This window comes from Mytilus galloprovincialis, chromosome 4 (genome assembly GCF_965363235.1).
Source record: "Mytilus galloprovincialis chromosome 4, xbMytGall1.hap1.1, whole genome shotgun sequence".
Taxonomy (NCBI): domain Eukaryota; kingdom Metazoa; phylum Mollusca; class Bivalvia; order Mytilida; family Mytilidae; genus Mytilus; species Mytilus galloprovincialis.
Window position 1 is genome coordinate 61,185,425 of NC_134841.1, and position 101,652 is coordinate 61,287,076.

The following is a 101,652-nucleotide window of genomic DNA, read 5'->3' on the forward strand; positions in this document are numbered from 1 at the left end:
TCAACCAAAGGCTATGAATGAGTCGGAAATGACAATGAAAATGTGAATAACGATCGACACATGGAGACATATAGGCCACACACAGCAGGTAGGTTGCAGTTCACATACCCCCCCCCCCCTTTTTTTTCTCCAAATAAAACATTTAAAAAAAATTACGCCCGGTTTTTATTCATCATGTTTATTTAATGCTAGATAATTCTGTTGAAAAATATTTTTTTCTATTAGCAAATAAGTGAACAAGATTCTTGTTTTTAATCCAGATACGGCGAGGATTTTTAATGCAACAATCAGAGTCAGATTTTTTCTCTCTAAACCATCTCAGACTGCCACTAACAATCAAATGGTCCGTTTCTTAGACTTTAAATCTATATCCAGAGCTTACTGACTGGGGATCACTATTCAGCAATGTTATGAATGGGCTGGGGTGTGTTTGTGTGTGTTTTGGGGGGGGGGGGGTAACATGTTCGTAGGTAAATGATATTGCTGTGGAACTTGTTTTTTTTTCACAAGGTTGTAATAATGTATTACTTTCTGTTGGGTGGAATTGTGAAATAGAAGTCAATTAATACTTTCTTGCTCAATGCTTTGTCGCTTTGAATGCGTCATCCTTAGCCTAAGCAAATGTGTTGCTGTAATTTGAATTTGAAAATGACTGAGTGACGTTTTTTTTTCGACATACTGGTCAACTCCACCGTAGCGAGAATCACAGAACTTTGACATAAATCAATAAATATATTACTGTAAATACGAGCGGAAATTATCTTCATCAGTAAAGAATTGTCTCATAAAAATTAAATGCACGGCAAATTTCACGAAGTCCAGTCTAATTAATCATTTTGCAAATTAAAAAAAAAAGGTTCAAACTTAGGGGTGTATTAGATTGTACACTATAATAAACTATCTATTTAGTAAATTACTAACTTACCTTTCTGTAAATATATATAATATGGCGTAACACATCCAACGACTGAATACAAATATACAGGTATAAAAAATATATTACAGGTAAGCAGGGATTTTTTGGCGGTAAATATAACATGTTTAAAGCATGCAGGTAAAAAGGTGTGCTTGATTTTGAACGGGTATTTATTAAGATGGACGATTCCCAAAATTATCTCTTGGATGTCTTTAGAAAGTTGACTTTGTTTTCCATAGGAACAGTATTCGAAAAAAAATATCATCTAATATTAAAGAAAAAAAATTAAATCAGGCCCTATCTAGCTCACTGTCTGTCTCACCTTAAGTCATGGCGTAATGGTAATACTCATTAAAACCATGTGTCCTGACAAGCTGTCCAAATTTAATATCAGAATTATAAATATATAATTGTTTGAATTGTTTAAGGCTTAATATTTTAGGAGTAAAAGTTATTATCATGAAATAGATATTAGAAGGTGTGGTATGAGTGTCAATGAGACAACTCTTTGTCACAATTTGTAATAGTAAACCATTCATTTAGGTCAAAGTATGGCCTTCAACACAGAGTCTTGTCTCACATTCAAAAGCAACTATAAAGGGCCCCAAAATGGCTACTGTCAAACCATTCAAACAGGAAAACGAACGTTTCAATCTTTATAAAAACCGAGAAATGAGAAACTGTTATGAACAACACCAACAAACAACAAGTAATACTGAACTATCAGGTTCATGACTATGGACAGGTACAAGCAAATGGAGAAGGTTTAAACGTTTTGATAGGTGCTTAAAAATACAGTTATTTCACAATAACTGCTCAAGAGTTGCGGCTTGCCTTTGAAAATTGTATTTCTTTATATCTGGATGATAATTATAGTCCCACTTGACCCAATCCAATGAAATTATACACAATATTGTGGATCAACGAATGCAGTTTAAGGTTTATTTTTTAGGGTTTTGACATTACCAATTCAAGAGTTATGTGCCTTAGTTACCTTAAACTTTCTTACTTCCAGACCAGTTGATCATAAAGTACCGCTTTACCAAAGCTTTTTTTCATTTTAATACTCTATTTATGAAACATAGACATACTTGTCACATTAAATTTTAATTTTTGTACTTCATTTATAGGTTTTTTTTCTGCAAACAGGTGTATCTGTGGCCGTATGCATAAAGCTGCTTACGTTAAGATTTTCCTAAAGTAAACACTTAAGTTACAGAAATCCGCGCTTATTTATCTTAATGGTATGCATAAAAAATCTTAAACAAGTATTTCCTAAGTAAAATCTTAGTTGTTTGAAGTCACGCCCACAAAATTTGGTATGCATATGATAAAACTCCCTTTATAAATAATACACGGTGAATATACATTAAATTGTCGAAATTTTAAGGATACTTTTGGCTTTGAGAAGTATTTTTATATTTTAGAATTTTTTTATATTTATACTTTATTTTTTTTTCGTTAACATCGACCAAAACTCCTCCTTTCAGATTTTGGAAACGCTTCCTTTGAGATAAAAGTTACTAGCCCAGAAAACACATCCTTTCAGCTTAATAAAAAAAAACATATACCAACGACTGTGGATTTATGCAACTCTGTTTAAACATTTTGATGTCCCGGGGCTTATAAAAGTCAAAACGATAGAACTCATATTAGCATTGATCAGCGTTATCACGGTCGCCTGATTTTATTTCCCCCATTTTTTGCTATAATTATGAAATCTTCAGCCGTTCAGGCGACTGTGCCTGTGCCGGCTGTGGCAATATGTTGCAAAAATATTTTGATCTGTGTATAAAATTTTAATTGATAACATGTTTTTCCCGACTTCATTGCTTAATAAATCATATAGGGCCTACTAGTAAACAAACCTCGTGTGAATTGTCTTGTCTGTCAACCCGGGGTTTACAAAACTGCGTCCTATAATCAATATAAGCGACGTGATAACACCCACGCAAACATTTGACGTTCTAAGATGATTACAAATCCAGAGACATTGAAGGCATTGAAATTCCGTATTTATTAAATGATCAGTGTCAAATCTGGATTTGAAATATAAGCTAAGCAAAAATATTTCAAGATTATGTCGAAAACATAGATAAACTGGTTCCTTGTGCTTCTTCAAAAGAGAACGAGTCGGTCAACAACATGTTGACAACAATGTTAGAAGCAAGAATAAAAGTCCAAATAATTATGACGTCTTGAAAGGCTATTATAATTTTTTTCTTTGACGTTAAGCTAGAAATGAAAATAATGTTCTAGAGATAAGAGAAGGGGATACGTACAAAACAGAAATTGATATGCTTTGTCAAAACATGCAATTACAGACGTTATGTCCAATCCTTTGGTAATAGAAGAGCTTAATCCAGTCCAAAATATCCAGACCTGTATTCCATGTGTTTATTTCGACCTGGAAACATCTTCATTATCTCTGAACTGCACATGACATCTTTCAAATTTCAGCAGTAAATAATATACATGTATTTGATCAATATATTACCCCTTCTTCGGGGATACGTAAATATGCCTCTGAGGTAACTGAGTTGTCTATGTGTAACACCATATTGTGTTACAATGGCCGTAAAGTCATTTCATGTTCACCACAACAAAGTTTACAGAATTTTATTATTTGGTTACAAGAAAAGATACCAGAAAAATGCATGTAGATCGGACATAACGCAAAATGTGTCGATGTACCTGGATTAGTTCACTGTTTACAGAAATTTCAACTTTGCTCATCGTTTGAGGAAAAAATTCTTGGTTTCATTGATACACTCCCTTTTATCCAGAATTGAAATCGCATAAAAAAGAAGTGCAAGTTTCTACCTTCTTAAAAAAAGAATTACAGTGCCCATAATGCATCCGCTGATGTACAAATGCTGAAAGAATTTGTTGAATTTACAAAATGTAGCATCACTGAGTTAAGTCCATACTCATTTACCACCACTTCTTGCGCTCTATGCTTTAAACAAAACATAGTATCAAAGGCAAGACTATAGTTACATTAAAGTCTTTAACAGAGAGAAGCGTGATTTCGACCGCAATGGCAAAAAAGATATCGGATAGTGCCGGTCTGGATTTATTTCAACTGCAATTGACTAAAAGGCGAGATACGGACAATGGCATTTGACTAGTGCTAGCTGAGAAGAATATAAACGGAAAACCTCGTGTTACTGCTTGCAAAAGAGTAGCTACATAAACAAAGATTTCAGAATACCTGAATTAAAACTAAACATTATCTTTTAAATTTTGTCTGATTCACTAAAGCCTCGGTCACACCTTACCGGATAGCACGAACGGACGCCTAACGGATAAAAATAGAAGTTGTCCGTTGACAAAATTGTTATCCGTTGGGAGTCCGTTGATGTACAGACCGAAAAAAAAATGGACGTGTAACGGATGCATAACGGACACACACCGGATATGCAACGTGCGAGAAACGGACACGTACCGGACAGAATGGATGTCGAACGTACATCCAACGGACGAGTACCGCACAAAACGGACACCTAACGGAAGCGTACCGGATAAAACGGATGAACAAGATATACGGAAAAATCAAAGGCGACAATAATAAAACATGTAAATCGCATAAATATTCAAAATCTTTCTGTGTTACTGGTTTTGGTTTGTTCTTCAAAATTCCACCAAGGGCAGTGTCTGCCCTGAATATGAACTGCTTGATTTTGAAGACGTGTCTATACTCTAAGATCGGTTATGAATAATAAGAATTCATGAACCTCAAGAAATCTGACATACCAATAATTGGCATTTCTGACGCAAAATTTTCAATTGGCACATATCCAGAAATCAACGCCACTTTGCTTATTTGAATATTATACTAAAGAAATCGGATACGGGTCACGGAAATTACATTAAAATGATAGGGAATTTTGAAAAAATGTCTGTTTTAATTTTAATTTAAGTGATAGACAGGTTGCCGGGGCAGAAAATGAATATACACAACAATATACACCATTTAAACGAAACATAATGACTGTTGTTGCAAAAATACAGGTTCCTGAGCTATTTTAAAAATCGAAGCGAGAGGCTTTTAACATTGCAGTGTAAAATACAGGCTAAAATGGCTGAAACGTCAAATTTTCAAACTTCGTGTTGAAAATTGGCTTACAAGGTCATTACAAAAACAGGTTGCCGGGGTGAAATATGAAACTTGAATTGCCAAAGAATAAGCAAGTCCAAACCTTGTATGTGTAGTCGTTGAACTCTAGGTTCCCACATAAAATTAAAATGTCACTATTTCAAGAAGAATAAACTCGATCACGAAAGCACGAAAAATTCACTAAATTCGCGTTCATTGTTTTGATTTTGACCGCCTGACAACTTTTACGGAAATATCAAAGTGATTGTAAGTAAGAACTCTGTGACGGGCAACTTATAATTTCCGTGTTTTAAAGATTTTTTAAAGAGCCATTCTCTGTAAGGACCAAAATTAGTGTTCACATCTATGTCACAGATTTTTACCATTCTTTGTACACATACTACATAACTAATATAAGTAACAACTAACACTTTAGAAATTGATTTTGGGCTTTGTTACTATGGAAATGGCGGCCATTTTGATTTCGGGCTTTTTTTTCAATGAAAATTCTAAAAAATTTCCTAAAAATCAATGCTTATTTACCCTTAATCCTGACAACAAATGATGCAGACAATTATCACATCTAAAAGCTGTTACCTTTGCCTTTCCAAAAATATGTCACACATTTGGCTGACAATTGTGTACATGTGCTTATTTTTTAGGCACTGGCTACGGTTACATGGAAATGTAACAATAATAAAAATATTATTGTTACATCGGAGACTAAATGCCGGAATGCATGGTTGGGAAAGGACCTGTTTAATTTCGAATGTAACAATAATTATTGAGGCTACGGTTACATTGCGTTATTGTTACATGAAAAACAGCAATGTAAGATGGGACTAGTAATATGTACTAAATAATAAAAGTTGACGACATTTATTTTATATTTACAATACGTACATTTATTACATTCAATTTCTTTACTGTTATTTTTTATTTACAATAAAGACATCTAGTTTCTACAAATCCAGTAAGGTTTTTTTTTTAAAGCATGTGTAAGTCCGACACATTTTTTATCAACGAAATTACGTCCTCCATGGATACATGTACATACAGAAGTTCCCAGTAATTAAGTTACAGTTAGCAAACTTTGCTGTTGATGTATCATTTTTTTAGAAATGCGTTTGTATGGCTGTATGAAATTTCAATTTTGTGTCTTGACATTGTTTCGGCTTCGTTTAAAACGCATCCCCAAGTTTTAAATTTGTCACCCTAAACAAAATTGGTAATAGGAATCTCTTCATCCAGTGTTCAAAGTATAATAACAGTTATAAGAGTAGGTGTGCCGTTAAATTCTTAAAAGTGAAACCATTGAACTATATTTTTCGCCTATGACACTCCTAATCTGGAGTAGTTTCTGTAAGACCATCAAAACCATTAATACGTAAAACTATTTAAACACCATTTGTTGAATAATAATATTTATTATTTATCATTATAACAAGTATTATTTAGTACTACATATGAAAGAAATAAGCAATACAACTATAGAAGATTCAAATTTAATAAATCTAGCGTACATTGCTGTTTTTCATGTAACAATAACGTAATGTAACCGTAGCCTTAATAATTATTGTTACATTCGTAATTAATCGGTTCCTTACCCAACTTTGCATTCCGGTCTCCAATGTAACAATAATATTTTTTTATTGTTACATTTCCATGTAACCGTAGCCAGTGCCTATTTTTTTATTGGAGAAGGGGGTGATTCTGACATCTAAATGAAAACCAAATTTCATCAAAATTCATTGACGCTTTGACAAAATTTCCGAGATAGTTTATAGAAAATATTGCCAAAATCATGAAGATAAACCCCCCATTTAAAAATAAAAAAGAATTCAGGTATGTGTTTTTTGATTTAAGAAAAAAAATGTGGATTGAAAACTGAAAAAAATCAACTATGTTTCTATGAATTATCTCCCCTTATGGTTCTTCTTCATTGAAAACATAAAGGAACAACAGGAAGTACAAGGGTTAATGCCCACAATAAGGTTACAATGTACCAAATAAAATTACATGGGCGCAGCCATTTTATGAAGGGAACATGACAATAGAGATAAAAATAGATGGCTCTGTGTGATTGGTTGTTATATCTTTTATATATTTTTCTTCTGGAAAGCATTATGAATGAAGTTTCATGCAAGTACAAATTTGTCCTTAAATGTATAGTATGAAATGCCGAAAATAATTTTTTTATGTTGCTCAAAATTAGGGAAAATTTTCTGCGAAATCGTCAGGTATCGTGAAAAACCCCAAAATTCACCAAGAAAAGCCATGGGACCATATATATTTGAGTGCGGTAAAATCACAAATAGATATCGAGCTTCAATTAGAAAACAACAGATTTTCCGTAATTAGTTTAATGAAAACGCCTTTTAAGGAGATAATTGCTAAAAATAGCATTGCCGGCAACGGGGCCACCATTTAGTACGTTATATCCATAAAGTGCAGACGAAATGCAGACACTGATAAAACCATCATAATGTTGGTAAAAATAAGATATATCAAGGTAGATACTATGGAGTGCAGTTTCTCTTCAAAGTTTGTGGATCGTGATGAACTCATTTAACCTCTTGCAAAACACTGAAACAGTTGAAACACAGGCAGTACATTCCAAATATTTGCCATTTTGTCTGAGAATGGTCTAAAACCACCAGTAGCTCTAGATCTTCACATCAATATTGTATATTTTACCAGCCCTTTCAATTAAATGAAGAAAAAAAAACAATTCAAAATATGCACGTCGCATGTTATGCCAACAAAAAGTTTTCATCCAGATATTGACCACATCAAGGATTCTGGACTCAAGTCGTTACCTTACAGAACTAGCCTAAACTAGCAAGCAGTGGACCAAAGGAAAGGATTTTATTCATCTTATTAACTAGACAGAATGTGAGTATTGGAAATAAAAAGAACTTGACATGACCTCCCCCTGTTCCCCCTTTTAAAGTTTTGATTAGTTTATGTAATTTTTAAATTTTCATTATTATCAGTCATTATTGATTATTTGTTGAACATTCCCAATTACTAAGACAATGCAAACATGTCTTTTAAGGGAAAAAAGGAGCACTTTCTATGTATTAAATTAGTTTCAAAACAGATTTTTAATTGACCTTCTTTCATGATTGTAAGAATTGGGGTCCTTTAATTTGTTATGTATCATTTACTTTTTACACATTTTCTATATTTTTAAAACAAATACTTATTCTGTACAATTCTAAGAAAAATGATTTTATAATTAAAATTTGGATTTCTGTAATAATTTGATTTCTTTTTAATGTTTGTCCTTCATTCTGTGATTAATAATCTACATTGTATTATTACATGTACCTTATTATTTTGTTTTCCACAGTTACTCTTCTTACTTTTGCATCCCATTATTATTTTAATTATGTGTGCTTATTTATCTCCAATCATAATGTTCATAATTATTTTTTAATTCAATAATTATTCTTTGTTTGATAAACACTATTAAGCCCCTATATTTTATGTCACCTGTAAAACAATCATTGATACTATTTTTAAAATTGACTATTTACATTCCCCACTCCCCATTTGCATTCAATATCCGCCTTCCCACCCCTGACCCAAGATTAGATGTGTATTCACTATCCCTCCTCCCCCACCCTGAGATTTGATAGGGTTTTTAAAACATCCTAAATAAGGACTCAGGAGTATCTTTTAACAATGTTTTGAAGCTGTAAATAACCAGCTTCCACAAAAAAGTTAAATTGAAAAAAAAATATTCTAGAAAAAATTGTATAATGATAGAAAATAGATGAGTACTCTGTTGAACATCTATGTATGGTTAAGTACCTTTCACTTAAACAAATGTATAATTGGTATAATTGGTATGCAATATTAATAAATCTTGAACAGCAATTCATGTATAGATTAACACAGAACTTGTTTCAATGTTTTACTGTAGTTTTATAAATAATTGCTATCATTTTTTCCAGCATGTTGTACTTTGTTTCTAAAGAAAATAAGAATAGATGTCAATGATGCAGTACTTGAAGGGGAAATGAGGTAATAATAATATATTGTTTAAAAGTAATCCTTGTATCTTCACAAAAGGTTCAGCATGTGTTTAGTAATAATATTATGATATATGTCATTCCCAGGATAGAGACTCATTGCTACATTCGCTGAGTCAGGCAGGCTAGAAAAAGAATTATATTGGAGAGTCTTATCCTTTTCACAAATGCACCTAATTTATTTAACAAATGATACTATAACTGTATGTTTTTGTCTATGAAAAAATAAGCATTTTAACAAAAATTAAAAAACTTATTTGCTGTTTATATTGATGATTTTTATTTTTATTCTCCATTTAAATAAGCTGTATCAATTTAATTGTTGTGTAAATCATTATAATTCTTACATAATCAAAAATATAAATTTACTTCCACTATAGAAAATATTTTGTTAAAAAGCTAATGCCTTATATATTTAGTAAGATACAGTGATTGAATATGGAGGGAATTAATTGCTGTTTAAATTTATATTTTGCTATTTAATTTTTATTACAAGAAATTATTTCAGCTTACTATAGATGCTGTTAGTATTTAGATCCTGTTAGTATTAATTAAAATTTATTTTAAAGATAAAATCAACAAGAAGAAAAGGGAATCTGCCAACATATCAAGAAAAGATGGAAACAACAGAAGATGTATGTTATCAGACCACATTAACCCACTTTAGCAATTTTTTTATTCTTCCAAAATAATTTGGCAAATAATTTATCCCTGTATTTCCCCAGAACAATCCATTTAAGAAAATTCTATTTATACTATGAACTTTAATAATTAACTTTGTATTTTATGCAATTGCTGAGCAATGCTATCTAACATCAAGACAGATTCAGATTCAATATTTTATTATAGTCTCACTACTTGAAATACATAAATATACAGTACATACAGAGTATATACACAATATAAGACAGCCAATATTCAACTATAAAATACAAGTACCAAGACATCTAACATAAGGGATAATTTCCATTTAACAAAGTTCCATAACTCATCAGTTCAAAGGTAAAATTTGTCACAATCAGAAGTGCTGACATCCATTATTCCTAAGGTTGTGTAATCATTGTAATAAATCTTCCATTCTCAATTTTATTCATTTAAAGAAATTTTATCAATGCAAACTGTTAATGAAAAGGTGTACAGAAAGCAAATGTTATATACTGAGTGCCAATGAAAACGCAACACTTTGTTTTTCAAAAATAAAATTTATATTAGAAATAATAATCTTTCAAAATGAATTGTTCTTGAAAATTAACAATTTTAACAATAGATCGATATCAAACAAAAATGTTTCCTTGTCATCTTTCAGGCGCAATAGGTAAACGAAACATCCTATGTCGAATCATCAACTCACAGTCCTAACAAAAAATGTTTCAACCCCGTGGTGCAGCGCAATCTCGACAACGCCGTGGAATTGATCATCCCGGACGTTTAATGTTATCCCGAGGAATGTTTCTCCACTTGTCCCGCAAAGAAAACTCAAGCTGACTTTATGATATTGGTGGTGGTTTTCATCGTCTAAACCATGTCAAATCTGATGCAAAATTTGCTCGATCGGACTAAAATCCGACGAAAAGCATGACTTTTGGCCAAGGCGGGTGCTAAATGTCTATGTAACCACCACTGACGGTTATTTGATACATAATGAATGATTTTTGGTCTACAGAACTCAATGTTTACGCCAGACGGCCGTTTAGATAACACTAAGGAAAGACTGTGGTGCTCTTTAACAATTTCTGCGCAAATGGTGCTTTACTGAAACTGCTCCAAAGGTTCTACCGTGACCACCATTGAACTCTCGTGACCTTTGGACAGCCATCAGAGTCGATATCGGATATGTTAAAGACCAAATGTATCGGTCTTGCTGAGCGTTTCTTTGCGTTTTGTACCCCGGGATGTGACTTATCATTAAATGATCCATTTTGGTTGAATTTGTGGATGATTGGTGTTATTGTAGGCGCTACAACTTCAGTCTTCTCGTAATTGTATGCTGTGAAAGGCTTCATTGGATCATGCCCAAAACTGCATGTCGCTGGTTGTCAGAAAGTCCTGGCATTTACTCAGATGTTTATTGCAGTTTCTTAACAATAAGGGCGGGAAAATTCATGACATTAGCCAAGCTTTAAATGACAAAATCGTGAAAATGGTGCGTATGTTGAAAAGCGGTGATCTCGGTTTATGTCCGTTCAAAATAACCCTTACTTCGCATTTGTTCCAAAAATCACTCAACCGTAAAATCGTCGACAATTGTCTTAAAAGTCATTTTCAACCAACTATATAAAGTTCTAATATAAATAAAATAAAAATTTTAAGATTTTTTTCAAAAAACAAAAGTGTTGCGTTTTCATTGGCACTCAGTATATCATAAAGTGATTGCATAGAATTGAATCCCTAGAAACTATTTGCAAAAATAAAATATTTTGTTGCTGTATAATTGCCAATGAAAAATATCTCTACTAGAGATCAAAGAACATAGAAGCAAACAGTATAGGTCAGCCATGATCGCTCAGAGTCAATATTGTATGTGCCCATTACTGAGTTTTATTGTAGTTACAAATATTCCTCTGTTTTTTTTTAAACTTTTCAAAACCAGATTTATATGACATATTCCTCAGAATTAAACAGGGGAAATAGCAATTTAACATGAAGTCATCAGGAACCTTTTTATTTTTCAGAGTGTCAGATGTTACAGGCTGAGGCAAGAATTTAAGTGAATGAAACAGCATCACTTCTAAAAGTAGCATGGAATTTTTATCACAGGTATTATTTAGACAGACAGATTGAGAAGTGTTTTGCCATGTAAATCAACAACAACAGTTTCTCAATCAATATTTTGAAATTGTGTTTAAACATTTTACTCAACCCCCACAAACTAGCTATATATAGGATCGCCCTTCTTTTGGCAAAAGGGGGGGGGGGAGAATTTATCTAATAAACAATCTTTTTGTCCAGTTCCAGTCAAAATCATTTGGTAATCTATACTTAATACCAATTTTAGTTGGTTACAAGTAATTATAACATCAATTGGCCAAAATTAGGGCCAAATTTTTCTTTTAATCAGAAATATCTATGCAATAGGGAGAAACATGACTCAGAAACAATACTTTTCTATTACTTTGTATGAATTGCTTATTTCTTGACCCATTTTAATGTGATTTTATTCTTGAATTTTGGGGCTTTATTAATGTGCTGAATCTAAACATGTATTAAGTTTTGGAATTTTGGATCCCATTTTCAAATTGGTCCATTGAGGGTCCAAAATTAAACTTTGTTTGATTTTATCAAAAATTGAATTATTAGGGTTCTTTGATATGTCAAATCTAAATGTCTATTTAGATTTTTATTTATGGGTCCTGTTTTCAAATTGATCTACATTAATAAGGTCCCAAGGGTCCAAAATTAATCTTAGCTTGATTTTATCAAAAATTTAATTTTTGAGGTTCATTGATAAGCCCAATTTAACTGTGTATTTCAATTTTTTATTTTGGGTCCAGTTTTCAAATAGGTCTACATTAAGGTCCAAAGGGTCCAAAATTAAACTTAGTTTGATTTTTACAAAAAAAATAATTTAAGGGGTTCTTTTACATGCTGAATCTAAGCATGTATTGTGATTTTTGGCCCTGTTATCAAATTTATCCATATTGAGGTCTAAAGGTTCCATAATTTAACTTTGTTTGATTTCATCAAAAATTGAATTCTGGGGTTCTTTGATATGCTCAATCAAACTGGGTATTTAGATTTTTGATTTTGGGTCCCATTTTCAAATTGGTCTATATTAAGTTCCAAAGGGTCCAAAATTAAACTTAGTTGGATTTTAACAAATATTGAATTCTTGGGGTTCTTTGATATGCTGAATCTAAACATGTGTTTAGATTTTTTATTATGGGCCCAGTTTTCAAATTGGTCTACATTAAGTTCCAAAGGGTCCAAAATTAAACTTAGTTTGATTTTAACAAATATTTAAATCTTGGGGTTCTTTGATATGCTGAATCTAATCATGTGTTTAGATTTTTGATTATGAGCCCAGTTTTCAAGTTAGTCCACATCAAGTTCCAAAATTTAATTTTGTTTGATTTCAACAAAAATTGAAATCTTGGGGTTCTTTGACATGCTGAATCTATTTAGAGTTTGGATATTGAATCAAAATAGCTTAATTGTCAAATGTTTAATCACAATCCAAATTCAGAGCTGTATCAAGCTTTGTTCCATCTATGCAAATTGGTTAAAGCATTTTTATATGCCCGGGACGTATTTTGGTATATAAATGTCCTCTGTCTGTCTGTCCGACTTCAATCATGTCCCACCGTAACTTGAGGAGGACTTATCCAAATTTCATGAAACATAATATAGTTGTTTCTTATAATGGTCAAATGATCTGTATACCTTTTGGTGAAAATAAGATTAAATTGTTTTGAGTAACAGGACTTTGTAACTAAAACAGGGGTGTGGTTTTTTTTCACATGTTGAGCCGTATCTCAAAAACGATTTATGATAATTGCTTTACTTTACACACTTCTTAGTTATATTAATCTAAAGATCTGTCTACTTTTTGGTGATGATTCAAAATGTTTATATTTTAGAGTTATTGAGTTTTTTGGTATAAAAGGTTTTTTTTCCACATGTTGCGCTGTATCTCAGAAAATATTGATGATTACTGCATAAAACTTACACACAAGACGAAGGGTGTATCATGCGCTCATGGCACAGCTGTTTATTAAGTTCATGTCCGACATGTTGATGACCGATAGACAAACAGACAATGTTATGCCATAATAGTCCTATAAATGATGTATAAAAAGTGCATAAATAATGCACCCAAAAGTTAAACATGAGAGAAACAAAACTATCTTTTGAATTTTGTGTAAGCATCAATCATTATGAAAAAAATATTTAAACTAGTAAAAAATGCTTATACCTCATATTTGATTAAGTTTGTAAAATAAAATACTTTCTTTTTTTTAGAAATAACCCAGCAGTTTCCAGATTATGAATGAATTTCACCATGTTAATGAACTTTTACTAGCAGTTTAAGGATGAGGTGTTTTTCAGAAGAAGAAATGAGTTCCTAGAATATGTATTCTAAAAGTTCCAAATCTGTTTATTGTAATAGATTACTTGAAATAACGAAGAAAATTATTACAACTGTTTTTCCGCAAAATATAGAAGATGTCCTTCATTCACTGACAATGTAATTGAGTTCTAATAACCAGGAACAGAAACCTCAAGTATTACCAAAAGGTTCATTTGGTTCTATAGTTGATTCATTGGAAAAGACTGAATCTTAGCGCCACAAAAAAATACTTTCATTCAAGACACAGACCATGTTGTATAATCAAGTTTCTCAGATGCTTCCAGACATAACTGAGAATAAATCTTATGTGACATCTAGCTGCAAAATAAAACTGATTTCAAGTTTTCTGTTGATCTCTTTTGTTAATGCCAATTCTTTTGTCATAGTCGCATCTCAAGATGCACCTTTTACCTGTAACCTCTAGAAATTTACCCAACTGTCATACAAGTGAGTGGTTAAGCTAGCTATAAAACCAGGTTTAATCCACCATTATCTACATAAGAAAATGTCTGTACCAACTCAGGAATATGACAGCTGTTATCCATTCTTTTGACGTGTTTTAGATTTTGATTTTGCGAGTTGATAAGGGATTTTCCATTGTGAATTTTACCTTACTTTCATTTTGACCAAATCACTCCTTTCACTTTAAACAATATTTTTTTTTCACATGTTTTACTTATTTCAATATATATAAATATATATATATATATATGCAACTGATAGGACCACTTAAATAGTAAGCATTTCAAAGAAAACAGTAGCCAGAATACTTAGGAAGAAAAACCCCATATGATAATTTTGGAACTCTATTAAAAGACCATGGAAAAAGGGAATTAATTGTGGTCTGAAGCCAACTGCAATGTTCTTTGTAATGTGTTTCCATAGCTACTGATATTGATATTTATTTTGAATAATATTAGTTGTGTATCAAAACAATTCCTAATCAGTATGGTTTTACAAAGTTAAATAAGAAAAACTTTGAAATTGACGAATATAACCACTTACTTTCTTTTAATCTGCACAATGCAATTTCAAGTTTTGCCAAATTTCAGAAAATTTTGAACAATTTTTTTTTCTTAACAAAAAAAAACACACACCCAATTTTTTTCTTGGTAAAAGAGTGATATATGAAGATCATTTTGGAGGTATAACAATAAAATGTGACGTTGGGAAAAAAAAAAATCATTTTGAAATTTACTAAAAAATGCCTTTTTCAGCAGTTTGAAAAAATGCAAAATCGGCACTTTTCAGATACAAGTTTTAATGTTTTGAATGGATTCAAGACAATGTCTGTTTACTTTAATGTGTTATTCCAGACCTTTATTTGTTCAGTATACCTATGATTAAGGCTAAAAATGTATATTTGTTAAAAATAATGAAAGTTGAAAAATGATGCATTTTGAGATTTAGCTACTCTGTTCCTGGGCTTATATATATGGGACCTGTAACCATGGCAACAGAAACCCCAAAAACAAAAATGAAAGTTATTTTTGTTATCAGAGCATCATATGGGCTTAATATTGAAAAGATATTGAAAATCTGTGACATTGGTGTGAACAGTCCCATGAATTTCTTTGGTTTTTACAGAAAATGATATCAAGCCTATCAAGCCAGTCCAGTTCAAAGTACTATCACGTGGTACAATTCTCATTTACATATTATGAATATTTTAAAATTAGCAAAACCACTACTAATTTCTGGCTATGTAACACATAAACAAACGACAACCACTGAATTACAGGCTCCTTACTTAAATAAATGTTCATAACATACTAAATGTATGTTCATATTGAAATTGATAGAAAACCAAAAATTGGGAACTTTGAAAATAAAGGTGGAGGGTAAAAAAAAAACATTTTCCTGTCCCCAATAACCTATGACTTATGATACTTTTGCTGAAATTCTCCAGTCATTCTGTATTTAACAAAATTCTTCCAACAACACTTTACATACTGATACTTTAAACTACGCTCTGAATGTCCGCGATTTCGCGGGTGTGTTCTAGTATTAATTATTTGGAAAACAAAAGGGCCTGGAATGGAGTATTTTTTTAATAAACAGCATTGTCCTATGATAGTTATAAATAAAGTTGAATTCTTTGATTCGCTGTTTTACGTCATGCCGGCTAATAAATTGAAAACTGTACCTATACGCCTTATTTTAAGTCCAGACTTTTAATATTCGTATTGTCATCTTAGAAAGTCATACTGATTTAAATACTACAAGACTGAAGAGGGAACAATGTGACGATTTTTACAGTTTGTTTTATGTTGTGTTATTACACCAGTCCAAGATTAGGGACATTGAGCGCTAACAATCATGTTGAACACGGACGTATTCTATATATATATATACGTCAGTTTCAAAACAACAGCCAGTATTTCATTAGTTATTGTTGATTGATATCTCATGAATTCTGATATTAAACTTGTTTAAGAAACTTGTCGCGGAACCATCATAATTTGTACATATGCGAATGTTCACAATACTCAGATATCTTGTTATTTTTAATTTTAGTTCATTTATTTGCATGTTTAGGAGTTTAGAATGACGTCCATTTTCATTGAACTGGTACATATTTTTGTTTAGAGGCCATCTGAAGGCCGACTTCGGTTGCTGGATTTTCTCGCTGTGTTGAAGACCTATTCGTGGCCTTCAGCTGTTTTCTGCTGTTTGGTGGGGTTGTTGTCTCTTTGACGTATTCCCTATTTCCATTCACAATTTCATTTATGTAAAAACGAATCTAAGGACGTCTTGTCATACCGGTTTTCTCTCATTTACATGCATGATTGATAATTTAGACTAGTTTGAAGATTGAATGTGAACGGTTAATCACTTGGCAGTTCAGGTTCATTGGTACCGTGCAGGTTCATCAATTCATAGTTTCAAAGGCGGCATTCCTTAATAGTTGGTCAGTTGGGGACAGTCGAAGACAAATTTACAACACCACGAGCACAATGAAAAAAGGACGATAAAAATGGTCGGACTAAACCGCCGTATGGTGACCTATATAGTTGTTAATTTCTTTGTCATTTTGGTCTCTTGTGGAGAGTTGTCTCATTGCCAATCATACTGGCCACATCTTCTTTTTTTTTATATATACCTACCTTGAGATAATTTTGATTTTCATTACTGTTGTAAAAGCCATAGGCAAAATCAAACTTTTATGTCTTGGACCAATAGTTGCACTCAGGTTTTAGAACTTTATAATTTAATGCCCATAATTATGTTTTAATAGCTTTTGACATGGAATATGTATTCTGATGGTTATTTAAAGGACTTTGTGAAGCTGCACTAATATCGATATGGCCAACTAAAATTAATTAGTAGATTTTCATCCAAATTTTTGAAAATAATGGGGCGGGTGGGAGGATTTTATTTTTTTTATTTTATTTCATATGAAACCCTTTTGTGACGAGTTCTTCGTATATGCAAGTGTAATAATAAGCTTATATATGAGGAATCTTACATAATATTTCAAATTCTTAAATAAATATATCTAATTGCGGCTTTAAAAACTTAACAACAAAAACGTGTGAGAAATACTCTCTTCAGTTAGACTACCTACACAAAATGTATTTGGGTTTCTAAACAATGGTTTGTATTACCATAAAATGAAGCAAATGCATTGGTATGCAACACAATTATTATGAGAACAGAATAAAATGAAAACTCAGAGAGTGTTGAAAATAATAGGGTTGGTACTTTATATGCAAGATGAAAATATAATTATCATGTAAAACATGAACTTAATAAAAAAAAAATTGTTGTTTAATGAGTCTTTTTAGGTGTATTGGGACATTTGCTGTTTGTCAACATAATAAGACAGCCATGGGTAAAATCAAAGGGCTTGCATAAATAAAATGAGTATGTTAGTCGACTTTTTAAATTCAATAAACGGTCATAAATCTGACAAGTTCGTGCTTGTGTTTCAATATCTATAATTCAGTCATGTTTTCTGTATCAATGGTTTCCACGAATCTGGTGCTTTGGGTATCATTTACAGTTTAAATTTCCTGAGACAAAGTCATTGCATCAATAAAAACGTCCGCAGTTTTCTAATCACAGAAATTTGTGACATACCGCGATTTCCAGTCTTGGAAACAGCGTTTTTTCTCGTAACACCAATATTTCATGTCATTCTCGTTATCAATCTTTACTCTCGGAAGATGATGTTATCATCATAGAGCAGCGGAAAGGTCGACTTAATCATTTTGGTTAGATTTACTCGAGGTACAAAACCGAAATTTGAAACAGGAAGCATTGAATGAAACGAAATTTTAACGGTTACCGGTAACGGGAATGAACAAAATCCGGAAATCGTAAATTTTATAAAATAAAAAAATTCGGGGCGGGGCGATTTCAGAGGGGCGGGCGGGGATGAAAATCTATCAATTAATTTTAATTGGCCTATGGTAGTACATTTTAATGATTATTTTTTAACAAAATGCGCTGCACCAATCGACAAACTTTTATTGAGCAAAACAAATGAAATACTTTTAAAGTCATATTCAAGTTCAAATGGATGGAAAATGAGGATTTAAGCCTCGAGTCCGGGTGCTGATATGTATTATTCTCTAATATTACTTGATAACAATGTCTTTTGCATATTAATATCCTGTAATAGAATCTTAATTCTACAGATTAACTTGAATTTATGAATTTATTCTCTATACTCAATGAAATGGGACATCTGTATTTATCATAGTTTCTAGTGAATCCCAGTTCTTTTCCATTGAATGATAACGATACATTTTTATTTGTCCGGTTATTTGTTCTCTTTTTGTTGGAAATAAAATTGAGAATGGAAATGGGGAATGTGTCAAAGAGACAACAACCCGACCAAATAAAAAACAACAGCAGAGGGTCACCAACAGGTCTTCAATGTAGGGAGAAATTCTCGCACCCGGAGGCGTCCTTCAGCTGGCTCCTAAACAAATATATACTAGTCCAGTCATAATGAACGCCATACTAATTTCCAAATTGTACACAAGAAACTAAAATTAAAATAATACAAGATTAACAAAGGCCAGAGGCTCCTGACTTGGGACAGGCGCAAAAATGCGGCGGGGTTAAACATGTTTGTGAGATCTCAACCCGACCCCTATACCTCTAACCAATGTAGAAAAGTAAACGCATAACAATACGCACATTAAAATTCAGTTCAAGAAAAGTCCGAGTCTGATGTCAGAAGATGTAACCAAAGAAAATAAACAAAATGACAATAATACATAAATAACAACAGACTACTAGCAGTTAACTGACATGCCAGCTCCAGACTTCAATTAAACTGACTGAAAGATTATGATTTCATCATATGAACATCAGGCACAATCCTTCCCGTTAGGGGTTTAGTATCATACCATCATAACATATATGAGAAGAACATAACCTGTGTCATGCCAACAACTGTTTTTAGAATAAATTTGTTTAGTTCCGATGCAAAGACCTTATCATTCCCCCAGTTGGTCATCAAGTGATTTTTCAATAAAGTTAAGTGTAAAATTGAGAATGGAAATGGGGAATGTGTTGCAGAGACAACAACCCGACCAAAGAGAAGACAACAGCCGAAGGCCACAAATAGGTCTTTAACGAAGGAAGAAAATCCTGCATCCGGGGGCGGGCTTCAGCTGGCCTCAAAACAAAAATGTGTGTTAGTTCATTAAAAATGGAAGTCATAATTAACTCCAAAACCTATAAATTAACTAAAATTAAAAATCATACATGACTAGCAAAGGCAAGATGCTCCTTACTTGGGACAGATGCGGCGGGCTAAACATGTTTTGTGAGATCACAAATCTCCACCTATATTACTGCAGCTTACATCTTATAATATTAATCAGTACAGAATTAATCTCAGATTTTTGTTTCTTGAGTTTTGGTTATTTTTCTCCCGTTTGTTTCTGTCGAGAGTTCAATTGATTTTATAGTCTTTTTTTATAGATTTTTATGTACCAGAATGGAAAGGGGCGCCCGCAAACATGCTTAAACCCGACACATTGTTGTCTCTTCTGGCGAGTTGTCTCAATAGCAAACATACCACATCTTATAAGAAATCATTTTTTAAGAATCAATAATATGATAAGCGTTGATTCTTGAAAATGAAACCGTGAGCCCGAAGAGCGAATGCTTTGTTTTTAATGAATCAACGCTTATTCATTGTATTTCTTAAATAGAAGGTATTGTAAGTGAGTTTTAATAACAATACTGGACAAAAAGTAATCATTTTATTTTCAATAATGTGAAATAGCCAATAAAAAATAAAATAAACGAGAAACCCCAATATTTCGGAGATTTCGGAGGCGTTGATTCTAGAAGAAGGATAGGCTGACGTCACGACAATGGTTTAACAAGATTTCTATTCCGATTCGGGCTTAAATTTACTATAGATACATCGTTTAACCGTTACAAACGATACCCCTTTTCCAAAACATTGAGTAGTGTGTGTGGCAATGACTTGCTAGAAAAATGAACATCATTACATCCAAAATAGAAAAAAAACCTTACCAACAGACAAGCAATGGTTACTAAAAACACTGCACAGAACACTGAGGTACCAAACCAGTAACCGGATGTGAACTCATGTTAAGCGGAAGGGTTTAATACCAAGGTCTTCAAATAACTTGGAAACTGATATTTATCCAATTTTTGTTTAAAAGGAAATACATATTTTAAATTCTCATTGCACTTTACAAACTGAGTAACATAGCGTTGTCAGTTTCTCGCTATTTTTTAAATTTTGTATGAATGTTTACTTGGTATCATCCGCCTGTTTTTTAATCCTTTGATCTATGAGAACGACAAGAGAGGTGGCCATCAAACCTTTGAATATTGTGTAGATATAAGGAGATGTGGTATGAGTTTCAATGAGACAACTCTCCATCCAAGTCACAATTTATAAAAGTAAACCATTTTAGGTCAAAGTACGGCCTTTAACACTGAGCCTTGGCTCACACCGAACAACAAGCTATAAAGTGCCCCAAAAATGACTAGCGTAAATATATCCAAACAGGAAGACCCTCGGTCTAATCTACAAAAAAACACTTGTAAACCACATCAACAAACGACAACCACTGGACAACAGATTCCTGACTTAGGACAGGTACAAACACAAGCAGAGGTTTTAACGTTTTATCAGGTTGAAAAAAAAACTCTATAGATATTTGATTTTCTGTTTTCTCAGTAGTCAAATCGTTCTAAATTTCTTCCACCATAGAAAAAATGTAAGTTTGCTTTTTTTAGTCAATTTATATATTGCGATACTTCGGAACTTCAAAATGGTGTTAACGGACAATCAGTTGACGCATCTAGTAATTTTAATTATCGATTAACGCAGAAGTGATTGTAAATATCGATTAAAGCAGAGGTGATAGTATTTGCTATTTTTAGTCGATTTATATATCGCGATACTTCAGAACTACAAAATGGTGTTAAAGGACAATCAGTTGACGCATCTAGTAAATGTGATTATCGATTAACGCAGAAGTGATTGTAAATATCGATTAAAGCAGAGGTGATAGTAATTATCGACTAACACGGAGTGATTGTAATTATCGATTTACGCAGAGTGATTGTAATTATCGATTTACGCAGAGTGATTGTAATTATCGATTAACAGAGAGTGATTGTAAAAAGATTATAACGCAGAATTATTGTTATCACTCTCTGGTCGGAAATAGCGAACTATGGAACCAATTATGGCGATTTCGTGTTTTTACTTTAGCCTATATAATGCACGAAATGAGTTAATTATTATAGAAGCCAAGTGTTAGACTTTCTCTAAACTTTGTGGTTTGAAATGAGGTTCTATATGAGTCGTGAGTATCAGATAGGACAAGACCATGGATTCAAAAATAGTTAAGTATTGTTGACACGACGAAGGGAATGGTGTGGGGATATTTTAAATACTAAGTATTATTTATTTTATCCCAGGGATATATTACCTAAGCTGTATTTGACAAAACCTTTCGGAATTTTGAACCTACAATGCTCTTATACCTAATTCGTACTTGTTTTGTCCTTAAAACCTTTTTCTGGTGTCCCTAAAGCGTCTTTAGTAGACGAAACGCGCGTCTGGCGTGCACAAATTTAAGTTTTCTTTTAGACCGATAGAAAGATTCAGTTAAATTGCACTAGAGAACTAACATGCTAGGCTAATTGTCTCTAATTGCATGCTTAGTTTCTGGTTTTTTTTTTAATTATGAATAAATGAAATAAATAAATAATTCTAATTCTAAAGTTATGTTTCTCGAATTCAAGCATATAACAAGTTTTCACATAAAGAACAGGTAATATGTACGACTAACGCGTTTATTGTTTAATATTCTTGCTAAATTATTACCTGTGTTTCACTTATTGTTTTTGTTATATATGACATATTTGTCATATAAAAATATATAAACGACTGACGTAACTAAAAGGCATTTAGGAGAACAATTTGTCCCCAAACTGCACCGCATACAGGATCTTACGCCAGAGGAAAAAAAATTTGAAAGAGTGATTTATTGTTTTTTGTGTGTGTCTTATCCTGTCATTTTGTTTAATTGTGATCTTTCATTGCTGATCTGCAGGATTTTTAGGACGCATTAATTCAAATAATACCATGATGGGAATTGATGCAAAGCAGAATTTCATAAGCTCTTCGATCACCGGATCTGGATACTAGAACATTATTATTATACGTAATACGTCTTTAATATCTATAAGCGACGTTATCTTAATTTGGAATAATTAAGAATATCTAATTTGAACAAAAGTGGGTGTTCTGTTCTAGTTACAGTTTCTTATACAACTTTTTGTTGTTGTTGAATACTCAAGAAATGACTGCACAATTTTCACCTTGGATTTACATTTTGAGTGTATTTGTTATAAAAACAGTCTCAAGCAGTGAAACTGGAAAACAACAAAGTTCAGCAGGTATGAATACTATTTCTAAAGAATAAAAAAATCTTATGATAGACTGCATTGAATACAAACATTATGTTTTTTTCACTATGTTTTAGTAAACAAAGCTGATTGTTCCTCATATAAAATTCAGTGTGTGTGTGTGTTTGTGTCTGTGTCTGTGTGTGTGGATGTAAGATTCCATTTGATTTATTACGCGTAAATGCTTTTCAAAAACAATGTCTTAATATAATTCCAAGGACTCGTAAACATGTCTATATATGCTAATATTTTTTTCCAACCCAAATAATTGACTAGTGATCATCATAAATTTTGCTAATTACATATGCCAAGGATCTCAAGTTTTCAAAAGTTTACATGGTAAGATTTTAAAAGGGTTTGCCCGTATGATGGACGGTTTTCTCAGAATTTTTTTCCCATCAAGAATTGGTAAAGAGGTTGTGCAGGACTGTTTTATCACATTGCTTTATTGTATTGTCTTTTATATTTTTGTAGTAATAAAAAAATCCACGTCAATTGATGATTGCTATATATAATAAAAGGACTTTGTTTTAAAATGTTACTGTTATCAACAGAAAAGTTATACCTTGAAGTGTCTAACCATGCAATTATACTATTGCTTTAATAACGTATTGTAATATGATTTAAAAAAAAAATAACCAGAATTAAGTTCGTTTCGGCTAAAACTATGACCATATTTAAATATTTCATTTTGTAAACAACCCAGGTATACGTATCCTTATGAAACTGTTTCACATACAAAACTTCATAATATATTCATTAATGTATACTATCTCCTTTTTATCTAGCTACAACGCATTTGAAAGATAATACGTTTTATATACTAATAGTATCGAAACATTGTTTTAGGTCGTTCTAATAGACCGTTTAACATTATTATTATTTTTCCAGCATAATTACACAAATCAGATATACTAATCATCTTATAATTATACGAAGAAACCTGCTTAACTTGTACCTAAACTGGCCCCTATTTGATTGATAGTTGACATTAAAAAGAAATAACTTCACTGTCACTACTTTCTAACGCCCTTAGGCTTAGTTGGTCCAACATATCTTTTACTTTTGTTGTATAGGATATGTATATTTATTTCTAGCTAACAGCTAATTATATATAAATCAAAATATAATCAGCTGATATGTATTGATTTATGATAATTACAGAATGATATTATTTGTTTATAAGATAAACGATGTTTTTTCTCGCGTCTTTTTGGTCGTCCGGGAAGACACCAGTTGTCCTTATTGGAATGCAAGTCTTACATAATATTTCTATAAATTATAATTCAGATAAATTGTGTATCGAGCAGGGTGTTCCCCTATCAACATGTGAAACTGAAAACAAAGTTTCAACCATGAGAAGAAAACAAACAAAATATAACCAATCGACAAAAGAAAGTGCAATACTATATGCTAGCAATTCCCATTTCCAAACTGCACAGGTGGATGGGAATGGTACCCACTTTTCTAGAGATTTTGTTTTAATAAATAAGCACTCCTTAATATTTCCACTTACTTAATGTGTTCTTGCTCTAAACCACCGTCACTTGTTTGTATATGATGCTCCTCTGTGGAAAATAAGAGTATATATAGATGGGCGTTACATACAAACTACTGTGAGTTTAAAGAGCATGCAAGAACACACTTGGACAGTGAAAATACGTCGAAATACGATCAATACCCTCATGTACAACAAACATAGCGGGAACATACGAACATACAAATAAGTGAATAAGCGCACGTACAGATACTCCATATATGTATAACAAACATAGCTGGAACATCTAAACATAAAAGTGAGTGAGCGCATTTATAAATCAAGACCCCTATGTACAACATACATAGTTGGGACATAAGAACATACAAATAAGTGAGTGAGAGCACGTACAGAGACCCCATGTATGTATAACAAACATAGCTGGAACATCTAAACATAAAAGTGAGTGAGCGCATTTATAAATCAAGACCCCTATGTACAACATACATAGTTGGGACATAAGAACATACAAATAAGTGAGTAAGCGCACGTACAGAGACTCCATAAAATATAGTACAACAAACATTACAAGAATCTATAAACATAAAAGTGAGTGAGCGCATTTATAAATCAAGACCCCTATGTACAACATACATAGCTGGAACATACGAACATACAAATAAGTGAGTGAGCGCACGTCCATTGTTTTTAGATCCGTATCATTTTCCTGAATCAGCAGGTAATACAATCTTATATTGGCAATCATATACGTAAACTAAAAGACTTTGCTTTGTTTAGAAAAGCCCACATATAACAGACATTACTACATGTATATAGTTAATATGTTTAGAAATACACATTATAGTTGTATTGTATTAAAGCATTGCTATCACAGACACGTATTATCACACCTCCTTTTATCTAAATATAAATGCATTAAAACTATTTGAAAATAATTATTGTCATACGAAGTCGATTAAACCGGACATCAAGCAAAACTTAAAAAAGCAAATCCTGAGTGCAAATCTTAACTAAGTCTTGAAAAGATGTAAAGTTAGGTATACATATATATATATATATATATATCAGCTGATGAAGTAATATCATAAAATGCTATTTGTAAGTCACATGGGGACAATATAACACGTGCAAAAGAATCAGAAGAAGCACGTTTGTGACGTCAAATTATCTGATTTATGAATAATTCTATTAATTTTTCTTCTTCTGACCCCTGTTTTCAGCTTCAAGCGAAGTAAAGCATAACTATACGAAGTAGGTTGACAATGTTTAAATCTTTACGTCAGGAGAGAAATTACTAATCACGATTTCATGATTATCTTAGATGAAGGATATAGGAAATAACAAATGCACTAAACTTCAAAGTATATATTCTTGTAAACAAAAGCCTATGCATATGAGGGTCTGGATGGGGTTTACAAAATAAAGAATAATAAACCAAGAAAATAGAAAATGGGTCAAATAGTACAGAACAGAGAGCGAAAAAAAGGCCAAGAAATAAGAATTTTTAGTAAACGTTGGTTGGTAAATCTAATGGTTTGTCTCGTAGCTTTTCGTTTTTTTTTCACGGCTTCGACAGTTAACCATTAACTGGTATGCATTAATGTTGTCCTTTTGTTATCTGTTGACTCTTCTTTTTTTATACTTTGCCAATACATGTGTTAAAAAAAAATTCGATGACAATGTATAAATAACGCTGAAAAAAACCCCTAGCAGACTTGATCATCATTTATCAGTAAAGAATGTTGACCGTGACAGCTTTTTTTTTAACGAACAAAAGTATTAATTTATCTCAAGAGAATTACGATAATTATATCGACCTTAAGTTCACGTATGGTCATTTATTTTAGACCACATGACTATTTCATTTTCAAATTTGACATAGAAACACATTTTCGCCAAAGCTTGGAAGAATGTGTTACAGCATAGTAACATATATATATAAGATTAATAGTATTACCAAAAATTATCATATTATATAATTAATTGGAAACTTATTAACAAAGAGACAATGAGAGACGCTAAGGACTTTTAACTCGCATGTCATTCTTTCCAAAGTGAATTCAGTAATATTTTTTGTTTGTAAAGTTTGTCCACTTCCTTTGAATTATATCTTTGGAAAAGGGTGGGAGTAGAGAAAATCAATCTAGTAAGGAAACACCATACACGTACATATGCATAGCAATACGGTTGTAATCTGTCCATATTTTTACTGCATTTTATATGAAAGAAATGACAAAAACGGTTGCTTTTCATATGCAAATTTACAGAAAACATCAGCATACAAAGTTGAAACATTGAATCCCCCTCTATCTTTCTCGCTCGCTGCAAGCTTGTGTTATAATATTATATTATTGCGGTTAGCAACGCTTCTGAGATTGAGAAACAACGAATACCTCTCATATTTTAAGCTACTTTGCATGGTGTTGTGATTCAAATTTGTATGGTTCTTATACTGAAAATGTATTGTCTCAAAGCTAATGCTGTAATTCGTCTCCATCATCTTTATTGAATTTAAATCTTAGAAAATGTGCTTCTATTTTTGCTATCAAAACGTCAGTTATGCCATTCATAAATTAGTATACTTGAATTTCAGGAGAAAGACGTTTGATTCAACCTGGTATTATGAAGCATGCCATGATTTGGCTTACGCATTTGTCAAAGTCGCATACTAGTTTTGAACTTCCTTCAGGCACATAATTATCTTTATCTTTATAGTCTTTAATACTTTATAATTAATTCTCTCTTTTTTTTGCTATGCTAAATTTGTCTGCAAAAAAACAACCCCATGTTTGACCAGTGAAAAATATCAATAATATTTTTCATGACCGTGCAATATCATAATTCGACTAGGTGCAATTCACTAAGCGCTTCCGGGAGTTTTAATCCGCTATATGTAAATAACACAGCTCTTTCAAAAGACGATAACATATATGTATTGAGGAAAATCATATTCTTTCACTTTGATAATGATTTTGCTTATATTTTTTTTCAATTATGACTATAATTTTTTTAGCTTCATTTGACTACCTTTGAGGATTTCGAAAAGGTATATTGTCTTAAAGTAAGGTTAAAATCCGAGCGAGTGTTACAAACGTTAAAAACCATTCGGAAATATGTATTGAATGTATATTTTAGGGTCTGATAACCCTTCCAGAGCACCTGATATCAGCCCCGGTATTTGGTGGGGTTATTGTTGCTCGGTCAGTCTTTAGTTTTTTTATGTTGTGTTTTAGGTACTGGTTTGTCTTTTCGGTTGTTTTTTGTGTTTTTGACATGGCGTTGTCAGTCAATTTGTGTTCGACTAGTGATGACTGACTTGTATTTCTACCGAATATAAAAGAACATAGACTATACATTAAAACACCCAACATGCAGAGAAGGTATATATATCAGCACAGGCATATTGAAATACATTCAAAAAATTAAAATACATATCCAAGCAAGCCAAAAACTGAACTGAGCACAACAAAATTTAAGCATAACTAAAATTAGCCACAAATAAAATTAACCACAACTAAAATCAACCACAAATAAAATTAAAGCACACATCGAAATTTACTGAGCCATAATGAACATGTAACGTGAGTAGAGCAACTTCCAGAAGTAAATCGTCGCATCATAAGTACATATAAACTTCTTTTTAAATTAATATAAAGAAAAATGCAAATTTATTCTCCCATAATTGTCATAAGGTCACCTTATACCATAACGTACATTTTTAACAATAAATAGTCAACACCTTAAACTTTGTAGTGTTAAAAACGTACGTTATGGTTTGTATATAAATTTTTCCAAAAATGGTCTACAGATAAACTTTGTAACTAGTTTCTGGTTCGATTTCGTACTTTACATCGGGTAAATATAATTGCCGTACCAGCTTCTTCTGAGGAGGGAATTTGTAAAAGAATCTTATACATGTTATTGTTGTAATTACTGTTTATATTCACATTCACATACCCCTGATGGTATCTTTAGATCTTGGAACCCCCACTTTCTTTGGACGATCAATGCATTTTTTATATTTTGAATATATTTTTTAAGGGGCCAGCTGAAGCCAGTGAAAGACGCCTACGGGTGCGGGAGTTTCTTGCTACATTTAAGACCCATTGGTGGCCTTTGGCTGTTCTCTTCTCTATGGTCGGGTTGTTGTCGCTTTGACACATTCCCAATTTCCTTTCTCGTATTTACACTTTTGGTATTTAGCTGTATTTTGCCTTCGAATGACCTTATATCACCTCTCCTCTGAATAACCTTATGACGCCAAGCACAGTCGCTTGAATTTTAGTGATATATGTATGAAAAAAAATTAAAAAAAATGCTGTTATATGTATAATATAGGGGTACATATAACAGTATTTTTTTTATTTTTTTTCATACATATATCACTAAAATTCAAGCGACTGTGCGCCAAGCAACAACCACTTTTTATTTGTGACGTCAAATGTTTTGAATTATGATGTAAAAGTTTTTGTGAACCTGTGTGATTTTATGTAATGGTGGACAAATTTGAATACAAGTGTAAAGACGTCTATTTGATTTGAATACACCTTATCGTTATTTGTCCACCATTGCTGGATATCACACAGGTTCCCGTAAAATGTTGACGTCATAAAACAAAATATCTGACGCCACAATGGAAAAGTGATTGTTGTTGATGTCAAAAGTTCAAGTGGCCGGGTCAGCCGGGATTAGCGATAAGGTTTATGGGGACATGTAGTTGGGACCCCCTTTTTTAAATGGTTGGATCCGTCCTAGTCCAAATAAATATGACATCTTGAAAGACTTTTTTTGACGCCTTACATCGATAGGAAGGTGTCAAAGCAAAAATTTAAAATAGCCTTTCAAGACGTCATAAATGTTTTGACTAGATCCGCCGCTGCCATGAAGAATGTAACAAGAATCAAAAACATTTGGCTTTGTAACGGTTTTCATACTGTACATGATATAAAATATTGAAAACGACTTGAAAATACATTTCTACACATCATGATGCATATATTAAGATTATTATTGTTGTTGACAAGGCTCCTTATCAGGCTTAAGACGGCTTTTATGTAAGCAGCATGAGTGGTAGACATGGTGAAGGATATTTCAATTTTATTTGCAAAATTAAACAGCTTACAATATAACTGCAATTTACAACATATATTTATACTATATTCATTTTAACAAGCCTTTTTAGATATATCATAATATATATTGATCAGTCCTATATCAAACTGGCCTTGTTCATTTTTTGCAAATAATTAGAGATCCAAAGTTGTATGTTTCATGGGTCACGTGGGTTGTACAATGTAGCAAATATGACTTGAGTAAGTCAGCTAATGTTTAACAAATAATATTTGAATCAAAATGTTCCAAATATGGAATTCCTGGAGGCAATATTTAAAAGCAACCAAAAGTGGCTAACTTCAAGGCCCATGTATATTTGTAACAAGGCACATCTACATATATAGTATGTGAATGAACTTGTGTAATTTACATTGTTATATGTACTCTTTCTTCTGAATAAAATATCATTGAAAGTTTTAAACTACAGAGACAATTTAATTCACTTTCTCATTGCTTCTAATGCAACCACCATTTATAATATTAATGTTTATATTTAAACCAATAAAAAAAATTGAAGATTTATAATCAAATCATAACTACTTATCATGCTTATATGACAGGGTTCTCACTATCTTGACTATGGCAAGTCCATTCATCCTGGACTCATAATTTTAAAAACTCATTAACTGGTTAGTCTAGAGATGTACAAATGTATCAAGATTGTAAACATATATATACATGTGTATTTTTATTATCATCATTTATTACAGAATTTTAAAATAAATTAATATACATGTATCAATAAAATTTCATCTTCTCACTGTTGGACACAAAAATTGATGAGTCCTTAAATACCCCTTAAAAAATCATAAGTGAGATCCCTGTTATATACATATACATGTATATATAGCTGACAATGAGATCCTTGTTATATACATGTACATATATATAGCTGACAATGAGATCCCTGTTATATACATATACATGTATATATAGCTGACAATGAGATCCCTGTTATATACATGTACATATATATAGCTGACAATGAGATCCCTGTTATATACATGTACATATATATAGCTGACAATGAGATCCCTGTTATATACATGTACATATATATAGCTGACAATGAGATCCTTGTTATATACATGTACATATATATAGCTGACAATGAGATCCCTGTTATATACATGTACATATATATAGCTGACAATGAGATCCCTGTTATATACATGTACATATATATAGCTGACAATGAGATCCCTGTTATATACATGTACATATATATAGCTGACAATGAGATCCCTGTTATATACAATGAGATCCCTGTTATATACATGTACATATTTATAGCTGACAATGAGATCCTGGTAAATTCTAAGATTTTTTCATTAATGTATTCTTCTTGACCACACAGTAAAATGAAGTGTTTCTAACTTTTTATCCGGATTTAATGATACTAAGTGATAGAAATTAAATTTACCTAAACAAGTCTCATGAGTGTCTTTTTCTAACATGTCCAAAATTATTATTAAATGTTTATCATAAACACATGCTGTGACATCTAAAAGACTGAAACAAAACTAACACATGTTTATGTCTGAGCTCTGGCCATGGTTGTACTGTTAATTCGTCTAGTTTGTAAATCATGGTAAAGATGCTGACTAGTTACTGAATATTTGACAGCTTTGAAAGTTATTATTATTTGGTCCATGGAACCTCATACTACTGGAAATTCAGTGATTTTATATGTACATGTAAATTTATGACTAAAAATTCCCCCAAATTTCTTCAGACAAGAAGACTTATAAAAATCACATTTTATGCTTGTCGACAGTGTTTTACTTGTTTTGACTGCCAGACTTGTGTCCTTCAAGAACTCTAGATTATTGCACATGGTTATTATTTGTATGTTTTTTACGAAAACAGTTATTACTGTATAATTTTCAAAAATAGGGTCTGAAATTTATAAATTTAAATGCTATTCAATTTTCCCCAAATTTTGTTCTATTCAAATGTTACATAGTATAAGCTTTATCATGTCAAATGTAAAATTTATTCAATGTTTTGAACCTCGTTCAACGAAGACATTGTACATGATATTAACAATCATAAGTTTAAATGTCAAACAAATAAATGTACGTTAAGAACATATGGGAAATTAAGACTCATTATCCTTCAAGATATAGGTGCATATTTTACAGTTTTTGAGATTACATCCTATTATTGTCGTCTATGTTGTCATTTAATGCTTTTCAAACTGAAGTGAAGATTTACTCCATGAATAATTTTTATAACTTTGGATTTCAAGTGCAAGTAATAGTATGATCTTTATCATACTGTCAGTCTGTACCAAACTGCTTTAGGGTTTGCTTGACCGAAAAAGAAATTTGGCCTTTTATAATATATTGTCAACTGTAAAAATTTCTGTCTGACCAAAATATTTTTTGTCCACCATTTTTTTGGTCAGACCAGAGTTAGGGATGCACTGTACTGTTGTCCTGAAATAATTTTCCCATTAAGAAAGTGCACTGGACATGCTGGAAGTTGTTTTATTTTTGTGTATATTATTTTTAACTTCTCTGTAACCTTTGTACTTGCATGGTTTTATGAGAATAAACTATCTACATGATCTATCTAGTTAACAATTGGAAAAAAATCACTTTCGCAATATTTGGAGATGTGTATTTTTCCATTATCACAAGGATCTTTTATAACATATGACAGAGGCGGATTTAGGGGGGGGGGGCCCCCACTTACATGTACATGTATCTGGAAAACATTTGGTTGATTATATAGGGAATCACTAAAGCGTGACCGGAGAGGGCCCCCTCTCAGGCAGTCAGTGGGCCCCCACTTATGAAAATTTATGGATCCGCCACTGTTTGGCAAAAACAAATATTGTACTGGTCTGATGTGTTGTATATTATGTATGTACAAAATGTATTATGAAACATATCAGAAAATATTTTCGTTTTGTTTATTGATATCTATTTATTTTCTAGGTCTCCAAGTGCGTCTTGTTGGAGGAGATGGTACATCAACAGGAAGAGTAGAAATAGCACAGAATGGTACAGAAGAATGGGGGACCATTTGTGATGATTTGTGGTCTGAAGCTGAGGCCCAAGTGGTCTGTAGAATGCTTCATTACCAATGGGGGATTGTAAGTGTTATGCTAAATACTTACAAGTACTACACTGTACATGTATTAACATACAATTTTATGACTAAGAAAAATTTTACTCTTAGATGTTCCTAGACTTTTCAGACTTAATAAAATTTATTAATAAGTCGCGATGTTTTTTCAGAAAATGACATCTCTAAGTCAGATTTTGTGGCAGCAGTACCTCTAGACTCAAAGCTAGCAAGAAACCTGTCAATGTCAACAGAAATTGACCTCAGTAATACCACTTGTTTGTCTATATTATTATTATTATGAGATTTTGGCATGTTTTTGTCTAACACATTGTGTTGTGGTCTAATTATCTTGACATCATAAAAACTAAGAGGTCACAGTTTTCCTCAAACAGACATACTGAGGTATAACATTCATAAGGATTAGTGTAAATGCATGTATATAAGATTTATAGAAAGTACTTTTTATGTACAATGTATATGAGTGATGTTAAAACATTTTGTACTATTTTCTACACTTAATGGTAAATAAAATCACACATTATACATTCATGTATAGTCCATTTTATACCCTTGAGGTGTAGCTTGGTATCACCTTAAATGTCTGGACACAAATACACATACGTTTTAGTTTATTGTTGTGTACTCAAATTAGGCTGTTAGTTTTGCCTTTTGAATTGTTTTACATACGATAATCTAATAGCTTGCTATGCAGGGACCTATAGATAGATGCTTTCCTACTATTTCATTCCAGAGGGGGAGGGGGCCTTTCGCAGGAAAAATTTGGTTGATTATATAGGGAATCCCTAAAGCATGACTAGAGTGCCGCCCCCCCCCCCCCTTTAGGTCAGTCAGCAGGCCAGCCCCCTTATGAAAAGTTCTGGATCCGCCACTGTTTGGTCTCCGTGGTAGAGAGTTGATCTTTTGTCTCTTGTGTTTAATATGTGAAAAAGCTAAAGGCAAAAAGTTAAGAAGATTACAATTGTTTATACTAGTATATGTAAAATAAATGAGAGTAAAAATGATAAATTTAATTAAAAAAAATGAAGCAAACAAACAGGTTATGTCATCAATTCGCTAATCCCGGACTTTTCCTTGAAACAATGTCAAATTGCGGTCATATGACAAACACATGTTAATTTACGTAATAAGCATAATTGATGTTTACTACTTGATGTGTGATTTATTATTTCTGGAGGAGTGATTGATTTGAACAATAATACAATATACCTTGTTTATAAAAGTAGTACCTTAATATAACTTTACAGTCATGACAGTCTGGTGATTGTTTTTTTTTTTTTTTTTTTTTTTTTTGATAAAATCAAATATGTATTTTGATGTGGCAGTATTTGTTTGTTTGACATAAATCTAATCTAACAATAGGAGTGTAAAGGTTTAAATAAAAAGAAAAAAAATCAAAAGCCAAAGAAACTGATATATTCCGTTATTCTTTAAATGTCAGATTTGACTGCACTGCATTTCTTTCTGCTTTATTTGACATGTTTAAATTTATGAATTAGTACAAAATTCTTCTGATTAAAACGCATTCTTGTATGGGGTTTTCTAGAATGGACAAGTTCTGTCACAAGAATGCAATGTAAAAAGCACTTGGATCTGTATGAGAAAACATGACCATTTTGCAATGCCAAAATATAGAAATCCAAGAGAATAAAGAGGACCATAGATGTTCATAGGTGTATGTCAAAATTTAAGAGTGTTAATTTATTGATAAGAAAATCAATATTTATGCCAACAAAACAATGTTCAAAGATCTAATTACAGTTTTAGATTAGTAACTTTCTAGAATAAATTTATTTGATAGATCAATAAGTTCATCCTGATTGTATCTAAATTTATGAACTCCATAAACAACATCTGAAAATGTGATTGTTTTATCCTTCAATATCTACAGGAACAGCCACACTTCCAAACCTAATTTTTGTAGCTACAAAAGAATTTAGTAAAGATTTTTAGTAAAGTAATTTGTGTTAAGTCTGTGTAAAACTTGCTATAATCTAAGCACACCATAAATGTTACTATAAATTTCCTAAGGAAATGTAAGATTTAATGTTGTGAATATATGAATAAAATTAAATTAAATCATATGAAGGGAAAAAATCTGATGTGGGGTAAAAGTCAAGATACACATCCAGTCATCATCATAAGTTTACTAGAGTAGACATCAGTATGTATCAAGATTATTAGAATAATTATATTTTGCCAGAATGCTGACATTTTTGCATGAATTACTGAGTAAATATTTCTTGCTTTTGCATATTTATAATTTATGTTTCTGATTCATACTTATTTGTTTTATGAGTCAGTCTCCATATTACATTGTACTAATCTCAGAATGTGATATTTGACTATGTTTCATATTTTTCAAGTAAAGCTCTAAATTTGAATGTTGATTTTTTTCAACCTGTAAATATGAAGTTTATATGATGTTTTATGTAAGAATTTACTGGAAAAACAAAGATAGGAGGTGCTTCAGATGCATGAATTTAAAGAAAGTTTTATTTTTGTATTTTGCAGCACAGGGTTGATACTGCTGCTGGTGAATTGTCAGTTCCAAAGGGTATCATCAGCTCAGTAGTCAGTTATAACATACTGCCATGATTTATACTAAACTTTTCTTAAATTGCCAGTTTCAGTTCTTGGTGTTTTGGTTTTAAATTTTCGACTTTGAGGGTTCTCTATGATCTTAATTCCGAAAAGTTCTTTGAATGCATTAAATTTATGAAGTGTTTGCTTTCATTTTTTATAAATTATTGCTGCAGATGTGGCAGAGCAGGTGTTTCTCCTATATAGATGTATATTATTAATTCATATATCTTAAATAATTTGATTCGTCCAGGGATAGTCACATGTTAAACTATATTTTCGACGGTAGAGAGAAAACGGCGGATAGCAAAAAGCATATTGCACAGCAAAAAGCATATTGCACGGTTATTTTTAGAATATCTGAAAAACCGATATACTTTGTGACATCATGTACTGAATTTCATGATATTGTTCAAAGTTTAATAAAAAAAATATCTATGATTGATTATTTGAAGAAAAAAGATCTTCAAATAAATAAGATGTAAAAAAAAAACAACAAAAAAACCCCAAAAAACAAAAAGGTAAATGAAATGACAACTTATTTGTTGTTATTGTCTAGGAGACACTATGATATCTATAAAATTCCAACAAAATCAAACAATCCAACAAATGACGATTTTGATACAAATATGGTCGGAAATTAATAATATAACAATTATAGCCTATGTATGAGGTCAATACAGAATATATCAACCCAAAGAAGTATATCAACCTCGGACTTCGTCCTCAGTCAATATACTTCTTTCAGGTCAATATATCCTTGTATCGACTTCATACAAAGGCTATAATTGTATAATATCATAAAACAGCTTTGGGCAAATTGTGTCTTAGTTTAAACATATTTATTTATAGTGGATTGGGAAACAAGTTAAACAACTTATATTAATCCCTCTCTATTTTACGCTTGCGAGTGCTGCCTTGTAGTGGCATTAGCCTACTCTTTTTCGAAATCTACAAGGGTGTCTTTTACGTGCAAGAGATATGGCTCTCTCTTATCACAGGTCAGCCATTTATCATCCCCTTTTGACGGATTATCATCATTTCTCAAGACCCTACTCTCAAATGGTGTCGAGGGAGAGCGAAAATTTAGTCTGAAATTTCTTCCCAGAGGAGGGATCGAATTGAGTCTTATAGACATAGGATACATGTAAGACAAACCAAATTACTATCATCTCATCAAAACTTATCTTTACAGGTTCTGGTACATGTTAGTTCGCTGTTCAAGAAAGCACAAGAAGCTTTTGATAAAACCTACTGCTTTTATTTTGTATAAAATGTTGAAGAATTTTATAATGTTAATCTTAAAAGTATGTTTACTTTACAGGCACATACTAATTCCCCTTTTGGAGAAGGCTTAGGACCTATACATCTTGACAATGTTCAATGTACGGGATCTGAAAGAACTTTACTTGAGTGTCAGAGTAATGGATGGGGTGTACATAATTGTCGTCATTATGAGGATGCTGGAGTCTCCTGTTATAACAACTCAGGTATTGTCTAGGTTACAGTGTGAGTCACTCACATGTTTTTAACACCCTCCTAGTAGAAGGTAATGTCTAGCCTACAGTTTGAGTCCCTCATCTGAAGGAAAGGTTGCGTAACACCCTTCTAGTAGAAGGTAATGTCTAGCCCACAGTGTGAGTCACTCACATGTTTTTAACACGCTCCTAGTAGAAGGTAATGTCTAGCCTACAGTGTGAGTCCCTCATCTGAAATAAAGGTTGTGTAACACCGTCCTAATAGTATGTATTGTCTAGCTCACAGTGTCAGTCCCTCATGTGTAGTAAAGGTTGTTTAACACCCTCCTAATAGTAGGTATTGTCTAGCCCACAGTGTGAGCCCCTGTAGTAAAGGTTGTTTAACACCCTCCTAGTAGTAGGTAACGTCTAGCCCACAGTGTGAGCCCCTGTAGTAAAGGTTGTTTAACACCCTCCTAGTAGTAGGTAACGTCTAGCCCACAGTGTGAGTCCCTCATTTGTAGTAAAGGTTGTTTAACACCCTCCTAGTAGTAGGTAATGTCTAGCCCACAGTGTGAGTCCCTCATATGTAGTAAAGGTTGTTTAACACCCTCCTAGTAGAAGGTTATGTCTATAGTTTATAAATCCATCATGATGCATTCATTTAATCAAGCAGAATGGAGTCCACATGTCCGTGATAAGAGTGGAAAATGGCTTCCTTTATCGAACTGCCATTTCTCTTTCATTGAGCAATAAAAAAATTATTTAAAAGTCTCATGATTCCATTTTTAAGATTCACCGTGTTCTATTTCAGTAAAAATTCACTTATCTATGAAATAATTAAATTTAGAAATTTAGATTTTATAAAACTATGCATTTTTGTCACATATATCTGAAATGTCATATTTCAAATAAAACAGTTATGACAAGAAATTTAAATTCATAATATACATCACATGCTGTTTTTCTGTTTTTGAAATTTTGTTTATATTTTAATTTACGTAGTTGGTTTTTAACAAATGCACTAAAACAAAATGTTTTGGCAGTTTAGGGGCATATATCTGTTGTGAGTTGTCAAAATATTTTGTTCATGTTATAAAACAAAAGAGTGATGATCACCTGTGTATAATTCCATAATATTTTTCGTTGAAGACCTTATTTAATTACTGGACTTTAACATTAATACCACACCCCAACTTGATCACCTGTGAATAATTCCAAAACATTTTTTTCTGTGAAGACCTTATGTAATTACTGGACTTTTAATCTTAATTCCACACCCCAACTTGATCACCTGTGAATAATTCCAAAACATTTTTCGGTGAAGACCTTATGTAATTACTGGACTTTAACATTAATTCCAGACCCCAACTTGATCACCCATGAATATTTCCAAAACTTTTTTCGGTGAAGACCTTATGGACTTTAACATTAATTCCACACCCCAACTTCATCACCTGTGAATATTTTCAAAACATTTTTCAGTAAAAAACCTTATATAATTTCTGGACTTTAACCTTAATTGCACACCCTAACTAATATTTTTTTTAATTATTATTGCCTTCTAGCTTCTGATTCATTCTCATGTAAAAAAGAAACTATAATTAGTTTTCACATTATTTTGTTGGAAATTTGTAGAATGTATTACTATTAACATTTTTCAAAATGAATCACTTGCTTTATTTTTTTATACCTTGACAGAAGTTTACACAATCTTGCTTGAATATACAAAATGACCTTGCATGTAAAAACAATCTTCTTTAAGTTTTGCAAACATGTCCATTTTTCATAAAATATTAGCCTGTTGAATCATATATATCATGTATATAGAATAACTATACATAGTCATAAAATATAAACATTATTCGTACAAGGCTTAAAGCGCCTTAGAAACTAGTAATAATGCAATATTTTGTAGAGCATTTCTATCATTTTTCGATTCAAGACAAATTCTAATGCAACATCATTTTGATTGTATAACTTATTTTCATGACATCAATTCACAATAATTGCTATGAAAAGCACTTCACCAGTAATCTTAATTTGTGATCATCAAATCACTAATTGATGCCATCAGAGCTCAAAATACAATACAGTCATCTGATAACTATTGTTGTTTTCTCTATACTGCAACCCTTACAACCATTTCAAAGAATATAATTGAGGTAAAACCAAACACTCTAAAATTTGAAGCAGATGATTTAAATTCTGTCAACCTGTATTCTTTAATTGACATCGTATTAAACTCTGAAGAACTGTAACCTACATTCAAGCTTGAGAGATTTGCATTTTGGTCATTTTTTCAGAAATTCGTCATAATTTATGGATAATATACGGTAGTTCGACATTGTTTGCCACAGTTTAGTTACTCTGTCGTGCAGTTATGTCTTTTAAAGACCAAACAGCTTATTCATGCCTATCAGTGATTTTTCCTTAAAATTTTGTGTGAAGGTGTTGCATGATTTGAGGAACAAAATATGATGAAAAAAATTGGGGGTCACCGACTTAGTTTTGTCACTATAGCAACCTCAGTTTCGTGTTTTCCCGAATATTAACATAATATTTGCTTGTTATCTAAACTCTCAAAAAATGCTTTATATCAAACCTACAAGCATAATTCTTGTTTCACGTTAAACAGTAGATTTGTATCTTTCAGATACAGGTTCAAGAGTTTAAGGCTCATATTGATTTGATCTTTAAAAATATGATTTATTTCATTCCCGCCAAAAATTAAACGTAAAACTGAAAAACGTTTCCAGTATTAAAAAATATCTACCAGTGATTTCTTCATAAAAATTTACATAAGGAAAGTGCCATATGTACTCTTCAAAATAAAGCAAAAAAAAGTGTATGTCACCGACCTTTCAAAAAAGTTATGAGTAATTTTCATGTTTTTTTCTCGTTCGTTTTGAAGAAAAGAGTTGTCTTTCTTCAGAACATTGCATCTGACGTCATAGTACAAACTTTCCTTGCTGGCGCACTATTTGAAAAAAGAAAAGATGGCACTGGTTAACTTACAGAGTATTTAAATATACCAGACTAGATGTGCTTGTTTCTTTTTCGCGTCAATTTCAGAAGTTTGCCGTAACGAACTCATTCGATACTGTTGAAAGACGGACATACAAAAGCATGGACGGAGTTCTTTATACCACTATTTTTCCCGACTAAGACGAACGTTTAGAAATTATTGCATCGAGTTTGTGAATTCATTATTTTAGAATATTTAAGATATAAGGAAATTAAAATTATAGGTATAATATATGAATGAAAGTTTTGATTCTAAAACGTTATACATGTATCTTAAAATACAATCCTTTTATTACTACCTCGTGTGTTTTCAATAAACGAGACAGTAAATATAAAATACAAAAAGTTTTTGATTCAAAAATTAATTTAGAAATAATTTTCCGTTGAAAACTACAAAGTAAGATTTCCCCAACAGGATAAAATATAATTCATTTTGGAAATTAAAACAAAGAAAAGGTTGTTGCCGGCATTGAACATCGAAATTTGTTTTCAATCTTTCCGGTCACAGTTGTAGCTAAATGAAAGGGAGCGGTTTTATGTAAGATATTATTCTTGGAGCAATTGTTTTTGTCATAAGTTAAATTTACAACAATTTAGTTGTAAACACCGAAAATTTTGATTTTAATTCACATTCGCTGTGTATTAGTTTTATTAATATTTTTTGCCTTACAGCTAATTTCCTAATGCATGTAGGATAAAACTTTGGTTGGCTTTGTTTGTATAAATGTTTACTCAAGCTCTGTAATTAAGATTGGCATCTTTATATATAGGTATGTAAACCTGTATATATGATATTTAATTGAATTGAACGTTATCAAAATATAATTATACAAAATATACAAACAAAGCAAGCAGGCAAACCAAAGTGTTGATCTACATACATTAGGAAATTAGCTGTAAACTTCAGTGAGATTAGACAATATGTTTATCATTTGACATTTCTCCTTAAGACAATTTGAAATGAAACAAATGACAAACAAAAATGACCCTTTGTCATCATTTTATTTTTTACTATAAGATTTTGTCAAATAAGCAGTATAAATAAATTTTAACTTCATTGCAAGATCTAACATTGTTTTACGAGAATCATCCAGACATCAGTTACATGCACATTTTGCCAGTATGTCAAAACTTTTAGGAATAATTGATTATCGGCGTACCATTGTGAATACTCAATTTTTAAAATTTTTTTTTTAAATTGACACTAAAATTAGAAGGATCATTGCATAAGGAACATGTTTACTAAGTTTTAAGTTGATAGGACTTCAATTTCGTCAAAAACTACCTTGACGAAAAATGTAACCTAAAACTTTAACCTGAAGCGGGACAGACGGAAGAACGAACGAACGCACAGACCAGAAAACATAATGCCCATAAATCGGGCATAAAAAAAACTTTCACCTAACCTGTACACAATCGGCGCAAACGAAAGACAAAATCTACGCAAGTGAAGAAGAAAAAAAATAAATGAAGATCGACGCAAATATAATACAAAATCTACGCATGTGAAAGAATAAAAAAAAAAATTTAATGAAGAACGGCGCAAGTGCAAAAAGTGGAGATCAAAATTTATAGTTTATTATTTTTATTAGAACGAAGGTTAAATATAGTGTAGTATCTTATGTGTCCATTTGTGTTAAATTTCCACAGGATATTAAAGTAGCGCGACACATAATCATGAGTTCCTCTTTTCTTGGGAGACGTAGCGTACCTACATAGCGTACACAATGTTGGAATCCGAGGAAAACGCGAAATAGGACGTTATAATTTGACGTTTTTTTCATTGCTATAAACAACGTCATAGAGCTTTTATGTCACTACCAAGTTGCGTTAGCTGATGCGCATAAACAATAGGCTGTTTGGTCTTTAAAAGCTTCCCTGTCTTGCCGATACATATTGATTGCAACTTTGCACTTAATTACTCAAACTAACTAAAATACACTTGATGTTTTCATTAGAAACTTTTGCCAAATTTTTCCATACAATACTAATTTCTTGGTGTATCCATATATGAAAAAGTCTTAAAACTTTAAATGTAGGGGTGTATCCAGCTATTTTTAAAAGAGGGTTCCAACTTTTATCCCTATTCAAATGCATTGATCACCATAAAAATATGGATTCCAACTCCCGAACTCCCCCTCCCCCTGGATCCACCACTGTTCTTTCAGGCCTTTCCACTGTTACATACATGTATTTTGTATAATAAGATTTATAATGAAAGGGCTTTAAACATCCTTGAACCCGATGACTCTTTTATAAGGAAATGTCTGCGTCATCACAAATGTTTTTTTTTAATTTATGTATGCATTTATGTTTTATAACAATTAGCTTGGTAATTGAATGACAAATAAAGTTATTATGTACATGTATTTTGATTACACATAAATAAACTTTTATGAGGTTGTTCAAGGATCTGTTTAAATTAAATGTACTGTGGATTCAATATTAATCCTGGGATTCCAATTTTCTTAGTTTTCATGGGTACAGGTGAACCAAGAAATGAAAATTTCAACTAAATAACAAATTACCTATTGGCTTGAATGCGGGCTTCAACAAGGCTTTTGAATTTAAATATCCACAAACAAAAGTTGAAAAATGCAAGTTCTCCTTAATCTACGAAAATTGGTACCCACGAAAATAAATGAATCCATAAAACAGTCTCAAAAAAGCAATTTTTGAAATAACTTTAGATGCTACAAAAGATTTGATATGCATAAAGAGTTTGTTCCTTTTAAAGAATGACACATTTCATTGCAATTCAATTTTCCCGTTCATCTGTAAATAATAAATTTTATAAACATACAAATAAAAAGAGATTATGCTGTAAGTTTTGTTTGAATTATTTTACATTGTCATTTCGGGGCCTTTTATAGCTGACTATGTGTGGGCTTTGCTCATTGTTGAAGGCCGTACAGTGACCTACAATGGTTAATTTCTGTGTCATTTTGGTCTTGTGGACAATTGTCTCACTGGTAATCATACCACATCTTCTTTTTTAAGGTGGTACCCAACACCTGAGCTAAAATAAATTTGGCTCGTTTAATTTTCTTAAAATTTTGACAAAGTATTAACTTTGACCCTCTGACAAAAATATAAAAATTTCAAAAAATTTGAACCAACTGTTTAATCAGAAAAATTACACTGGTTATATAGCAGTTTGACAAAAACTTATTTTGATCATTGAGAAGCTTAACATTCCTTTAACAACACCATGTATCTGTATCTGTATCTGTATTAGGAAATCCCTCCTTCAAAGGAGCACTTCACAATGAATATATATGTCTATACACACTTAGTTTGAAAATATAAAAAATATAAATATAAATGTACGCCCCGTGGGGTGTACGTTGGCTACAGTCTTTGACTCTTGCTTTTGCTAGACGGTAAGGTCTTTAAGAGTTCGTTTCTCTTGGCATGTAACGCATAGCATAATTTTCTGGATATGTATTCTACCATAAAACAATTGTCAGTGCATTTGCATCTGCAACCACAAGCACATAATAAGTGACTCGGATCTAAAATGAGCTGTGCACCATGTCATTAAAACGTTTTGCTGATTTTACAGAGTTATCTCCCTGTAGTGTTAGGTACCACCTTAATTAAAAAGATATTTGGGCCTTTTGTCAATGAAACAGCAACTGAAAAAAGAAAAAAAAGGACAGAAAAAAGAAAAAAAAAAGGACTAACAAAGGTTGAACACCTGTAGAGGTATTGTCTGAGTTACAATGATAAATGAAAACCCAATGGCATATTGTAATTAACACACAAAGCTCAAATAAGATAAATATGATTCAGACATGAAATACATGTATATGTATATAATTCATATTCAATGCATGTACACCTCTTTGTATTTATGCATTTCTTTAATTACAATAGATTATAAACATGAAACTTGTATTTATTTCATAGTATTAATCTTCATTAACTCTAATTTATGAAACCATGAGAGTTCATGTGCTTATTTAAGTGCAATTTAATTTATAGTATAATTTTTTTTTTTAAATTTTAAACATATTTTATTTATAGTGGATTGGGAAACAAGTTATTGCAACTTATATAAATCCCTTTTCACTTTGGGGTTGCGAGTGCTACCTTGTAGCGGAATGAGCCAGCTCTTTTTTCAAAATCTACGAAGGGTTTCTTTTACGTACAAGAGATATGGCTCTCTCTTAAAACGGATCAGCCATTTGTCGTCCCCTTCCAACAGACTATCATCCTATCTCAAGACCATACTCGCAAATAGTGTCATGATAATAAAATTGAGAATGGAAATGGGGAATGTGTCAAAGAGACAACAACCCGACCAAATAAAAAACAACAGCAGAGGGTCACCAACAGGTCTTCAATGTAGCGAGAAATTCCCACACCCGGAGGCGTCCTTCAGCTGGCCCCTAAACAAATATATACTAGTCCAGTGATAATGAACGCCATACTAATTTCCAAATTGTACACAAGAAACTAAAATTAAAATAATACAAGACTAACAAAGGCCAGAGGCTCCTGACTTGGGACAGGTGCAAAAATGCGGCGGGGTTAAACATGTTTGTGAGATCTCAACCCTAAATTTGATCACTATCCCATCCTTTTTCATTTTCACATTAATAAGCATATCTTCTCTTTTAAAAAATTTAAAATGTCTTTTTTTTTCAGTTAGGTTAAATTCACGAGGACGAACAGATGTTGGTACAGTTGAAATCCATACCAACGGAGCATGGGTACAGGTGTGTGATGCAGGCTGGGATGATATTGATGCCACCGTCCTATGTAAAGAAATGGGCTTTTCCTGGGGGAAGGCATTGCTACGATCACAACTTGGAAAAGTATCTTCTTCGTCAATTTCCACCAAAGCATTCACAGATTTCTCTTGCGTAGGCTCAGAAGATCGGTTGATCACCTGTAACCACACAGCTCTACGATCAAAATGTGAAACAAAACACAGAGCCTCAGCTATATGTTATGAAACAAGACCAACTCCTCAGCAGTTAAATGGTTTGTGATTTTAGTATCTTGTAATTATTAGATTTACAAGTAAAGCGCTCTTTGACTCTGTATATAGCTTGTACATACAATGCAGTTTGAAATTAGTATGCCCTTATAAGCTTCATTCTTAGCATAAACTTGGAAACATTAATGAGCAGAAATTTGAACTTATGAAATTATTTTTTTTTGGTCATTACTCAAATGGATTGAGTTTTCCTATAAGCCATACATCAATTTTGAAATAAATGACAGGGCTTTTGCCCAAAGTTTTATACTTATCATTCATTTTCTTGAAACTTATTAACTTCCAATTTTAGATTCATCATAACTATATATAATGAAAATCATTGGACACTCATTATAAATGAACTGTCAAATATTTTGGGTGATTCCTGTTTAAAGGAGTAAGTTCGGTAAGGGCCATATTTGGCCCCAATTATAAAGTTCATAGTTACAATGTAATACATGTTTAAAGTTGCCCTAAAGACATGTTAGAAAGTTAAACAGAACTGTTTTTGTCAAAGTTTAATTCTAACACGTTGATTTTTACATCCAAAAAAGGTCAAGATAAGGGATTTTGGTGAAATGTGACAAAATCAGCTAGATATCAACCAAATAAAGGACCAGGAAACATAGAGCGCAGGCGTCGACAAGCTTAAGATTCAAATAAGACATGTGAAATGTCTTCACAAACATTATTTTAAAAGATCTTTGTTGTCGACGTATGTGCTCTATGTTTCCTGTCCAATAATCTATTGAAATTCTACCATTTTCGTTGATTTTTTCGTGAAAAATCAATATGAATACAACTTGTGACGTCATAATGAAACGCAGAAACATAACATTTTCAACAAAATGGGTTATATCCTAGCTAGTCAATGTATTAGCTATAATTTATCATGATATTGGTCGATAAATACGAATTTTAAATTTACGCTAAAAAAGAGGGCCATTTTGGGACTTTATCGAACATACTCCTTTTAATTCATTATTTTTTAATACTGCTATATTTAGATTTAAAATAGTAGTTAAGCATTATCAAATACTGTAAAATAGAGCTTCTCGTACAGAATGTACCTTGTCTTTTTTCAAACATTACATTGCTTTAGGCTTGGTAATTTAAATACTGCATGTTTGCTTTTGATCTCAATAACATGACACAGGACAAGCAGTTAAATTTTTTTTTTTTTTTTTTAATTTTTATACATTTATTTTTGTACACTGATCACTCTTAAAATTGGTAAATAGTCACCTTGACAAAAGGATTATTTTATGATTTTATTATCATGTGCTCTTAATATATTTACGTAATTGGTTGTCATTTACCAGTTGATTGATATAGATGTACACAACTACTTATGTCAATATTTAAAAATTTTGTAAGTTTTACATATGTTGGTTAAAAAAAAAATATCCTTGCATTTGTACTTAAAAACAAGAAAAAATTATTGTGTTATTGTTCTTGTGATAAATTTGTTAAATATATTACACATCAATTTTCTCTCTTCCCATTTTAAAATTTACACTGGGATGAGCAAGAAACTTTCATAAATGATTTTTATATGCAAATCATTTATCCTAGAACAAATGTTAAATGTGATAAAGGTTTTGTAAATATATTTTTTTAAATGTAAAAAATTCATGGGTTTTTGTTTTTTTTGTTGCCTATTTATAGGAGATATTCTGAATTCTTTTTCTGTAGGATACATGATCTGTTGTGAATATCATAAATGAAAACTATCTTACTTTAATGCCAAGAAAGGGGTATGTGCACTTACTCTCTAAAGGTTCTTTTATTTATTATAAAACTCTTCTGTTAAGTTCAGAAACAAATATTTTCTACTTTACAACCTTTATGTATTTTTGATTTGTGGTAACCAAATAATGTTCACAGCCCCTACATATTTTAATGTTCACAGCCCCTACATATTTTAATGTTCACGGCCCCTACATATTTTAATGTTCACAGCCCCTACACATTTTAATGTTCACGGCCCCTACATATTTTAATGTAAAGTAAGTAAGTAAGTAAATAGTTTATTATAGTGTCACGATCCAATATACATCATCATATACAATATAAAAATCTTTAAAACCATATTAGATCCCTGCCTTTAAATGTTCACAGCCCCTACATATTTTAAAATACACATTTTGGTTTACACTTTGTATTTATAACGTAGTGAGAAATTGATAATTTGAAACTGGTTTTGATGAAAATACTAAAATATACGAATAATCAGTTGCTTATAAACCTGCAAATAAGCAAACCATAACTTCTAACCTTTTATCAAATTTTTGTCATATTCTGAAAATTCTATAAATCAACTTTTGTTAGTTATAAAATTTTTGTTTCAGCTTTTAGTGTTCGATTGGAAAAAGGAACATCTGTATGGGGCGAGGTCAGTGTTAAAAAATTAGGAATTTGGGGTCAAGTGTGTGCCTCCGGTACGGAATGGAATGACAAAGCCGCCACAGTTTTATGTAAGGAGCTAAACCAAGGGTTTATTGGAGGAAAAGCATATGGCACAGTAAATGAAACCTTACGACCTATTTGGATAACGAAATTAAATTGTAGCGGTACCGAGCGAAGTCTGAAAGATTGTGTGTATGATGAGAACAGCTGGGGAGATGCAGTTTACTCATGCAGACCAGCATATGCTCTGTGCTTTCGTCGAAGTAAGTGTAACATAATGGTATAATAGACTTTATTACAGTTAGGAATTCTTTGTTCATGCAGCTTAATGAAAGGTAGTACATAGGCCACTATGCTGTAATATGATGATCAAATTGACTTGATTATAGTTGAGAATTCTCTATTCATGCAGCCTAATGAAAGGTAGGACATAGGCCACTATGCTGTAATATGATGATCAAATTGACTTGATCATAGTTTAGAATTCTCTATTCATGCAGCCTAATGAAAGGTAGGACATAGGCCACTATGCTGTAATATGATGATCAAATTGACTTGATCATAGTTTAGAATTCTCTATTCATGCAGCCTAATGAAAGGTAGGACATAGGCCACTATGTTGTAATATGGTGATCAAATTGACTTGATCATAGTTGAGAATTCTCTATTCATGCAGCCTAATAGAAGGTAGGACATAGGCCACAGTTCTGATTTAGCTTATGAAGTTGATTATGTTATAATCTTTGTTTATAAAATGATAAAAATTGACCATACAAGTTACAACTGCTTGTTTCTAGGAATTGATACAGTTTTTTGTTGTACAATGTATTGCTATTTTGTGTTCCTTAGATATGCTGTAGATACTGATAAATGCTTTGAAAAATTAATGAAATGAAACATTGTTAACTATGTTTGCCCTGGAATATGAATAAAAAAAAAGAAATGAATTTAACTTTGTAATAACCTGTACATAATCATACATTAGTCGCACTTTAAAAATGAATTGCACACCAGTTTTTTACACTTACTCTATTTAAAATTATTTTTTTGTTATATTTTTTTTTTCAAATCCAAATTATTTAAAAAATAGTTTTATTAATAATTCACACATACTGGAAATGTAAATGGATGAAGTACTTTTGCTACAATTGTTTGAAGATTTCTTGTATGTTCTGTTTATGGGTTTAATATATCTCTCTTAACGTTACAAGAATCAGAAAATAACAACTTCCTGGAAATATACATCTGAAATTGACATATTGTGTTTGTCAGAATAAATAATTGAATTGGAACAAGGATATTCTTGTATCATAACAATATTATTTATTGGTTCATATGTGTCCTTGTAGATCAGAACAAATATATTTGATGTGGTTAAGTACATGTTATGAAATTGTAAAATACAAACAGTTATTGTATAAAAATATGATGTCAAACTTTAATACAAGGCACTAAGGGACTTCAGAAATATTCTGTAATATTTAATTTCCATTGGAACAAATATTACATCATTTGTTTGTTACGGAGTAAAGGGTATATAATATTTGTTCCAACAGGAATAGATAGGATGGCATTGTTTATAACAAAGTTCAAGGGCAACATTTGGATAAGCAAAAAAATTGTACTTTAACAAATTGGAGTTGTCTTCTTGTGGTTGATGTTATTGATATGAAATCAAGATGCATTTATTTAGTCTATAATTTTAAGTTTCATTTACACATAGAAATAACTGTATCATAATTTTAAAATATTTACTTGCATCAATTTTATGATACTAGGCACTTACACATTGTCAGTAACCTCAATTGCTGATTTAACATTGATTTTAGAAATATTGAAATACAAGACAGTTGCCTACAAATCAATGAGTCAATGGATTTGATTGGTCATTCTAATTTAACATCATTGAAATCAATTTCAAAATCATTCTTCAAATCTTAGAAGCTGATACCTACAGTGAATTTATTTATACAATTTTGATGAAGTCATAGGTTGAGGGAATAGGGGTATAAATTTGTAAGGTCTGTTCACAATTTTTGTCTCGCCTACCTACAGTGAATTTATATATACAAATTTTGATGAAGTCATAGGTTGAGGGAATAGGGGTTTAAATTTGTATGGTCTATTCACAATTTTTATCTGGCCTGAGGCGACAACCGCGTTAACAGTTGTTCAGTTCTCTACTTAAGTTAGTTTGCTTAGAGGAACTACTTCAGATTGTCTAGATCATTGATATTTTAAATGAAGTTGCATTACTATCAGTACAATTTAGTTAGACAAATATTTTCAGGCCTTGCCCACTAGATTATGGTCCAGGGACTGAATTTATTCACCATTTTTCTGTCCATGGGATTTTTTTTTCTGATTTTTATCAGACAGACATATCTCTGTGTCAACAGTTTATTCTAATTGTTGCTATTTTCAGGTGTAACAGTACAGTTGGTTGGTGGAGGGAGTATTAATTTATCTCAACAGACGAGACAAATCTCTGTGTCAACATTTTATTTCTAATTGTGATTATTTTCAGGTGTAACAATACAGTTGGTTAGTGGAGGGGAGTATTAATTGATCTCAACAGACAAGACATATCTCTGTGTCAACATTTTTATTTCTAATTGTGATTATTTTCAGGTGTTACAGTACAGTTGGTTGGTGGAGGGGAGTATTACGGACGTGTACAGATAAATTATGACAACCAAATTGGTACTGTTTGTGATAACTCATGGTCATCCAGTGATGCACGAGTAGTTTGTAAACAATTAGGATTCGCTGATGGGGATCCTATATCTAAGTCATATTATGGTGGTGGAACAGGCCCAGTGATGATGGATGGCCTGGGTTGTTATGGTTACGAGGATTCACTCCTTGAATGTCGAAATAAGGGATGGTTGACAACACCTAAGCAGGAATGTTTAAATCACACAAAAGATGCTGCAGTCATCTGTCATAAAGATGGTATGATTCAGGGAAAGAGCTTGAAGTTTTTTTATATTCCATATATATACAAATTTTAAAAAGAAACAAAATCATTTAGTATTGTTTACTTTCTTCAATTTCATTTATAGAAATGTATACTGAAAAATACTTTGAATATGGGATTGTAAAGACAGAAATATGTAAGTTATAAGTATTAAAACAAAAATCCTTACTTCAGCCAGATCAATAAATTATACAAATTGTTAATTTAATACAGAAAAATAGTTTTCTCTGGAATCCTCTAAAATATGGATACCTAGATTTATAAAAAAAAAAGGTTAAAAGTTTTGAATGAAATATTTTATATACAGATATAATACATGTAGTTATATTTCTTCAATAATAAGAATTTATTTTGTAGTGAGATTATCCAGGGGAGATCACTCACATGGGGTTGTTCAAATTATGGATCAGTATTGGTCCGTCTTGTGTGGAGAAGGTTTTAATAACACAGAGGCCAGGGTCGTTTGTCGACAACTTGGATTTGAGAATGGACGTGTGTTACCAATGGGATCTTTCGGTACATTTTATGGTCGATATGCTAGACCGAACATCAACTGTACAGGAAGTGAAAACAGTATATTGAATTGTAATTACGACAGGTTCCGTGGATGTCAGAGAGATAATTATTTGGCCTATGCTTCTGTGTCTTGTTACAACGGAACAATGACTAGAGGTAAGATAAATAACGTAAAGTGTGTTAATATTCTTGGGTATTAAATCAAGCAAATCTAAAAGCTGTTCAGAAAGTTAATTTCCATGGTTTCCTTGTTTTTATGCCCCATTTATTATGCCCTTTTACCATTTATGGGCATTATGTTTTTTTGTCTGTGTGTTCGTCTGTTAGTTCGTCAGTCTGTCCCGTTAAAGGTTAAAGTTTTTGGTCGAGGTAGTTTTTGATGAAGTTGAAGTCCAATCAACTTGAAACTTAGTACACATGTTCCCTATGATAGGATCTTTCTAATTTTAATGCCAAATTAGAGATTTTACCCTAATTTCATGGTCCACTAAACATAAAAAATGATAGTGTGAGTGGGGCATCCATGTACTATGGACACATGCTTGTTTCTCTTATTGCAACAAAAAAATGCAAGCACTTAGGATCATGGATGATAAATTGTGTTTTGTAAATAGTACTGTCACATTTATTTGTTTTCAGGTACACATTTGAAATTGGAAGATGGATCAGACGGATATATAAACCAAACAGGAAGGGTATCTGTAAACCAATATGGTATCTGGGGAAGAATTTGTCCAAGTGCCTGGGATGATGTTGATGCTGATATTGTGTGTAAACAGTTGAGACATAGGGGTAGGTAACATATACAGTAACATGTATGATATCTCAAAAAGAATTTGCTCAAGAATCTTAAATAATTTTGATGGTGATATTGTTTAATAGATTCAATAAACCAGCGAGGTTGCTTACATGAGATATGTTCACATGTTTGAAATGATTATTGTTACTTTTTGTTTACCTGCCCAAAGTGATCTTTTCTTATCACTAGGCATCCGTTGTCTTTCGTTGTCTGTTACTTTTTACAAAAACCTTCTCCTCTGAAACTTAACTACTGGGCCAAATTTAAAGGGAAACTTCGCAAAAAAATCAAAAATTGATATTATGTTCATTCTGTATAAAAATGCTCAAATTCATAGATATTAAAGTTTTATTCCGCTAGATAAGCGATCACCATCGATTTTAAATTTAGAGTATCAATTCTCTGCGTTCGGCCATTTTGTCTTCTTTCTCGATTAATAACAACGATATGTCTATAAACCACAAAGGAACAAAACGACAGTAACCGATGTAGTCGTAATTGCGTGTCGATATCTTGTCACTCGTACGGTTGTTTTATCCGACTAACTAACTTGATACGGAAAATATTCTTATTTTTTTTGAAATCATAAATAAGTGTTCCGTGAAAATTGTTTTCGAAAATCTAATTTGTTCATAATTCTTTAAAGTAATGAACTTTTTTCAAATAAATTCTGATCTTCCCTCATCTGATCACCAGCATGGCTAAAGGTATTACTTCCAAAGGTATTGTGAGGGGTGTGAGGTGACACGTCCAGGTATTCAAGCGATTTCCTGTCGGGCTTGCAAGTTCATGCATCGTTTCACATCTGCAGGTATTGATCAGTGTACACGGCCGATAACTTATAACTTTCCATTTTGAACTATCAGATGTATAATATACAAGTCTGTCTTACTTGTCATTACTAAACTCATACGCTTGTTTATAAATAACATTTCTGGTGTAAAGAATATTATTCATAAAAATATAAATAATACCCCAAAAAAATAAGATTTGATGAAATTAAAATCTATTTAAATATTTTTTCCAAGGGTGAATTTGGGAAAATGTAATATATACTCGTTGTCAATAGTGAAGGACAGAGTGGAACATACCAGAAATATTGATTTAAAAAATGACCGCACTTGTCGACGACTGGGTAGAAAGTTACGGAACTATAGCGCAATTTAAAATATATACATGTTTACATTGAACATAAGAAAAAAATATATATTTTGAATAAATTGGGGTAAAAGTTTTGTAAATAGACTAGTCCACGTATGCCAAGTTGCCAACAGTATGTAATCATCGAATGTCGATAGACTATTGTATACCAAAAGAAGAAGAAGAAGAGAACCAATTTGATTTAAATACAGGTCGATGTATAACTTACTTTGGTTCATCGAAGTTGTGGACATAGTAAAATCACAGATTTCTATTTCAATAAGATTGTTCTCGAACAAAGGAAGGAATTCGTCATCACAATTGTTATATAAGCCACTGGACGGACACTAATTATAAAAATTAATTGCTTGTCCGCTAAATAGGGGTATTCTTGTCAGATAAAAGACTTTTAGTTATATTAAAAAAATAGGGAAATATGACAATTAAATTGGTTCTGTCTTTTTTTTAAAACATCGTTAAAAAGATGTGTGTCTAAGGTGAATGCCACAAGAACCCTGTAATACTAGTACGAGAGTATAGCATGTACACATTCCTTCTCAATAATATGGTTGTATTGGAAATCTTTTCATACAGATTGACAACTCATGGTCCGATATGCATGTAATATTTGCCACATGACGCCCATAGTTCTTTCTACCATCATCATCTTATTCTTTAATATTGCTGTTAACATCGATGGTTCACACCCAAACAAAATGGGAGTGATGTACCTTCAGAGCTTCTCCGTGTTATAACTTGTGAATCTTAATATATAGACGAAATTTCGGTATTGAAATGAATCTACATCTCACAAACAGGATGTTTAAATAACGATTTTGAGTAATCCCCTAACGAACCAATATAAACGTATGGCAAGATATAACCATGATTGAAGGAATTTAGTTTTTGTCAGACGCAAGAACTCATCACTATCATAAACGTATACGTATATATGCATGCAGTTTCAAATATCAAGAACAAGCGGTCGATGTCGATAGTCCGTTTTCTAACTGTTCAGAGTTAGACATGTCACTTGTTCATTCTTGGAAGCCTTCATATTCCCCGTCCAACGATTGGAACTCTTTCTGGTTGTGTTGACTATATATGCTTGTATGGTTATTCTGTCGTTCAAGTTATCTGTACAACTGGTTGCATGTCCTCTCCTTTCCCAACAAACAAACTAACGAAACGCTACTAGTCTGCTTTCTCTGGAGCTCATCCTCAATGGCGCTTATACGTCAGGAAACTTACATGTATACTAATTATGATTATTTCAAGAACAACGATGTAGGGACGAACTATTCTAATTTCGTCAATATCAGTTATGCATGACTAAAATATAAGTTTTATTACAACAACTGTATTTGGTCTCGAATGTATGTTAACTAATTAATGTGTTTTTATAGACTAGCTCAAATCCTCATCCAAATAATATAATCTATATGTAATAATCGTTTCCTACCACACCGAGATTTAATGCCAAGCGGTAGACATATTTTAGGTACTAATTAAGTAATTAAATGAACAATATTATTGATAACAATAATTAATCATTAATGTGCAAAGATTAAAAAACAACAGTAGTTTTTCTTCGGTAGAGTTATCTTCAAATAGTTTCAGATATTAATTAATACATGGGTTTCAAAAGTCTAAATGTAAGTATTCTCGTACATTTTTTTGCCTAATAAAGACAATCAAAATGCTTTGGTAAAGCTATTTCTAATTTCTAAGTTCCCCTTTTTTTATGAGACATAAATCAAGGACAAGAGGTGTATATCATTTCATTCTGACACATGAATTAAGTTTCCCGTCTTTAACCGAAAATTGTTTATTTCTTAGTAAATTAATTTATTTGAATTCAAATAAATAATAGCACCATATATAATTAAATAATTCCACGGCGATCTATTTTCATTTGTCACCAACTTGAATATGTATTTTAAATGTGTGTATTAAATGCTCCCTTGTTTTATAATCCACTGATCCGAATAGACAGTCACACCTGGCAAGGTGTGCCCTAGAGGCGTGGTTAACATGATACCGAAGTGCAAATAACAATTTACCTTTCAACAAGCCATCTACGAGTTTTGCCACAGAACCGTGAATACACACATCGTATAAACCTAGTCATAGCAGAGACAGTAAAAGGTCAATAAGAGTACACCAACATATTGTCTTTACAGATTATTGTACTTTAATTTGTTCACCTTATCAGTCCGAAAATGCATTAATTAAAAATAAATTTATAACATTTTGTGTTGTCTAAAAAATTGATTTGAATATATACGTTTAACATAGAAAATTTATCTCATGAATATGTACAATTGCACGTCTGTGCGTTTTATCTTCTTATTATCGGCTGGTTATTAGATAAAGCAGAAGTCATCGACGCGCTTACGATTACGTTAAAATATGATTAAAAACCAAGACTTTTAATGATTGTATTTTAAATCCCGGCATGCAAAAACCAGGAGAAAACGTCACGACCTACAGGAAGTTGTTAATATTTTTTCATTGATTATTGAATTTCTCCTTTATTACTGCAATTATAGCGATAAAACTTTGTGAATATATATATTATGTCATAATGAACATATTTAAACCATAAGTAAAAAATCGTGAATTTTCCCTTTAACCAAATTTGGCCACATTCATCATTTGGGTATCTTGCTTGGAAATATTGTCCAATGACCCAGCTTTCCAACCAAGATGGTTGACATGGCTAAAAATAGCTATAGAACAAATGGGTAAATTGCAAGTTCTTTTTATTATTAATAATAGAAATTCAGGGGAATGTATACAAGAAATACTAATATCATCTATCTCCATTGTTCATTTTAGATCAATCATTTTCAGGAAAGTGGCCTCTACAGTATACTTGATATATTTTAGGTGGTGTTGCATTTCAGCAGACGGCATCAGGCAGTGGGCCATACTTCCTGGGGGAGGTAAATTGCCGTGGTAATGAGACCTCCTTGTTTCAATGTCCTATTGGTGGTGATGAATGTGACTCACAGTTTACCTCTGGAAATGCTGGTGTTTTGTGTTACAATCAAAGAAGTATATATTATTTCTCATTTTTAGCTGAATTAAACGGTTTAAAAGTCACATATATATTGTGTCATTTGTAATTAGGTTATCTGGTACACACATTACATTTTTGACTTGTATGACAATTTGTAACAAATGTTTTCAGCATTTAAATGTTGCTTTTTTACTGAATTAAAGTTAATGTCATTGGGACAAAATAGATATTTCATCTTGGTTGACAATGCTTTCCTGCTTTATTTCCCCTGCTGCTATCTGTTATGTAATAAATTTAACTGAATGTGTGGCTACTTTTGACTTTAAAGTTACTGAATATTTTTAATGGTTAATAAGAGGGGGAAAAATGTTATCTGCTGGTTACGCTTAAAAATAAGTTACCTGCCGATTCTTGTGTTCGAGTCGAATTTTACCTTTGTGTTAACCAATGATGAATACAAGTTTAACAGGAAGCATGATAATTTTATTGTCTTCTAGAGCCAACCCTGCAGCTGGTTGGTGGGACTCATAACTCTGGCCGACTTGAAGTAACAATGGACAATGAAGTTGGATCTATATGTGACGAGGGATGGTCAAGGTATGATGCCACAGTGGCCTGTAAACAGCTTGGCTTTACTGATGGTGAATACAGGAGGTAAGTTACATATTGGTTTACTGTAGGTTCATTAGTATTTGTAGGATACCAATTTTTATGGATTTCATGGGTATATTTGACCCACAAATTTATTTGAATGTTCGACCTGCACATAAGGTTGTTTACAGATTTTGGCAAAACCACGGAATGAAATATCAATGAAAATGCAGGTTTTCATCGATCAATGAAAATTGGCAAATATGAAAATAAAAGAAATAACAGTAGTCTTATTTGAATAGAAAATCCTTTTTTCCTGCGTCCCAAATAACTTTGTTTTCCCATTATGCTATTTGTTAGTTTGCTGTAGTCATGTTTAGTGTTGGCATTATGATACAAGTATATATTCTGGGAATCCGTGGACATTATGTTTGTAACTGGTGACATAAGGTAGACAAATTATTTTATTTTAAAATTGAATGATTCCTTTAATAATTTTATGAGGTGTAAAATCGTTGATCAAAGCAAATTTTAAATGTAGGACAGGAGTGTGTCCAAGATCAACGCTTTTACAACCCTAGACATTTAAAAAAAATAAAGAAGCATTCAATTCTTATAATTACTACTTTTATGGTACATGAAGTCATTATATAATATTGAATAGTTATATTCAAGCTTTTCTGCTGTTTTTTATTTTTTGTTTATTGTTTATCAATGTCACGGATAGCCATTCCTTTAAAGCTATAGTAATTTATAGGGATATAAAATATGAAATTAGAGTGCTGCTCAATTGTTGACAGCCAATCAAAATTATGGGTTCAAATGAAACATACATGTTATGTAATTACATAAAATTAATGTGAATAAGACAAATAGAAACCCAGAAAATATACAAACAAAATAAGATTCTGCAACGAACATTTTTTTTTAAAGCAATTTGAAAATTTAACTATATTGCATTAGAACAAACTTATATGAAATAAAATGTTCAAGAAAAAACGATTGTTAATTGAATTGACTTTGTAGGGGATTGGAAGGTCCGAATCGTCCAAAGGTATTGTCGAGAATGGGTTGTTTTGGTGGAGAATCAAGTATATTTATGTGTAGAAATCCTGGATGGAAGAAAGATATTCCTTCTTCATGTTCAAATCCCAAACGAGATGCTGGTGTATTCTGTTACAATAATGGTATGGAAATTTGAGGGTTTGTTTAAGTGTCTTTTAAAAGAATTAAAAGCATAAAATGTTTTTAGACTCAGTTGAAGATATTGAAATTTAGAAAAATGAAAAATGAAATTAACCATCAAAGGTTTTTGTATATAACCTACATTTTGTAAATGGAATATTTATGTTGAATGTATTAGGGTGTATAAAAGAGAAAAAATACCAATGGAGCTTTTAATCTCATAATTGAAAAAAAACCCTGACAATGTCATGGCAACAACCCCAAAACAAGCAAAAGACAAAGAACAGTTCACAAAGAAAGGATTATTATAAAAGGTGTTATATAGTAAAAAACTGTTTTTACTAAATTGAATATCTTCTTTTTAAGGTATTTTTGTTTAAAATGTTAAGAAATTTGAGTACTAGTACTCCCCAAGAGACAACTTTAAAATATAGAAAATATATTTTTCAGTGAGAGTCAGCGGAGGAGATAACGGACACAATACCACATTAGGAATGGCTGAGATGTATCTTCGTTCTACTTGGATTACCGTCTGTGGTGACACGTTCGATAACAATGCAGCTCGTGTTGTGTGCAGAGAACTTGGTTTTCCTAACAGCAAACGTCTGGTTAATGGAGCCTTTGGTTCAAAGTATTACACGGACTCTGTGATCAAATTGAATTGTACTGGCAGTGAAGTGACTATCAAAGATTGTCATTATGAGGAAGGAGAATGTCCAAACAGGGCCTATAACTATGCTAGTGTACTCTGTACCAAAGAAAGGATAGATGAACAAGGTAAAATTAGTTGACAACAAAGTTTGTCCCTTCTTGAAATAAACATGAGTTTAATTAGGCACCACTTAAACAAGCTACTTTGGAGGTATCAGAATGCTTTGATTTGTTTTTATGCCTCATTTATGGTCATAATGTTTTCTGGTCTGTGCGTCCTTTCGTCTATTCGTTCGTTCGTTTGTCCATTAGTTCATCTGTCCTGCTTCAGGTTAAGTTTTTGGTCGAGTTAATTTTTGATGAAGTTGAATTCCAATCAACTTGAAACTTAGTACACATGTTCCCTATGATATGATCTTTCTAATTTGAATGCCAAATTAGAGATTTTACCCCATTTTCACGGTCCACTGAACATAGAAAATGATAGTGTAGATGGGGCATTTGTGTACTAGGAACACATTCTTGTTAGTTGATAAAAGGATAACATAATTTGTTTTCTATTTAAATTATAGCATCATTTTTGTAGTTAGTTGTACATAAAAAAAATTTCATCTGTCTGTAACACATTTTTCTCTTTTTCCACAAGCAATCATGGCAGGTGAGAATAAGGTTATGGAAAACGGAACAGGAATTCTGTGTATGTAAAGTGGGAGTAACAGGGAAAGGAGTAGGAGAAAAATGGGTGTCTGGGAAGGGGGAGTAGGACATAAATAAGAAGTATGTCATGTATAAATGTAGGAATATGAATTTTTATATACCAATGTATTATATGTTTAATTTTTTTCCTTTATGTTATAGATATAAGAGTGTGGGGATTGGTTGAAAATAGTTTTCCTGCTCCAGTCCTGATCCAGAAATATGGTATAAATGGTACAATCTGTGCTGAGGGTTGGGGCAGTAATGATGCAACAGTGGTGTGTAAACAGATGGGCTATGCTGGTGGTGTACCATTTGGTCCTCGCTACTATAGTTCCCGTACCCCAATATGGATGTCAAATGTCTCATGTACTGGGACCGAGAGGGATATCAAATTCTGTAATCCTCAGGGAGAACTTGACATCAGTAGGAGTTGTAGATCAAGTAGGCATGCTGCTAGAGTATTTTGTTATAGAGGAGATGGTAAGTTTAATTGTTACTGAGGAGATGGTAAAAGATAAGGGAAAGAAACAAGAAAAATACATTGGTAACTTAATATTGAACTTTCTTCACTATGCTGTTTAGGTTTATGACCCCTTCTGTAGCCATGTGAATTTCAAAATTTTCTAACTGCAATAGTTTCAAAACAGCAAAGATAATGGACAATAGAGATGGGTGATTTCATACATATACCAAGGAGAAACTTCATGAAAAGCATTATTATTCATAATTTCATTGCATATGATAGAGAAAAAAAGTGATTCTGTGGCAAATAAAACCAAGATTTTGGTTGAAAATCCACAGACTATAATACAGAGTTTTTTGTTATAAAATTTTAAACAGATTACTCACTAGTTTTTCTATGATGTGCTAGCGTTTATTGTTTACAAAAAGTTATATACCTTGTGCTGAGTCACTAAAGTCGAGTACACTCTAGAAGGTGTACTTGAATTGGTCCATATTTATATTTGTTTTAACCAATATCTAAATTTATAAACTTGTTGAAAGGAAAACACAACTAGCACTGCATGCAATAATACTCTATCTATCAAGCACAGAATTTCCAAAAATGAGAGTATAAGGGTAAGGGATGTGGATTTTCTATAAAATTTCCATATATTTATCATTGAATCAACACAAAGGGTACCTTAAGAAAAGAAAAAAATGACCTTAAGAAAAGAAAAAAATGACCTTAAGAAAATTACATGACAAGGATGTTCAAAATTCAATTTTGTTACATTTAAAAGACACAGATCAATCCAAATTATGGTTTAAATAAAAAATATATTTCATGTTTTAGAATTTATAATAATCATAGAATTTTCCTTTTAGTTTGAAGAAGTTCCTATAAAGTTGGGATAGGCATATTGCTGTTCTATTTACAAACAATGATTTATGACTGAAATTTTTTTTTAAATTAGATGAACATAAAATTTTGCAGGATTTCAGATCAGACTGGCTGGATCTAACATGCCAAACAGTGGTAGAGTAGAAATAGCCTTTAATGGAGAATGGGGGACCATATGTGACTCCTACTGGTCCGACTCTGATGCCAGGGTTGTATGTCGTCAGCTAGGTTATGTTGATGGTGTCGCCCAACCCAAGGGGAAGCACGGACCAGGGACTGGTCGATCGTGGTTATACTATGTTAGGTGTGATGGAGACGAGAAGAATATTTGGGAATGTACCAATAGTGGTTGGAATGTGACGCATTCATCTTGTAGATCCCATGAGAATGATGCTGTAGTTTACTGTACAGGAAAAGGTAAATTAAATGTGGGAGTTAATGTCAAACATTAGGTTTTAAATAAATTTAAGACTTGAATTATCATTTATCATTTTAAAATCAAAATCATGTACTGAAAATGTTTGATATAAAATAATACATGCTTGTTCAATGTTATGTATGCCCTGTACTGTTTGTTGCATCCTGTAAACACATTCTAAATCGTAACACCTGACCACTCTTTATAAATTATCTTATGCCATCTGGTTAACTGTTTAATATGATAGAAATGTTTAAGTTAGATTGAGACACTTGTCTATTTTCTATCTATCATAAATTGAAAGTAAAAAAGGTTTCGGCTCAACAATTAAAATGTTATCACTATTTGCATTTTATTTGGTAGTGAGGTTGTTTTACTAAAGAGGTAGATATGACACACATGTAGCTTCTTAAAAGCATCCAATTGTCAAAAGGAACCTGTACTTTCGTACCTATCAAAAGCTAGGGAATTTTTTTAATCAAAGTTAAGTGGATACAAGAAAATAAGTTGGGGCTGAGTGTGTTTTGGTCTTTTGTAACTTACATTTTTACATTCATTCAATATTTCAATCAAAAGTGATATGATTATCTTAGACATTCAAAAACAAGAAGACTCTTCTTTCATACTGGTCAACATCAATCACAGGCAATTTTATCCTCCCTGCTAAATAAATCCAATATTTTGACATTGTTGAGCTGTCATGAATGTTGCATTTTATTGGGGTAATTAATAGTTTTGGAATATCTCTCAATTGTTCATAGCCAATCTGAAGTACATCCTCTTATGAAATATACCATACATGTAATGTAATTATTGTATTTTACTACATTTTCATTTTTCAGGACTCTCTACATGCTAACAAATGTCTATTCAGGAATTAACCCATCCACAAATTTATTTATATCTAATGTTATGTTTACAGTACGATTAGAACCCAACATAACCTATGGTGCCGTACAGGTTTGGCAGGATGATGGCTACAAGCTGGTTTGTGCCGACCAGTTTGATGATGTTGATGCTCAGGTCGTCTGCAGAGGGCTTGGAAAACAAAATGGCATCAGTATTTGTTGTTCTGTGTTTGGAGACATGAAACATCCCATTTCCATCAACAACGTTGCCTGTACAGGGCAGGAGGATTCTATTCTGCAGTGTCAGCATAACACATTGAGAGAGGCGTGTCCAAGTAAAAAATATGCTGCTGTAGCTTGCTCAGATTCTGCATCTAGTGGAGGTTTGTTGACAAAAAAAAATGTTTTTCTTTATAAGATAAGATCAGATATTTTATTTTCCAAATTCGGTCTCCAAACGTACTCATATAAAAATGATATAATCTTTACAACATACAGTTTAGTACATGACATTCATGTAATACACCTAAAATATTGATATAAAGTGATACAAAATGTTATGCAATTCAATAAAATATTTGAATAATTTAAGTATTTTCTTTCTAGAAATGATGAATATGTTGAAGGCTGTGAGATGGCCTCCTGATGTGTATTCATTATTGATACTCATACAGTATCCCCAAATGTCTTTTATTAAACTTGGATTGGAAATTGCCTTCATGACCAATACAATTTTGAGACTATTATATATTAAGGGTCACTATCCAAAGCAATAAAATTATTGTTTACCTAAGTACATACCTATAGCATTTATATGCGAAAATAGCAAGAAAATTTTAATTGCAAAATTATTTTGTTTATTCTACATTTAGAAAAATGTGTATATTTTAAAGAAGAACATATAGGTTATAAAACTTGGGATATTTCCTGGTATTTTTGTTGAGTTGGCAATATAAATGGAACAAAATTTTAGAATAATAGGAGAATGATAATTAAACGTTTACACACATGCTTCAAAAATTTAGAATGTTTTTAGTAAAAAATGATATGTATTGTTTTTATCATTGCCTTGTAATTTTATCTTTTAATGATGTATAGATGATGAGTTTTACTTTTACAGCATATGAGTTGCGGTTATCCTCTGAAAATCAGGGTGTTGTATCAGTCCGCCATCTTGATGTGTGGGGATCAATCTGCACAAATGGCTTTGATGATAATGATGCTAAGGTGATATGTCGTGAGAAAGGTTTTCAAGGAGGATTTGCCTACTATCAACATGAGTTTGTATCTGGAAATCGTCAAAACCTACCATGGCTGTCATATCTGAATTGTACTGGATCAGAAGGATATCTAGCTCGCTGTGGTAATATTCGTTGGGGTGATGTACGAGATTGTTCTACTGATACTATGGCTGCTGTTTATTGTCATGATAATCCAGGTAAGTTTTCAATTGGCTGCTGTTTATTGTCATGATAATCCAGGTTAGTTTTATTTTTTCTTTGATATTAGAGGGGACATTTGTAATATCTTAATTTCAATCTTGTAATTAAGAATTTTGTATATGTTTGTTAATTCTGTGGATTCATTTATTTTCTTGGGTACACATATTGAGTTTGAGTTTGAGGAAAACTTGCATATTCGTGGATATATAATTTCGTGGTTTTAACAAAGTGTGCATACATTCCTTAAGAAAATTTGTAATTCGTTGAACATTTAATTTCGTGGTTCCCCTGTACCCACTAAATCCGAGAAAATTGGTATCCAACGAAGATTAATGAATCCACAATACATGTAGTTTGCTAAGCCAAAAAAAACCAAAAACATTAGTAACAAGAGTTGTTTATGAAAAACATTGAGTGTTGTTATTCCTACTTAAACTGGCAGAGGATAAATTTCTTTTATCATTTGTTGTTTGAATTAAGCTAAATATTTAATGAAATTGAATATTATTATTTTCAGATGTCCATTAGGCCACGGTTTTTTAATTTGTTGGTTTACGGATTTTTCTCATAAAAAAGTCGGGTCGGTCGGTCGGAAAAAAAAAGAAAAAAAAATATCTTCCAAAACAGAAAAATATGCAAAATAAATATATATTTCACCTTACTTAACAAAATGTTTGTCTTATTTGCTGTTTTGTTATCATTTCTTAACATTTCGTTCGATGAAATATTATTGATCAGTGATCATGAACATCGCAGGACATCGTTTAATAACTTCCTGTAAAAAAGAGGGGTTGCACGGACAAAGACGAAATTAAATCGTCATTTCACAAACAAGAAAAACAGATTCCCGTAGCTCTCAATCAATTCCAGAAAACTAGGTAAATAATGATCTTCAGTTACAAAAACTGATTAAGAAAAAAAAATGTAAAAACGTCGTACAAAAATAAGTTTCAACACACGTGTCGAAAAACGTAATAGACTCGTCCACTGGAAAAACGACAATATCGGGTTAATCAGTTGTCATGCAATCCGGTTTTTATCCCAATGATTGATAATATGAAACAAGAAAATTTCAAATGATTTGTTAATATTCAGTACTTTAATTGATGTTATTCCATCTGTCAACATTTGGACAAGTCTATTTCTCTGAGATGATGCATCTTATGGACTGATGTCAAATAAGGGAAACGAACTTATTTTTGTAATAGGTTTTCAACACAGGTTTCGTTCCGCAAAATTATTTGCGCAAAAGACATTTCAAGGTCAGTTATAATTGATTTGTCTATTTTTAGAAACGTAAATTGGAAGCTTTCTGTTGTCAACTTTGTTAATGATTAATGCATTTTATTTTATAAAAAAAGAAATTTTAATTATTTTTCAGGGATACTGCATTGATAAGGGTCGGCGGGAATAAAAAAGCATGAAAAGTCAATTTTATTTTTATTCTGAAAATCGGCAAAATCGGGTCGGCGGATCCGTAAACCAACAAATAAAAAAACCGTGGCCTTAAAATGATTCATGTAATATTTGGTATTTTCAGATGTAATTGAAATGTAATATTTGGTATTTATTTTCAGATGTCCAGGTCAGGTTTGTAAATGGAACCAGTCCACTGCATGGTCGTGTAGAGATAAATATTGGTGGACAGTGGGGTAGTGTATGCGGGACATCATCCTGGAATGATGAAGATGCTACAGTAGTATGTCGCATGAACGGCCATTCATGGGGACGGGCATTACGTTATGGCAAGTTTGGCGCTGGACAAGGACCAATATGGGTGGAATACGCTCGGTGCAAAGGTGATGAGACAAACATTTTCCAGTGTCCAATTGTTTTTAACGCACAACCAAATCAACGTTCTGGAAGGAGACTTCGTAGATTCCGACCAATCCGTGGTGTATGTTATTCACATAGTACAGATGCTGCTGTGCAGTGTTATGATTCTGGTTAGTTTACTTTAAGGATGTCTGCTTCTCATGTTTTGGAAATTTTGTCAGATTTTCGGAATCCTCTGGTTTTATCTATTTGAATGCCTTAAAAAAAATTCCCCATGAACCCATACTTTTCTTTTTATAAATCTTTTACATGTATAATTATAAGTCATTTGCAAAAGTCTTATAAAATTTTATTTATTTTTTAATAGTATTTGAGAACTTTAACTGGTCAATGATAAAGCTATGAAAAATTAAGAGAGAACATTTTCCCGCCAAAATTTCAATTGCTAATATCTCGAAAACAAGCACATGGACCCCCATATTTTTTTTGCTATTTTGATTCGTCAATTTATTCCCTATCAATACATACTTGTTTTATGAAAATTTATTTATTTTGAAACTGAGCAGCCAACATCCTTAAATGTGTTAATTTTGTTTAAATGCAGTTTTATGAATTTTCACTTTTGAGACCCATAGTTAGCAGATATTGGTTGTAAAAATTGAGGCAATTAAATACTTAGTCAGTTTTAAAATATTTTTTTGTTGATAGGATAAAGCATAAAGTTAATGAATTTATAATACTTTCAATGAATAATGTCGACCACCATACATTATATATAATAAAAGTTAAATACAACTTTGAAACAGTGCAGAAGCAGAATACAATGGACTGTTACAAAACAGTTTTGAAAAGCATAAAGTAAGATTGGTAGTTAGAAATTTGGTCCATAGAAAATTTTTCTTTTGGTTTTGATTGTGGGTGTTTGGGTTAAGAAGTTGGTGTCCAATATTTATTTAAATGTAATTTCTAACTAACTTATTTTATAATCTCTTAATTATATATTTATTTCAGTTAGACTAGTAGATTCAAAAGATGTCTCTTACGGAAGAGTAGAAATGTTTGTGAAAGCAGATAAAAAATTCTACAGTGTCTGTGATACAGGATTCACAAACTTGGCAGCCAAGGTTGTATGTCGTCGTCTTGGTTACAGAGATGGTCTGTACCAGTGTTGCTCTGCTCTAGGACATGTACCAAATGCCAACATAAGTATTATAAACATCAGGTGTAATGGAGGTGAGGAGAGTTTGGATGTTTGTCCACATGAGTTTGGAACTTGTCAGTCTGGCAATTATGTATCTGTTTACTGTTCTTATGACGTCTTGGCTCCAAAATCAGGTAAGATTCAATTAGATATAAGTAGATGTGGTATGAGTGCCAATGAGACAACTATCCATCCAAGTCATAAATTGGATTAAAAAAGCCATCATAGGTAAAAGTACAGCCTTCAACATAGAGCATTGGCTCACATGGAACAGCAAGCTATAAAGGGCTCTAAAATTTCTAGTGTAAAAAATTCAAACAGGAAAAACCAAAAGTCTAATCTATATAAAAAACAAGAAAACACTTTGAACCACATCAACAAAGGACAACTACTGAACAACAGGTTCCTGACTAAGGACAGGTTCAAACAAGTACAGCAGGTTTAAAAGTTTTAATTGTTCACTAGTCTTAAAATAACATTCTAATTTAGGAACATAAGAAGCCAATTTTATGTCAATGCCTCATATTTCAAGTAAAGTTTTAAGTAGTCAGCTTCAATTATAAAACTTTTTCTTTTATGCAAGACCAAACTAAAAGACTTAAAGTGGAAATATGAATGAAGGCTACTTCTTTCTCACATTATATGTACAAAAATACTTTTTAACTGAACAAATTCTTTTTTTCAGATTTACAAATAAGAATCCATGAAATGAAATACTATGGTTCCTTAGAAGTTGATGTGTATGGTTTCTGGAGCCCAGTTTGTGATGTAGATTGGGACGACCATGATGCTAATGCAACCTGTCATCAGCTTAATTATTTAGGGGGTGTGGCCTTTAATGGTATAACACACCTTTCCAACCCTGTGTCAGTTGGCAGGTTTAACTGTACAGGAGTGGAAAGCCGACTTGGACAATGTCAATACAAGAAGATGAATACAGATTTAGGATGTGCTGAGAAGATTGCTGATAAATATTCATGGCCTACAGCTGGGGTGTTGTGTTTTGATCACATGGGTATGTATGGGTTTACTGTACATGTGGATTCATTAATATTCATGGCCTACAGCTGGGGTGTTGTGTTTTGATCACATGGATATGAATGAGTTTACTGTACATGTGGATTCATTAACATTCATTGTATACCAATTTCAATGGATTTCGTGGGAACAAGTGAACCACCAGATCAAATGTTCAACATGATTGCATACTTTCTTAATGATTGTACACAGACTGAATCCACAGTATTATCAGTCTTAGGTATGCCACATACAACATTCATCCTCCGGCTTCCTCCACCAATAAAAACTGGCCGCCACAAAATAGCCAAAAAGTGGTGCTTAAAAGTGGCGTAAAAACACCAACAATGAATCAATCAATACAACATTCATCAGTCATCAGTCATCATTTCATTATGTGTTACTGTAATTTCAGAAATGTTTGTTTTTGATATTACAATCAATAATATTGTGGTTGTAAAATTTGTTATAGATTCATTGGTAAACCTTCAAATTTATTAAAATATATTGCTTGCCTGTACATACGCTTTGAATACATGTACTATATTGTCAACTTTTTTCAGATGGTATCAAAATTGGTATAAACGGTACCAGAACTACGGGGAAAGTAATGGTCAAATTTAACGGTGAATGGGGTCGTATTTGTAACAGACGATGGGACGACAAAGACGCCAAAGTTTTCTGTAAACAAATGGGATTTATAGATGGCAGGTCTGGTCAAAGAGCTGTGTCTCGTAGCTCAGGATATGTGTGGATTGATAACGTAGACTGTGATGGATCAGAGGATTCATTACTTAAGTGTCGTCTGACCTGGGATGCAGACTATTCGTCATGTGATGATGCTACAGTTGTTTGTATGGAAGCTGGTAGGTATTTGAACAAAATATGAGTTTAATTATTTCAATTTCTGGAAATGTCACTTACAAATTATGATATAATAAAAAATTCAATGGTTTTTGTGAAACCTATCTATTTTACAATTTGTTTGCAATAAAAAAAAATTATAATTTTTTTTGATTTTACAGTATATTGACAAATTTCATGCAAAGAGAATATATGTTAGTTTTAAATTCTTTGTAGAAGAGTTGCCTGGACAAGCTTTGTCTCCTAGTTTTTGGTATTGTATTGTTAAAGGTTTATGAAATAAATGGCTTTTTGGTAACATTGTTGCTATACCTTACTTTTTTATTTTTCATTTTCAGTGCGATTGAACAAGGGAGATGATAAGACACATGGAGTTGTACAAGTACATATCAATGATAACTGGGGAACAGTATGTAACCATAAATGGGGCCAGGAAGAAATAGGTAAGGTTCTGGTACCAGTTCACAGATTTACTGTTAGAAATAAAAAAAAAAAAAAATCTGCTCTAATTGATAAGATTTCTTTTAAGGTAGATCATAAGTAAATGTTTTTTGAGACAGAATTTTCTTAAAATTTGCCAAAATGAAAATTTTACTATGCTTTTTTCAAAAATATAATAAAAAGTACGGGTCACCGTGCTATTTTTCAAGCTATGAGTCGTTGAAAATTGCCTAATTTTGGTTAGATTGTTCATGAAAAAACACATAAGAGTGCATATAGAATTTTGAAATAAATCGTGAGAAGATAGGTTTCATAATATGTTTTAAGAAAATAAAAAGAAAACATGGTGTCACTGAACTTGTTTTCTTGCTAGAAGTAAAAATAAAAAAATTCCCTATTTGCCTAGTATAAATTTTGTACTAGAAGAGTTATCTCCCCTTAAATGGCTCATTAGAAAAAAATGATTTTAAAACCAAAAAGATATATATTTGTTAAAATATTTTGAATAATATAATAAATCAACAAATTTTCTTTATATTGATAAACAGTCTAACCATTAAAATGCAAATCTGTTTCCAAATTTGCTGATTTGTAAAAATAACTAGACCGATTTTGTACTGTGATTGTACAATCCAAGATGGCGGTATACCATGAATCTACCTTAAAGGATTAAGATAATTATTTAGAATAAGATAGTTATAGCTGAAGAATTTCCCCATCTGTGCTTCTGAAATTGCATCTGTTTTGGTTTTGGAGTATTTAGTATTGTAAAAATTTTCAGAAGAGTAAAGTAATAGGACAAAATAATGTCGACCATTTTTTTTTTTTTTTTGTAATGGATATTGGTCCGAGACCACAGTTGTTTGGTAGTGCATTACTTTAAGCCAAAAAATGAAAATTAAAAAAAAAAAAACACCTGTGCTTTTCAATAATAGTTTTACAGTGTGTTGAACTACTTTTGGGACAAATTATATCAAAATTATAGAAAACTTCATCAGCTCTAACTCAAAATGTTGACAATTTGGTGTTAAGGGGGTCTTGAAATCTTTTGACAGCTTCTGAAGTGCTCATTTTTAACCTTTTTCACCTGGACCAAATCACTACTTTAACCTAAAATTCATGACCCAATTTTTTTACAGTGTAATTTCACCCCCTGCTTGCTATTTGAGGTATAAAACATGGAGAAATAAATTTGGAAGGGGTATAAAAAAAATTGGCAAGTAACACACTGTCCACGCTAGGACTATATTTGTGGACAACGAAAATCTAGGGACGACAATTGTGGTCTTGGAACTAATTGAATCCAAAGGGAGACAACTCATAAGATTTTATTTACAACTCAACATGTTTGTAAAAAGTGTCAGCTACTGATTGATAAATTAAATTTTTTACAGACGTAACATGTAGACAATTAGGATTGCAGCGTGGTGTTTCAGTATGCTGTGGGGCATATGGGTACATGTACACCAAAGGCGTACTTGACAATGTCACCTGTGCAGGCACAGAAGACAGTTTGTTGAAATGTTCTACTTCTGCTCCATACAGTTCATGTTCCAGAGACTATGCAGCTGTAGCTTGTTATAATGGAACTTTGCCACCTAAAACAAGTAAGAAGATGAAAGTGAATGAGAAAATTTTTAGATCCCTCTGGAGATATACTGTGCATTCATTAATTTTCGTGGGTACCAGTTTTTGTGGTTTGAGGAAAAGTCGCAGTTTCGTGGACATTTAATTTCTTTGTTTTGGCAAAGACTGCATACTTTCTGTTTAAAAATTCGTAATTAGTTAATCATTTGAATTTGTGGTTCCTCTGTACACAAAGAATCCATGAACATTGGTATCCAATAAATAATAATGAATTCACAGTATGTCATATCTGCCATCATGTTGGAAAATATGTTTCCAGGAATTTTTATACTTTCAAAAATAAAAAGAGTATGTGAGAATGTAATTTTCAAAATTAAACTTAAATTAAAAAAAAATGTTTAATTGATAAGAAAGTGTCAAGATTTTGTTTTATAAATATGTTTTTTTTTTAAATATCTGTCTAGTTTTTACAGATTTCAGATTTAAAAGTTAAATATTTAACTATGCAATTTGAACTGAAGTTAAAAGGACGCAAATAAAAGGAAAATACTAGAAGTTGAAAATATATTTCTGAATTTTTTGTTATATTGACATAAATTAACAACCGCTAAAAATGAATTATTATAACCTTTTATATTTTATTTATTCTAGATTACACCTTAGACATTGAAGGTAGAAGCAATATTTCTGGTTCCTTAAACATGAATTTTCTGAATATAACTGGTAGGATTTGTGCTGACGGCTGGGACGATAAAGATGCCACAGTGGCCTGTAAGCAGCTGGGCTACAGCAAAGGTAATTAATCAATGCCACTTTGTTAGGCTGGCAGGTTGACTGCAGATATCTTGCCCTATATATACTGTAAACCAACTAATTTTTCGCAACATTCCCAAGAAAAAAACTAATTGACTTGTCTTGATAATTTAAACTTGGATCCTTCCATGTCTGATAACATCATGTAAATTTTAAAATCATGAATTTAATTGCCATCAATTGGGCTTGAAAGAGCGAAATGGGTAATAAAATATCAGCGAAAATAAGTTGGTTTACAGTTTAATCATTTTGTTTAATGTGTCATACAGCCATTGACTTTAAGAGTTATCTGTTCGAGGACAAAAGTATTGCACATTTGTGAAAAAAAAAGATTAAGAAAAATACAGTGTAACCTGTATAATCGGACACACTGGGGGACCAGAAAAAATTTCGAATTAAGCAGGGTGTCGGAATACTCAGGTTTTTTCTGCAAGTATAGGCATATTTTGGGACCAAGAATTTTTGTCGGTTAAAGCAGGATGTTAGAATACACAGGTGTCAGATTAGGTAGGTTACACTATAAAGGGAAAAAGATACAAGATGAATAAAAGATTCTATGCAAGATGATACATAAAGAAGCTAAATGTGATGTTAGTCAAAGTTGTATTATATATAAACCATTGTGGAGCATCTTTGTGCGTTTTTGGTTGAGCCTTCCTCTTTAGTCGAAAAAGTGAGACATAGCAATCCTACATTCCGTCGTCATCGGCGTCCACAAATATTCACTCTGTGGTTAAAGTTTTTGAAATTTTAATAACTTTCTTAAACTATACTGGATTTCTACCAAACTTGGACAGAAGCTTGTTTATGATCATAAGATAGTATCCAGAAGTAAATTTTGTAAAAATGAAATTCCATTTTTTCCGTATTTTACTTATAAATGGACTTAGTTTTTCTAACAGGAAATATTACATTCACTCTGTGGTTAAAGTTTTTCAAATTTAAATAACTTTCTAAACTATCCTGGGTTTGTACCGAACTTGGACAGAAGCTTGTTTATGATCATAAGATAGTATCCAGAAGTAAATTTTGTAAAAAAATTATGTGATTATTTGGACACCCAAATGTAGGGGCTAATTGTGATATGCTATAGATTCATATGTGTATTGTTTGTATTCTTATTTTGATGGATCACATGGGTTAAGGTTAGCCTCCTATTTTTCAATTGTTTAAAAAAACAAATAATCTGTCGACTTTGCAGAAATTAACAAAACCATCAAATGCATTTTTCCTCAATCAAAGAAAATTATACCCAGGTAAAATACCACACACAAAATTTAAAGAAAAAAAATATGAGGGTTGCCATTTATTGATAAAAAAAATTCAGGAAATATAACTTTTCATTTAATTATTATTAATATTGATACTTACATAAATTTATTCTGGCATTAAATTGAGCATTACATTTTGAAAAAAAACCCACCTTGAGTATAAGAAAGTTCATTCTTAACTTTGTATACATTTCTTGTAGGATCAGCATACAATCACAAGGTATTGTTTGGTGAAGGCAAACCAATTTGGGCAAGCAATATCAATTGTACTGGGAATGAGTACAAACTGGCAGATTGTCCTGGATTCAATCCAGGAACTGTCAAAATGTGTACATCCAGGAGAGATGCTGGTGTTGTCTGCTATTCTAACATGGGTAAATATAGGAAGTGTAATACATTTTAGATAATTTAATTTCATCTACATGTATAAAAAAATAGTAGTAGTGTACATATAACTAAGAAATTTTGTTTCATGTTGTCGTTCCTAAAATTTTGTTCTGTGTCATTGATCTGCGCATGTGTTCGATTGTTCATTCTTTTATTTGTCCATGCTTCCATGTTCCTTATGATACCATCTTCCTAATTTTAATGCCAAATTACGGTTTTGACCCCAATTTCACAGGGCCACTGATATAGAAAATGGGCGAGTGGGGCATCCATGTACTATGGACACATTCTTGTTTTAATTTCTGTGCTTTCATTTATGCATATTTTAAAACGAAATAATTGTAATTCTAAAAGTATTTCTTTGCATTTAAAAAAAGGAAATACAGTAGATTGCTAATACAACAGTTATTTCACAAAGTCCGAAGGACAAGCTACAGGTTTCTGTAAGGCCTTCAACAATGAGAATAACATATACTGTATAGTTAGCTATAAAAGGCATGGGGAAAACATGTACACAATTCAAAATAAATGCAACAGCCTGATTTAAGCTTATTATTAACATTAAAAGAAAATAACCATTTATAACATACAGCAACAAATGACAATTGCACAGTGGGTAACAGCACAACATAAAAACAAACAAAAATCCATTAAAATCGTCTTTGACTCTTAAGTTTGGTACTAAGATCAAGCAAAACATTCTTACTTGAAGGGAAGGATTGTGCCTGATGTTCATATAATGAAATCATAATCTTTCAGTCAGTTTAATTGAAGTCTGGAGCTGGCATGTCAGTTAACTGCTAGTAGTCTGTTGTTATTTATGTATTATTGTCATTTTGTTTATTTTCTTTGGTTACATCTTCTGACATCAGACTCGGACTTCTCTTGAACTGAATTTTAATGTGCGTATTGTTATGCGTTTACTTTTCTACATTGGCTAGAGGTATAGGGGGAGGGTTGAGATCTCACAAACATGTTTAACCCCGCCGCATTTTTGCGCCTGTCCCAAGTCAGGAGTCTCTTGCCTTTGTTAGTCTTGTATTATTTTAATTTTAGTTTGTTGTGTACAATTTGAAAATTAGAATGGCGTTCATTATCACTGAACTAGTATATATTTGTTTAGGGGCCAGCTGAAGAACGCCTCCGGGTGCGGGAATTTCTCGCTACATTGAAGACCTGTTGGTGACCTTCTGCTGTTGTTTTTTTCCATGGTCGGGTTGTTGTCTCTTTGGCACATTCCCCATTTCCATTCTCAATTTTATTACTTAATCATGTCACTTGACTCATATGCATATGTATGTTGTCAGTCATTAAACTTTTGGATAATACTATAATATTTTTGTTAGTTTTTGATTTCAGGGTTTTTTGCATCAATGTTGTATCTCCATTTATTCATGGAAAATAATTCTTTAATCTTTTTTTCAGCACTACATTATTCATGGAAAATAATTCTTTGACCTTATTAAAAGATTTTAAACCTTTACAGGGTTCTTATAATTTTATTTTTCTATTTTCAGGTGTTTATTTCCGCTTAGCTGGAGGATATTCTTCTAAGTATGGTCGTGTTGAGATGTCTGTGGATGGTGTATGGGGCACAATTTGTAATCGATACTGGGACAAGATGGATGCTTCGGTCTTTTGTAAATCTATTGGCTTTGCTACTGGTTTCCCATATTATAAAGATAGCATCAAGGTTCAGACAGGAAGAATCTACGAACCCAATCTTCATTGTAATGGAGATGAATCCACATTGAAGGAATGCGCTCACGAAGGATGGAAAGTGGCTTCTTCCGTTGGACCGTGTAGTTCACATGAAAAAGATGCAACCGTTCACTGTTATAACTCAGGTTAACATTTTATTTATAAACTTATGAAAAATACTACATTGTCTGCCAAAAAAAATTTGCAAAAGTAAAGTTTTTAACTGTTTCTGACTTGTATTACAAATATGCAATAAAGATACTATGGGCTGGCCAATTAAAAAGTATCATTTTTTTAAAAAGTGAAATAAATTGAAAACTTCGAGAAAAAAGCTTCAGATTTTCTATGAGCCAGACAGATACAAATTATATGAAGTGCCTTTTAATTCAAATTTTGAACTTTTAAAGAATTAGACTAGGAACATCAATTTACTTGAACTTTTATTTTTACAAAGGAGTAGGTCCAGTAAGGGCCGATTTCGGCCTCAATTTTCAAGTTCATCTAACGAAAGATTTTAGACACTTTCTAAACACTTAAGTGTCTATTTCAATTGATTCAATTAGTTAATGGGGAAGATATTAACTTAATAAGTCATTTAAAACGCCCCGATTCAAGCTTAAATAGGAAAAATCTATCAAATATGCCAAAAATCGTCACTTTTCAGATGATTTTTGTCAAAAATGAAAGTGGCCGCATCCGTGTTCATCCTCAACCTTTATATATATTATGTATTATCATCAAATACAACTTACATTTCAATATTATGAATGAACACGAATGCGGCCACTTTCATTTCAGACGGAAACCGTCTAAAATTTAACTAAAATGCTACAATTGTGAAGATTTCAGTAATTTAGCCTGACTTAATGATGCTAGTACCCAATATATGTGCATTGTTTTGTCAAAAACAGCCCATATTTATGTAGCAGAAGCATTCTACTTTGCAATAAATATCTAAACGATTACATTTTCACAATTTTCTAAAACTGCTATATTTTGAGGCCAAAAAGGGGACTTACTGAACCTACTCCTTTTGTTGTTGAACAGTATGGTTCATGATTAATTGAATGCTTGAATTGGTGTCAGCCATATATTTTTAACAAACGTTTTGAATTTTTTTAACCCTCCCATATATTTTTTATACATTTATTTTTTAAAGCAATTATCTTCAAATGGATGCTGTGAAGTTAGGATTGATTCTTAATTAATTTTAACATCTTGTCAATTAAGATAACATTAAAAAAAAAACGCCCATGTAATATTTAATCTTTAAGAGATATTAAATTACGCAAAAAGAAAAATCTCAAAATAAAACCATTCAAAGAATTTGGAACCTTAAAATCATGGAATTTAAACCACCTGAAAATAAACAACCATAATGTATTATATTTATCTGAATTCATATCTTTTTAGTTAAACTAGACACAGGAGTTGGTACTGAGGTTAAACATGGTCCAGTGATGATTTATTACAATGAATCTTGGAGTGTTGTTTGTGATAAAGGCTTTACAGACAAGTCTGCCAAAGTTGTATGTAAAGAACTTGGTTTTGATGATGGCAAGGCTGTGACAGGTTCTGCCTACGGCAAAACGTTTGACCTAGTTTTGAAGAATAAATCACTGATCTGTCAAGGAGATGAGAAAGATGCCTTAAAATGTCTGACAAGTTCTGATTGTGGACGTTATGATAATTATGCCTCAGTGATGTGTTATATGATGTCTGATAGTATAAAGAGTCCAGGTAATGGTAATGTAAACACTGTGGATTCATTATTATTCGTTGTATACCAATTTTCGTGGGTTTTGTGGGTACATATGAACCACAAATTCAAATCTTCAACGAATATCATGATTTCAATAGGCTTTGTATACCAAGATTGGCAAAACCAGGAAATCAAATATCAACAAATATGCAAGTTTTCAGCAATCCATGAAAATTTATACCCACGAAAATAAATGAATCCACAGTAGATAAACAAAGGGTATCCATCCATGACATAAAATGAGTACATGCACAGCAGAAAACATACAAAAAGCAAAGGACTAGTGCTTGTATCACTGTTCTTCATCTTAAGAGCTGAATTAAGAACACTATTTGCTTTAATTAAAAATCACTCTTGTTAACGTTGAGTAATATCATGGGATTACTGGGTAATTGAATAAGTATCTGTTAAAATAATGTGAACTTGGACTATTGATTACAGAGGCAGATTCAGCCATTTGAAAAAAGGGGGGGGGGGTGTTCAACCATATGTACTCATTTAAATGCATTGATAATAAAAAAAAAGGGGGTTTCCAAACCCCGGAACACCCCCTCTGGATCTGCCACTGGATCAGACCTTTAGTCCTTTAGTCCTTTAGTAAATATTCTTGACTATAGATCCCAATTATTGAATTTTTTAACAAATTGATTACAACTGAGAAGATTTTTAGAGAAGTACAATCTGTTTAACAAATTGATTACAACTGAGAAGATTTTTAGAGAAGTACAATCTGTTGAACTACTTGACCAAAATTTCTGACTGATAAAATTGAATCCAAAGAAATCACAACAGCTTAGTTTTGATTACCTTTTTTTTTTCTTTTTTCACAGGTTATAAAGTTGACTTTGAGAAGGCAACTGGTGTCAACATATCAGCTGGTACACTGTCTGTTGAACAGTATGGAGTAAAGGGACACATCTCAAGTAGATTCTGGGATGATACAGATGCTATGGTTTTCTGTAAATCTAAGGGTTTCAAGTCAGGATTCATGTACCAAAAGTCTCCAGACCCATTCCACAAAGATCCACCAATTACAGTGGGAGATTTTAACTGTACAGGGAATGAGGCTTCATTACTGAACTGTTCCTTCAATTCCCGATTTAACCTTGGTAATAATACAATGAGTAATAGAGCTGGAGCTGTCTGTTACAACCATTCAGGTTAGTGACTTTGTTTGATTTTACTGTACGTTTATTTATTGCTATCTCAATGGCATGTACCGAAACTCCTTTTGTGCATTTTTTTTTAACAGCTTTCCTTATGGTATTGGATCTTTGTACATTGTTGAAGGTTGTAAGGTGGCTAGTTGATGTGTAGATATTACATTTGTTGTCTTTTTAGTCTTTGGCTGATATAGTTTTCATTGGCAATCAAACCCTGGCACCTTGTTTTGATATCTTGGCAATCAAACCCTGGCACCTTGTTTTGATATCTTGGCAATCAAACCCTGGCACCTTGTTCTGATATCTTGGCAATCAAACCCTGGCACCTTGTTCTGATATCTTGGCAATCAAACCCTGGCACCTTATTTTGATACCTTATCAAACATATCAATGAAAGAGGGGCATTAACTGATAATCAAAGTCTAAATGACAATTAAGACCTAACAAAGTCTTATTTTTTTCATCATCTGGTACCAAGTCAGGAATATGGCAGTTGTTATGTTGTTTGTTGGCGTTTGTTTTTGTTGCAGTTCAGTGTTTCTGTTGGTCTGTTGTTTTCTTCTAATAGTTGTTGTGTTTTCCTTGGTTTTAGTTTGTAATCCCAGATTTGTTTTCACTTAATCAATTTATGACATTGAGCAACAGTATACTACTGTTACCTTAATTCATGGTTGTCCAATTTTCTTTCTAGAGTTATGCCTCTTTACAAATGGAAAAATTGCTGATTTTTTTTTGTCCGTTCTGTAACTTTAGTTTGCCTGAACTAAATGTTCTGAAACTTATACACAACGCTTATTATGACAAAACTGAGATTAAGTACCAATTTGGGTAGATCACTTTTTTCCTTTATAATGTTATATGCAAGCAGGGGTATCATCTCTGTCCCATGGACACATTCTCCATTTATTTAAAATTTCATCAGCTATTAGTCATTCAAATAAAGATGTCACCGTATTTTCAAAAATTGAACTCTGCTGAAACCTACTGCAAATGTTTCCTTGCAGAGATTAGTAGTCATTCAGTAAAATTTATCTCGTTTTTTTCTGCCAACCTTTAAAGTGAAATACAGGAACATGACAATTTAATCTACAATGTCCAATCTAAAACAAAGGGAAGTTTTTGTCATTGAAGGAGGAAAGAAAACAATTGTTTGATGTAAACAAAAAGAAAACAGAAAAGAAGTAATGAATATTCATGATAAATCATTAGATACACATGCATATGGATTTTGTATTTCACTTGAAAAGATAACGAAAAATAGGGTTCTACAATGAAATCATTGTATTTTTGTTATCTTTTAACCTTCGATATATGTAGATAGGGTATTGTAAATTGGTCTTATGACAATACCTATCAGTTAGATACTAAGCTTTTTTAATGAAGTCTTAAAAATGTTGTCTGCTCTATGGTCGGGTTGTCTCTTTGACATATTCCCCATTTCTATTCTCAATTTTATTGTTTTAAGTATATTTGAATATGCACAAAATGAATAACATAAACTTGATAAAAACATGGTGAGTTTGACAATTAATCTTTCCTGAAATCTTAAAGGAGCACTAGCTACGAGGTATATAAAAAATCTAAAGTTTGATTTTTTTCTGTTCAATCAATAATGAAAGTGAAATAGTGAAATAACAATTCGCTTTTTGCAGCCAAAAAGGTTCAATTTTGTCAAATTACGCTTAAAGAAACACTGATAATTAGTAATTCACTTGCAAGTGAATGAGTCGACATCTTTAAATCCGTATTCATGTGAACTTCAATTTAACCCCTAGCTAGAGATTGACAACGCATGCATTCTACGTGTACTGGTTATTTAAACAAAAAGAATGTCAACAATGAAAGTGAAACTACGGTAAATCATTTGATTACTAATTTGATGCACATAAAATCATTCTTATACGGTTAAAAACAATGAGAAACATCTATTTTTAATCTATAAAATAAAATCAAACAGACCTATAAAAATCCAATTGCACGTGTTGGTTTAATCTATTCATATCTTTATTTATGTTTACATCGCTTATATGGTCATCTGAGGTCAAATCGATAGTTAATTAGATGGTGTCTGGACTAAAATACACACGAAATGAACCTATATATTATCTACCCCATGCTCTGTAAATTGTTTATTTTAGACTTTTGATAGTTTGGATAAATGTTTTACATTGTTATAAATCAAATATGAGAATTTGAGTCAAATCGGTGACCATGAATTTGACAGCTAGTGCCCCTTTAACATGATAATAAAACAAGTGTTCCCTTTTTTTTTAACGTAACTTAGAGTGCTTGACCTATTTTTCTTTTTTATCTCTTATGAACATACATTATAATCTACTGCTGATAAATTTATGTGCAATACAATTCAAACATAAAAGTTTTTATCATGTTTTTGCTGAAAATTTTTCACTAATCTGTCAATAATCACATGAGGAAAAATTTGATAATTTTCCTTATACGCAATCTTTATTTTGTTGATAGAGATCGATAATACAGAAGTTAAAAGTATAATGTCAGAGAGAAAAAGGGTGCAAATAAATCTATCTAATAAAACATAATAAAATTTGTAGTTATTGTCATCGTTACAAATTTACAATAAATGGTACAAATAAATCTGCCCATAATACAAGTTATTGTAATTTTTTGCTAATTTGCAAAAAAGGAGGCAAATAAATCTGCCCATAATAGAATTTGAAGTTATTGAAATTGTTGTGAATTAATAAAAAAAGTAGGCAAATAAATGTGCCCATAATACAATTTTTATTTTTTGTAATCGTTGCGATTTAACAATAAATGTTGCAAATAAATCTGCCCATAGTACAATTTGAAGATATTGTAATTTTTGCGAATTTACAAAAAAGGAGGCAAATAAATGTGCCCATAATACAATTTGTATTTATTGTAATCATTACCAGTTAACAAAAAAAGGGTGCAAATGAATCTGTCCATGATACAATTTGTAGTTATTTTAATCATTACTAGTTTACAAAAAAGGGGGAAAATGAATCTATCCATAATACAATGTGAAGATATTGTAATTGTTGCGAATTACAATAAAGGGGGCAAACGAATCTGCCATTTATACAACCTAAAGTTATTGTAGTTGTTACGAAATTTACAAAAAAGGGGGAAAACGAATCAGCCCATACAATTAGGAGTTATTGTAATCATTTCGTTTTTTTTAAAATATATACAAATGCAATATATGTACATTAAAACAATAAGTTCTTTTTCAGTCTGTGAAAACTTTTCCTTGTTCAATTACACTTTTTGATATTTCCTAGTTAATATTCTAGTATGTTCATCTTATAAAGCTTTGCTTTGTTAGAATTTCCTTCAGGTGTTTTACATCCTATATAGAGCCAATTCAATTTTCCTTCTGTACTAAACGCTAAAGATATTGGATTTTTGATGTCTTTGACTGTTGTTTTATAGGTTGCAAGGCAATCACCATTGTGGTTAAGGAAATGGAGACTGCTGTTACTTGTCTCAACCACAATTACGTAGTCCGATGATGTTGTCACTAATGTGTCTGATAAAGATTTTACTGCAAAAGCTATGATGATATCGTTCTGACGTATGACAATTACTCTGCTTTCACGATTTCCTATGGAAGTTCCACATTGATCAAGCACAAAAATGTTGCCATTACTGGTACTGGTTATACGCATAGGGTTTTTGAAGAGAAGAACTTCATTTTTGTCAAATTCATATGTTCTCAATTCGTTGCCATCTTTATCCATTATGTGGACAGATTTTTTTTTATCAGAACATCGATGGGCTCCCCCTACTATTATATTGCCATCTTTTGCTACATGCACGCATTGTATTCTTAGTATTTCTACCCCATATTTAGAGTCTTTAACATCACATGGCTGGTCTGAATTTGTTATCTGTTTAAGTTTTGAATCACCAGTAGCCAATAGTAGATCATTTGTAGAAGTAAGGGCAATATCAGAAACAGTAATATCGAAATTCACTGTTACATTCAGGTTTTTCTCTTGAAGTTCAACTTTCTGTAGAGCAGTAGGTTTAGCAAACAATCGTTGACGAAGTGTGTTTTGCTTTTCTCCACTTCCGATCCATAGCAGATTGTTAGTTGATACTGATAAGAGCTTTATACAGTTAAGTTTGGTCCCGTATTTCTCTTCATTGGTTAATTCAACTGTAATTTGGGGTTGATGATTCCGGCTTGGTTTTTTTCTTGATACTTCTAGTCTCATTTCTATTATATCAACTATTTTGTGATCCTTTTGTAACTTACATCTTGAATGAATTTTGCCTTTACAATCTGTACACAATTTGATGCCACAATGAATACACTTCCATTTCACTTTTGTGAAATGTTCACCAATTTGACTCAAACCCTCATATTTGATTTAAAAACATTTATCCAAATTATAAAAAGTTTAAAATGAACAATATACCAGGCATGGGCTGGATATTATGTAGCTTTGTTGGGAGTATTTTAGCCTAGACGCCATCTAATTACCTGCTGAGTTGAACTCCACATACCTATGATTGCCATATAAGCAATATAACCATAAAGATAGCAGTCTTGTGTAATGGGATTTTTCTAGGTCTGTTTCATTTTATATTATAAATAAAATATGTACCGGTATGTATATATATATGTGAATCGTGGTTTTAACCTGTATAAGAATGTTTTTTTTGTGGATCAAATCAGTCATTCAAATGATTTACCTTTGTTTAACTTTCAATGTTGACAATCTTTTCTTTTAAATAATTAAACACGCACAATGTATGTGGTATCCTACTCTAGCTAAGGGGTTAAATTGAAGTTAACATGAATACGGATTCAGTGAGGTTGAATTATTCACTTGCAAGTGAATAAATCATCATCAATGTTTGTTAGCTTATTTTGACAAAATTCAACCAAACTGGCTGCTAAAAGCGATATAAATTATTTGTAGCTAGATAAAATATAACCTCTTTATAATTGGGCTCTTAGGCATTGAATTTTATGTAAAATAAAATAAAATATTTCTTGTGACACTTAAACTGAATTAAAGTATTTGTTCACAGCAAAGAAAGGGGGGGGGGGGGGGGTGTGTGTGTTGTAAATAGATAGGATGGGACTATATAAGTCTGTTTAATTAGGCTGAATAATCATACAAAAATCATATTTCAAGTTTATCTTGTGTTCTTAGAACTTACAATTATCTGTTTTTTGTCTCTGTACATTTTTTATAAAAATTTGTCTAGAATCTTTATATTTCTCATTTTCTTTCTCTTGGACTGCCGCCATTTAATATAAGTGTATTTTACCCTGATATTGGTTTGAGTATGCATAAGGAAATTTATATTTATAAACAAATGGTATATGAGTTCAATGATTGAAAGGAAACCCCTACAGAAAATCTGTCCAAGTGTACATATTCTGAATTTTGGACACTGCATTTTTTAAATTTTAAGTCAGTTTTGTCTTTGTAGGCTTCAGTATTATAATGGTACATGTACATTTCAAATAATATTAGCCTAGTTACTTCCCTTGTTTTCTTGGTAACTATGATACTAAGGTTGGGTTTTCAGAAGCCACATTACATTGAGGAATTGTGTAACAAGTATTTGGACATACAGTTAAAGAATTTCTCAGAATTTAGCCTAAACTAACATCACATAAATTCTCTACAGCATTAACTAAGGGTTTGTAGTGGGTTCTTCATTTCTTTATTTTTTTGGGTTTTTTTTTAGATTATTTCCCCTTTTCTTTATATATTTAGCTTATTATTCTCTATTTTTATATATGTATTAACAACCCATTATTCTCTGTTTTTTGTTTTTTGCCCTATTCACTACTTGTAACCCCCATCCTGACCCTCATAACACATTAAACATCAATTTGAAGTGTACATTGGCATGATCTCCGTAAAAATGAACAGTGCTTGATGTGTATTTGATCCTCTAAGTTTTAAAAGTTTTAAAACCAAAATAAATATGCAAATAAGTCTGCTATTGAAATTACTTAACATAAACTTGTGTCTTCTGCAGGTGTAAACTATAGAATAGTAGGAGGAGAAAAGGACAGTTTTGGTCGTAACAAAACAGGAAGAGTAGAGTTGCAGTTAAATGGACAGTGGGGCACAGTATGTGATACAAACTGGGATGACCGTGAAGCCAGTGTTCTGTGTCGATCCCTTAACTTTAGTGATGGCTATGCTATCAAGGATGCTCATTATGGACAGGGAACAGGACCAGTTTGGATAGGGTATCTGAATTGCAATGGTACTGAAAAGTACATACACTCCTGCTCACATAGAGGATTTAATGATGCAATTACTAAAAATAGCTGGAAGAAATGTACAAACCATAGAAATGATGCATCAGTGGCATGTGTTGATAAAGGTAGGTATATCATTCCTAGTTACCTAAATTTTTATTTAGATTTTTACTTTCATTTTAAGACTTCCATACATACTGGTACATGATAACAATAAATCTAAGTTTGAAAAATACAAAGCATAAAATCCGTTTCATTGGGAAAATTGAAGCAAAAATAAAATCACTTTTGAATTCTTTCACAAATAAACATAGATTTCAGTCAATTTTTACTTACAAATGTGTTTTAAAATGCATGCAATTTTCATGCCCCATTTATGGGCATTATGTTTTCTGGTCTGTGATACATGTACTTCCGTCAGTCTGTTCGTCCATCTGTCACGCCTCAGGTTTAAGTTTTTGGTCGAGGTAGTTTTGGATGAAGTTGTGAAGTCCAATCAACTTGAAACTTGTATACATGTTCCCTATGATATGATCTTTCTAATTTTAATGACAAATATTAGAGATTTTATCCCATTTTTACGGTCCACTGAACATAGAAAATGGTAGTGAAAATGGGGCATCTATGTACTAGGGACACATTCTTGTTGTTGCTTCTGATTTGATTACAATTGGTTGTGTACCTGAAGCAAAATTTAAGACTCAGAAAAAGAAACCAGTTTGAATTTTATATCTATATTCTTATAATAAACTCACTATCATTTTCAAGCTTAAAGGAAATATTACAATATCATTGTTTTGTGAATAATTACAGTACAATGTATACATTTATTTTGTAGTGAGACTAAGCCTTGGTTTGAATGCTACCATGGGTGCTGTAGAAGTTTATCATAACAAGCAATGGATGACAGTTTGTGATGTAGGCTTTAACAAGCTTGCCGCTGAGGTCATCTGTAGGTCAATGGGATTTTCACATGGAACAGAAATGGAAGGATCTGTCTTTGGAAACAAGACTGGACCAATAGGACTGATTGACGTCCTTTGCGGTGGTGATGAAAGTGATCTGTTTAAATGTCGTTATGAATGGAATTCAGTAGCTTGTCGTAGTAAGAAGTATGCCTCTGTTTATTGCAGTAATGAGGATATAGTAGCTACTGGTAATTATATAGATTTTATTCCCAAATTACTGTGAATTCATTTATTTTTATGGGTACCAATTTTAGTGGATTGAGAAAAACATTTCTGTGGAAATTTGATTTCATGGTTTTGCCAATTCTGCAAACAACCTGACAAAAAATTTGTGATTAGTTGTAAATTTAAATTCTTGGTTCACCTGTACCTACAAAATCTACGAATATTTGTATACAATAATTAATTATGAATCCACAGTAATACCTATTCAGGTCATATTTAAATTCTGTGAGTACATTCGTTCATACATCCTTCTGTCCGGCTTTTGTTTACATATCTGCTCATGAATCGATAGAATGTTGCAAAACTATCACAGAATCTTACTCACATGATGTGTTTTTTCTACCTTCTATTTCGCTTCTCCATCTGATAGACTTTTGGGGTTTGACTTTGTGATGATATGGATATAGACTTTGTCTTATCTGCACATTACAGTTCCCTTTGTATCTTCTTCTCCTAAACCCTTAATCATAACTTACAGCAGATTTCAGTGAGTATGTAGCTAATGGTAATATCTTTGGTTAGCTTGCTTGTTAGCTGAACCGTGAAGTCATTGTTAGGTAAGGTATACTACCCTCCTTTTAAAGTAGCTTAGTCCTACAGAGAGATAGATTGGTTATATGTTGGGCTAGTCAACTATAAAAGGAGGGTAGTTTACCTCACCTAACAATGACTTCACGGTTCAGCTAACAAGCAAGCTAACCAAAGATATTACCTTTAGCTACATACTCACTGAAATCTGCTGTAATAATACTTCCAAGAATATTTACCAAGTTATTTAATTGTGTACCTATTATTTTGTGTTTCTTTGGTTGCAAATATTTTTTTTGGTTTCCCTTTAATAGACAATTATGGACTTTTTAGTGGCAGGTGTATAATTTTGTGAGCTTTGCTTGCATAACCCCATGCTTTTAAACTTGTTGGTTTCTGTTATAATTTTGCATTCATTTATTTTTAAGGGTATTTGGTTCATGTCAAAGTCTACATTTAATCCTATAGAAAATAGAAAGATTGCACAGTTTTTTTTAAAAGTTGTGTACCTGCCATTATGGATTTCTTTTGACTGTCTCCGCTTCAAACACTTTCACTTTTTCTGACCTTTAACTTTATTTATAGGGATAGTAGATCTTGCTATGGATAGAAAACAAGTGCTGTGTTTAATATCAATAATTTCCAAAAAGCTTTTGTTTATTTTTTGTTCGTATTATTAACATTTTGACTTTAATTTCAGCATTTGACAGTAGGATTGTTCCTGATGATAAGTCTGACACTCACGGAACAGTACAGGTGAAGATTAGCGGAGTCTGGGGATCAGTCTGTAGTAAAGGATGGAGTAATGCTGAAGCTAATCTAGTCTGCAGGAAAAATGGCTTTGCTGGTGGGGTACCATATAGGGTACCAGAAACTAGCCAGGTCAAACCACCAATACTAATGAGCAATGTCAGATGCCAGGGGTCAGAGGTTGACCTAGATAAATGTTCTTTTACAAGGTCAGGACAGCAAGAGAGTTGTGAGTACACTGAAACCAGGGCAGGTGTACTCTGTTACAAAACATCAGGTAAGCATGGATTGTTTAAATCTACTATATAATAGAATATTGTTTTTTTGCAGATAATATTTTTTGTGTTGAGCCTTTTTCAATCAATTTATTTTTTCAATTTCTAACTTCATTTTGTAAGAAGATCTAATTTTAATTTTAGTGACTTTTTGTATTAATCTAATTTTTCTAATCTGAAGATTAGTGAAAATAATTTGCACATACAAATAAGTTTCTTTACAGTATTTTTGCAGGTCTTTCTTCAGTTTTACAATGAATTATTAATTTGAGTTTTTTGAGAATGTCAAATTTTTAATCAGTAGTAGCCTTATTTTATATTAAAAAAAATATATATAATAAAAGATTTACAAAACAAGATTATTATCTATGTAGTATAATTAAATAATCTCTAAACAAACATGGGTTATTGTGCTTGAAGTGGAATGGTGAGAATGACTGGTATTATTAAAGGGCACTAAGTAGTGACTTTAACATTTGGTAGAATTATTTTTTTTCTTATTTTTTTTCTGACCAGTAACACAGGCTATTTTTTAATTTTTTTTACCATGATCTTTAAACTTATTATTTTCTATCTTTATTTGTGTTTCAGGTATCCATTATTCTCTTGTTGGTGGACCAAATAATGCAACGGGACGAGTAAAGATTATGTATGATGGCCAGGCAGGTGGTGTTTGTAATTTCCTGTGGGATTCTCGTGATGCTCAAGTTTTCTGTAAAAGTATTGGATACAAGGGTGGTATAGAGATCGCTGGAGCTCAGTTTGGACAGAATCCTGGCGTGTATTGGTTCTCCAGAATGTCATGTGATGGTTCTGAGGACAATGTACTCAAGTGTAGTCATTCTGGCTTCAATAGATCACGGGGATTTGAGACAACATATGAGAAATTGTGTAAGAAAAGACCAAATGATGCTGCTGCTAGATGTTTTAATAATGAAATCGGTAAGACTTAATGCAGATGGTCTGTATATGTCACTCATGGTATACTAAAAATGATGACTAATTTAAGTTTTACCCTCTCTTTTTGTAGGAAAGATAAATTTTAGAACTTAAAAAACAAACAAAATAAATTAAGTAAGATACAAATGGCAAAACACAGCAAAAAGAATGAAATAAGTAAGATACAAATGGCAGAACACAGCCAAAAGAATGAAATTCATCAGTAAGATACAAATGGCAAAACACAGCAACATTAAAAGACAAACATTGTAAAGCCACAAGAGAATGGGCACTTCTCTTTATAATCTTGCCACTTCTTCATGTCAGTTTGAAAAAGATACTTATTTTTGTTGATTTCGTGTGTAAAAAGTAAAATCACAAAAATACTGAACTTAGAGGAAAATCAATTCGGAAAGTCAAATCAATTCGGAAAGTCAATAATCACATGGCAAAATCAAATAACAAAACGCATCAAAAACGAATTGACAAGAACTGTCATATTCCTGACTTGGTACATGCATTTTCAAATGTAGAAAATGGTGGATTGAACCTGGTTTTATAGCGCTAAACCTCTCACTTGTACGACAGTCTAAGGATAACTATAAATTTAATTGTTCAACAAAGTGCAAATATTCTATAGGCTTGTATGTAGACTTGGCGAAAACCCATAATCAAATATCAACTTTTTTTTTATATTCACCAAAATAGATGAATCCACAGTATTGCAAAAGTTTGTTATTAATCCAAGAATAATTTAATTTTTTTCAGCTATTAAAGGTGTCAGATTATCCACTGGTTCATACTATGGTCGAGTTGAAATATTATTAAGTGGACCCAATGAATGGGGCACTGTATGTGATGACTACTGGGACGACCGTGATGCAACTGTTGTGTGCCGCCAACTAGGATTTAAAAGTGGCATTGCAAAGAAATCTGGACAGTTTGGTTTAGGATCAGGGCCAATCTGGTTAGACAATGTCAACTGTCAGGGAACAGAACTAGGAATAGAGGAGTGTACACATAATGGATTTAATATACAAAACTGTAACCATATGGAAGATGCAGGAGTCATTTGTAGTGGTATGTATAACTGTAATGTCCTGTACTCTAAACTCAAGTCAAGACACTTTTCATTTTTTTTTATCTTTTATTTGTTTTTAAATAGTCAGGATTTAACATACATTTACCCCATCACTACCACCTGACAAGGGTATCAAGGGGTTACATATAGAATAATTCAGTATACAATATATATCATTGACAAATTGATTTTTAGAATTATAGTATTTTTTTATATCTTTATGTTAATTTTCTTTGCAGAGGTGACATCAGACATTTAATAACCTTAGCATAGATTTACAATTTTTTAACAAAATGTAGCAAGATATGACATATACGTTTTCAAGGCCATTCAGTGATCCTAACACCTTAACTAAAATTAATTTGCCTCGTTTAATTTTCTTAAAATTTTGACAAAGTATTTACTTTGACCCTTTGACAAAAATATAAAAATTTCAAAAAATTTGAACCAAGCGTTTAATCAGAAAAATTACACTTGTGATATAGCAGTTTGACAAACACTAATTTTGATCATTGAGAAGCTTAATATTCCGGTAAGAACACAACGTCATTAAAACGTTCTGCTGATTTTACAGAGTTATCTCCCTGTAGTGTTAGGTACCACCTTAAATAAATTGATTTAAAACTATACATCAGAGATGTTTTCTACCCCCATATCTTTTCATTTTCTATGTCCTTGACAAGGGCAACAGGGCTAACATCTGTCTAGAGGTCCATCTGTCCTATTTTGATTTCCTTCCTTTCTTTAATTTAACTTTCCCTCATCCAAATTTTATGAAACTCGTACACAATGCTAAGAACCAAAACTAGCAGACAGGGTTTTAATTTGGATAGTGAGTCACTTATAGTTCCAGAGAAATTACTCTTTTTTAAAATTTCAAATCTTGAGTGACAGCATTCGTGTCTTCAGACACATTCTTCTTTTATTTGCACAATACATTGATGATAAAAAAGTTTTAAAAAACGCTAAGTTTCATATGTAACTATTCCAGTCATAATTAGGTTCGATAACTCTGTATGTGACTGGTTTAATTAGGATTATGTAAAATGTACTGGTTACCAGTGTAATGATTTCAAAAAATATATATATAATAATATAGATATTTCATCTTTGTTACCATCCATCCGTGGTTTCCTTTTGTTAATATAAAATATTATAATAAAATGATTTCATAAACAATCGTATAATACTAATATATATATATTAGGTCTTGTCAAAACTTCATCGTGATTAGGCCACGTTGCCATGTTTGTTTTCTTTGATCACGTTGGTGACTTAATTAATATCTCTACAATCTAGCTATATCCTTGATTATCATACGAGTTACAATAACGTGTCATATTTAATTGCAATACAAACAGTTAAATCTTATTGAATTATTTGCATGTGCAAAATAAGTGTCGAACATCGTCTACATTTGAAAATTATTTGGGCGCCATTTTGTTATATGTAACTTCGAAATTTTATCAAAACAAATAGCATGTATCCTCTTTAACAGAGGGAAACAATGTTTAATTCTATGCTGCATTAAGGTAAGACAATTATTGATTTTCATCGTACAAATCTTCAAAAATATATATTCCCATGTCGCCCCAAGCTAACAATGTACATGTTAACTGCATGGTCAGTGCATGTAAATCTTTATTTTTAGTGTGAGAGACTGTTTCTAATAAACATATTGAAGAACATGTGAAAAAAGAAATTTCTTAAGTACAAAAAGACACACTTTGATAAATTTTTGAAATATTACTTTTTGATTTATAACTAAATTAATACCGGCATGTCGTGTCGTTGTGAACCCTTCAACAGTGGCCACCATTTTGAAAATATTACTGAAAACTGCCAAAATATGAACTTTTCAACCAAATTTCGAAGCAAAAAGTTTAATACCTGAACTGATATGGTTTGCGATTTCATTTAAATGAATATGTTGTCGATCTTTTTAGGGGTTGGGAGGATATAAGTAACAAGAAATTAGTTGAGAAAATTGATTTTACAAAAAGCTCCCATTGCAATTTCATCGAGTTTTAATGAAGATGTCAATGGAGGCTGTGAAGCTATGTCACCTCAATTTTCAAACTTATTTCGAAGCACGAAATCATATTTCTGAACTGAAACTTAAAACATATTTAATTGTAAAAAATTATTAACTGTAAAACGCGGGGTTGGGAGGGAAAATATACATTATAACAAAAAAGGTATGACTGTTTTATCTATGTACCACGTTCACTTTCATTGATAATCAATCGGCCATTAATGATATACAACTTAAGTGTAAAAGTCACGTGATGACGGAGATAGTTGGATATGTAACCTTTAGTTGTTAATTTCATTAAATCTATACGTCACCTGCCAATAGCCAGTACTTCAGTACTGGCATAAAAATATGAATTTTGTGTTTAATATTAAAACTTGCTTTAGGAAATTTTTTTTTTAACAAAAATGATAATGACAGAAATAGAAAAATTTCAATAAAAATGAACCCCCAAGACACTTTATCGAAAAAATATTGAGAAACTTCAAATTTCCTAAACAATAGAAAGTGATTAAAACGTTTGTTAGATTTTTTTCAGATTTGTCTCTCTGTAGCTTCATGTACCACCTTTAAAAAGAAATACTTTTTTTATCATTTCAGGTAACAAGACAAAAAGTGAGTCTTTAATATCTGAGTTAACAGGTGGACAAGGTGTAGTGTTAGCAGCAACAATACCCATAATTCTCATATTGATGGCATTAATTGTTGGTGTCGGTTTATACTTTTGGCGGCAGAGGACTGCATCCCCAGACAAAAAAGTCTTGGTTGAAAACGATATGAACGACCCAAATCCAACAACAACAGTTCATACAGAGGGAGGAGTTGGAGTGACACTGACAAAATTACGAGCTCATTTCTCTAAAGCAAGAACATCCTTTCAAAATGGTAGCAAAGACACAAAATCTCCTACAATGTCATTGGGTAATCCAAATTACGATCAAATGACTGACTCAAATGAAGGGAAATCGGAATCAGATATATAATTTGTGATGGCAAAGCTGTGATTTGTAATTTTGTACAGAACTAACTATGATTTTATATCTTCTTATCAGACTTATTTTTATAATGTATTGATTGATTTAACATTATATTGCCAATGTGACATTTGTGGTTAAAGTTATTCTTTGATTAGTTCAGATCAGCTTACTATTTTCCTACAGTTAAACTTGTCTGAAGTTCCTTGAAATACTGTGGATTCGTTTATTTTCATGGAACCAATTTCATGGATGAAGGAATTCTGACATGTTAGTGGATATATAATTTAGCAGTTTTGCTAAAGTCTGTAACAAAGCCTAAAGAAAAATCGTCATTTGTTGAACAATTAATTTCGTGGATCACCTATACCCACAAAAATTGGTATCGAACAAATAATAATGAGTCCACAGTAGAAGGTATTTCTGTTGTAAAACTTTGACCTTGATAAGGGAATTTCCAGAAAAAAAATACCCGGGTTGGATCTCCTCTTTTAACCTACTGAAGATTCATTTATTTTTGTGGGTACTAATTTTTGTGGATTGAGGAAAACTTGCATTTTTGTTGATATTTGATTTCATGGTTTTTCAAAAAGTCTGCATTTAATCGTACAACACAATTACAATTTGTTGAACATTTAAATTTGTGGTTGCCATGTACCAACAAAATACACAAAAATTGGTATCCAACGAATATTAATGAATCCACAGTAGTTGGGAGTGTATCACCAGTTTCACAGAATTTATGAATAAGAGGAACCATTTAAAAAAATCTGTTCTCACTCAGAATAAGAATGGAGTTTCAACCTCCTAGATGATTTTTTTTCTCTAAAATTGCCATAATCAAATGATAACTTTAATCAATTGTTTGGCAATGAGTAGAAAGAGTGTTTTTTTTGTGGATATTTTATGTAATTGTGTTACTCAGAAATTATTGTGAGGTTTTTATTATTGTGAATAATGCGACAGAGTTGTAAACGCAATAATTAAAACTTGCATTTTGTAATATTTTATCTGAATTAAGCAGGATTTATCTCAAAATCGTAAAAATAAAAATCGCATTTCAGTTTAAAATTTCAAAATTGCAATAATAAATGCACGCAATAATTTCTGAATTTACAGTATTGTAGAAACAAAATCATTTATAATAGTGCTTACTAGTTCATACTCATACCTGCCAACTTTCTTAATAGAGGGTTCAACATCTCTCATGCACGAAACCTATCAATCCAGAAAGTTGGCAGGTCTGTATATAAATATTATTTAATGAATGAACATTACAAAAAAGTAAAATAATGCAATTTTATAGAGCTATTTTCTTAAGGTTTGGTGGGCTTGCTTGCTTTGTTTGTATAAATATTTGCTGTAGCATACAAAAGCATAATACAAGCTAAACCCCCACCTATCTATTGATTGTAATTGTAAAACTTAATTTCAATGCTTGAGCAAACTGTTGTGCAAACTAGGCAAGCACACTAATCAAACCTTTAACCTGCATGTATTTGGAAAATAGCTCTAACCTAATTTACAAATTCTATAATGGATATCAATAAGATAAAGATAGAAAATTGTGTACATTTTTTTGGCATAAAAGCTAAAGGGCATCAATAGCAAATGGATAGATGCTTTTACAATTTTTTCAATAGCCTGTGTTTTAATTCTAACAATTGAATTATAATTCTGATAATAATTTTAAGATTTGTAGGCATCAATATTTGATTTGATGGTCACAAATATCCCTTTACTGCTTTAGTTAACCATAAATGATCTGTGGCGGATGACACATATCAACACTGTATACTCTCTTACATGTTTAACATTCTGATTTATGAAAATTATTATTACATATAAAAAACAGTATAAGCACTTTGTTTTAAAGATATGATAGAAAAAGTTAATAACATTACTCCTTTAAAAATGCTTTACGAGCGCTTTAATGCATTCAGAATCTCTTGTGGAAAATTTTTGAATCCTGCTTGATGCATTTATATACCAACAAAATATGATACCTGTGCATAACATATGCTTCCAAAATAATTGTTACAAGGTATGGTCATGACCGTTATCTATATTCACATTCCATATTGTGTTAGAACCATTCCAGCTTAATCTTTTGACTTTATGCAGGTACAGGAGTTTTATGGTAATGTTTAATTATGCCCCCTCCAAGTCTTTTACATCTTTATATAAGTCAAAGACTTAAATGCATCATCATATTTAACCTGTGTTATGTAAAACTACCTGTATTCACAGTAAAAATGTGTGCTCAAAAACAGCAAATCCAGTATTTTGATTGGTTGATTTAAGAGTTTGAGGATGATAATTGTACTCTATTATTTTATGACAGTTGGCCCTGGGTTTGGACAGACACTTGACTTGCTTCATGCAACTTCCAAGTTTTGTAATTTGTCCATCTTTATTTTATTTTATTTGAAATTGAAGATTTTCATGGGGTTTTCTGTGCATAACACTTCATCCAGATCTATATTTGAAGGAATTTTGTCAATGTTAAATGGCCATCAGTTCATATTTGAATACACCTTATCGCTATTTGTCCGCCATTGCTGGATATCACACAGGTTCCCGTAAAATGTTGACGTCATAAAACAAAATATCTGACGCCACAATGGAAAAGTGATTGTTGTTGACGTCAAAAGTTCAAGCAGCCGTGTCAGCCGGGATTAGCGATAAGGTGTATAGAAGTAAACACTATAAATGTTGATTCATTTATTTTTGTGGGTGCCAAATTTGGTGGATCAAAGAAAATTTGGATGTTTGTGGATATTTGTTTTTGTTGTTTTGCCTAAGTCTACTCAAAAGCTTTTAGAATATTTGTCATTCGTGGAACATTTAATTTTGGGGTTCACCTGTACATACCAAATCCACAAAAATTGGTCTCAATCTAATAATAATGAATCCGCAATTGGACAATATATGTATTGATTCATAAAAATGTGAATTTTAAAAGCTGCATCTTGTGTCAGATGTAGGCTTATAATTAAAATAATCATATATAGGAAAATCAGGACTGCAAGCATGCAACAATCAATCTATAGACAAAAATCATTTTCAGAGATGTATGGTTTTTATTCCATCATGAAATCCATAAAAACGTTTTTATATAAGCTCTCAAATACCTTGTATCCCTGGCATAGATTTGAAAATGCATGATTTGTAAGCCGAAATAGTAGTTTAATAGCGGTAAAAACTAAATATCTGTTATATTTCTGTCATTTATTTGTTGTCATTCCAATCTGTAATTTTTTTTTTATGAATGAAAGATGAGTTTGTGAGGAAAATCATCCATTATGCTATTATTATTAATGTGGAAGCACAAATAAAATGTGAACATAGTTTGTATTTTCTTCTTCTTGTCACAATGTGTGAAAAAGATGGGTCTGGTTTTGTCCCGTGTCTACAATCAATCCTGCAGCAGTTACTATAAAAAAAAAAGAAGATGTGATATGATTGCCGATGAGACAGTTCTCCACAAGAGACCAAAATGACACAGAAATTAACAACTATAGGTCACCATAAGGCCTTCAACAGCTATAAAAGGCCCCAAAATGACAATGTAAACAGTTCAAATGAGAACACTAACAGCATTATTAAAAGTATAAACAAGAGTGCACACGCTGAAATGTCTCGCCTTCTATACTAATCACTGATATTATGTTGATAGTCCTTAGTATAAAGCTAAGCTTTATAACAACTGTCACATAAACTTAACATTAACCAAGATAACTAAACATAGACCAATGAACCTTGAAAATGAGGTCAAGGTCAGATGAACCATGCCAGGCAGACATGTACAGCTAACAATGCTTCTATACAACATATATAGTTGACTTATTACTTATATAGTTTAAGAAAAATAGACCAAAACACAAAAACTTAACACTGTGCAACGAACCGTGAAAATGAGGTCACGATCAAATAAAACCTGTGCGACTGACATAAAGATCATAAAATATTTCCATACACCAAATATAGTTGACCTATGGCATATAGTATTAGATAAAAACTTTGACCACTGAACCATGAAAATGAGGTCAAGGTCACATGACATCTGCCCGCTAGACATGTACACCTTACAATAGTTCCATACAACAAATATAGTAGACCTATTGCATATAGTATGAGAAAAACAGACCAAAACATAAAAATTTAACTTTGACCACTGAACCATGAAAATGAGGTCAAGGTCAGATGACACCTGCCAGTTGGACATGTACACCTTACAGTCCTTCCATACACTGAATATACTAGCCCTATTGCTTATAGTATCTGAGATATGGACTTGACCACCAAAACTTAACCTTGTTCACTGATCCATGAAATGAGGTCGAGGTCAAGTGAAATCTGTCTGACAGACATGAGAACCTTGCAAGGTACGCACATATCAAATATAGTTATCCTATTACTTATAATAAGAGAGAATTCAACATTACAAAAAATTTGAACTTTTTCTTCAAGTGGTCACTGAACCATGAAAATGAGGTCAAGGACATTGGACATGTGACTGACGGAAACTTCGTAACATGAGGCATCTATATACAAGTATGAAGCATCCAGGTCTTCCACCTTCTAAAATATAAAGCTTTTAAGAAGGTAGCTAACGCCGCCGCCGCCGGATCACTATCCCTATGTCGAGCTTTCTGCAACAAAAGTTGCAGGCTCGACAAAAATGAGTGAAAAACAAATACATCAAGATTTCTGTGTGAATACAATGCAATGCTTAAAAACGAAAGGGTATCAATTGCAGGATAGATTCTCTACAATGTATGCACTATGTTAAAACATATTCCCATGCCTCAAATTCTAAATTCGTTTCACATTGATCTCCAGTAGTCTTAACAACACCATCAACCCAAAACCTCTTTTCAAAAGGAAAATCAAAATAACCAAAAAACAAGTCAACCTGAAAAATGTTGTCTCCTTCCTCCAGTGTACAACATTTATAAAACCACATAGACTACATCTTTGCTTATTCATTCTTGTGCGTACGTAATAGTATAGAAATAAGAAGATGGGGTATGGATGCCAAATGAGACAACTCTCCATCTAAGTCACAATGTGGAAAAAGTAAACAATTATAGTTAATACGGCCTTTATAACAAAGCATGGGCTCACGCAGACAGCAAGCTTCAAAGGGCCTTATAAACTAAATGTATATAAACTTGTACCATTCAGACAGGTTGGCATTATAAATCATCGTTGGATGTAGTTCAATTGTCATTGTTGATGTTCAACAGACTACGGTAGATGATGATTAATCTGCTTTAGAAATTTATTGTAAAAAGGATTAGTTGTAAACCATATAAATAAAATAATAACAAGGACAAACTAGATTTACTCATTCTAGAGAATAGAGTGAGTGGTGTACTGAAATTTGGAAGTCTCTAAACTGTTGATTCCAATGGGTTTTAGGGCTCTGAGTTGGAGAATCCAATAATCCTCTCTTTTACTCCTAAGGACGTCTGACGTGTGGTCATAAGGATCGTTCCAGAGGACTTCGATGATTTCAAAAGACATGTGGTGGATGTTGTGCCCTGTCTGGTTGAAATGTTTATCCAGTGGGCTCCGAGATTCAGCCTCTGAAGAAGGTCCTGTAAAGGACTGAAACCGGTCAGGCTTATATCATCAGGCGCTATTGTTTAGTTAGTAACAGCATATATTTTCTTATATTTTATTAGATTTACTCATTCCCCAACCCTCACGAAAGGTGTTTAAAAGAGGGATGTGACACTTTGTTTTCTTGTATTTCTCTGTCAGCAAGCTGTGTGCAGTTCTGAGAGCCTTTGAATGACTTGAGGGGTATAAATGATGTTTTGTATCAATTTTGCCCACCAACAGAGGGTGTGGTGTGTCTTGAATATGATTGAACTGAATGTTTTCAATGCCAAGGTCACAAATATAGATCAAATTATTCAAGTGTACAAAGTCTTGTCTATCTCAGTACTTTTTAATTGCATTGAAAGATATTTTGAAATAATATTTGTTATGATTGTTCATCACCATAAGAAGATGAGTCATGAGTAGGTTGGAATGTCTGTTTTCAAGGTCAAGGTCTCAAACTTAATTAAGTTCAAATCTTCAAAGTTGAATCAGACTGAATTTTTCAATGCCATAAAGAATATTAATGATACTTTATGATATCCTTGCTATAAATCACCAGAAGGTGTGCTGCAAATAAGGTTTAAATGTCTTTCTGCAAGGTCAAGATCACTTATATTTCATTTGACTTGCCATCAAAGTATACAAAGATGTGTCTCAGAACTTAATAACTTTAAAAGATAAAGCTGATATCTTATATTTTTGCACTCATCAATAGCAGGTATTGTGAATAAGGTTGAAATGTGTATCTGCAAGGTCAAGGTCAATGATTCTTATAGGCAGGGGCTATTTTACCGGCTCCGGCAAAATAGCCTCCTTGTTAAAAATGCGGTGGGATAAACATGTTTTTTTGAGATCTCAACCCTCCCCTATACCTCTAGCCAATGTAGAAAAAAACATACACAACACTGCGTGCGCAGCATAACTGAGTTTAAAAGAAGTCTGAGTCCCATGCCAGAATAGGTAACAAAAGAAGCTAAACAAAATGACAAAGATACATAAATTAACAAAGCCACAAGCAGTTACTGACATCCAAGCTCCAGCTCAAAAGTATGTTGCATCTCTTTCATATATTCATATCTTCTTGACTTGGATGTAGAAAGCTTTACCGTTTGTTATTATAATATTGGTATTCAACTGACGTTTTGGAATTCTCCTGCATCTTTTGCTTTAGATTTTCTCCGGGTTCTCAAAGATGCTTATGTATAAAATTACAAAAATATTTTTTCATTCAAAACGACCTTCTTGGTATGGCTCTATGAAGTCAGTTCAAAAAATGATCTCAGACATCCTCCGGGCGTGGGATTTTTTCGCTGCACTGGTGACCTATTGGTGGCCTTCGGCTGTTATTTGCTCTTTGGTCTGGTTGTCTCTTTGACACAATCCCCATTTTAATTTGGGAGGGGGCCAGATTTTACAAGCACATACTAAGCTGTACAATGATATTTTTTCATAATCTTAAAACCAGATACTGAAGATTTGATCCATTTCATAGTGGACATGAGGAAAAATACGGTTTCACTTTGTTCAATTTGATGTGCTCAATTTTTGTTGCCAACAATTTAACTGCTGTAATAAAAGCATCACTTCTATTGTAAGAGTAAGACCATAATGTTTATATCCAGTCCATTTCTTGCAAACATTGATTTTATAAAATTGTTTATTCGCAAAATTTAATGACCATTTCGTAGTGAAAATTTTGTGAGGGACTTACCTGCTAAAATTGAAAATCCTTTGTCAAAAACTGTTTATTAAAATATTTTGGCTCTAGACATACTTTTGAATAATTTAAAACTTCTAAACGCAATTCAAAACACTTTTTCTGTGTACTTTTTGAAACATGTTTAGCACCTACACATGTTTAGATTTCAACAAGTGTTTAAATGTCAGATGTTTAGATTTCCCAAGTTTTTAGATGTCAGATGTTTAGATTTCTCAAGTGTTTAGATGTCAGCTGACCCTGTTTAGACCTCATAAGTGTGATGAAAACAGAATCTTTTTAACAAACCACTATTAAATGGTATAACACTATTGGTTGGTTCTGATTTCATGTCCTTCTGATCAATTTTACCATCATTCCTATTTAAGAGATTAATATAATAATTATAATAATAATAATAGGGTAAAATAATTTATTCTTCCCAGAGGCCCTTTTAAAAGCCATCTTCTAGTACAAAATAAAATCAATTTAAATAGTTCCAATATTTTATTTGTCTCACTTTATGAATTCAAACATAAACAATAAATTTGTCTACATACTCTTATCTATAAAGATGTACAAGATCAAAAAAGTGAAAAAGTATATTTTAACAAAACATATTTGACTAGCAGGTTGAACCAGGCATGTTCTTCAACCCTGCTGACTGCCATTTGCAATTGCCAAATAACTTGCTCACCAGATGTTTAGATGAATTACATATACAGAATGTATTGTCAGCCTTGTATCACTGCTGGTGATCTGATGGATAAAATCTATTGTAGAGTCATCACTGGTTCAGACATACTTATATATAAAATATATATAATATTACCCTAACTTCTTTCCCTCAAATACATAGGCTAACAAAACAAATTTTTGAATTGTTTTAAATTTGTCATTTCATGCCTTTTATAGCTGACTATTTAGTATGGGTTTTGCTCATTGTTGAAGGCCATACCGTGACCTATGGTTGTATATTTTAGTGTCATTTGGTCTGTTGTGGAGAGTTGAGCCTAAATGGCAATCATACCACATCTTATTTTTATCAATAACGCCGACAGCTTAAAGGACATAAGATCTTAAATTAGTCCTCTTTCCACTAAATACATTTAACCTCTAACTCCTTAAAGAAAAACACAACACAAACTTATGTTTGTTGACTAGCTCGAGTACAGCATATTGTGAGCTGCCTATTTAATAAGACAAATTATCAATATAAACATACATTATACAATATGAATTCAATAACTTGTACCAGTACTAGAGAAATAATCTCATGTCAACCTTTTGCATTTGAATAACTATACGTTTACCTTATATGCTCATATCTATTATAAGGCATAAATGAATACAATATATATAGTGTTATATAGTGTGATAGCCCAGCAAGCATAGTGGACAACAGCATTCATTAAATAATTACATAAATACATACATGTGTCTTAATATATAAACATATGAAAAAAGCAATAACAACAATTACTCCTAATAACAAAAAACCTTGAAATATACTATTAGGTACAACTTAGCTAGAAAAAGTAAACCTTGTATGAACAAGAGATATAATGGTTGACATGAATGTAAACTGAATATCTGAACAAATGCATAACTCGATCATCAACGACCTCGCCAGCCAGGAACAACCAAACAAACCCAATATTGGGATAAACTGGAAACCTGGGTCCGACCTAAGGGTCTGGAAACAGTCATATATGCTCCGACCCAATGCGACAAGTCGTTTCACGAAACAAACTCGGACGTGTATTGTTTGGAAAAATATTTAAATGCATGTATCAAAGTATATTTATAATATGAATAGAACTTGAATGTTGCCCTGTCTGCAGTGGGCTAGAAAGGAAGTGATCTCAGGGAAAAAAATTCCCGCTATAGAGTTAGTCTAGTGTCTTATACATACTGATGCGAATTTATAAAACAACGCTAGTACCGTATATACAACAATTTCTCCCCTTACTACATAACGTGAGAAATTATACATATTCCAATATGTTCTGTGGCCGACCAGGAAACCTTATTTTAGGAAACCTGTGTCCTTTTGTCAATGCCAGTGAAACTCTAGTGTTTGACCTCACTAGGTAAATGAGAAAAAGAAAACATGATTTTGTTTGTAAATATGTAAGTAAAAAAAAATTCTTGTCATTAGGACTACAGCTATAAAATATTTGGTACAAAAGTTGAAATACAATTATGTTTATATATATATAATAGCCATTCTAACTACATAAAAATTAATTTAATATCAAAAACAAAATTATGCACCTCTTTGTTCTTTAAACATCCCTAAAAATACAATGTTCAAAGTTCAAGCTAAAACTAAAATACATAAAGATGTCACTTTACAACCCAAATATTTTGGTGCTAATATTCCTATGCCTACATGTACATGTATTACACATACGCAAGAAGACAATCAATTCCTTTTATACTTTTAAGGCTATGGAATTGTTATACATACAATATACATGAATACAACTCATAAGCATAAAAATATACACATAAAGAAAATAATTATAATGATATATAATTAATGAAATACTTGTAAACTGTATTTAAAACGAGATAAAATCAATTATAGTGGAAAAAATGTTGGAAACCTGTTTTGAAACTATTTGCTTGGAAGAATTGTCTCAAGAGGTATACTCTGGACAGTATTAAAAAAGGAAAACTTATCAAAACAAAATACACGATCATGTGCAAATATATAAGTTAGAGTATATAAAAAGAAACTCGACACTCTTGGAAGAAAGTGAAGGTTTTCAAAATATTTCCGACCATATGTCTATGAAACATGAGCAAAATTTAATTACAATTAATCATGCTACAAAATTCCCAAATAACAACTTATCTGCTTCCACTATATTAAAAAATAATGGGGTCAATGTGTCCAAAGGGACACAGATGATGCCCCCGCTAGCATATAATGTTATAAAGGGACATAACTCAAGAACTGTAAGAGTGAAGCTGCCAAAATTTGAACTTAAACTGAGTTTAGGTGTAATAAGCATTATAATATATACATTTCGTTAAATTTTGTTGAGACAAACTTAAATTAAGATAACAGAAGTGAAAACATTAAGGAATTTTTCCATAAGTAAAGGGGCATAACCCTAGAATGGTAATTAAAGTGCTTGGAAGCACAGTGAATGGTAAAGATTGTTTCAATTTACCTATCTAATTTTGGGGAGATTTTGCATTTAGAAATATTGTAGACAAAGAAACAAAAGTGAAAACTGTAGGGCTCCCACATTCTCACAGGGGAGTCCTTATAATGTCCGTTTTGAGATATTGAAATTGTGATGATAAGTAAAAGAGTATTTTATATCCAAACAATAACTGAAATAGCAAATTTTTTTAAATTGTTTGTAAACACACCACCTTTAATTGGCGGAGAAAACTAGTGTATCTTTTTGGTTGGGGTTCAATAGTGTAAAGAAAAGAAGTTCAATTTAAGCCTCAAAAACCAA

General features: G+C 32.0%; 1 protein-coding gene and 1 long non-coding RNA gene across 2 annotated transcripts; both read left to right on the plus strand.

The window, feature by feature from the left end:
• The first annotated feature begins 7,460 nt into the window (after positions 1-7,460).
• LOC143072616 (uncharacterized) lies at positions 7,461-14,470 on the plus strand. Its single transcript, XR_012977256.1, has 5 exons — positions 7,461-7,910; positions 8,978-9,047; positions 9,625-9,690; positions 11,728-11,812; positions 14,015-14,470. It is a non-coding gene; the product is annotated as an uncharacterized LOC143072616 (long non-coding RNA).
• Positions 14,471-22,559: 8,089 nt separating this feature from the next.
• On the plus strand, positions 22,560-94,209 carry LOC143072617 (scavenger receptor cysteine-rich domain-containing protein DMBT1-like). Its single transcript, XM_076247657.1, has 33 exons — positions 22,560-23,039; positions 32,604-32,761; positions 36,662-36,827; positions 44,475-44,813; positions 47,163-47,483; positions 49,852-50,175; positions 50,558-50,872; positions 51,356-51,508; positions 55,548-55,715; positions 56,178-56,334; positions 57,298-57,458; positions 57,907-58,233; positions 58,966-59,286; positions 60,245-60,568; positions 61,492-61,800; positions 62,538-62,855; positions 64,437-64,805; positions 65,647-65,970; positions 66,522-66,851; positions 67,417-67,719; positions 68,056-68,160; positions 69,553-69,765; positions 70,397-70,540; positions 72,030-72,203; positions 73,734-74,063; positions 75,331-75,657; positions 76,510-76,839; positions 82,855-83,208; positions 83,922-84,239; positions 85,505-85,831; positions 86,421-86,771; positions 87,537-87,848; positions 90,485-94,209. Exons 1-33 carry the CDS (start codon positions 22,943-22,945, stop codon positions 90,865-90,867), a joined length of 8,952 nt encoding a protein of 2,983 aa, XP_076103772.1. The 5' UTR covers positions 22,560-22,942; the 3' UTR covers positions 90,868-94,209.
• Positions 94,210-101,652: the final 7,443 nt, after the last annotated feature.

Coding starts and splice junctions, on each gene's coding strand:
- LOC143072617 (XM_076247657.1), top strand. CDS start 22,943: ATGACTGCACAATTTTCACCTTGGATTTACATTTTGAGTGTATTTGTT. Junction 60,569..61,491: donor AGTTTACTGTACAGGAAAAG/GTAAATTAAATG, acceptor TTATGTTTACAG/TACGATTAGAACCCAACATA. Junction 75,658..76,509: donor TGATAGTATAAAGAGTCCAG/GTAATGGTAATG, acceptor CTTTTTTCACAG/GTTATAAAGTTGACTTTGAG.